Raw genomic sequence first — 144,179 nt, forward strand, 5'->3', positions numbered from 1 at the left:
TGACAGAAATTGAGTCTTACGTATGACTGTTGATATGCCAAGTCCTAGTCCAATAAATGAATATGAAAATGACATTATTGCGGCAATAGCGGAAACCCAAGTCATGTTATGGAGATCCGGTATGAACGACATTATAATCTGAACAAGTCCAAACAGCACCATATATAAATTACCACCGTAACTACAAGGAGCGTTGTGTCCTTCGTTGTGATAACAATTTGATCTCAGAATGGCCCTGCATTATTAATAAGTAGAATAAACATGTATTATTGTTTGTTGGCAGAAAAATATCAAATATGGTAACTGTCGAAATTACGGTAAAATGAATGTTTATGTCACTAGGGAGAGCACTCCATTTAAAGATATGGTTTTCCCATACAAAACAGTATTCTTTTAATGCATTATTTTCTTTACTAATGTAAGTTATCATACATACATCATACATGCAAAACATACAAAACACAGTACTTGATGACTGGCATTAGTAGTATTGTTAATTTATGATTAAATATGAGATTCTTTCCTTTTATTTATTCATTTTTGAAGCTATTGGAAATTTTCATGAATTGTTGAGAAAGTTTTAAGAGCTACTTGTTCCAACAGATAATGCACAAGTCTGCACTCTAATTTAATCAACCGAAAAATTACCTCAAACTGGTTGATGTGGTTATTACATAGGCAACACTAGTGACATACAAGCTCAAGAACTGAAGGAAACCAGCAACGTATGTCCTTTTCGTACCTGAACCAGCATTAAACTCAAGTTGAAGTTATAATTGTAATGTCATAGTTCATGAAAAGTGTATCTATGTTGTCTAGAGCGATTGCATGTGTACATAGTAAAGTGTTGAATATGTTCTTACCAAGATTGACTCTAACCGCATCGATGTATGAGTAGTTTCTTTTCCCAGTTACAGAGTCAGGACTTCGGTAACAATCAGACAAAATGTTGGAAGAAATATAGGTAGCTATTGCACAAGAAAGCAAGGCAAGTGGCCCTCCAATCCATCCTAATTGAGCAATACTCCATGCCAACGACAAAACACCGGAGCCAATAACAGCTGTGATGATGTGAGCCACAGCACTTTTCAGATTTCCTGCACAATTTATAGCAAGAATTAAACTTCGGTATTCAAATTCAAGCTACGTTGTTAATATCGGATAGCGTTACAGACCCTCTATAATGGTATAGTGTGCTATTGACAAGAAAGAATTCAAGTGTATGAAAATTTTACCAGTCCTTTTGGGACGTCCATCATCATCATAATCAGCAGAAGCAATTCTTGTTAATTGTAGAGAGTTTTGCACAACCATCTTTATCCAAGCATATAAAACTCAATGGAAGCTCGTGAAGTTTTCTGCATGTGATACAAAATCTAAGCTTAAAACAATAAAAACAAACTAGGTTGCAGAGTGGAGCCGTAAATAGAAACATTCACGTTAGACATCAAAATTAACAATAATATATAGTCAAAGTTGTGTAACAGTTTTGAGATATCTTATATAAAAATATGAAATTAGTTTCATGTGAAATATTATTTTTTGAGAGATTCTAATTAGTTTTGACTTTTTGGTGTACCCTTGAATTTAGGAAAATATAAGTCTTGTGACAAAGTAAATTTATATTCATGTGATAACTCAAAGTTTAAAGTTTAATCAAAGGGTGTGTTCCTTTTAATGTTTTCGACTCAATCCGTTGGATGTAAACAATTTTTATGTTTAACAAATTTAAGTTTATTTTGACTTTCAATGAACTTTTCAAATAGACAACAAAATTAGTCTTTTCGAATTAGACAATCGCAAGATTTAAATTTATAATCAGCATTAAAAAAAGAGAATCTACTCACCTGAAATTCTTCTTTGCTTCTTTGTGTCTCTTCTTAGCTATTTATAGTGAGTTTTTGTTCATTAAAAAAAATCTAGATTTAAACTCTAATAATCCCCCCTATTTCTCTTTGTTAGTTCAATTTCTCTCTCTTTCAACCGTACATTTAGGAACTATATCCCCACTTTACATTGAAAATCAATTAAGATTATGAATCTTTTTGATATAAATTAATAGTGGATAATATATATAAAAAAAGTATATAGTTGATAATAAATATAAATTTATAACACGTTACCATTTTTTTTTCCAATTTTGATTATAAATTTTATTTTACATTTTAAATTCATCAAAATATATTGATAATTCAATAATTTTAAAAAATGAATTTTTTTTATAATATAATAGAAATCAATTTTAGCTTTGTACAAGGTCATTTCATCATCATGAGATTTTGAAGTAAAATATAAAATAACATTCTTTTAACATAATAATAATTGAATAAAAGAAATATATTATATTTATTTAAATTGCATCAGTATCTTTATAACATTTTTTTAAGCAAGGAATATATTAAAGGAGTACTTGGAATACTCAACCCAGAATACAAAAGAGAATTTCTTCACCCACCTCAAAAAATTGGGAAAAAAATATTATTAATTTTAATCTTGATTTTTTAGAAATGACGTCCTGTTTACGGTGATTTCCGGTAAACAACCGCTAGTCTTCCAAACTATAATAAATATGATTTGGTTACTTGCAGGATCGACTAGATTGATCCTAGGACACATGGTCAAGAAGATTGTTATCAATGTTCATTTGAATCATATTCATAATTTGTCCTCTTCAATGAGTATTATTCGATTCAAGAATCTTGGTAATTGCTTCGTTATATGTAATTATAACTTCAACAAGAAAGATAAATAACATAACATATGAAACTTAAAGATTGTTAAAACATAAAGAATCTTAAATTGCAGAAATGTTAAAGGCTTTAAAAGTAAATGATCATGAAAGTAAACTCGAAAGTAAAATAAAGATACAGGAATGTAAATGACAAGAAATAAATAGAATGCAGTAATTCAGAAATGTATTCGAAAATGAAATACAATACACATGTATTAAAATGGTGGTGTCATACGTACATTTTCTCAGCGAACTCTTTCTCGTAACACTTGATACTTGAGTAAATATGTGAGTGATTTGTACAAAATGAACACACGGAATCCTAACATTAAAACTCCTATTTATACTAGTTTCGACCTTAACGGTCCTACACTAATCTGCTGCCACGTTTCTCATCAGAACTTCCAGCGAAGCCATCTGTATTTGAACGGTTACGAAACCGTCTTCGAATTTCAAATCTTCCCGCCTGAGTCCATCTTCGACGCGTGGCAGTGTAAAAACACTATGAAAACACACTAAGTAGTAACACTTAAATATATACTTTATAAATTTTGTCTAAGTCCCGAAGACATATGCTTTCATTAGTCTTTCAGTGTTCACTATCTTCAACGAACTTAGAAGTCTGTATCTTCGAGGCATGACCATCAGTAGCCATTCTTTCACTTTTTAAGGGATGGCCATCAGTAACCATCTTTCCTTCGATTCTCAACTCCTTCGAAGGACAATATAAAACGAAATCTTCAGCTAACAAATTGCCCCCAATAAATGCCTGTTTCGAGAATCAACAGAAATAGGCGTTTCTTGTCATTATAAGATTTCGTTTTTATGATCTTTGAAAGTTCCAAGACTGTTGACTAACGTCATAATCACTGATAACACTGTTTCCGAAACGTCTTGTCATTTTCAAAGATGTCTTCTCATAACTTACATTCCCACGTTTTAACCTTACTTCCTGATCATTACTCCTACATACTAGGAGTGAAGCTAACTCATTCGACCGCCGTTGGATTAAATCACCAGCCGCCACGTGTCTCTCGGGTTTTACCCAAAAGATTTAAAAGGGTTTCCGTTAAACCTTTAAATATTTGACCTTGTGCCTTTATACCGCCTTCCATTCATCTTCTACACCGAGAAAACTAAGAATATCTTCACTCTTTCTAAAATCTTGCTCTCTTTAGCAAAAACTCTTCCATGGCTTCATCTTCAAATGTTCTTCAACCCGCTTTGAAGCTCCAATCAACAACACGCTCTGGGGAACGAGAGTTCGTTCCAAACCCTAACACTGAAGAAATACGCGCAATCTATGCTTCCCAGGTAATCATACCTTTTGATCTTTCTGGAAAAACTCTTGCTTTTATGGGTCCATTACCGAGTGAAAGTATCCAATCTGTGGATAAATTCTTCCCTGCTTATTACAAGACTAGACCATTAGTTAGCAAAGTTAAGATAGATGAAGACGGTCGTTCTCCTTTAGGCAAATCTGCTAATGTAGAGAAAACTTCAACTGCAACCCCTTTAGCTTTAGCCAAAATTAGGTTAAACTATATGACCAATTCTGTAAAAGTTTTTAGATCAATCCCTTTAGCCAAAGATCCTGACTTGTATTATGCTTGGCTAGAAAAGGTAGAGAAACAAAAAGGGTCCTTTTGGAAATCGTTAGGGATATACGATTTGATCCAACTGTCAAAAACAGGTTTAGAATACAACCAACCCATGTTAGTAGCAGCGGTTCATTTCTGGGATGCTTCTCACAATACCTTCCATCTTCCCTGTGGAATGGTTACCCCCACGCTTTTTGATGTGGCTGCTATTACGGGACTTCGACCAACTGGCGAAACCTTTGATCCTAATGACATGGATAATGACACTATAGGTTTCAACGATTCGCAAGTTACTTACACGGCATTCATCCAGAAACACCATATTACCACCGAGGCTACAGTATCTGACGAAGAGCATATTGCTTTTCTAGCATTATGGCTCTCACGGTGCGCCTTCTGCTCAAGATCTATCCAGGTTGCAAAGAGGTACCTTTGCATGGCTAATCAGTTGCATGCTGGTAGAAAACTCAACCTCAGCCAACTACTTCTAGGGTCTCTTTACGAAAACCTTAGTGAAGCTGCGAATCTTACCAAGAATTTCAAATCTGGCAGCTTACTTTATGCTGGTCCTTTTTGGTTATTGCAACTGTGGCTCAATGCCACATTCGAAACTTATCTTCCCTTTCGAGGAGATGTCAATGAGGAAGATAGCACAATCAAAAATCGAACTATAGAAGGGACCAGGTTAGCTTACCTAACTCCAAAAGAGGAAATGGGAAAGCTTCATGAACATTTCTTGGCGTATTCAATGATGTTTGCTCGGCGTGATCAGTTCGATCCTTCCATGGCCCCATTTGTACACAGAATAATAGGTCCTGAGTGGTTTACTCGAAAATTTCCACCAACATCTCAGGATCAGCAAACTGAATCCATGGAAATTTGGGAAGCCTTCCTGACTCCAAGGTTGATTTCCCAACGTCTTCGACCGTCAAAAGGTCAATGTACCCTCATGTGCTACCAACCAAATTTGGTCTCGAGGCAGTTTGGGCTAACTCAAATAACACCCAAGTGCTTATATGAGAAAAGGAACCATATGTGTTTCCACACTTTGTATCTGACTGAAGAAGAATGTGAACGAAAAATCAACAAATATACTGGCGTCGCCAACCTTTCTCCTATTCCTTTCGAACCTTCTTTTTACTCTACACCAGATTTCCATCAATGGTGGACAGAGTATTATAGCTCTCAAATTTTTGATGCTGATAGCCTTGCTCAAGAACTAACCGCAGCTTTCACTGATGTGCAGGAGAACTTCAAAAAAGGTACTTCAACTCATATTAAAGAAATCCAAGCTTTTCAAAAATTCTTTGAAACTATCTATAGGCCTGATGATCTTAGTCGGACCGTTCGTGAGGCTGCAGTCACTTTGCGCGAAAAGTTTTCCACCAAACTAAATAAATTGAAATTGCCCTCGTATGTTCGACCAGAACTACGTTATGAAGTGGCTTTCAAACTTCATCCTCCAAAATTCCCTCCACTACCAAGTGCTGATTTTGGTGTGGCTCTAAGTCCTCCTTTCCCAGACTGGTTCGTGTGTGGGAATGCTCTCAAAATTCTTCAAGAGAGTGCCAAAAAACGCGCTGAACGAGTGGTTCCGACTAAGCATACCTTGGATACTTTCAAAGGACATCTTCATATAGATCTTAAACACGTTCGTGTCCTGACTCCAATACCTGAAGGTTTGGATTAAGGCAATCTTTTTCGACTGACTTTCTTTTCTTTTACTGATATACTGATTTCAGTCTCAACTACAGCTGTTGCACGAAGGAGGAAGATTAAAGAAGCTTCTGCCCCAAAAGAGTCTGAGACATCTAAAAGCGACAAACCAAACGAAAGTGATTCGATCGTCACGGACAAGAAGCCCATGGTAAATACATATCTCATACTCTAAATCTTGTACAATTCTGTGATTGGTACTCATCTTTCTCATCTTTCACCTGCCAGAGCTCGAAACCCCCAATGGGTTCGAAGCGCAAAGCTTCTTCGACCAATGCCTCAGATGATGAAGACAAATCCCCTCCTCAAACTAGACAAGGACATAAAAAGAAACACAAAGCTGTTACCTCTCAAGAAAAGGGAAAAAGGCAAGTCCTTCAAAAGCTGCTTCTCCTGGCAATAAGGCGTCTTCTGAAGAGTCTCCTTTGAAGACTGCCAGCAATGCTCTTGTTTTGGAAAGTCATAACTCAAGCCCAGACAATAATCCACCCAAGGTATCTTGCGTTTGTCTTACATATTATCTTGTAATTTTAACTAACTAATTGCACTGGCATTTTACCTTGTTATTGCAGGATGATGCTGGCACTGCTACTTCTGGTTTCAAAGACCCTGGCCTCACCATTGATGTTGATAAACTTTATGGTAATTGTTAAATTTCAACTTTCGACAATTAAAACTTTCGAAGGCTTAACCTCACAATTAACTTAGCTTCGTTCGAAACAGATACTTCTCGAGCTAGAACCCATGTTCTCTCACCAGTCTTCGAAGACGTTAGGCCAATTGCCACTATATTGCCTAATGAGCCAATCGAAGAAAGCCAATCTACTGACGAATCCCCACCTACTCATCAAGGCAAAGATTTGGAAGAGGATCATCCATTCTCCGTCAGCGACAATGTGAACCAGCAATCTCATGGCAACGAAGACTCTGCATCGGAAAAAGATGCCATGGAGGAGATTTCTCAACCAAAAAAACCAATTTCTCAGGGAACTTCGACTCCCGATGTAAAAACTATTCCTGAGACAACTTCGACGCCTGCTCCTACGAAGCCTACTCCCTCGGAGCTTGAACAACTTAAACAAACTGATCCTCTTGGGTTCCTAAGGGCTATCATGAATGTGAATACTTCTTCACTTTCGGAGCCTGATGTTTCTCCAGCTGTAACTGCAGATTCTAGTGACAAGGAAGATACTCCTAATCTTCTTCGACAGATAAAAGAGAGATTCTTTGAGGTCAATCTTGTAGATGTTCTCAACCGGGATCCTGTTAAAAGCTACAACTTAAATCAACTTTTAAAGAGAGTAGATTTGCTTCAAGTTTCCCCAGAAGTCTCAGAGATGATTGTTCTGCTAGGCTCTCTCCTTGAACAACTCCAAGCTGACATTCTTCGAAAGCAAAACGTCGATAAAGCATTATCTGAGATAGTGGCCTCTCATGACTCATCATGGAATTCTGCTGTGGAAGCCACAAAACAAGGTGAAGCCCTCAAGCTTAAACATTCGGCGAATCAAAAAGCCATTGATGAATATGAGAAGAAAATTAGCTCCTGGAAACAAGAAATCAAAATGCTCGAGGGCAAGATAAAGGAAGCTGAAAGTAGCCAAGCAGCCCTCCAAGAATCTAACCAACAAGATTTGCTCGAAGTGGTGCAGTCAGGAATCAAACATTTCGAGACTGCACAGAAGTTAGTGCCAGAGATCGAAAAGTTGAAGAAACAAAGGGCACTAATTGAACTTCGAATGTCCTCATGGGAAACTCAATATCTGAAGATCAAAAGGGATCTCCCTGAGGACTTTAGCTAGATGTCTTCAATCTTGTTTCATTTGTTGGATTTTTATTTTGTAATCGAGACATATAATATTTGTACGCCTGACTCCCATTTCTATCTATAATATTTGCTTGCACTAATTTTAACAAATCTTTCAATTTTCTGCCAAATATATCTTTAGATTTCCTACAGTGCTTTTATTAAATACAACATGTAGAACCTGAACATCCTTCGCAGCACTCTTGCCTCTAGACTTGACGTTTCCACTTCTTCTAGCCATAATCATTATTAATAGTGACATCACTTTCTCCAAACCGTCGGTTTTCAGACGTGCGTGCATCAGTTTAATGATTACTTTTCAACTTCCAAGGGCGGGAAACGGCGGAGGCCATAACTTCTTACTTTGAAAAACGAACCGCAGTCTAATCACTCATTAAAAATGTAAAACCAACCTTCAGTATTCTCCTTCTATATAAAGGGTTCCATATCACTTTTATTTCTTCATTCAAGTATTTCTTCCCCAAACCAAAACACAGAAAAAAGAGAAAACACAACTCTTTCCTCTCAAACACCATTTTTCCCTGAAATGGCTGGAATTCTTTCCTTTAACGATCTCAAAGCTCTCATCAAGGGTGAGTTCAGACTTGATGAGGATGAACTCCTTCGTCATTTCATTAACATTGAAAATCTCTTTGCTAATCAGGAACTGAACTTCTACTTTGAGGAAGTCCTGGAGGGTGCCATCTACCCTAATATGGTGGCAGAGTTTTGGATGAATGCGTCTTTACGCATGGACCCTGAAGGTAGAGCCACCATTGATTCATCCGTTCGACATGCTCACCTTAGCATTACCCCCACCACTATTGCCAATCTCATAAGATGCAATAACACCGGAGCAACTTTTGATGATAATGTTCTCAGCATGACTACTCATATCATGTTGAGAACACTCATGGATAGTGATCGCTACAGTGCACAAACCATCAGGATTTGGCACCAAATGCTCGTAGGCAACTTTCAACCTCGGGTGATTGATGAGAATAACATCATGGTTGAAGATCTGGAGTTTATTCTCTGCGGTATTCGGGGAAGAAAGATTAACATCCCTTTGATGATCTTCAAAGGTCTTGTCAAAGCTGTTGCTATCGGCATGGACCGTCGAGAAAGTGTAACTTGTCTTCCATACGGGAGACTCCTTAGTTACATTTTTCTCAAGAAAGGCGTAGTGAGAAGAATGCGTGATTCTGGGGCTAGGGACATGTTCGAAGCTGAACCTGTTCCTGTGCTGTCTCTGGACAGTCTAGACGCCAGAATTGACTAGCGAGTCTAGGTTTAATCTTTTTATATGTCTATGCCTTCCTCTCTTTTTTGTAATCTCAGATCCTATTTCTGGATCTTTTTGTAATGAAATGTATTTCCATGCTTGCAATGAAAAGAATATTTTGGTGTTTTGATTTTTTCTTTCCATAATTCTTTCCGATTCTAAAGCCATTTTGATCAATGTGAAGTATATTTTGACACATGCCTGACCATTTTGGCTTTTCGTAGTACTTTGAGTGTCTACGTTTTTGCAATCTTTACTTCATGCATGCTAGGTTTATATCTCTTCAAGTATTTCCCGTTCACTCTTAAGATCCTGCGATCTTCTGCCAACTCTTCAATTTCGTAGGCATTGTTCGAAAATACTTTTAAGATTCGAAAGGGTCCTTCCCAATGTGGGGACCATTTACCAAGTGCCTGATTCTTTCGATCTATAGGTAGAATAACTTTCCAAACTAGATCATTATTAACAAAAGTTTTACCTTTCACCTTTTTGTTATATGCTCTGGACACTCTTTCCTTTTGCCTCTTTATCATTTCCAATGCTCGAAGCCTGTCTTCGTCCAAATCTACTAACTCGTTCATCATTAATTCCCAGTATACGTTGGGAGGAATGTCTGCTTGCCTTTGTATTCTTACTGATTGCAAACATATCTCAATTGGGAGTACTGCGTCATGTCAAAACGTTAACTGAAAAGGAGTTGTATTTGTGGCTTCTTTTGGAGACGTTCGACAAGCCCAAAGTGCCTGATCTAAAGTCTTATGCCAATTCTTGGGTTTCTTTCCTACATGTTTCTTAATAAGGCCAATTATTACTTTATTTGCTGCTTCGACCTGGCCATTTGCTTGAGCATAATAAGGTGTAGAAGTAAATAACTTGAAACCTATTTCTCTGGCAAAGTCTTGCATTTTTCGTCCAGTAAAGACTGATCCCTGATCCGTTGTTATGCTTTCTGGGATTCCAAACCTATATATAATATGTTTTTGAATGAACTCAATCACAGCCTCTTGATCCACATTTGCCAGCGGTATTGCTTCGACCCATTTTGTGAAATAGTCTATTCCCACCAAAATGTATCTTTGACCTTTAGAGGACTTGGGGTGAATTTCTCCAATCAAATCTAGTGCCCATCCCCTAAAAGGCCATGGTTTTACTATCGTACTTAGTTCGTTTGCTGGGGCGTGTTGGATACCTGCGTGTTCTTGGCATTCTTGGCACCCTTTTGCAAATTCTATGCAATCTTTTAACATCGAAGGCCAATACATCCCATATCGAAACAAAAGCCATTTCATTTTGTGCCCTGCTTGGTGTGCACCACATGCCCCACTATGTACGTTCGAGAGAGCCAAGTATGCTTCTGCTTCTCCCAAGCATTTTAACAATACCCCTTCAGGAGTTTTCTTGAACAATTCATTTCCCATCAGATAATATGACAGGGCTCTATACTTGATTTTTCTGTCTGTATCCGTCGAAGGATTTTTCAGATAGTTAATAATTGGACTCCTCCAATCTGTGTCTGTTAATGAATCTATATTCAGTACCTCGAATTGTTCTTTGTTGGCATAACCCAATCGTGAGTTCTCCAGATCACTTGGCGAAAGTTTAGTAAACATTGCTCTTCCTCTTACTTCAATCAATTCTTCCAACTTTTCTTTTGAAACTTTATATCCTGAGGCTAATTGTGCCAAGTCGTTTGCTTCCTGGTTATTCACTCTTGATACGTGTTTTAATTCCACATATTCAAATTTCTTGAGTAGCCTATTTGCAATAACAAAATACATGATCAAATTTTCTTTGATACACTTGTACTCTTTTGTCAATTGCTTGATGACCAATTCGGAGTCTCCTTTAATTTCGACTCTGGTTGCCCCCAATTCTAACAAAGCCTCAAGTCCAGCAATCAATGCTTCATATTCAGCTTCATTATTGGAGCATAATGGACCTTCAATTTTATACTTGAGCTTTGTTGGAATTCCATCAGGAGAAATTATCAATATTCCAACACCAGTACCCTCTCTATGTGTTGAACCATCGAAATATAACTTCCAAGGTTTCAAATCCACATAATGTTGATGATTCTCAACCACCGCATGGTCAACAATGAAATCTGACACAATTTGACCTTTCATTGCCTTGAGAGGCTGAAATATTAATGAATATTCAGTAAGGGCTAAAGCCCACTTGCCAATTCGACTGTGTAGTATTGGCTTAGATAACATGTGTTTAATAACATCACAATGAGATGAAACGTAGACGTCAACTGGCTTTATATAATACTTAAGTTTGATACAAGAGAAATACAAACAAAGGCAGAGTTTTTCTATATCAGTATATCTAGTCTCTGCATCATTGAGTACTCTACTTAAGTAATAAATGGCTCTTTCGATGCCGTTCTCATCTTCTTGGGCTAACATGCTGCCTATTGTTTTATCTGATGCTGAGATATACAGGCGCATGTGCTTCTTCCCATTCGGGGGAATGAGAATTGGTGGACACGTCAAGTATTGCTTTATTTGATCGAAAGCTTCTTGATGTTCTGCACTCCATTCGAACTTTCCTTGCTTAAGCCGTAATAGGGGCGAGAAAGCTTGGGTGCGTCCACTTAAGTTAGAGATAAATCTTCTCAAGAAATTTATCTTACCCAATAAAGACTGCAATTCTTTCTTCGTGGACGGAGACTTGGTTTCCATAATGGCTTTTGTCTTGTTTTGGTTGATTTCTATCCCTTTTTTGTGGACTACGAAACCCAAGAAATCACCTGCCTGCACAAAGAAAGCACATTTAAGGGGATTCATCTTCAAGCCATATTTCCTCATTCTTTCGAATGATTGGCTTAGATGATCGAGATGACTCATACCCGAGGTAGATTTTACCACGATGTCATCTATATACACTTGCATGAACGTTTCTATAAAGTCATGAAATATAGAATTCATTGCTCTTTGATAAGTTGCCCCAGCGTTTTTCAGACCAAAAGGCATCACAATCCATTCGTAAGTGTCTATTGCTCCTGGGCAACGAAATGCTGTCTTGGATACATCATCTTCTGCTATAAAAATTTGATTGTATCCTGAATATCCATCTAACATGCTCAAATACTCAAAACCTGCGGCTGAGTCTACTAGCATTTCTGCTACAGGCATAGGATACTCATCTTTAGGAGTAGCTGCATTAAGGTCACGAAATTCTATGCATACTCTTAATGAGCCATTCTTTTTAATTACATGTACTATATTAGCAATCCACTCGACATACCTTGTAGTTCGGATAAATTTGCAACGCAAGAGTCTTTCGACTTCTGTCTTAATCTTCGAGTGAATCTCTGGCGCGAATCTTCAGGGAGTTTGCTTTATTGGCTTCTTCCCTTCTTTTATTGGTAATTTCAATTCGACTAAGTCTCTTCCGAGACCAGGCATCTCATCATAATCCCAAGCAAAACAATCTCTGTTGTCTTTCAACATTTTGATGATCGTTGCTTTCAATTCAGGCTCTAATTTCGCGCTGATGTATGTTATTCTCTTTTGGTCATTGTCTCCAAGATTTACTTCTTCAAGAGGATCTTGGGCCAACATCTTTATGTTCGACGCCATTGGGTCTTTCTCGAATCCCAAAGGTTCTTCGTCGTATATTGCATCTAACCTCTGACTTGGTTCTTCTCTTATGATCTCTTCAACTGGAGCCGTATCTTCAGGGAATTCGAAACTCGTACGTATCTCCAATTCTGTTGTTCCTTCCTTGATTGGAACTGTATCTATCTTTGTACTTGATAGTTCGGCTTCGAGAGCCGCCTTTCTTTTGTTCTCGGCCACATAGGCCGAAATCTTTTCGAAGAACACAGACTCAGACATTATTACCGTCTGAATCCCAGCCTGTTGGCCGTACTGTCTGATGATTCTCCAATGTTGCTGGATCTGGTGGACCATCCATGATCTGTCTATCCCATTGGAATCCATTTGGATGCAAAGTCAAATAGTACAATGCATTTCTATTTGGAGCATACATCTCTTCAGCAGCATGACAAGGACCTATGTTTGCCAGGTTCCTATCGAAGTTGGTTCTATTTACCTGGTTGACTTCAGCCATGTAGTAACTCTGATCACCTTCGATATTCTCCACTATACCATCTTCTCTCCAAATCGTCACCCTCTGATGCATTGTTGAGGGTACAGCTGCTACACCATGAATCCATTCTCTACCAAGCAAAAGGTTGTAGTTTGCTTTTGCTGGTATAACCATAAACATGGTTGGCCTCGTAACTGAGCCTACTGTCAAATTGACTTGAACAACTCCCATTGTCTGTCCTATTTTGCCTTCATAATTAGATAAGACCATGTTATGTGGCCTTATATCTGTATCGAACATACCAATTCTTTTCAGCATATATTGAGGCATTAGGTTCACTGCTGCTCCTACATCAACTAAGACTTTATTAATAGCAACATTCTCAATCTTCGCCCTGATGTAAAGTGGCTTCAAGTGGTTTCGCATACCCTCATCTGGTCTTTCGAAGAAAGCATTCTGTTCTTCTACTGCACCATTATTCAGCACATAGTAACACACAGGTCTGTGTTTTGTCATTTCTTCGATATCAGCCTCTTCGCAGTCTTCTACTTCAACTTCCTGGTTAAACTCGTGAGGGAGTACAGATACTACATTACAATTAAGATTTATGGATGACACTCCATCGGAATCAAAATCATTTGTCATTCTATCCTCTTCTTTCCAGGAATTTGAACGCATCTTCTCTTCTTCATCTATGAGTTTCTCAGCTTCGAACAACCTGCGTTCCACCGGAGGTTTGTTTAACTTTGCCCCCTGGTATGAGACTTGGTTGCTACTAGATTCTCCAACTTCTCTTGGCCTGTATTCCTTCTGAGACTTTTTTATCCTCTGATGCCTTCTCCACTGGGATCGAGACATAGGATTTTTTCCTTTATAATTCTCCAAACGATTCGCCTCTCGATTTGGTCTTTGAAATTGTTTCCTATATGCCATTGCAGTTCTTCCTCCTTGGTCCCAGCTTCGCCATTTGTTGGTTCTTGCATCAGCTTGTATCCACCTATCCCTGGGTGCATTCGCAGGGACTTTGAAAGTCACTCTTCGAGCTTTAGGGTGTGGACTATCAGGCCTCTTTGTCGGAGTCCATATGTCGAAACCATAAAGGTTAGGACGCAACCCCTGAGTTTCCCTACTCATATGGCAGTATATGCGTTCGAATGATCGTGCGAGTCTTTCATCATAGACTGCCCCACATCTGGGACACAGAGCAACTTCAGTGTTTCCTTTGTGGCATCTGACCAAGAATCCTACCAAGCTCTCATCCATCTTTGGATAAAGTTGTAGCAGAGGATTTGGCTCTCTTCCTGGATGCTCCCATCTTTCGCGCCGAGCCCTCTCGAAGTTGGCTTCGACTCTTCGATTCAGCATGATCGAGCACCTTGGACACATCCATTGCTTACCACCGCTTCTCTCGTGACATTTCCAAAGATATTCTTTGAGGCTTTCAGTTTTTTGTGGAGCTTCGATGCCCCCATTTTGCCTTGTTAACCAAGTCTCCAATTCGCCAAACTCAGACACTGGGCGTCTGGCACTGACCATGTTAACTGCTAATGGAGGAACTTCAGAGATTTGTATTTTCTGGAGTTTCATCCTGAGGTCTTCAGTGGCCTCGCTGCTTTCTTCCTTCGAGGCTTCAGTTATCTCTGCCTTGGAAGATTCTTCAACATCAGTATTGAAGATTATGTCACCATTTAGGCTTTCAGTAGCCTGCTTTCCATTGAACTTTGATTTAGTTTCCATAACTTCGACTTCAGACGCCTCCACCATGTTGATATCTTCTACCTCACAGAGGCTAGCGTCAGCAATGTTCAGAGGAATTGAATCTACCCTCATTTGATTCTTGGTTTTGTCAGCAAACTTCAACCTTCCATCATTGAAAGCATTTTGAATTAGATCCCTGAAAAGAAAACATTGAGAAGTTTTATGGCCTAAAAAACCATGATATTTACAGAAACCTCTTTTCTTCCGTTGTTCCAACGGAGGAATTTTGGAATTTGGGGGTAGTATCATTTGGCCATCTTTTACCAGTAAATCAAATATTTCATCACATTTGGTAATGTCAAATGTATAAGTTTTCTTAGGGAACCTATCATTCTTATCATTTTCTACTGGGTTTTTTCCATTTGCTGGATTTAACAATTTGCAAGCATAAGGTGGCGCTTCTTTTAATTCAGCCAAGTCTATTTCGACTTCTTCAGGGCTATATGAGTCATTGAAAGACTCCTCATCAACATTCTCGGCTTCGACGTACGCCACTCTTTCTTTCTTATAGTTTTTATTTGCCCTAGCTTTTTCTGCCTTCAGGCGTTCGACCTGTCGAACCCTATCTGCTAATTGGGCCATGTCCCTGAGGTATTGGGTATCTAGTTTCTTTCTTATTGAATAATCCAAACCACCCGCAGCCATTTCGACGAGTTCATGTTCCGGAACCGTTGTAAAACATCTTGATTTCAACAGGCGGAACCTATTCAAGTAGTCATCAATTGTCTCTGCGAATTTTCTTTTAACACTGGCCAATTCTTTCAAACTTATCTTAGTTTGACCCATGTAGAATTGCTCGTGGAACAACCTTTCTAAATATGCCCATGCGTCTATCGAATTTGGTGGCAAAGTAGTGAACCAAATAAACGCATTTTTTGTCAGCGAACTAGGGAAATATTTAATCCTTAGATCTTCGTTTCCTGCTAAGTCTACTGCTTCTGTTAAATATCTAGCAATATGTTCCACAGTTAACTCATTAGTTTCGCCAGAAAATTTTGTGAATTTAGGAACCTTAGTTCCCCTAGGCAATTCTGTTTGCATGATATAATCTGATATAGGGGATGTATAATTTGGACGTCTGAGTCCAGTACTAAGGCCATTATTGGCCATAACCCTTTCTATCATGGCAGTTAAATTATTTTCTGTGGCCAGATTTTCTCTTCTAACTCTTTGGACAATCTCATCTGGATGATCGTCCCTACCCAAAATCCTCAATCTGGGTCGTTCTTCCTCCATTTCTTGTCGAAAGGGGACGGTCCTTTGATTTGAATCCTCCAAGTTAATTACCGGAGTCTTTTCGAACGACTCCGTCCTTCGTGAGGGGCTTATATCCCTAGGAACCGTCCTAGGTGGGGGAACCATATCTTGCACACGTTCCAAAATAGGCCTCTCTTCTTGGTTCACAGGCTGTTTGTCTTTCCTTCTAGGTGGTGGTACTCCCATGAATTCTGCCATTCGATTCATTTGCGATGATATCTTTTGGAAAATTTCTACGTTTTCTCTATTTGTCGTAGTAACATTTGCCATTAGTGGGTTCAAGACTGAAGTTAGTTCTCTGGCCAAAACCCCTACCATATCATGGTTGCTTGCATCCATTTCTTGTCGAAATGCTGCTTGGTTATTTGTGGTAAAGTGAGGCATCTGGGCAGAGAAACCAGTGTTATGTGCACTTCGACCCACTGAACTAACATTTGGTGAAAATGCCGCATTGTTAGTTGGGGGATATATATGTCCTGCCCCTCGTACGCCTGTTCCATGTGGGTATGGCATTCCGTATGGATTATTTGGTCTCCATTCGAAAGCGGAGTTTGTGCCTTGACCAAATAAATTGTTTGCAGCATTTGTCGAGGCAAACAATACATCCTCTGCACTTGTGGATGAGGGTGCGGTTGTCGACACTGAAACTGGAACAGTTCCTGAGGGTGCTGTATTATTTTCAGGCATAGTCTGGGAATTATCTGCAGGTCTCGATCCATTTGGACCCGTTGCATCCCGTGCTTCTTGAGTAGAAGTCGAATTTGCCGCTCCTGATCCTGAACCTTGTGGGGGATCTTGATTACCCCCTGCACTGGCCGTAACGACCATTTTCTTGTTGTACCTTCGTTTGGGAATCGGTTGTGCACTGTCTTTTAATTTACCGTTCCTAAGGTTCATACAAGGTCTTGATATTGTCTAGACAAAAACAAAACAATTGATTAAAACAATCCGCGTGACACGGTCCCACCAGGTGTGCCAATTTGTTTACGGTGATTTCCGGTAAACAACCGCTAGTCTTCCAAACTATAATAAATATGATTTGGTTACTTGCAGGATCGACTAGATTGATCCTAGGACACATAGTCAAGAAGATTGTTATCAATGTTCATTTGAATCATATTCATAATTTGTCCTCTTCAATGAGCATTATTCGATTCAAGAATCTTGGTAATTGCTTCGTTATATGTAATTATAACTTCAACAAGAAAGATAAATAACATAACATATGAAACTTAAAGATTGTTAAAACATAAAGAATCTTAAATTGCAGATATGTTAAAGGCTTTAAAAGTAAATGATCATGAAAGTAAACTCGAAAGTAAAATAAAGATACAGGAATGTAAATGACAAGAAATAAATAGAATGCAGTAATTCAGAAATGTATTCGAAAATGAAATACAATACACATGTATTAAAATGGTGGTGTCATACGTACATTTTCTCAGCGAACTCTTTCTCGTAACACTTGATACTTGAGTAAATATGTGAGTGATTTGTACAAAATGAACACACGGAATCCTAATATTAAAACTCCTATTTATACTAGTTTCGACCTTAACGGTCCTACACTAATCTGCTGCCACGTTTCTCATCAGAACTTCCAGCGAAGCCATCTGTATTTGAACGGTTACGAAACCGTCTTCGAATTTCAAATCTTCCCGCCTGAGTCCATCTTCGACGCGTGGCAGTGTAAAAACACTATGAAAACACGCTAAGTAGTAACGCTTAAATATATACTTTATAAATTTTGTCTAAGTCCCGAAGACATATGCTTTCATTAGTCTTTCAGTGTTCACTATCTTCAACGAACTTAGAAGTCTGTATCTTCGAGGCATGACCATCAGTAGCCATTCTTTCACTTTTTAAGGGATGGCCATCAGTAACCATCTTTCCTTCGATTCTCAACTCCTTCGAAGGACAATATAAAACGAAATCTTCAGCTAACACGTCCCCAGATGATAATGATAAACTATAGCTTACATTGATTGGCTCATTTGTCTCGCGGTGGACGTACCTCCGGTTCTTCTTCCTCCGGACATCCACCTCCTCCGTCATATGTTCCAGCCCCGGTTACCACTTCCAAAAACTAAGATGATAAATCCAATACAAAAACATTATTCGATACAATCCGAAATCAGAACAAAACAAGACACGTCAAACAAGACAAAAGCATGTTATTCTGCCCGACGAGCGTTACAAAATACACATCAAACAAAATAAAAACACGTTATTCTTCCCGACGAGCGAACTCCTCCGAATGAAGATAATTATACCAATCCTCATCCCACTCAGTATCAGAACCATCAGCGTTGATCACGCCTGAAGGCTGCGAAGCAGAACCAGTCAAAAGCTTATTCTTCTCCTTCTTCTCCTTCACCTCCTTCACCTCCTTCACCTCTTTCACCTCTTTCACCTCTTTCACCTCCTTCTTTGAAGAACCCTTTCTTCCCTTAGCGTCAGTCCTGCGTGCTGGTTGGTTGCCTGACATGTTCCTGTAAACAATTGAAATTGATTAATATGAGAGACAAAATAAAAAACAAAAAAATTTGAACTTCTGATACATTTCGGAAGTTCATTTCCGAAAACTGGGATGGAGGTGTTTTCGGAAATGAACTTCCGAAACACCCCTGCGATGGGATTTTCTGCAACTTCCATGGCAGACCCCTAAACCAAACTTCAAAACAAATCAAAATGCTTCTAAACAACCTAAATACTATTAACAACCTAACCATATATCATTTATACAATTAAAACCCTAAATAACATGCATTTGAATAATAGATCTAAAAATTTCAAAACTTACAAAGTGTTAGGATTGAGCGCTTTTGAATGTTGTTTAGCAGTGTGATTGGAGCCTTGATGGAGCTTTGGAATTCTGTTTGCACAAATTTTCGCCTTTGCCACTTTTTGTTTTGATTTAGGGTAAATGATTGGGGGAGGGGGAGTGTTTTGATAAATCTGCAGAAATCGCAGTATTTCGGAAGTGCACTTCCGAAATGCTGTTTTCGGAAATGAACTTCCGAATTAAGGAAATTTTTTTTAAAAAAAAAGCGCTTCGGAAGTTCATTTCCGAAGCAGGGGTATTTTGGGATTTTCGCTGGGGGTGACCCCCATAGGGAGGTGGCTAAAGAAATTTTCATACAAAATCTAAAGAGGATTCGGTAGAAAGAAATTACAAACCAAATTCACTTTACGCTAAATGGAACAAAGATTCCTTACAAAAGTCGGAAAAATCGTTCTAGGGACTAATAAGATCATCAAGAAAATACCACTTCCAAGTTTGGAGTTTAATACTCCACAATATATCTGAAACAATACACTTGTTGTTCTAAAAAAGCATCACGTTCTGCACTTCCAAATACACCAACAAACCTGAATACAACACATGAAAAAACAGGGGATGAGAATATATCTTACAAGAATAAATGATATTGTTTACCTTGGATTTTTGTAAACAATTGCTAGTCTTCCAAAATTGATACTTTTGTGACTTACAAGATTGACTACATTGATCATAGGGCATAGTTTTTGTTTTAGATTTTCCTATTAGTAAGTTCTTTGATGTTGAGGATTAATTTAAAAGTAATACAAAAAAGGCTTATAAAACGAAATGCGTGCAAAAAAAAGGTAACGTTGACTAGAATTTAAATTGAATGAAAATGACTTGAATGTAAATGAGTTTACATTGGAATAAAAGATGGTGTTTCATATTTTGAGTGATTTTGAGTTTTGTACAATATTGAACACACCGAAATCTAAAGCTAAGAACCCTATCTATACTACTTCGACAATAATGGTAACATGCAACCTCTTCTCTAGAGGATGATACACTCTAGTTTGTATGAATTTCGCCTTTCATAGGTCCACATGCATCTTTCCAAAGAATGGATAAGATCAAGATACAATTATTAACCTTATTTTGAATTTATCTTTGTCGAACTCACCTTCGAGTTATTCCAAAAAACCTTCTAAATCCTAACGTAGCACATTTTTACCAGTATAACAACCTCTTCGCCAAGTCTCAGTCGAACTCACCTAAATTCTCGTCAAAGTCAGTGTGTTTATCTTAAATATTTTCTTAAGTTTTATCAGTGATCTAAGGCAGAAAACTTGACTATGCATAATTTTTGTGCATACCGCTCAAAGAACACGATGAAACTATATTTTCCAATCAAAACCCGAAATCGAAGTCTGAGGATAAATTGAAGCTAACAAAATTCATGAAAGAATTCCGTCGGAATGGACACAATCGGACAAAAATCGAAGAAGTGATGCAATTTTGAATCTTGTTAGACAATGCCAGAAAATGCATTTCAACGGTAAAATCATGATGCTTTTGCAATATTCTAGCATTTCAGGTGCATATTTGTCCTTAGGTTCCAACATGTGAAACGTCGGGGACATCGAGACAGAACTCCAATTAAAATTTCAGCTCAATCGCATAAACGGTGTGAGAGTTATGAATTTTTTTAGCTTTGTCCACTGTAAAACCTCAGGTAAACTTGCGAATTCTGGGACCTTCCTCAAAGAAACTATTGTCGACCCCGGCACATGAACTATAGTAGACCTCGAGACGGAACTTCTGGCACATGGCTCACTTCAAAATAGTATTCAGATCAGAAGTTATGAATTTTCAAATATTTGAAAGACAATGGAAAGACAAAACTGAAATTTTAGAAACCATTAATTACTGCCACTTTCCTTGATAAGTAGGTCTCCGGGCCGAACACGAAAGATGTAGAGAACACCGAAAGAGTCTTGGCACCATGATAACCAAGCTTGTATAACCTTCCAATCGCAAGTTACGAATCTTGCACTTGCACCATAAAAATAGACCTTCAATCCAGACTGTCTTGACACAATGAGAACTCTACTATATTTTCTAATTTATGAACAACAAAATAAATGTCTTCCATAACTAATAGCATAAATTAAGAGGGAAAATTTTGGGGTGCAAAAACTTTCCCTATTCAAACTTCTTGAAATTGACGAGTGAGAAACGAACGTTTCAAATAGTCGAGGTGGAAGATGATTGAATATCAAAATGAACTCGAAAATTTGCGCTCTGATAAATAAATGTCCCAAACTGCGGATGAGAAGGAACACATCCCTGTTGGAAAGGGGAACCCCTATAGGCAAGGGCCAACTTCAATTGATATGAGCATCAGGAGAAGGTAAACAACTTCGACTGACCTGGGTATCAGACTTGGCAGACTTCTCGGATCTGGCGTCGTGATAAATGTCTTTATCGATCTGGACATCGGGAGAAGATATCTCTGACTTATGTGAACATCAGCAGGTAGCAAATATCTCTGATATGGGAATCAGGAAAACAGACATCTCTTCTGATGAAAATAGATCATCAGGCAGATATTTCCAATTGATCTGGGTATCTGAGGCTCGCTCCTTAGGAAGATATGAAAATCCGGATTCGGTTCCCTCAACTGATATGTGTATCATGGACGGGAATGATATCTCTTTTGATCCGTGTGCGTTAAGAGTGTCATTAAATTGATTTGACATATGCCAGAAAATAAGCAGACCAATCTTCTTTTGATGAAACAAGTCATCATGAGGTATCTCCGACCGATCTGGGCATTAGGCGGTTGGCTCCTTCGTAAGATCTAAATATTCGAAGGCAGTTCCCTCAACTGATTATCTGGGCATCAGGAACGGGAACAAATATCTCTTTTGAACTGTGTGTGGCGGGAATAAGAATTTTCTTCGACTGATCTTAGGACATCAGGAATAGGTAGACAATCTTCTTCTAATCTAATATCAGGACGGACGGCTGTAATGGTTAGGAATAGCCTTCTGGGAGGCATTTGGAGATCTTTATAACTTTCTTGTAGAAAGAAACAAAGATGATTTATGCTATGATGCATGTATGAATGCCTTATGGACTACTGTTCCCGAGAATGGATACATTACACGTTTAGAGAAGCAATACGATTATGCATTATTCAGACGCTGCTAGGGAGATAGCGCATAATCAAGGAATTACTGAAGAAGTCCTAGAGAGAGTCTGGAACTCTGCGAGGAGGACAAGGTGAGTGACCATAAGTCACAGCTGTAAGACAAAAAAGTTAGATAAAAAATCTGCTGGAGATGATCAAGTTTGAGTGCGGATCCTGCTTGAGGATAAAATCTGCTTGGGGATCAAACGTCATACTGAATATTTGGGGAATACCTTGTAAACCTACTAGTGGGGAAACAACTCTTGAACTATTGAGAGTACGGAGACATGTGCAACTTTTAAGAAGACAAATGGTGGGGATTAAGAAAAGTGCTTGTATAGAGCAAACTCCGGTGGCGAAATCCTTGACAGAAGTAGATTCTACAAAGGATGCGCGAGGATCTCTACTGAGGAAAGACTCGGTGGGAAAGATGAATACTTATGTATAAGAATCCACTAAGGAGATGGGAAATCCGCTTGGGAGATAAGGAGTCCGGAACAAGAAGATCTCATCAAGACAACTTCGCTAGGGAATGAGATAACTTTTTACCTAGGGACAAGGCCAATCTGTTGGGGAGAAAAAAATGTTATGTTGGGGAAAATGAGGAAACCGGGAGAGGAACCACAATAAGTAGCCTGATACTACACATACATGATTTATTTGGGGAACATCCCATCAACGGGGATTGAAGGACAGTTAGGAAACCTTCAGGCATGAGAGATAGAACTTTGCTTCTTGGAATATCCACGGTGGGGATGAATTCCACTAGAGAGAAAGCACCTTCCACTGGGGATACTGCTCGCTGCAAACAAACCCAGGCTGGGGATATTACCATCACTTGGCAAGACATGCCTCTATACCGGTGTGATGTACTTGAGCGGATACATGTACCTGCAAAGTAAAACAAAACAAAGCACCAGGATGTAGCATGATGTCTTAGTCTATCATCCTAGCCACACAGAACTCTGAAGTAAATTCAAAGGTTTTCTTTTTCTAATCATGTGTTGTAAAAGCCACGCAATTTTAAAATGCAAAGTTTACCAAAACATCGGATGTTTTAAGCAAACAAAATAGTAAAAGAAAATATAAACACATTTGAATGAAAATAAACTTTACTGATTGAAAAATTCCTGTAAATAGGAGAGTACATCCAGAAGAAATTCCTAGTAAGAGGTAATTGCAAAAGTGAATACCAGAGAATGGCAATATGAAAACGGATATCCATTGGGTTTCGTCTCTGCTATAACCCGTATAACTTTGATGCTCTCATCTCCATGCTTTGGAAGACCGTACTTATTAGGACTGATTTCTTCCCTTCCAGGTGACTAACTATAGAAGCATAATGAGGTTGTGGATCCGACACAAGATGTATTCACTCGCTTTTTTCCCTAACTTTTTCCTGGATTGCTCTTTAGGGTTTTCAGTCCACCAGGACCCTTTTTTTTCTAAACCTTCCTTTTGGGTTTTCAACTTAGTAGGTGTACTCATTTCTTTTTCATTCTTTAGCCTGATTGGTTTTTTCATGTTTTTTCAGGTGTACACATATGAGTTAACATCGAGTGGGATACGCCCCATAGGCCATCATAAGCACATCGCAACGATATCAATGTTCTATGCGGTTTACCCCCTAATAGCCTAGGCCTACTCCGATTCAAGCATACAATGAAGTACACAGGATTCGTCTAAACTGGTGACCATGCCAGGTTTGCCCTGTCAGTACTCTCACTAGTAAATGTAACACCCCCAAATCTACCCGATAAATTGTACAGAAAAATCAGAGTATAAATTCCAAACACGTTCATTTGAGGTATCACATATTCGTCATTCAAAAACAATTACGGCTTATTTGCCTTCATATAGATACATAGCACGTAAACTTAAAGCGGGCAATTAAATCATTATTCAAAAATCACTTTGTTTCAAATTAAATGTTTAACTTGCAGTGGAATCATCAAACTTCCTAAATATTCAAATCAAGTCATAGCATCTTCGCACGGTAACTTTAAGTTACAACTTAAACCTGAACCATATAAAAATTCAGCAAAAGAAATAATAATTAAAACAATCGTTTTATCCCCCCGAGTGCTACGTATAAGAGCGACAACCGACTCAACTCACGGCGGTTAAATCTTCACTGACTAGCATCACCTGCACTTTATCAATATAAAGGCAACGGCGAAAAGAAGCAAAGGGTGAGATATCAAACAATATAAATAAAGTCATGATAAAAAGTATATTACGATTCAAGTCATGATATATATCTCGAGTTTCAATTCCAATCAACCAATTCAAAATCAAAATCACATAATCACGCACAACGTTGTAATAGAAGAAATGAATGAGACACGACTAATGCATCATGCATGTGGTACCAAGGGCTTCAGCACCCATCGCCAACTGCTAGATAATAGAGGCATAAAAAATAGGCATAAGCCTTCGTCACTGTTTTGCCAATCCAGACCGTCGCTACAACATGCGATTCATGAGACACTATGAAATGCAACAAACCATAATCAATCACAAAACAACATCGCATAAGGCATTCGCCTACATCGCCAAAAATATATCAATCATTATTGATTATTACTCGTCACTTTAATTTCTTGCAACATCATAAAGTTCGCAATATTTCAAAATATACAACAAATTAAAACATCACCAAAACGTCGCTAATTTATGATTACCGAATCAATTCTGGACTCACCTAAAGTATACTACTCGGTTAATTAATTTCTGGGTCTGTTATTAATTTTCACTCGGTCGATTTATACCCGAAGTTGGTTCTGCTACTGCTACAAAAAAATCACTACTGTTACTATTAATATTATTATTATTATTATTATGTATATTAATACATACTATCGTTATCAAGAAGATAGCATTCGAATAATTTTTACTATTATTATCATTATCGAGAAATTATATATTAGTAACTGAAAATATGGTTTGTATGGTGACCCCCGTCTCCAATATGTTAATTAAAAAAATGCTACTGTGACTAACCAATTAATTTTAAGTTGCTATATATATATTATCATTGAGACCCTTATCCCCAAATGTATTTAATATTATTTAAATGGAAACCCCATCTCCAATGTATCCAATGTTATTTAAATGGAGACCCCCATCTCCAATGTACCTAATTTTATTCAAACGGAGACCCCATCTCCAATGTACCTAATTTTATTTAAATGGAACTAGTATTAGGAGCAAGGGTCCACCGTCCCAACTCAGGTGCTAACCATCCCAAACTTTTTCACAAAACATAAATGGAGCACTTATAATATCTCTTTACTCATAGATGTTGTAAATTTGTATTGACTATTAATTAGTAGTACCTAGAATAATTCTAAATAACTAAAGTATACTAACAACATTGAGAAAGTGAAAATATGGGGATAACCATAGAGACCCCCGTCTCCATCATGTGGCCATCCGTCCCCACAAGGGACTCCCTTCCCTTGAGAATGAGACGTCCTCCTCCCCCTCCAGGGCCGCCCATCTCCCATCATTAAGTGGGTCTCCCACTTTTGTTTTATTACAAGGGATATCATTCCCTCCACTTGGGTCCCCGTCCCCAAGTGTTCCTCTCTCAGTTTAACTTCCAGTTTCAGTTTTCAACACAGTTTCGCAGTTTCACTTCCAACAAATTTCATCGCTATCAACACAGAATTTATAACACCATCACAGACATAATTCCATAACATCATCGATCAATCCCAATCAAACAATTTCAGCATAAAAAATTTAACACAGTAAATCATGAAAATTTTCAAACATAACAGAGAATTCAATCGAAAACATAGAGACATCTAAAATTTCCCAAACTCACATACAATCCATCATGTCCCTATTTATAGAGCAAAAATCCCATCCTTACCTTATATTCGGAGTCTGCTCTACAATTCCGGTAAAAAAAAGTAAATAGTTGATAAAATAGTTTTTAGTTGACAGGGATAGTAGATAATAAATATAAATTTATAATGCGTTACCATTTTTTCCAATATTTTGATTATAAATTTTATTTTACATTTTAAATTCATCAAATAATCCAGTGAGGAATCCGAAAGACTAGAATCAAACTAGTCGAATAGAAAGTATAGTGCGTGGCAGGACTAGTGACAGAATCAGAATCGCTACGAATAGCCGTGATAGTTAAGTCGACCAACTCACCAGCGGCTAAATCAAGATTACCTTGAGGAAGAGAAATGTCGTTGTAAAGTGTAGTATACTCAGCCGTACCGCCAACATCAGCTTGTGGGTCAAAAGAGCCAACCTACAACGAAAAGGAAAACATTTAGGGAATAATTCAATTCGTTCAATAGTCACAGGTTTGTGATGATTAGTCTGTACCTGAAGCGCTAGGTCGAAATTCCACTACTTCTCGTCTCCTTTTGAAGCTGCTACAACTTTAGGAGAATCTGGCAGTTTGACCGAAGCTGATTGAGGGGGAGTAACCGAAGCTGTATTTGAAACTAAATTTCAATATCAAATGAGGCCAAAATAGAAGGGTTTGTCGACAAGAATCTTACTCCTTCGTTTTGTGGTTCAAGGCGTAGGATCATCTTCTAATTCCCCGCCAGATTCGACAAGAGGCGCAGCGCCACATGGTTCGGAAGTCTTGAGATTTTGTTTTTATTTTTTAGCCTCCCCACCTTCAGGAGAAGACTCTTGCTTCCTTTTATGTTTGGAGCTAGGGGACCGGTGAAAGGGTTTAGCATCCTGAGATGGCTGAAAAAGCATACGCTACATAAGGCCTAAATTCTGACTCGACATAAAGACACTCAAGTCAGAGAAAACTACATTCGCCCCTTCAGAAATGTGTGACTTGTCCTTCTTGGACGATTTGGATTGGTGAGAGGGAGCAGTCGAAACCACATAATGCTTTCGACTCTGGCATAGACGTAGGCACACAGGATCAAGTATAGAAATTAAGAACACAGTAGTCAAATAAGAAATGAGCCAGAGATATAACCTTTTGAAAAGAAAGCGAGATAGGTTTATCATCAGAAGTAGGAGTATCAGGTTTGGGCTGCAGAATAAATGTCAGACTAAACAGCAGCAAAACAGAAAGATAAGAATCTACAAGTTTGAAGATGTACCTTTGCTTTGGAAGTGTCGGCTTTATTGAGTTTGATGGCAGGAGTCTCTTTGGCAACTGCAAGAGGAATAGCTAAAAGAAATGGCTAAGTTAGTAACATAAAAAGTCGAAAGAAATAAAAGGAGCTTTCTAGAAAGCTGTTACCATTGGGGATGGCAGTGAGTGTTCTCACATATTGAGGAGCAATATGCAAAACACCCAGATAGTTATCCAGCTTGTACTTTGTTGATTCCACTCTAGCGACCTTTTTCCTACAAGCATTCTGGATATCCGACAGGAAAATAATACCAATCCGGAATCGGCGGTCGAAATGCCAAAGCCAAAGGGCTAGTAGGCAAGGGAGGAAATTTGAGTTTTGAAAAATGAAGTGTGAAGAGATATTTATCTTTCGCGTAACCAGGTATTTTTAAAGAGGGAATCTTACTGGTTACCTTCTCCCTTAACACCTCAGCTGCTTGAGAAATAGTTCGACGAAGATCAGTAGGCAAATATACCACCCCAAAGTACTTCTAGATAGCTTGAGTATACTTGATGTTAGTGGCCTTACATTGAGTAGGTTTTCCCTGCAAGCGATCAATAGCAGCAGTGAGTTCGGAAATCTTTTTATCTGGATCACCGACGAAGGTGACGAAGTAAGTTCGCCACCAAGTCTCGAACTCATGAGTACAGTGAAACGCAGGCTTAAAATTGGTAAAGATGAGAGAAGGCTGACTATTCCATATGTTGTCATAATCCTCTTGAACATGCTCCCAATCTTCATCATTAAGGACATCTACCAATAGTTCATGAGAGGTGAACAGGGATTTGGGAACTAGTTGGCAAAGTGAAAACTGTCGAGCTACCAAGTTAGGCTGATAGGCTGTCAGACTGGGGCTCGTGCTCGCAATAAAGTAGGAAAGAAAGCAACATGTTCCTCATCCCTGATGACAGAAGTGTTGTGGTTGATTTTATTAAGTGATTGCAAGTTTGTCATAACTTCATAGACATTTAATGATTGAATGTGCATATTTTTGGGAGTCTCAAAGAGGGCATTGACAAATAAGGCTAGAGTTGAAGGTTCCATATACATCGATTGTATACATCGGGATACAAATTACTTTTGTTCTCATTATTTTAACTTTTTCTGTATGTCGCCAACCACAAATCTTTGTAATAATCCTCGTTCGGACAATAATGACACTCTACCTACAATGTCCATTCTACAAAGTGGCGGTCGACCGAGTGGGAATTCAGGAAAGTGTTTTCTATCGGATAAGGAATGGAAGTCTTCACATGTGCATGTCTTGATAAAATGTGATGAGATTAAACCATATCTTGAGTAAGTATGCATTATATTATATTCAATCAAACTCTTGATGCATTTCATAATAGATATTTACTTATGAATCGTGTGATTGGTTTCAGCATATTCTTAGAGAACCACTATAAATATAAAAGACTCATCCGGACGCATACATTCAGAGTTTCCCATATGGCTGGAGAAATATGTAAATGAGGAGACAAATGAAGTTATTAACCAAGATATAATCGCCTTGTCTCATAGTCCTGCATCAATGGCCATTTCATGGAACATGTATTTTATTAATGGGTACAAGTTTCATACTGAAGAATGGAGCAAGGGTAGAAAAACTGTTAATTATGATGTGCACATGAAAGGTCTTGCAGAAGGAGGAAACAATTATTTTTATGGAATAATCAAACATATCTTTGAGCTAGACTACTTTGGTCTGAAGGAGAAGATTCCAGTTTTTTATTGTGAATGGTTTGACCTAACAAAGAATACAAGCACAAAGGTTCATCCACTACATAAAATTGTGGATATTAAGATGGATAAACGCTATCGTCCTTTGACCCTTTCATCCTTCTAACAAGTTTCATTGACTTTTCTTAGTTAACTTTAGAGTCAACCAAGTCCACTCTAAAAATTTTCATTCACTTTGCTTGGTTGACTTTAGAGTCGGCCAAGCCGACTCTAAATAGTTTCACGGACTTTTCTTGGTTGATTATAGATTCGGCCTTGGCCGATGCTACTTGGAAATAGTGACTTTTGTTTTTGACTTTAGAGTCGGTTAGTGCAACGCTAAGCAAAAATGTTGACTCTTTCTAATTTTGAAAACATAGCGTCGACCTTATTTAGCGTCTCCTTAGCCTCGAATAAGACGACGCTACTTAGCCTCACCTTCAACGTAGCCGATGCTACCCAGTAGCTTCGATGTTTTTATCCTAGGCCCGACACCGACGCTAATCCAGTATTAGTGTTGGCTTTTACGCATTTAGCATCGACTTTCCTCTTACGCTAATAACTATTTTTCTAGTGGTGTGGTGAGGAGATTTGTCACTATAACTTCAAGAATATGCCTTGCTGTTTTGAAGCCGGTGTTAATTACAACCACCTTCTCGGTGTTGTTGTGATATGCTACTTTAAAATGGACTAGGGAATCCATGACATCCAGTTTTTCCAAAAATAATTGGCTAAGAATGTCGATGAAATCACTCTTACACGAAACTATTAGGAAATTGAAGGTTACCTTCCTTTTGTTTTCTTCCTCTCCCAATGACATTGATATATTTATCATTCTATAAATGTGAGTCATGGAATCGTTGAAGGCCAAGAGACCTCGTCTACCACATGGGATCATATCTAGGTGGCGGAGTCCTATTTACTAGAGTCTGTCGCTATGGAAGACATTACATGAGCTTCCATTGTCTACGAGGAATCTTGCTATTGTGTGATCCCCTACAATGATTGTTATAACCAATAGTAACTCTGCATTTGGGATTCTATATACCATCTTATGATCTCGAATCCAATAATCAAATTCTCTTCATCTCATGATTTAGTCAAAAAAATCATATTTGGCGGTTTTAATGATTGATACAAAATCATGAGATAAAGAAAATTTGATGATGTAAGTTCTTCCACGACTCCATACTTTGTTACTTTGTTACAGTTCCACGACTTCATGTATGTGAACTTCATAGCTTAACAAACAATATGAACTTCATACTTTGTTACAGTTCCACGACTCCGAGGTTGTGACTCTGATATGAAGTCTGAAGAAACCAATTTAAAGACCAAGTGCTAAAGACTCTGAAGACTTGAAGCTCTGAAGATTCATTTATCTAAGGACAAAGGGTACCGAAGACCAAGTGCTGAAGACTCTGAAGACGTAGCTCTAAAGACTCTGAAGACTTGAAGTTATGAAGACCTAACAACTTATTTTATTTTCTTTCAACTCATGTTGTCAGCCTCTGAAGTTCAAGAAGAATAGAAGATAACATTATGAGGTACAAGCTACAGACGAATGAAAGGACGAGTAACACCCCTTTTTAACCCTAAATAATCAAATATAATAACAGAGTAAGATAGCATGCATACAATAAAGGGTGTCACATATCATTTTCACAATAATGAAAACCAACCAACATAATACATAAACATACCTCCGATCCTGATTATAACACATATTAAACTTCATGTTTCCTCAAATATGCATACCACAACGAAATATTTTTTTTTCAAAAAAATTTCAATGATCATATCCCATACTACGATTATCTACCAACATAAGGACAATATCATATCCTTAGTAAGTTATATGAATCCAAATATCGGCACTAAGGCCATTTAGCATAATATATCCAAATACAATGTCAAATAAGAGAATAATACAATATCTCAAAGCAACAAACATGAGTTCAAATACCCCCCATGTTACATGACAAGAGCATCGAATCTCTATCTAAACTAAGTGAAATAACCGAACAAGCTCCTAGGCTAATCCTCGCACAAGCACAACTATTCTTCGGAACCTGTGCGATATCGCATTGAACATCATTACAACATAAGGGTGAGAATTCACATCATTACGAATATAAATAATATAACAATGAATATAGTACACAAGCATCCAACAATTCATCACACTTCATAATCGTAAGGAGTTCTATAATTATCACAAATAACACAATTGTCATGGATATTCAACCAAGGTAGCAAGTTCCAATTATCACATAAGCACACATCAAATTCAAACACATCACATAGCAACCAATGTGACTCAAATGTAATTTAATGCGAATCATGCATGTGGTACCATTGTGAACATCAAGCTCACCTCACTTTCGATTCATTTCAAGAATCAAAGCAACGCTCCCGATCTAGACTAGGATCCAAACCAACAATATGAACTTATAATTCACCGCTTCCTTTTCCACACTATGATCAAAGCCACAACCGGAGTATAATCTCCCCATTAATGCATGTGCAACAAGACTCACAATATGTGCAATTAAGATTATGCTTAATTAGTTCCGAAGTCCTTTAACTTAATTTCAGGTTTCACTTTAGTCCCTTATCTAATAAACGTTACATATTAGTCCTTTAAAAATGTTTCTGTTAGTTAAATTTATCATTACAGTTAAATATTTTGAAAAAATGTTAACTTCTCCTACGTGGCATGACAACAAGACATTTGTTAATTAGTTGAGTCAGCATGTGTATTTAGAAAACTTATATTTTATTTAAACTGAAGAGGTTTTGTTTTCGGAGGTTAAAAACCCCCACAAATTGTTAATAATGTTAAAAAACTCCAAATTGATAACTTGTATTGTGAAATGTTATTTTGATAAGAGAGTAAACTACCAAATTTTTCTCATAATTCAGACACACAAACAAAATATGAAAAACATAAACAATATATATTCAAATCCCACTATCTCCAGTAAAGCTTTTCAATAATAATCATGTAGACAATCAAAGCACCATTGTTATGGATTACTGCAAAATGAAGAACAAAATTAAAATCTACTCTCCTTTACTTTGCCTATTTATTTAAGAACCAAAGTTTAAACAAAAGAGTAGTACTCGACTTTCAATGACTAAGGGAAACCAAATTTTACTCAATCCAACATCTTGTTTCTTCTACCACAATGTTTATTTCTGCATAAAAACAGTACCAGTCGCATAAGTTCAAATCTCACTATAATAATAATGATAATAATAATAATAATAATAATAATAATAATAATAATAATAAGAGCGAAGAAATTAATACCATGAAGAAATAGTTTGGTGACTGAACAAGTTGCTTAAGTTTGTGATTTCTCTTCTCAAACTCAGTAGAAGGATTTATCAAATCAATATCGTTTTGAAGAACCTTTACAAACCACAAACAAATTTAACAAAGATGCAACTAGAAATAAAATCTCAGAATCTCATTCCTATTTCAAAACCTAAATACAAACCTGAATCCAATCTACAAATTGCTTCAGTTTTAGATGATAGCAAAATCGAAAAATCTTGTAAATCTGGAGATTCATTTGATCTATGAGAAGAGAGAAGAAAGAAGAAAGAGAGAGAAGAAGATGATAGAGGAATAAGAGAGAAAGAATGGTGACGGTTAGGGTTTTGGTGAAGAGAGGAGAAGAAAGAAAGAGAGTTGAAGCTTAATAAATTAAATAATAAAATATTAATAAAACAATTCCATATCAGCCATATATGAATGAGCTGGAGTTCCACGTAAGTCAAAATTAATGAATTTTGACAAAACTTAACGAAAAGGACGAATGTGACTAACAAAATGTAATTTGAGGGACTTAAAAGGAACGTTTATTAAATAAGGGACGAACGTGAAACTTGAAATTAAGTTAAAGGACCAAAGAATGTATTAAGCCTTAAGATTATCACACAGCCTTAATTATCCAAGCATATCATAATAATTCACACACATCGAATTATCCACGAAAACATTGCATAACATACATACATTCTCAATAAAGAATTTCACCTAATATTTATTGATCACAGATAACACATAGCATACAAACAATTCCATGTTATCTTCCATAATTCACCAAAGTCAAACATAGAAACACAAGAATCCACCTAGTAAAGTTCCACACAAAATTCCTTCTAAACCTATCCAAACATGCATAGTAAATTCTAGAAAACTATCATAAATTGTAATAAGATATAAGCTTTCCCTATTCTGAAATAATTTTGTGTAAATATTAATTTTCAATTCAGGAACCCGCGATAAGCGCGCCCTGTACCACCCTAAGCGCGATACCTTCTGTAATGTGGCTTGTGTGATTTTCAAGAGCGCGCTAAGCGACCTTACTGCGCTAAGCGCCCTCTGCGATTTTTGGAAAAAATCCATTTTGACAGCGCTTTCAAAAATTCATCTTATACCATATAAATACCTCCAATTAGCCATTAATCATACATTGATAGGTTCCTAATCATGGTTATATCATGGGTTATCAACATAACAACATAAACATGATTATTCACTCAATTTCTATTGGATTCTACATAAACCCTAACATACAAAGTTATGAGAAATTGAAATGAAGCAACCTAGCATGTAATATACCCATTCCATAGCATATACACCCATAATAACATAGATTTTCTCCCTTACCTCTTGAAGATTCTTCTTCTTCTTCTTCTTCTTCTTCTTCTTCTTCTTTTTGTTCTTCTAGGTTTTCCTTCTCTTTTTCTATTCTTCCATTCTCTTGCTCTCTCTCTTCTCTTTCACCAAATGTTAGTTATGAGACTAACCTAGTCTCTACTCTTACTATCTTATTTGATCAAATGGGCTTAGTCACTCTCACCCCTTATTAATACTACTTCTAATAATTAGGGCCAATAGCTATTCATTCATTATTCAACTAATAATTCAAATAGCCCAATTAACACAATAACACACAATAGTTAATTATCACACCAAATTAATAATTAAGTAAATAACTATTACTAAAATAATTATTTAATATAAAAAATTGTATGTTACAGGACGAACGTTGCGTACTATCTTGTCTCCCACTACATTCAAGCCGCCAAACTTCTAGAAATTCCACAACTGCCCTCTAACAGATATATTATTAAATTGGCTATATAAAGGGCTTGAAGACTTAAAGAAGAAGCTTCTAATTCACGATCATATACATTCTTAAAAGACTGTTCATAGCTTCATTCTTTGTAAAGTCTAGAATATGAAAAATATCATTTACATTCAGCTTGTGTAGAAGCATTTATTTGTAAACAAACTCTTATTCAAATTGTTGTTAGATTAGCTTGATATTTTTCAAATGAACTAGTATAAACATACCTTGTTCGTTCCTTCATGTAATCTATTGTTATTATCAAGAGTGAAGTATTTGTTGTTCTTAAAGAGGGGAGTTATTTTTCATAAAAAGCTTTGTTTTTTAAAAACCCTATTCAAACCCCCCTTTACAGAGTTTTTCACACCTTCATTGGTATCATAACTCAGGTTCTGAGTGGTGATAAAGAGTTTGAATCTTTTTCAAGCACTTAACAGTATTCAGTACTGATCTAGACTGTTTGAAAAACAATGGCTACCCCCATAGGTACTCCTACCAACAATGTCATTGTTGATAATAGGGATAGAGATCAATATAGGGCTAAACCTCCTATGTTTGATGGAGAAAAGTTTGACTATTGTAAGGATAGAATTGAAACGTATTTCATGGCATTTAACTTTGATCTTTGGGATCTGGTAGTTGATGGCTGCAGAATCCAGTAGATTCAAGTGGTGTCAAGATTGCAACAAATTCAATGACAAATGACCAAAAGAAAGCTTACAAGAATAATTTCAAAGCTAGGTCTATTCTATTATATTCTATTTCTCATGTTGAGTATGAGAAGATCACTGATAAAGAGACTACTAAGTCCATATTTGATTCTCTTAAAATGACTCATGAAGGTAACACTCAAGTTAAGGAGACAAAGGCTCTGACCCTAATCCAAAAATATGAAGACTTCAAGATGGAAGAAGAATGAATATGTGGAAACAATGTTTTCAAGATTTCAGATGCTTGTTATGAGACTTAATGTTTTGGACAAAGGAGATTCTACATTAGATCATGTTAAAAATATTATCAAAAGTCTACCTAAGAAATGGAGACCAATGGTAACTACTTTGAAACTGTTAAAGGATATGAATAATACCAGTCTTAAGGAACTTATTAGTTCTTTAAGAAGTCATGAGATTGAGCTTCAAGAAGATGAACCTCAGAGGAGAGGCAAATTTCTGGCTCTAAAGTCCATGTCTGAAAAGACAAAAGCTTTTCAAGAAGAAGAAGATTCAGAAGAGTCTGGAGAAGACTTAGGTGAAGATGAACTATCTATTATATCCGTAAGATTAAACCAGCTATGTAAATATAGAAAGAGAAAGTTTAGAGAACCAAGAAGATCAAAGGATAGGACTAAATCATCATTTGGTTAAAAGAAAGCTTCCGAAAAAGAGATCACATGCTACAAGTGCAATGAACCAGGAAACTACAAAGATGAAAGTCCAAATCTTAGGAAAGACAAGAAACCTAAGAAAGTGTTCAAAGCCAAGAAGGGTCTCATGGCAACATGGGATGATTCTGATTCAAAAGAGGAAGATTCTGATGAAGAACAAGCTAATGGGGTACTCATGGCTGAAGCCAACACAAGTGGATTGATTTCATAGAGTGAGTTGACATCTGATAATGACTCAGACTCTGATGATCAAGAAGAATGGTTGCTCACGATACACGACGAAAGAAAGGGGTATGTTCCAAGAGTTAGAACTTAAGCCTGGAGACATTGTTGGTTTCAGAGGTAATCAGAAAGGCAAGATTATTGGCTCTAAAAACATATGTAAGTGGAAAGGTATGTCAGAAGCTATATCGTGGAATGATAGGCTCCCTCTTATATTTGACTGCTTCTAGACCTAATATTTTATTCAGCGTTCATTTGTGTTCTAGATTCCAATTTGATCCTAGAGAATCTCATTTAACTGTTGTTAAGAGGATTCTTAGGTATCTGAAAGTAAAAACTAACCTTGGCTTGATGTATGAGAAAACATCAAAGTATACTTTCTAGTTTCTGTGATGCAGATTACGCTGGAGATAGAATAGAAAGGAAGAGCACTTATGGAAACTGTTAATTTCTAAGAAACAATCTGATCTCATGGTCAAGTAAGAGGCAATCAATAATTGCTCTTTCATCAGCAGGAGCAGAATACATCTCAGCTTCTTTGTGCATTACTCAGATGCTATGGATGAAGAGTCAAATGGTACCTCATAAGGTGAGGGGTATCTGGGTAATTTTGTTTAGGAAAATACATCAGATGGTCCTCATAAGGTAGGGGTATATGGTTTGTTGAATAGAATTAGAGTGTTTTTAAGATTTGATTTGTTGTTATTTTTTAATGGATAACACATCAGATGACCCCTCACAAGGTGGGGGTATTTGAATGCTTTATTCCTTAAGAATTTTGAGTATGATTAAAGTGTTTTAGAAAACTGAAAAAAAGAAAAGAGGGAATGGAAATGAATGGAATGACTATCCTATTGTTATCATGTTATGGTTTGAATACTAATATTTTTTGGTGTTTTTAATATTAAAATAGAAAATAAAAATCTAATTTTAAAATATATTTTTTGGATTTTTTATCAATTGAATCTAATTACATGAAGAGGAATATTTTTTTAAATTGATTTTATTTTAAGGATTTATGTCCAGTTTATAAGTGAGATATGTACAAGAGGTAGAATTATTTAATTACAAGTGAAACTAAAATAATTTTCATTATTAGGAATAACAACTAACCACATCTTTTGTATTTTGATAATAAAAGAAATACTTTTGTATTTTTTTTAATCTTTTACGACTAAATTAAAACTAACTAAATTAATCTAATGAAATAAAGCTTAATTAAATTAATTGACTAACACTAATTAAATAAACTCTATTTCTTTTGTGTATATTTTTTTTATGAATTTTTTTACTATAATGACATAACCTAAATAAGAAACACACAACTAATTATAATCTAACTAATCTACATACGTAACCACACATAATTTGACTCGAATTATACATAAAAAAAGTTAATTACAATTAGAAGTAAATTAAAGAAAAGTTTTAATTGAAATTAAACAAAAATTTATTTGCTTCTAATAAAAAGACTCTAATCTAATTCTGAGTGAATAGCACGAACAACCAAAAATCATATACAATCAAAGAAACAACACAAATAAAAAACAAAAAAGCAATAGGATAAGTTCAAAATTTTATATTTCAGGTCTAAGAATAATGCATAAAATAAAAATTCAACAAGTTACATTTCAGGGCCAAATTCAGCAACCTGAAGTGGCGTGACCCAATTAAGCTGCTTTCTCCTCCCTCGTTAATCCTTCTGACTCCTCTTTTTTCCTTCGGTGCAAATTTCCTTCTCTTGATTGATGAAGTTTTTGAGGTTTTGTTGTTATTCCTCGATGTGAAAAATAACAACTTTAGGAGTGAATTTTTAAATTTTGGATCATTAGGAATTAAAAAACTAGGCCTTCATATATATGAAAAATAGGGTTTGGCATTGAATGAGATCAATCTATTTAAGGCAAGTTTTTTAGAGATTAAGATTTGGTCAGAGGCTTAGTGAGTAAGACTCTGAATTTGGACGGTTTGGTGATTAGGTGCAAGATTGGATATGGGAGAAACTGTTTTGAGAGAATATATTTTTCTACTTTAGATTTTTGGCTATTTTTTGCATAAAATTATGCTTTTAATAAAAAAAATATTTTAAAATATGCTAAATAAAAGAAAACAAAAATATTATTTAAATAATTAAAAAAATATTTTTTAACCTTTTTTGAATGAAAACACGCAAAAATAGAGTAAAATACAAAATGTAGGCAATTGTGCTATCTCAATTATTCAAAATAAATTAGCAATTAAAAACATATAAAGGGTGGGCAATTCTGAGGTTTAACAATGTGACTTTAAACCCTTGCCTCAACTCGAGTGTAGTAACCAAATGAATAACCCATATCAAAAAATCTTTTGATCCCAAGCTTTAGGAGCTTAATGAGACGAATGATTATGACTATTAAGACTTGGTGAAAAAAGTGAAATCAGGAGGGCAAAGTTAGGGGTGCAACACATGCATTGCTGATGGTTTCTTCTCTAAGGGGTCTGTTCACAGGCGTATAATGGATGGTATAATTAGGGTGGCAGATGGGGAATTTTTGTACCATCGACATCGTGTCAAGACAGGTGGGGCACTTGACGGTAGAGGCAGAGTAGCCACCAGACAACGTGGTGGACGTAGAGGCAGGGCCAGAGGTAGAGGAGGATGTTATCCAGCACACACAGTAGTGATGTCTGTGTTTTTATTAATGTCTGTATTTTGATTACATTTATATACTTTATTATGATTATTTATTTGACACTCTTAGGGTGATTTATACGATGTACTCTTTTGGTGTAGTATATTCCATTTCCTTTAAATTGCACTACTTTGATGTACTATAATTTGATATTCCATTTTGTTGAAAATATTGGAGTTTAGGAGTAAGATTTAGTTGATTTAAAAATATAAGAGAAAGTTCTGTAGGCATATCTGCGGAATATTATGTTTTTAACACGTTTCGTAGATACATCTAGGGAAGATTCACTGAACTGAATTAATTTGAAACTCCTCAACGTTCATTATTCATTATGTTTTGATGCTTCCGTAGATGTATCTACGAAAAAAACCAAATTTTGTTAAAAAAAAATACTTCCAAATATATATCTACGAAAGCAGATAACATAATTAAAATTTCGTCTGGGTAAAAATATCAAGGAGTGTAATGAGATATTCTTTCTATTTATAGATAAAGGTATAGTACATCTATCAATTTTCTTGATTTTTGTATTTGAAAGATAGAGTTAACTAGCTAAGTAGTATCATTACTATTGGTAGGGATGGACATCGGTTCTGGCCGGATCGAGTTCGGGTCCAAAACCTCAATCCGGCCCAACCCTCGGGTGACAGATGATGGCCCAATTCCGACCATTTTCTTTTTTGGTTTTTTCCGGTTCGGTTAATTTGATCGGTTTTTTTCGGTTAGGCATATTTTTGGCCCATAACAAATTTTAAGCCCATTGTAAAATCAGTCAAATTTTTATTAAATTTTTTTAATACATTCAGCCAATTAATTACTGGGCTATATACTATGGCCCAACTTAAATCATTGATTTTTTAAATTCATTTTAAAATTTAGAAATTGAATGAGTTTTGTTCAGGCTATTTTTATATTCTATTCCAATTTGATTGAACTATTATATTTAATAATTTCATTAAAAAACAAAGTTATCTACCTTTTATTATTCAAAAATTGGAGAACTAAAAATATTTATCAAGTCTAAATAACACAATATTTATTCTATCCATATTTGATGTTTGGGTTCTCTTAATGCTTCATCTAACTGTGACAATTTATATTCCATTTCTTGAATATAATCTCTCTTGATTATAATCTTTTCAACTTTCTTTTTTTTCTTCTTCAAATTCTATTTTGTTATTTAATAGACTTGAAAATATCTTCTCTCAAAACAACTTTATTATGATATAATAATCCAATCAGAGCAAGGTCCTACATAAAAAAAAAAAATATAGAAGAGATATTAGAAAAATTAATAAAATGGAAAACAATTTTATAAAACTACTTTAATCATAACTAAATTTTTTCTGCTAAAAAATTGGCATTAGTTGATTAAGAAATACAAGCATCCAAATCATTAACTTCAAAGGAATTATCAGTAACAACAAAGGACTAGCAGAGATTACAAGTTGAACATTAATTTCAAAATTTCTCAATCAAATTGCTAACATGCTTTAAATATTCAGGGTAATCACAACAGTAGTAAACAACTCAAACACTACTAAACACAGTGGTAAACAACACTATCTATTTTCCAACCACTAAAATTATCTTCTCTTTTAATTTTATCATAACTTTTTATCTTTATATTTAAAGAGATCACATGGGAAAATCAACAAACCTTTTTCACTCTACAACAAACCTCCAATGCTTTATTGCAAAAACTTCTCTTAAAACCTGACTTTTCAAGGGAAGTTTCACTTTAGCTTCCTGCAACAACCAACTAAAAGAACTCTCAAAATTTAAAGGATTCATGTAACTAAATTAAATATTGCTGTTTTTCTTTTAAGGAAATTCAAATTAAAATCAAGGAATTAACCTCTTCTTTAACTTCTTTTTCTCTTCAAAAAGTTTTAACTCTTCTGTGGATGGATTTGGGATTAGTGAATGAAACTTAAGTTGTCTAACTCTGTCACCCCTGTAAATCCAAGTAAAAAAAAAAAGAAAGAAAACAACTCAATCAAGAACACTATTAATATTGCAGGAAAGGATACCAAAAGCAAATCTCAGACTTTAAATAGCCGTGAAGATGTCATGCAGAATAGATCTAGACCTAGAAATATAAATACAACTTCAAGAATAATAACTAGTGGAGACCAACTCAACTACAAACTAGAAAAAATGATACCTACCGTAACACCCACAAGGAGGCAAGAACATCAATATGAAAAACAACAAGTATCAAGAAGATAGAAGCAACGATTTGCAACCTGACAAGAGTAAAAGTAAAACTATCAAAAGAATCAAAGATAAATCATGACTATCATAAGGGAAAAGGTAAGATGAGTTATATACCTGAAGAAGAACACTTCGATAATCAGATAGAAAACCATATAAACTCTCAAAACATCTGCTTGCAACCTTCTTTCAGTTCACAAATATAACTATCTGTTTCTGGAATTTGGGTGTTAGGGTTTGATCTTTTTCTGGATGAAGAGAGTAAAGGTGAACGTGGTTGATGAGTAAAGGTGAGAGATGAAGAAAGATTGATCTTTTTCTGGAAGAAGAGAGTAAATGTGAGCGTGGTTTTTTCATAGATCTGAGCGAAGGTTGAACTGATGAGAGAAAGAGAGAAAGAGTGGGGCGGCGGCTACACAAGGAAGAAAAATGAGGGAGAGAAAATAGTGTTGCCTCCACCTCAAACCCTAGTGTTAATAAGTAATAATTATAATAATAAAATATAAATTGGACTCGGTCGGGTCCGGTCACCGATGGGCCCAACATTATCATCCGAACCGAACCGGAATAATCCACTAAAAACCGTGCCAATCACCCGTTTGACCCATTCAACCGATATAAACCGACCGAAAGTGTTTAATTCGGTTCGGACCGGTCGGATGTTCTCGGTTCGGTAACTTGTGTCCACCCCTAACTATTGGTAAATATTTATGTTGGGGAACAACTTCTCTACCCGTTACAAAAAGATGAGTAGTGTACCTTCGGTCAATCACATTACACCATTTAACTTTTACATATTTAATTATTTATTAAATAGTATATTTATTTGTTATTTTCGAGATATTTTATACTAAAGATAACTTTATCCAACTTTTTAAGTTGAGTAAATAAAAATTCACCTTTATGCTAATGGAGTATTATATTTTTCCTCGAAATAATAAAAACACATCAGTCAAGCTATAAAATGATGCTGTAGCAGAATTAGGTGAAAAGTGTTGAAGTTTCATTTGAGGGTGTAAAGACCACATAGAAGAAAAAAAGATCGAGCAAGTTACAAAAATGGGAAGTAACAGAAGCGATGAGGGTTCAAAATGGTTGAAACATTATTGTAGTGATCATCAATTATTGTTGGCGGGAGAGGGTGATTTCTCCTTCACCCTTTGTCTAGCAAAAGCTTTTGCTTCTGCAACAAATATTGTGGCTTCTTCTTTTGACACTCATGGTTTTTTTCTAGCTCTTCTCTCTTTTAGACACAATGCCTTTTTTTTTTTTGTTGCTGTTAATAACTTGTAGTACTAGTGACAAAGTTTGTAGCTTTTGCAACATTTTAGTACAAAATGCTTTGACTTAACTTTTGTTATTGATAATTATGGCTGTTCATGATAGAAAAAAACCAAATAAAACTACAATAAAAATTTACTCGAATTGAATAGAATTGTTTCAATTTATTAAGAATCGAACTCAACCAAAATTATTAGTTTGGTATACCGTTTTGAAATTCTGAACTGTACCAAACTGTTAGAATTTTTTTCTTTTCAAACCGAACTGTTTACCGAAGAACCAAATCGTTAAGTTATTTTTCAAATTTTTTTAAAACTTGTTTTAAGCATTTTTCATTTTTAGTTCAGTTTTAGTTACGGTTTGGTTCTTGTGCATAATGGTTTGGTTCGCTATCCAAACATAACGGTCGGTTATTTTAACTTGATTTCGGTTCGATTCGATTCACACAACTAAAAAATTCGCTTTTAGTGACCGAAAAATTTTGGTCACTGTAGTGACCGAATTAGCCACCAAAATTTTATATTCATGAGTAAATTTTAAGAGGTCACTAAATCGGTCACTAAAATAAATCAGCCACCGATTTAGAGACCAATATTTTGTGACCGAAATTTTGATCACTATAGTGACCGAATTAGCCACCAAAATTTAATACTCATGAGCCAATTTTAAGTGGTCACTAAATCGGCCACAAAAAATAATTTTATATACAATTTAATTTTTATATATAAATTAGAGACCGAAATTTCGGTCACTAATATTTTTTTGTTTTTTTTTTTATTTTTAATCCTCTTTATTATTTTAATATTTCCTTTCTTTTTTAAAGATTTTAATTCTCTTTCAAATTTAAATTTTTATTAAATTTTTCATATTTTTATTGTTTTAACATATAATATATTTATAAAAAAAATATATGTATATATGTTTAAATATAAAATAGGGTTAATAGTAGTTTACCCCCCCTGTAATATGAGCGTGTTTTGATTTACCCCCCTACCGTTGCCAAAGGCAGGTTTTGGCAACGGTTTTTTTTGAAAAAACCGTTGCCAAAGGGTAGGGAGGGGGCAAAAACAAAATTCGCTAACATTACAGGGGGGTGAATTACTATTAACCCTATAAAATATAACAATAGTTGTTAAGTGGTGTAGTGACAAGTTGTTACTAAAATACACAGATGTCACAAGTTTGATTCTTAGATATCACAATTTTTAATTTTATTTTATGAAAAAAACACTAAAATCGGTCACTAAAAACGAATTTTCTAGTAGTGTCAGTTGTTGGATTTTTTTTTACATGGAGTTGATGGGGATGTGTTGATGTGCATAAGGTATATCCTTATGCACGGTGCATAAATACTCAAATATTGTTTATATTACTCAAAGTATTATATTTATTACTCAAAATAATATACAAATTACTCAAAATAGTATAAATATTACTCAGAACAATGAAAATATTACTCAAAATAGTTAAAATTCGATATTACTCAGAATGGTGTAAATATTACTCAGAATAGTGTATGATCGGTCACCATTTCTACCTAATTTCTGTCATGTATTCGGTCTAAATTTGTCGATTCGGTAACACTTTGATCAATGTTTTATTGTTTTTGTTTAAGTATCTCATGTTTGATTGCTTTTATGTTTACTTTGCATTATGTTTTAATTTAAGTTATTTAGATTCTTTTGATGCCGTTTGGTTAGTTGTGTACAAATTTCAGGTTTGAACAAGTCATCTTAAGTGTCAAAACAACTATGAAGGAAGGAGAAGCAAGAGAAAGATGAAAATTCAAGGTTCTGGGGTCTAACACGGCCGCCCGTGCTTCCAAGCACGGCCCGTGTCAGATGAAAAACTCTTTTCCATACAAAATCCAGGGGGACAACACGGCCGCCCGTGCTTCCACGCACGGCCCGTGTCAGGACTGCTGGGAGCAAAAATAAAAAATAGTAAAAGAGCAACACGGCCAGTGCTTCCAAGCACAGCCAGTGTTGCTGAGAGCGTGAAAACTTCCAATTTTAGGGCTTTTTCATTAAATCTCCACCTTGAGGGCACTTTAGACATTCCATTTGGCTGAGATTTGTACCTAGACTATTTAGTTGAGTTGGAGAGAATTATTTTGGGACTTTTGCATCATACGATAGAAAATCACAGAAGAGAGAAGATAGCTTCATCAAGAGTTTTGGAGACGGAGGGATTCAAGGGTTTCCGCCATTGAAGATCAAAGTCACCATTATTTTTTAGTAATGTCTACATTCTTTATTATGTCTTTCTTGAATATTATGAGAGGCTAAACCCTCCAATGCTAGGGGGTGGTCCTGATTTGGTTTATGTAATGACTCTGAATTCTTGATTTCATCAATACATTGGTTTATGTTATTCAGTTAAATTATGCAGTGTTCTTAATGTTTTCTTTATCGGTCAAATAAGGATTAATCTACGGCTAACAATACAGGACTGTAGTTGTTAGGGTTTGTGCATAATTTGATTATAGTAGATATCACCTAGGACTAGGGATACCCTATAATTGCCACATAATCTTGATATTATAAAAGCTTGGTTTCAATTTAGGTTCCTAAGGACTTAGGATTTAGGTTGGAAGACCAAAGGTTTTCTCACTAAGGGCTTAGGAGGAAACACCCTAAGGATGTGGTAACTGAATGTTATGAACTTGTTGAAGAGAACTTAATTCTGAAGTGTTACATCCCAAATCAACCACTCACCCTAGCATCTCATATATTTGATAACAAAAATCAATTTATTTTCTCATTATTTTTTTCTTTGTAAGGATTTAATCCACCTAAACCAAAACATTAGTGTTTGTTCAATTGAATCATATTTTAAGAATCTGTATTTCCTACGCAGTCCTTGAGACCGACATTCGGGGAATTTCCCCTATTATTACTATAGAGGCAAAAATAGTACACTTGCTATTTTTCCGATCAGTGTACTCATTACTCACAATTAATAATTACTCATAATTAATAGATGTGTACAAATAATGCATATATTATTCATGGATTATGATATTATTACTCGTTTCTAACTAAAATGTTACTCGAAACAATTTAAATATTACTCGTACGAGACTTATGCACCGTGCATAAGGATATACTTATGCACATTAACCTGACCCGAGTTGATGCAACCAAAATGAAATATCATTCACATTTAAATATGAGGAATTTTGATCGTGTTATATTCAACTTCCCTCATGCAGGCTTTCATGGGAAGATGGAACACAACTTGTCAATGATCAAGTGAGTGCTTTTTCTTTTTAGTCAAGTAGTCTAGTAGCTATAATTTGTGAGAACATGTAGAATGTCGCAGATTTGAATCCGCACCCATAATTATCAACTGAGCTGACTTAACAGGACTTGTCAATGCTGATTATATATTATAGTCCGGGCCGGTCCTACGAATTTGGATGCATTGGGCGAATCAAAAGAGTGATGCCCCTTTAATTTTTTTAACATTAAATGCACAAGGATAAAAGAAGTAATTGGATAAAAAACACATTTTCATTTAACATTATGCAAAAAGAATACAAGTATGGATCTTTGAATCAATATTTATACTACATCAAAACATAAACCACTATAAAGAGACTTCTTCTTCTTCTTCTCTATATTTTTTCAAATACTTAGATACAACTTTTTACTATATTTTACTTCTTTGATTTTTTCGACTATTGCACTTTTGACTTCATTACCTAACATGTTAATCAATTCATTTTGAATCTTTTAACTAAGATAATGATAATGAATTTCATAATTCTTAATACGTTCAAATAAATTTGTATGACAGAATCCCATTCTGCAATCATTTCAACGAGAGAAAGAAAGTTTCTATTTTTATCCACATTAGTCCTCTCTTTTTTTTTCACGAAATGCTAAATTTTGCTCAGCAGGATATCTAGTAACTAAAACTATCCTAAGTAAGATTATTAATAATATAAAATATTCTCTATATCATTATTTTAATTTTAGTTCCTCAATTAAACTTTTTAGTTGTTAAAATTATGGATATATTAATTAATTTTATTTTAGGGGAATTAATTGATTTTATTCTACTCTATATTTTATTCTTGGAAATTACATTCTTTTATTAATTTTGACTTTGTAGTGCTCTTATAGTTTTGTTATCCAGTATTTTTTCAAATTTTTTTCTAGTAAGTATTTTTATAATAGAAAAATTCTCTTTTAATATATATAGGAGTTAAAAAAAAAATTTGGTGCCCCTAAAATTATGGGGCCCTGGGCTCCCGCCCCACGAGCCCGTACTCAGGGCCACCCCTGATTGTAGTTAATTTGTATTGTGTCTGTTTTCTAAATTTATAGGATGCATAAAGATCTTGTGGATGGTTTCTTCAAGAATGATTCGGGCGAGTGGTCAAATTCATGTGAATCACAAAACTTCACATCCCTATACTAAGTGGAACATAGAGAAGCTTGCAGAGGAAAGCTTTCTGAAATTGATGGAGTGTAGTGATTTCAAGAAAGAAGATTATACAGGTTATAGCAACAAGAGAGGAGATGGTAATAGATGTGATAAAAGTTTTCCTCTTGGTAGATGCAGCACCTTCAAATTTACCCATCTTAGAAGAAAGATTGGTATTGCTCCTTCTGTATCACATTGTGCTTGAAATGAAGTCCAATACAAAGAACAACAAGTCTCTGGAGGCAGCAGCTCAAGGATTTGTTTTGATAGGATAAGGCTTATTACTTTGAGAGGTGCAACGCTGCAGTGTCTTGGAGAAGAAGTTTGAGTGGTGAAATCTATGTTGCTGAAATTGGAGTGCCTAAGAGAACTTTGAAATGTGGCTCTCTTTTTGAAAGTGCTTTGTTGCATACAGCTCATCATTTTCTTGTCAACATTTACCATATGTTGATCTGTTGTAGGATTTATAACAACAAACTTTGCATCAATGATATATAATTTCTAAACAGAACTTCCAATTCAAAATCTAAACATAAAATCTTCCCTTAAACAAAGCCAATGATCAAAACCAAAAACACACCTCTTTGATAGAGAATTCAGATAAGTTTGGTCATACATCAAGAGTAAACCTTCAAAATAAGGTATAAACTACTTGATAATATCCTCTTGAAAGAAATACAAAGAAAAATATTAAATAATTCTTCCTCCAAATGCAACAAGGCTAATAGGGTTTTCTTTATGAATAATATTTGTTCGGAATGTTAAGATCCGAAATCTTTTTGAGTAATTAAATCGAACCAAATTAGTCCTCCCGTCTTTTTTTCTAAACATATCATTCTTTTTTCCCATTCCAATAGGATGCCCAAGAGAAGTTAAATATTCTATAGTGAATATTTCACAAAGCATGTTGAGTCATTCAACTATGTCTCGATCTTTTTTTATTGTAAAACATTTTAGTTTTCATTAAATCAAAAAAATCATATCATAATTAAAGAAGTCAAACTCAAGAAATAAAATACACAAAATCAAACAAACTATGTATATCATAAAAATTCGAAAGTTAATTTCCATACTAGATATTAAGTTCCGGATTAGGGCATTAATAATTAATTCACAATGAATAGTAAAAAAAAGTTAGAGAAAACAAAGTGGAAAAATAATTAACTCAATAGAAAATCCAAAAATAAAGAGCTTAGTAGAGAGTACAGCTCCATTCATAGGTAAAAACAATTTAACAAAGAGCAAATTTATCGGAACACGCATGCTTCCTCGATGTGAGTTATACATCAAGTATCATTCCATGCTTCTTCGAAGTGACTTATACATGTTAATTCTTATATAACTCTTAAAACTATTTGAGTTTCTCACGTATGATTCCTTCAAATGATCCAATAAATCCCATCATCGGGACCAGAAAACAAGCAAAGCTAAATATCTGCAGAACAATCCATTTTCTAGTCCAAGCTCCAATTTTCTTCTGTACAAAGTACATCTAAACAGGGAAATATATAGTCAATGGCCAGAAATATATGCCTCCTAATACTCCCAGAACTTGGTTGAAGTAAGGAAATAAGATTGCAAGTCCAATAGTTGAAATCACATAGGTTGTTCTGAAACAGAACCTGAAAAGATTTATCTCAAAAGCCGGTAATAGAGGAAGTTTCACTCTGTGGAAATCATTCACAAAGACACTGTTTAGGTATTTTTTTTAACACCATCTATCAGCCGCACTATATATTGGTTGACTGAATATTTGTTGAAAATACCATACAAATTAAATCATTGAAAACTGTAAATGGTTTTTAAATATTAAAAAAACGATTTTGATCAGTAAAAGTAGTAGTACCTGATATCCTCCAACCAAATGAATGATAATACAAACATTGGCAATGTCAATAAGCCAGAAAGGCTCATAAAATCCAAACCCTTCCAATAGATTCCATGGTGCAGCATTTCCAAAAGTTGCATATCCAAAGCATCCACAACATAGGTAGAAGAATGTTGTAATGCCGATTGAAGTCACTGAGGCCTTTTTCATGGTTTAATTCTCTGATGGAGGAGACTCTAAAGTGTCATGTACTCAGAAAAATTCAATATTTTATTTAATATGTATATATAAAAAAATTGCCCTTTACTCATCAAATTTGAATATAAAATGTTACCTGTATCTCAAGAAGCAGCATTAGGTATGGATTGGAAAAGCTAATGTCACCTATTGCTTGGAAGATTATCCAGATTTTGTCTGCAATATTAGTCGTTTGTACTCCTGTCAAACTTCCCATAATTATTCCATTTTCTGCAAAATCAAAACAAGTCCTATGAAATATGAATCAAGAGGCTTGAAGATAAGGATAATCTTAAATTGACAGAAGTGAGTGCTTTTTCTTTTTAGTCAATAGTCTAGTAGCTATAATTTGTGAGCACGTAGAATGTCCGAAATTGAATTCGCGCCCATCACTACAAACTGAACTGACTTAACAGGACTTGTCAATGCTGATTATATATATTATAGTTAATTTGTGTTGTGTCTGTTTTTTAAATTTATAGGATGCATTAAGATCTTGTGTGGGGTTTCTTCAAGAATGCATGTAGCATGATTCAGGCGAATGGTGAAATTCATGTGAATCACAAAACTACACATCCCTATACTAAGTGGAACATAGAGAAGCTTGCAGAGGAAAGCATTCTGAAATTGATGGAGTGTACTGACTTCAAGAAGGAAGATTATCCAGATTATTACAACAAGAGAGGAGATGGTAATAGATGTGATAAAAGTTTTCCTCTTGGTAGATGCAGCACCTTCAAATTTATCCATCTTAGAAGAACAATTGGTATTGCTCCTTCTGTGTCACATTGTGCTTGAAATGACGTCCAATACAAAGAACATCAGGTCTTTGAATGCAGCAGCTCAAGTTATTGTTTTAATAGGAGAAGGCTTAATTTCTTTGAGAGGTGCAATGCTGAAGTGCCTTGGAGAAGAAGTTTGAATAACAAAATCAATGTTGCTGAAGGAATGCCTAAGAGAAGTTTGAAAAGTGAAATCTATGTTGTTGAATGGCTATCTTTTTGAAGATGTTTTGTTGCATATAACACAATAGATAACTCATGATTTTGTCATCAACATTTATACCATATGTTGATCTTTTGTAGGATTTACAAAAACAAACTTGCATCAATGATACATAATTTCAAAACAGAACTTCTAATACAAATTCTCGCCATAGTGGCTCATGAAATTATTAGAGTTTGACCTAACTCATCCTTACAAAACCGGTTGGTAAGGCGAGGAGTGTCTATATATATATATATATATATATATATATATATATATATATATATATATATATATATATATATATATATATATATATATATATATATATATTATTTCAATGCTCTATCTCCAACCAATGTGGAACTTTAGGATCTTCCTAATACACCCCTCACGGCCAACATTCTTTTGGCCTTGGTGCGTGGATATTAATGGTGGGCGGTCCATGGTCCTATCGATAGACTCTAATACCAGATGTTGGAAATCCACCAAAAATTATGATGAATTTCTATCAATCTTGATGAACAAGATTGTTACCACCACAGGATAACAATGAAAATAAGAAAGGAAATTTAAAGAAAAAGAGATTAGGGTTTCTGCAGAGTAACTCTCAGCCCACAAACTGTGGAAAACTGTTATTCACTTGCAACTGCAAATTCTGTGAATACAATTCAATTGCCTTGATTTCAAAATAATAAGGGTTACTCTCTATTTATAGATTTAGGTTAGCTTTCTCCCTAAGTCAAAGCCCAAAACTATAAAAGCCCAAAATACCTATTTTGGAACTAAATCAAAGCTAATCTATTTTAAATCTAAAATAAATCTATCTAGATAAAAAACAAATCTGTGTGTAACAAATTATTCTCACACAAACAAAACCAAATATTTTGACACAAAGAATTATAATTTAACGCACCACCTAATTCATTGTGTCTAAGCTATTTATGTTCATCATAGCTCTTAGTCTTCTAAACACTTCGACCAACACTCCCTTCGTCATAATATCTGCAATCTGATTCTCAATTCTGCAGTGTTCCAAGTTCATATTCCCATCTGCTACCTACTCTCGAAGATAATGGAACCTCATGTCGTTGTGCTTGCTTTGACCATGCGCTATTGGATTCTTCGCCAGGTTGATAGTTGACATGTTATCGATCTTCATGGTAATTGCTCCATGATCTTTACCTGTAATCTCTTCAACCAAGTTCAACATCCATGTTGCTTGACATGCACAAAGAGAAGAAACTATGTATTCTACTTCGCATGATGATAATGCCACTACTGGTTCCTTTCTCGAACTCCACACAACTGGTGCACCACCTAGCATAAACACATAGCCTGCTGAAGATTTTCGATCCTCAGCATCACTACACCAACTCGAATCAGTGTATTCCACTAATTTGCATTCTTTTCCTTTATCATCTGTAGGAAACAAAATGCAATAGTTGAGCGTTCCTTTTAGATACCTCAATATCCTCTTTGCCGCTGCTAGGTGTGATACCTTTGGCTTTTGTATGAATCTACTTACCATACCTACATTGTATGCTAAGTCAGGCCTTGTATGACAAAGGTATCTTAATGACCCAATAAGTCTTCGATATTGGGTTGGATCGACATCATCTTCATCTGGGTTCTTCGACAGTTGCAGTCTTGTTTCAGCAGGTGTCGAAGTCGAGTTGCATTCTTCCATCTCAAATATCTTGAGAATTTCACTTCCATATCTTCGTTGATGCATCATTAAGCCTCTACTACTCTTGTAGAATTCGATGCCATGGAAATATTAAATGTCGCCTAGATCATACATTTAGAATTCCTTGATGAGATCACCTTTGAAGTCTTCGATCTCTTTCTTGCAGCTACCTGTTATCAACAAATCATCGACATAGAGACATAGTATAAGCAATTCACTATTGCTTCTTCTTAATATACTCCATGTTCAGTTTTGCACTTCACAAATTCCTTTTGCCTTAGGAGACCGAGATCTTCTTATTCCAAGCTCTTGGAGCTTGCTTCAGTCCATACAGGGCTTTATGTAGCCTATACACCTTTCTCTCTTTGCCATGTTTCACAAAACCAATTGATTGTGCAACATAGACTTCTTCGTCTAAGGTCCATTTAGGAATGCACACTTTACGTCCATCTGAAATATGTGCCAACTGTTTATTTCTTCTAGACCAACAACCAACCTGACTGTTTTGATCCTGGCAATAGGTGCAAATACTTCATCAAAGTCAATTCCTTCTTTCTGAAGAAATCCTTTCACCACAAGCCTTTCCTTGTGTCAAGTCACTTCTCCTTTGGGATTACACTTCATCTTGTATACCCACTTTACATTGTAGAAACCTTCCCTAAAAATGAATATTTAGAGCCGCCACCTATTCTACCAGGGCGAATAGGAAACCCTACGCAGTTAAGAGATTCGGGTAAGATTATTATAATCAGGTCGAGGGAAGGTGTTAGGCACCCTCAACCCTTTCCTAAGGTTTTATGGCTAAATATTAAGATTTAATAGCTAAGGAAATGAATAGGGCGAAAAGTGAGATTTGATCTGAATTGAGGTTTTAGGGAAGGGGACTCGCCTTGTTGCCAAGTGCCTACGTATCTCCTTATGGAGAATCAGAGTCAACGTAGTTCGGGCAGGGTTGTACGCCTTAGATTTGATTATGAAATTGTTTTGAGGGGCTTTTTGAATGGCCTATCGTAGTTTTGAATTTGTGATTTGCAAGGCATTTTGAATTGCCTTATTCGCAGTATTGAAGAGATGAAAGAGTGTTTTAAGATTGGCGTACAACCCCGGTTTTAATATGTTATCGTTAGTTGCGATGATCAATAGGTTTGATCACCATAGTTAACGGATTGGGTAAAGTATTGCTAACCATTATGACCGATAGATTCGATCGTCACGAATAGCAAATAAAGTATATTTTAATTTTGTGTAATTAAATTTCATGTTTTATCATCACCTCTCATAACCAATAGATTTAGTTACTACACGATAATGAATTTCAATAGTCATGTTTTAATATTTTATCTCTCGCCAATGCGACTAATAGATTTAGTCGGACCGAGGAAAGAATTAGCGAAGAATTAGTTAAATTAGCATTAATAAATAAATTAATTCAATTAAATTTATTTCTCGCCAATGCGAATAATAGGTATAGTCGGATCGAGGAGAAAATTAATTAAGGATAACCAATGGGATTGGGGCAAACCCTAATACTTTGATAGCCTTTCTAGGTTTTTTTTGTGATTTTTAACAATTAAAATTAATTAAATCAATTAAGTCGAATAATCGAAATAATCGAGAAAAATCCTAAGCCTAATCCTAATTTAATTATATTATTAATGTAATTTTAAAATTAAATCATATATAAAAATATTAAGTTTTAATTATTAACTAATACAAATAATATATAAAAGAATAATAAAAGAATAATAAAACCTGGGTATAGTATTGATCATGTGTGCGGTGAGCTTTTGAAGGTCTATGGTGGTCTTTAAGTCTTGATGCGTTGGATCTGAGCAGCGTTGAGATCCAAGGGTTGTGATACGAGGGTACATTGTGAACTTCCATAGATGCTACGCGCTGGATTTGTGAGCTGGCTACAGCAAAACAAGTTAAGAAAATAAATGGAAAACACACATGACCTGGGGATCAAACCCAGGTCTTTTGGATTACCCACGATGTGCCTTAGCCACCTGCGCTAGGCTTGTTAATTGCTTATACACCGAAACAAACGTGATATATGGAGAAATAAATTTTATATATTTTTTTAAACCGAAAACGCGCGCTACAGTATCGTCCTCCTCACTGCATTTTCCAGAAAGATGAAACCTTTAGGCAACGGTTTTTAAATGTGGCCGTAAAGCTTTAATCCTAAAACCTACAAATCAATATCCAATAATACCAATTGACAGCCTAGATCGTCTAAACGATGCCTCACGAATCCAATGGATATGTTAATTGAACCTGTAATTGTCTTTAACCCATAAACCCTCTTTTGAGAGGTATGAACCCTAACAATGGTATAATCTTCAACCTGCAACTAATCATGAATTAAATAACACAGCAAGACTCTAAACCTCTTCACGATCCAGAATATATGTTCAAATACGATTTTAATTGTATAATTGTGTGAAATCGAACATAAAAAAATGACTAAACCGTGAGTTCTTGAACCATAATTCTGCACGCTTTGATCGTGGTTGGTGATCGAGATAGTTCCAGGAAGCACCAAGGGACTGATTAGAATGCTCAAAACGCCCTGAAACAATCTCCAACGATCTTGACCTCTTCTTTGTTTTTTTGGTTCTTTTTAAAATCGGTTAGGGCCTTCAAGCTGCCAATTTTTCCTCCTCCCATGAATAAGGGTTGTATCACATATATAACAGACTCAATTAGGGTACCAAAATTGGATACAATCTTGATCAATCCATAGAATGATTTTTGGTTTAAGAATTGAATCAAATCCTTGCATTTTGAAAGATTGAGATTTGATTCTAACTTCATATGAAATCTTTCCAATTTGTTCTCCACTCTATTTTGATGCATACACCTTCACGTTTCCCAGCCTTTTCTGTTTTATTGGAGTGAATTAACATTTTTGGGAACTTTGACCATGTATTAATTTTTCATTAGATCATGATTTTCCTTTTTAATTTGAATTTACATAAATTAATTCAAAAAATAATAAAATATAAAAATAAGTAGGAATTAGCTTATGGGCCTCTTGTCCAACTAATTAATCAACTAATTATATTACTAATAGTAATAATTGAAAATAATACTAATATAATATATTTTTATTTAACTAAAAGAAATCAAATAATAAAAAATAATAATGATAAATACTAATAGTTAGTCATGATAAAAAAAAATAATCGAAACAAATGTTAGTAAAACCCAGAATACCCCCAAAAATGATAAAACCCTTGTAATAATTGGGCCCAACGTTTGGGTCCTAAACCTCTGTTAATTACGCCCTTGTTTTAACTCAACCTGATTTATAAGAGAGCGGGTTTGACAATAGAAATGTCAAACCCCATGACTCTTAATTTTGAACCTTGATGGATTAACAGACGTAGATTTGATCGGGAAAATTTTGGGGTATGACACACATCAATTGCTTTTTTTCCTTGAGGCAATTTGACAAGTGACCAAGTGTTGTTGTCTTCAATGGGCTTCAATTCCTCATTCATAGCTTTCACCCACTTCGAATCCTTCAATGCCTCAGTTGCAATATTAACGGGTTCGACATCTGTGTAGAAAGTGTAGTGTACCAGATCACCTTCATCATTGACTACATCATCTAATGAAATCACACATTCTTGAAACCTTGCAGGAATGTGTCTAGTTCTATGAGGTCTGCTTGTATATGGTTGATCTCTAACCTCCTCTAGCCGAACTTCTCTTTCGACTTGAGTTTCTGTTTCTTCGAGTAAGATTCCCACTGAGTCTTTCTTTATATTTTCAGTCTACTCCCATTCTTTAAGTTCATCTATGATCACGTCTCTGCTGATCACTACTTTCTTATTCACTAGATTGAACAGCTTGTTTGGATCATCTGACTCGACTTGTTATCAAGTTTTCTTCTCAGCTGATCTGGCACATGTCTATATGCTATAGATCCAAATACCTTCAGATGACTCAAGCTAGGCTTCACACCAAATCAACATTCTTTAGGAGTAATTCCTTCTAGTTTCTTCGTCGGACATCTGTTCAAAATATATGTTGCGGTCGACACAGCTTCACCCCAAAACTCTTTAGGTAAATTCTTGCCTTTCAACATACTTCTCACCATATTCATGATGGTTCAATTCTTTCTTTATGCAGTTCCAATCTGATGTGGAGTGTAGGGTGGCACCACCTCATGCACAATCCCTTCTTTCTCACATAACATGTCGAAGTCTTTCGACACATATTCTCCATCACCATCAGTTCTCAAAACTTTGAGCTTTCGACCACTTTGTCTTTCAACCATCGATTTAAACTTGAAAAACACCTCGATCACTTCACTTTTCTTCTTGATCAAATAAGTCCATAATTTTCGACTGAAATTATCTATGAATGTAACAAAGTATTTGTTACCTCCATTCGAATCCACCTGGATAGGACCACTTACATCAGAGTATATGATTTCGAGAATAATGTTCGACTTGCTTCCTGCATCCTTGTTGAAGTTATTCTTGTGTTGCTTCGCCTGCATACATTCCTCACATACCTCATTTAGAATGTCGATTTCTGGCAGTCCCGAAACCATATTCTTTCTTTTCAAGTCTCTGATGTCTTTGAAGTTGAGATGACCTAGTCGATAGTGCCACATACATTCATCTCTGCTAGCTGCAGTCGAAAGGCACTTGTGCTCCATCACATCGAGTTCGATCTTGAAGGTTCTATTTTGTGACATAGGAGCCTTCAAGATTAACCTTCCACTTGTGTCGACTACTCTCATCATCTTGTCTTCGATCGAAACTTTTTAGTTCTTTTCAACCAACTGCCCAATTCTGAGCAAGTTGCTCTTCATGCCTAGTATGTACAACACTTTGGAAATTACTGACCTCTTGCCATCTTTCCTCATGATTAGAACGTCTCCAATACCTTCAGCTGCTAGAGTATTGTCATTTACGAATTTCACCATGTTCTTCATCGAGAGCTTTATGTTGACAAACCAATCTTTCCTTCCAGACATGTGTGATGAGCATCCTGAATCCAAGTACCATTGGTTCTTGAATTTATCTTCATATTTTATTGTGACCATCAATATAACTCTTCTTCTTCTTCTTCTTCTTCTTGTTTTGCAAGCGTTGCATCACTTTCTTGATCCTTATTCTTCTCCGGACACTTTGTAGAATAATGACCGTACTTCTGACAATTGAAACACTGAATGTGACTCTTGTCAGGCTTTCGACCACCACCTCTTCCTCTACCTGCAGCGCCACCTCTTTGGTTGCTTGGGTATGAGGATTTTTTCTGATTCGACCAGTTTCCTTCTTGCTGACTTCGACCAGTCGAATAGTAGTAGCCACCTCTACCTTTATTTTCATTCCAACTTCCTTTGCATTTGTTTGCCAATTGAGCCCGCAAAGCCACATCACTCTTCGACTTGTTTGCTACTCTTTCAGTCATTCGTTGTTCATGAGATTCAAGCGTCTTTTGAAGCTCTTCCTTTGTCAATTTCGACAAATCATTCGACTCTTCTATGGCTACCACCACACAGTCGAACTTAGGAACCAAAGACCTCAAGATTTTTGAAACAACAACTCTTGTTGTTAACGTTTCTCCACATATCTTGATTTGATTCACTAGTTTCGTAACCCTGGTGAAGAAATCAGTTATGCTTTCACTATCTTCCATCTGAAGCAATTCATACGTTCTTTTGTGAGTTTGTAACCTCACCACTTTCACCTTCTCAGCGTCTCCAAAAGATTTTTCAAGAATCTCTCAAGCTTCTTTTGCAGATTCTGAATCACTAACTTTTTCGAAGTTGTCTGAACTTAGACATTGATGAATTATAAAGAGTGCTTTATAACTCTTCTTCACCAATTCTTCGTGTTCTTCTATTTCTTCATCTGAAGCGTCTTCTTCAACCTCTTCTACTCCATTCTTTACAAGATCCCAATGACCTTGACACCTGAATAGAACTTTCATCTGTTTGCACCAATTCTTATAGTTATCTACTTTCAGAATTGGTAGACTTGCTGGATAATTTTCATTCCCATAATTCACCACCATCGTAATTTTCTTCTTCTTCCCTTGATCGATAAACCGGAGCTCTTGATACCAGACTAGAGTTTGACCTATCTCATCCTTACAAAACCGGTTTGTAAGGTAAGGAGTGTCCCTCTATATATATTATTTCAATGCTCTATCTCCAACCAATGTGGAACTTTAAGATCTTCCTAATAAAAATAAGGGTTATCAGACAAGAGAGATCATGATTTGATACACATTCAAATAGTTTCAAAGGTTTAATAGATAATTTTGAAAGAATGGAGAAGGCAATATCATGGTGGATATGTAATTGTTTCCTTGCCTTTGTTGTCTCATGAAGATACAACCAGTTGAAAATTAAGCTCAAACGTGAAGTAATAGTATAGTTGCTATTAGGGTATTTTCTTGACTGAGTATAGTTGATAGGGTTAAAAACTCGAGTTTAAAAAGTTGCACCTATTTTTATTATTTCATTTTGGAGTAAATCACCAATTGTTAATAATTGATTATTTGAGGGCTTTCAACAAAAAAAAAGAGTCACTTAAATCTCTCCTTAACGTTTTTAACTCTTTTCACGTCACATTCAATTCCTTAAAAAAGTTAATCATAATTTATTTATCTAAAAGAAGAAAAAAATGGAAATAAATATAAAAGGATTATAATCCTGTTTCACTTAAAGTAAATATCACAAAAAATATTTAAGTGCACAATAAGTTAAAGAATTTTTTTTAAAGTAATAATGGTTTTCAACAAAAATACTAAAATAATTGTATTTTTATACTATTTTTTAAAATATTTATGTTTCAAATAAAAATTATTTCACGCGCTGAGTTCAATCCAATTAGATTGGTGGCCCTATTTAACGTCTTAGAATGCAAGTCAGGCAAATTGTCACCTTCAATAGTACAATCCAACTAACACCTGATGTATGGCAAGCCGACTTTGGCTAATATGCATAAGGATTTTACTTATGCACCATGCATGAACCTACATAAGTCATTGGATCATGTTTTTAATCTAGTATTGAGTATTGAGTATTGAGTGGTGAGTATTGAGTATTGAGTAATAACAATTGATGTCTAGAATTTGATCCAAGGGTCCATAATAATCTATGCATGGTGCATAGATTTTTATCTATGCACGGTAACTGCACCCATGGCAAGCCAATTCAATCGGCGCCTACATTATGATATTCAAAAAGGGGCGCAAATTCATCTGACTCTTACAATTTGTATTTTTTTAATTTTTAATTTAATTAAAGTAATTAATTAATTAATTAAAAATTGACTAAATACTAATGTTATTTAATTTAAATCGGATTATATGCGACCAAATATTTTACACTAATGATAACAACCTGCTTAATCAAACAGTCCATTGGGGCCACAATCTCGAGGTATCCTTTTTTGCACTGGTCTTTGTTGATTCACATGCTAAGGTGTTTGATATAAGGTCTCTGGAGCATCACGATCACCATCATCCCTAAGAAGTTATTTGGCTATTTTCCCATTTCCTTTGGAAATAATAAAGCGCGGTGGCGACTTTCACTAAAATACAAGCTAAGTCAATCAATGACTTAGTCTTTATTTTTCACCGCTGCACACGGAAGGTTGCAGATGTCTGCAAACTCTTCAAAAGTCCATCAGATCTGGCATTTCTTCAATCCATAAGTAAGAACCACGTCTACATAGTTGAGGTTTGAGTAAATCATCCTCACCAACATAAGAAACCTCTCATTAGGTACTTCATAGTTGAAGTGTTTCAATTAAGCATACAAAAATGTGTGATTCAATGAGCTCCCTTAATTCATAGTACTAGTTAAAATTATTTTCTTGATCTTGGGAAGAGAAGAAATATAAGTAATATGAGGAGGACCCCTCGGATGTGCGGAATCTCTTTGGTGCCATTGATGATGATGAAGAGAATGAGAAGAATATTTTTTTGCTCTAACACTCAACTAAGCACACAAGAGAAGAAAGTATAATAAGATGGGAAGAGAGGAAGAAGAATACCTCTAACTAGCCACTGAGTAATCGTTTAGAAATCCCTCATCATTAATTATTCATTAAATGCAGTTGGTTGGCAGTTGAGATGTATACGTTATGTTCCAATGCAAACAAAATCTTGGAGTTTCTAACTCTTTCAGCAGTTTAAAAGACTCGAACAAAGAAAATTTGGTAGGTCGAGTGAAGACCTTAGCGTGCAAAATCTCGGAGTGCTTTCTTTATGGAAATGTGGTTGGCTCAAGATCAATTCAAGATCTTGTAGAATTGGTAGCTTTGTGAGTTGTGTTCATCAAAAGGAAAATCAAGAATGAGACATGTGTTGTTGCTTAAGGATTTGATGTTAAGTTTCCAGTATTGTTTATGATTATCTGTTGTACAAAAACACTATGTATTAATTTGTGAAATAGTGGAAGACCAACGAGGTTTCAATGGTTTGCCATTGAAAAATAAATTAGGTGCAAGAGAGGACGACATATTTATTTGCAATTTTTAGTTTAAATTCAATCTAAAATAACCTTTTTTATTTTTATTAAAATTTTGATGAAATATTATGATAACAATCGCAAATTCATCTTATGCGGAAAATATTATTTACAATCTTATTAATTAAAGTTGTTAAGTCTCTTCAGAAATTTTTAGAGCCAAAATTAAGGTTCTTTTGGTAATTGTACATTTACATTTAATTTTTATTTTATTAGTCAAAATTAAGGTTCTTTTAGTAATTGTATATTTTTATTTTATTTTATTATTTATTTATTAAAAATAATCTTTCTTCGACTAACTCTTAATTTTCTCCCACTAACTTTACATTATTTAATTATTATTTTAATAATTTGTATATTCATTTTAATTTTTTTTATTTATGATTTTTTTGTCCCAAACATATGTCATTGTTTTTTTCTTTCGTTGAGATATTTTTCTATTTTTTTTGTCCGAAACATATCTCATTGTATTTTTCTATCGCTTTGATTTTGTTTCTATCACATACATAGTTTGGCCTTTCACTACAAGAAAATGGTTCCCTAGTGACCATATTTTGTGACGTGGGTGGCATGTGGCAAATAAATCAATGTTCCGACGTGGGAAGCTCGTCACAATAATATTTTAATACTTAATATACAATATCACGTTACCATCAGGAGATTCAAAGAATATTTATTTAAAAAAAAGTTTGTGACATGTGACCAACGTCGCAACATCTAAAATAAAAATGAAAAACATTGAAATCTATAAAAGGACGTTGGTGGGAAAATTTAAAATTTAAATTTTATGTTGTGATGTGGGAACCACGTCGCAACATTTTAACTCTGACTTTGATTTAACGACTACTAATAATTCAATAAATAGAAGAGGGTAATTTGAGGGTGGTTTTAAAAACCCCTACAAATTAGAAATCTAAAAATACTCTTAATCTATTTGTAGGGGTTTTTAAAAAACCCTACAAATTAATTTATCCAAATAGACAAACTTTGAGTTTATAATAGCTTAAATTTTTCCCTTTTTATTTAAACTCCATAACCATTTGCCATTCTAATTTATTTTCTTCTTTATTTTATTTTATTTTGACGAAAAATATTTTTATAATTAAATTAGGCATTTTCTTTTATACTGGTAGTAATTACTACTAACATCTATAATCAAAATTTTTTTTATGAATATTTTGTATACAACTAAAAAAAATTAATTTTAACTGCAGTCTATTTTAAAAATCAAATTTTTATGACAAAAACAATTTTATAATGAAGTTAGTATATTATTGATTACTAAAATAAAAAATTAAATGAAAATTATTTTATTACAAAATTATTTATTAAAAAAATAATATTCAATTTGGTAATTTAGTAATTAACCCTTTTAGAAGATTATTTTTTATAAAACAGTCTATTAGATTGTTTAAGTAAAAAAAATTAAAAATAGTTTCTTTTACGTTGTATATCAAGAAAAAATTAATACTTTTTTTATTATAAATATTAATGTTAATTACTAATAATATTAAGAAAAACATTTGCGTTTAATTACTACTAATATTAATAAAAACGTTTTTAACAAAATTGGTTTTTATTATAAATTGAAATAGATAATTCTTAGTTTTTCTTATAAAATAGGCTGCGTTTGGAGTACACACTAATTTAATTACAAAATTATTTTTGTCAAAAACATAAAAAACAAAATAGATGATTAGAATTAATGACAATGAGTTAGGTAAGAGGAGGTCTTTCTGCACTAAATTAATGATTAGAAAAGAATTTTTAATTATAAAGATAATCATAAATGAAATTGAATAAGTCTTTATTAAGAGAGAATCTTTTAAAAGTTCCTGAAAATAAATAGTTGATAAATAGAATAGAAAAAAACGTGAAAATAAAAAGAAAAAGAAAAAGAAACAGAAACGTGAAATAATAGAAAGACTCTTGAGGATTGAACAAGCTTACAATGTTATCTCTCTCCGCCGTTCTTGCTCATTTCTTACGGCGATCTCTCTATTGTCGATCTCACTCAACGATCTTTAACGTCGACCTCTCTTAGTGTCATCTTCCTCCTTGGTCTGTTCTTTTTTCATCAGTTTAATTTGTCAATCTCTTTCGGTAAGCACCCGTACCTATCTCTTGGCTCCCTTGTTTGTTCTCTCGTTACAATTCATATCTTCTATTGTATTGTTTTCTTAATAGAATAATGTTGTAATTTTCCCATTAAAATTGTTGATTATTTTCCCAATAGAGTTGTTGATTATTTTTAGGGTTTAAGATTTTTAGGGTTTTAGTGTTTTGTTCAAATTTGAGTTATGTTATTTCTAATAGAATAATGGTGAAATCACTTCATAATTTGTCAATGAGAATTGTTGATTATTTCTAGGGTTTAAGATTTTTAGGATTTTAGTGTTTTGGTCAAATTCGAGTATGTTATTTTGGAAACATTATTGATATGAACTTTCTGTTCCTTGGGATTTCATCTTGTGCAAGCCATCTAATAAAGATCTTGACATAAAGCAGAACCTACAAGAACTCATTGATCAATCGGCTAATAATCAAGGATTAAGTCTTTCTGATAAAGGGGAAGTATTAGAGAACTCTAAGTCTCTGGGTGATCAAAAGGTACACTTCTATATAGTTTTTCATGTCTTGTCCAATGTGTATATTCAACCTCCAACACATACTGCAACACATAATCTAACTCACTCTACACATACTTCAGCACCTCAAAGAGTGGGTACAACTCATCTTCGACATCAAGCTCAACCTCATACCACACTTCAAACTCAAGCTCCAACTCAAATTCAAGCACCACCTCAATCTCAATCTCATTCTTTCCAGCCGGCACCTCCGTCTCAATCTCCGACACCTATCCCAAGCTATCATCCAACTCATTCTTCACCTCATATTCAACTTCCAACACATACTCCAACACATAATCTAACTCATTCTACACATGTTTCAACACATACTACACCAACGGATTCTTCACCAACTCTTGAAATTCCACAACAAACTCAAGAATCTAGGAAATATGTTGGACGCGAGTCCACACAATATTGGAGTGTTGAATCAATAGGTAAACATCACATTTTTCTTACATTTTACATAACCCTCTTTTAATCTTTGTTTCGGTTAAATGGATTATTTTATTGTTAAAGACTTAGGAGGAGCTATTAAAAAGATTAAAACCACAAAAGATCAAGTCAATAACTTATCTACCGAAGAACGAGTAATTGTGCACTTTGACGACGAAGGTGCTGCATATGGTGAGGCACAAGGCTTGCTTGCAGGATATTGTGGAATATTAGCAATTGATGGTAACTTGTTTCCAATCAGTTTTGATAGATGGTCGGGACCTCCACCATTAGGCATTCCAAAATGTTATTTTGAAGACTGCTTTAAAACAGATATAAAGGTATAAAACTTATGTATTTGTAACTTTACATTTATATTTATTTTGTTCATTTGAATGCATTAATTCTGACTTCGTATTTTGTAAAAGCCTCGATTTTGTTTTAGGACTACTGAAGCTATTGCAAAGCGATATTGTAGACTCAGCATTGGGAAAAAATGGGCTGCCCATAGTTAAAGATCATGGGCTGAGTTCTATAATCCAGCCTTAACCAGAGATGAAATTGTATCTAATGTACCATCTGGTGTAGATAAAACTCAATGGGTTTTATTTATCAACTATCGTCTAAAACCATCTACACAGGTAAATTATTGAACCTCCTAACATACGATAATACAAGCTTATTTTGCATTAACTAAGCTGTGCTCTTATTTTATTTTCTCATGGACCTGCCAAAAAGCCTAATTACCATAAGTAATTGTCATCTTTACATGGACCTGGAAAAAAGCCTAATTACCATAATAAAACTTGTGCATCTCTATTTCCCTTGTAGGACCTGCTAGTTCGTGTGTAGCAAACTAAAGTATTGATTCTGTTCTTGTATCTATATGGAAAATATGTCTTATTTTTAGTATTTATATTTTTGGTCCTGCATGTTTTATTTTATAGAAAATTATTTTATTAATACGTAAACTCGTGTATGCGTGCTCATAGGAGACTTGTCGCAGAAATAAAGAAATACGAAGCAAGCAAGTGGTTCCTCACACCGGTGGTTCTAAACCGCTCTCGCGAAAAAGACATGAGATGGTACTCATATTAATTAACCTCATATATTTTACTCTTTTAGTCTTATATTGTTGAGATTAAATGTGTCATTTAAAGCATCAGGTGAGAAGAAATAAAACAATTTGCATGTTCTTCCACACACACATCATCACCAACATCTGGATGTTACTGTCATTGCTTGAAGTCATACTTTATGACATTTTCATTCTCCTATACTTGTGAAATAGATAATTTTAGATATGTCTCACTCAAACTGCTTTGTTGAAGGGAGAAATTATAATTCTGAAATATTCTAAGCAACCCTTAATTTTAGGTATTGGAATACTTAATTTTTTTGCTGCAATTGGATTCCTAGAAAATGCCTTATTTCATTTGTTTGAAGAACTCATTTTTGTGTCTGTTTGATATTCTAATATTTTGTTTGTTTTTAAGATTTAACTTGAATGGTGGTTTTTCAATTTTCAAGTATCTTTGACTAAATTAATTTCAATTTTCTTAAAAGTATGTGATAGATTAAAAATTTGGGTCCTTGATATAATATGCGGATAGCTTAAATTGCATGCTTGCGATTGCACTATCTTTAATTTTGGATATTGGAGACATAAAAAAGGGGTAGGTTCAGTAGCTAATACCCAAATCCAAAATTTGTTGGTGATACATTAAGAAGAAAGGTCACATGAGTTTTTAAGTGTTTTAATCTCAACCACCCAATTTAATCCAATGGACAACAATAGTTTCTCTCACTCTCATATAACAAATCTCTTTCTAGTTAGATATGTCTCTTATATATATTTCTACGTGTGTGTATATATAATACTATTAATAATAATATTTTTTATGGTGCAGTTTTTGCAACTTGGTCAACAACCTAGTCGTGGACAATTATATATTGAAACCCATAAGAAAAAGGATGGCTCGGTTGTAAATCTTGCAGCAAAAGATATCGTGGTAAGTTTAACCTTATAATTATTGTTTCATGATTTCTATTTAGTCTTATAAGTTTGTTTTGATCTACTACATCAAATCTTAGTGACATATTTGAATGATATACTAGTGCTACTGTTGTTGTGTTGATAATTTTGTATGTTTGTAGGAACAAATTGAAGTCGGTTTGATTCAAAGCAATAACGATGAATCTATAATTTCTCCTAATGATGTTGTTGGTAAAGTGTTGGGGCCTGAGCATTCTGGAAGAGTGCGGTGCCTAGGTATGGGAGCAGCACCTAGTTATACATTTAGAAATACCAGATTTAGACGTTCATACTCAAATTCTTCATCTGGTATTGCTACACCACCTTCTAACTTTTGGAAAGAGAAGTACACACACTTGGAATCTCATCTTAACAATATCACACAAGCATTTAAAGCTTACATAATAATGAAAGAAGGAAGGATCCCTGATAAATTAGTTAGTGTATTTGGTTCATCAAATGTGAGTATTTTTTTTTATAAAATTTATTTTGAATACTAAATTATTATGTTTAGTTGAAATAACTAATTTTTTAAATTATATTTTTAGATTTTGTATTTTTTTATGCTACAGTTGTTGTATTTTGAAACAAGATTTATATTTTATCATGAATTTGCAAAGAAAAATATTTATTTTAAAACTTTCCAAATAATATTTTAGTTTTAATTTAAAATATTCTAACTTAGTTTTTTTTTCAATCAACAAATGTTGCAGGTGACTGATTTATCAAAGAATAGAAGTGAACCAGAATCAACAATTAATGAAGGGGAGTTTGATAATGCAGCGGAGTTTGATAATACAAAATCACCAATTAATGAAGGAGAGTTTAATAATGCATGGGAGTTTGATGATACAGGGAAGTTTGATTTGCCCAATGCAAAAGGATCATTTGATGCTAGCAACCTTTGATATATATTTTTTGTTTCTTTAGGATAAGAATAGTTTTAGTTTTGAATTACATTGACATAGTATGAGTTGATTTTATAGTGAAATATAATGTACAGTATATCATTGTTTCTTTAGGATAAGAATAATTTTAGTTTTGAATTACATAAAAATAGTATGAGTTGATTTTATAGTGAAATTTGACGTACAGTATATCACTAACTGAGTTGAGTTTTATGAATTTGCAACAAAATGAATTTTGAATTATACTAGACATTTAATCAACTATTAATATTTTAAAATAGAAAATTACAAAATAAAAAAATTATTTATATAATAAACATCATATTTATAAATTTATTTTTTAATAGTTGTAAAAAAATTATAAAGCAAATAGAGATGGTTTTAAATCCTTCAAATAAATATTAATATCAATAATTAATAGATGTATAACGGGGGTTATAAAATCCCGCAAATATTAACGGAGGTTTAAGACCCCCGCAAATTACCTCCCTAAAAAAATACCAGCGTTCCTTAAAAACCGCCTCAAATATACTACGGCACCCGTATCTGCAGGAGTTTTGAAAACTGCCGCAAATCATTTTGCGGGGGTTTGAAACCTCCGCAAATTATAAAAATAACCCCCGCTATTTCTAGTATTTTTTGTAGTAACTACTCCAGGTAATGGCAGATGGAAAAGTAAAAGTAAAAGATTGTTGGGGATATAGCGACGTGATACACATGTCGGTATCTTGCGAAATGATTTCCACATCGGTAAGTATACTATTTATTTTTTAAAAGTAAAAAGCAGATGATGCAGTTGGGCATTAAATAAAATGATAGCCGTTGGGGTCTATGTGGGACTTGAAGACCGTTGAAGCCCTTCACGTGGCTAATTTTTGACCGTTAACAGGTTGCGACGTGATTTTCACTTTGCTGGATTGCGTCATGAAAATCACGTCGCTATTTCCCTAATAAATAGCGCTAGCGCAGACTTCTGCGTAACCCCATCTCTTCCTCTTTCTTTCTTCCTCCTTCTTCCTTCCTCATTCTTTCTCCCCCTTCTCTTCCTCTCTTCTCCTTCTTCCACCATATTTTTTTACTTCTCCTTCCTTCACAATATTAATCAAACAGTATTTTTTCTTCTTCTTCCTTCCACAAAATTAATACAAGGTAGTATTTTATTGTTTTTTTTTTAAATTTTCGTATAAATAAAAAATTATTTCTAATATTTGATTTTTTTTTGTTGTTGTAGAGGTCTACTAAGCTTCAAGATTTCAAGTATTTTTTGTCCATTTAAGAGTTTATTTGAAAGCTTCATATAGATAAGTTTGTTTAGGATTTTAGTGTTGTATGTTTGTTGTTGTTTGCTTAAGATTTTAGTGTTGATTGTTTATTTAGGTTTTTAGTGTTTATTGTTTGATTATAATAGGAAAATATATTTTTTATTATAAAACAGATTATATTTTTATTTTCAAATCTATATAATTATTTATTAAAAATCATAATATTTTTTAGGGTTAATGAACTTTTTCGTCCCTTTAAATATTTCAAATTTTGTTTTTAGTCCCTCCAAAATTTTCCTTCATGAAATCGTCCCTTCAAAATTTTTCTTCTGAACTATTGGTCCCTAACGTCAAATTTCGTAGCTAATCGGTGGCTAAAGTCGTAGCTAATCTCTAACAAATTTGATGTTAGGGACCAATAGTTTAGACAAAAAATTTTGAAGGGACGATTTCTTAAAGGAAAATTTTAGAGGGACTAAAAACGAAATTTGCAATATTTAGAGGGACCAAAAAGTTCATTAACCCTATTTTTTAATTAGTAAAAAATTATATTTTTAAATATATAATATTTAGTAAAACATAATCTATAATTAAATTTATTAAAAAAATATAATATATTTTATTTTTTTTAAAACAAAATTTATTGTAGTAATAATATATATTGTAAAAACAGAATATATTGTAACAACAAAATATATTATAAAAACATAATATATTTTGTAAAAATAGAATTTATTGTAAAAATATAGAATACATAATATGTATTATATGTTAGATTTTTATTATATGTTGTTTTAATTAAAAAATTATAGTTATTCACCGTTCCAGCAGAGTGCAGGATCTAGCTTTCCACCTAGCTTTACACCTTCCACACAGGTGTCCCTAGGCTTCCAGCAGACTAGAGGATCTCGCACTCCACATTCCACACAGGTGCCATTATCCTTCCAGCAGACTGGAGGATCCCACACTCCACATCCCACACACGTGCCCTTATCCTTCCAGCACACTGGAGGATCTCGCACACCATATTCCACACAGGTGCCCCTAAGCTTCCAGCCGACTTGGGGATCTTGCACCCCACAACCAACACAGGTATCCCCATCCTTTCAGCAGACTAGGCGGTCACACACCTCACCTACCGCACATATACCTGCACGTGAGGATGATCATGTGGAGCCGGATGAGGATGATACTGCGCATGATGGAGACGATAATGAGTCTGATGGTGACGATACTCAGGGGGAGGATGATCCGAGTGAGATTCATATCATTGACGGTAAATATTATATTTGGCTCGCTGGAAATTGGCAAGTATCTTATATATTAAATTTTAATTAAGTTTACATTTATTTCCTTTTTTAATATAAATTTATATTTAATGCATGCTAATTAAAATTATTGTTGTTTAGTTTTGGGCCGAGTCGGACTGCTGCTAGGTGTGTGTACTATGTGATTCAGCAAATGTATAAAGAAACTTGGACGAGTTTTGAACAAGTTCCAAATAAAGATGTTTGGTTTAATTGTTTTAAGGTATAATTAATTTATTTTTTGAGTCATTGTTTATTTAAATTTTTTTCCTATAGTTTTCTAACTGTTTATTTTAATGAAATCCGGAAAAGTGTACTTGGGATCAAATGAGCGAGAGACAAGTTAAAAAAATTATTATAGCAGAACATCAAAAAGACTTTCCGACACGTTGCGACGTATTAGAAAGCGTTGGGAACGTGATGGTAGTCGTCCCGAGTAGGGGTGGCAAAACGGGCCGTGGCCCGCGGGGCCGGCCCGCCACCCACCAAAAAATGGCGGGTTGGGTTGGGATTTTAGGCCCGCCGCTCGCCAAAGCTCGCCCCGCAAAAACCCGCCGCCCGCCATACCCGCCCCGCCAAAGCCCGCCGCCCGCCAAAACCCACCCCTCCTCCAAAATTCACTCTTTTTTTAGTTAATTCTAGTAATTTTAATTCTTGATGGTTTATTTTATACATTTATTTATAAATATATGTAATATTTTTTTAAGTAAATTTGTTAAAAAGTTGCTTTTATAAAAATTGTTTTAAAAAATAAGTGAAAAATTTAATTAAAAGGTAAAAAAACCTATTAATCTATTAAAAAAATATAAATAAAAATAGGCGGATAAGCCCGTCGCCCGCCAACCCGCCATCTTGGCGGGGCGGACATGACTTTTATGCCCATTTTACTTGGCGGGCATGTCCGCCCCGCTCGTTTTTTGGCGGGCATAAGGCGGGGCGGGCGACGGGCGGGACGGGCGGCCCGTTTTGCCATCCCTAGTCCCGAGTGGATGGGCAAAGAAGTTCTTGAGAAACTTCTTGCGTATTGGAATTCAGACGAATTTAAGGCTAAATCAGAAAATGCAAAAAAAAAATGAGGGCATCTGAAAAAGGGGGTTACCTTAATGCAGTTGGAAGTATAAGCACTTATAAACATTCTCGACGCATGGTAATTATTACCACTTTTTAAAGTTATATTTTGATTAATTATTATTTTTAATTAAAGTTAATTTTATTATTTAGGCTAAGAGGTTAGGGAGACAACCACTCATGGTCGAGCTGGTTAAAGAAACTCGGACAAAAAAATCGGGTGATTTGGTTGATGAGCGTACACGAAAAGCTTTGGTAAGTTATTCAATTTTCATTATATTTTTTTTATATTTAATGGCAATTTTTTGATGTGATTTTCACATGGCAACTAAAAAGTTACCACGTGATTTTTATGTGGCAACTGAGATGTTGTGGCATAAAAATCACGTGGCAACTAATTTTCATTTTATTATTTAATATATTTTAATTTAAATTATATACTTAATATTTTTTTATTTTATGTGTAGGTGGATTACCAAACATTGCTTGTACAATTTTTGGTCAATAATCCCCAATATGCTCCTAGAGAGTCAGAGCCACTTCATCCAGATATGGATTTTTACATTTGGAATGAAGTCGTTGGCGGAAAAGGGCTCAATGGATGCTTTTTTGGTGGTGGAAATTTGGCGGGTAGTTTGAGAAGTGGAGATATAACTTTATTTGAAAGAGTTATAGATGGGGAAGGAACTTCACATCCAGCACAATTGTCACCACAAATGATGGAAATAATAAGACAATTTGCGCTAACTGAGGCAAGACGCGAGTCAGCACAACGTGAGGCGGCGCTAAAAGCCCAAATTGAGGAACAACAACGACAAATGGAGGCAATGGCGAAGAGGCAAGCAGAAATGGAAGAGCAAATGCGGTTCTTTATGCAATTCCAACAAAGAAGTGGTAGTCAACTGTTAGGTGGAAATGAGCGAGAGAATGATGATGATGATATGAACCTTGATGATTTTCCCGATCCAGAAGACCCTTAGGATTACTTTTATTTTTATTTTAATTTGAAATTTGAAACTGTATAGGATTAAATTTAATTTTATGTAATATTTTGTTTATTATTATATTATATATTTAATATGTTTTAGTATTTTTTTATTATTATATTTTAATTTTAATTGTGAATGAAATTTTATTTATTATTATTATAATTAAATAAATATTTTTTATTTATTTTTATTAATTCCGAATAAAAAATATTAACAATAAAACTTTTTTATAATAATAATAATCAGATATTTTAAAAAAAAATTCAGTTTTGTGACGTGTTATTCATGTCACTAATGTGTGACATGTATAACACGTCGCAACTTTGTGTCATGATTACCACGTCACAAATGTTCTCCGTTTTCTGTGCCTACATTGCGACGTGATTTCTATATCACTATACAGTGACATGAAAATCATGACACAAATGAGTTGCCACACACTCCCAAGCGACATACACGTTCACGTCGCAAATTTTGTGTTGTGACGTGATTTTCTTTTTTGTGGCATGGAAATCACGTCGCTACAGAGCTTTTTTTTGTAGTGTTTAATTTTTTTATTTTTTTCCTTAATCTTTAAATATCAAATTTTATATCTTTAATTTTGCCTTTATTCTTATAAGTAATTATATATCTCTATTCCGTGCATCGCACGCGCAAACGTCTAGTAATTTTATTGAAAAAATTAAGTATTCAGGATTAAATATTTTTGCCATGTTGATATTGAAATAATCAATCACTAATTTATCTTAGACGAAGTTTATATACGGATACGTTTTAATTGATAGTTTATTTGTATTATTACTATTGTCACTTCAAAATATTTGAAGGCAATATGATGAATTAATGGCTCAAAAGAGAACTTAATGGATACTAGAGGTAAAACAATATAAATCTATTGATAACAATGGGCAAATTAAAGTCTATATAGGTTAATCCTTGGATCACCAAACTACACATAGTAATCATTATCAAGAGGTAGTAATGTCAATTACTACTTGAATTTCTCTCGTATGATTCCTTCAAATGATTCAATAAATCCCATCATTGTGACAAGAAAGCAAGCCAAGCTAAATATCCTTAAATCTTATAAAAAATACTCCAAGAACTTGGTTGAAATAAGAAAATAAGATTGCAAGTCCAATGGTTAAAATCACATAGGTTGTTCTGAAACAAAACCTGAAAAGATTTATCTCAAAAGCCGACAATAAAGGAAGTTTCACTCTGTAGAAATCATTCACAAATACAATGTTGGAGTATTTCTTTGAACACCATCTATCAGCAACAATATATATTGGTTGACTGAATATTTGTTTAAAAGACCATACAAATTAAATCATTCAAAAGTGTATAAATGATTTTTTAATATGAAGTATGAACTAAATTTAATATAAAAATATTTTGATTGGTAAGAATAGTAGTAGCTGATATCCTCCAACCAAATGAATGATAATACAAACATTGGCAATATAAATAAGCCAGAAAGGCTCATAAAATCCAAACCCTAACAATAGATTACCTGGTGCAGCATTTCCAAAAGCTGCATATCCAAAGCATCCACAACATAGGTAGAAGAATGTTGTGATGCCGATTGAAGTCACAGAGGCCTTTTTCATGGTTTGATTCTCTGGTGGAGGAGACTCTATAGTGTCTTTTGATCAACAAAATATGATAATTTATTTAATATATATATATATATATATATATATATATATATATATATATATATATATATATATATATATATATCACCTTTTACTCATCAAATTTGAATATGAAATGTTAAAGGTACCTGTATTTGAAGGAGCATTGGGTATTGATAGGAAAAGCTAATGTTACCAATTGCCTAAAAGATTACCCAGATTTTGTCTGCTATATTAGCAGTTTGTACTCCTGTCAAACTTCCCATAATTCTTCTGTTTTCTGCAAAATCAAAACAAGTTCTATGAAATATGAATCAAGAGGCTTGAAGATCATAACAAATAAGCATGATCTTAAATTGACAGAAATTGAGCCTTACGTAGGACTGTTAGTCCAATGAATGAAAAAAAGTTTTTGTCAACTTTTTATTTAATAAAAGTTTTTATATAATTTTCTTTGGTTTTTTATAAATGTATTTTGATTTCTAATATATGCATAAAGTTATACTTTTTTTTGTCGTATTAGTTTCTGTTTGTATAAAATTAAATATCAATTTTAGGCAATATTTTATTATATTAAAAATATCATTAGCAAATTCTTATATGTAATTATATATTACTATTGAGATATTGCATACTATCTAGTGGCTCACATTGCTCCTTATCCAATGGATGAGATTTACTGGTTTATCCATTGGTTATTTGTTCAGGATAGCACAATATATATAACAATGTACCATCTCTTTGTAAACTGATTTTAACAGATTCAATATAATTTTCCATTGAGTTGGTTCTTTTACCAACTGTTTTCTGTTAAACTCCAACTGTTTTCTGTTATAGCAATTCTCTCAATATGGTATCATTGAGCCTGTAGATCCATGGCTCCACCTCGCAACACCGTCAACTCCGGTGGCTCTCTTGACCCCGTTTCAGATCCAACAAGCGCATACTATGTTCATCCCAGCGACGGCCCTTCTTCAATATCCATTACTCCAATTCTCAACGGCTCAAACTATCACAGTTGGGCACGATCAATGCGCAGAGCTCTCGGAGGGAAGATGAAATTCGACTTCGTTGATGGAACGATCCCTGTTCCCACTGATACATTCGATCCGAGTTTTCGCGCTTGGACACCTTGCAACATGCTCGTTCACTAATGGATCATGCGCTCAGTATCAGAATCCATTGGGCAATCCATCGTTTTCATGGAAAACCCCATCGATGTCTGGAACGATCTCAAAGAAAGATTCGCACAAGGAGATCTTGTTCGCATCTCAGAGCTCCAACAAGAAATATACAATCTGAAGCAAGAAAATCGCACGGTAACTGAGTTTTTTTCGCATCTTAAGATTCTTTGGGAGGAATTAGAAGTATATATGCCAATTCCTAACTGTAGTTGCCGTATTAGATGTTCTTGCGATGCTATGAGAATGGCTAGATTCAATCATGATCTTTTACATGTTATCCGTTTTCTAACTGGACTGAATGAAGAATTCAATGTGGTTAAGTCTCAAATCTTGCTTCTTGATCCTTTACCATCCTTAAACAAGATCTTTTCTATGGTAATTCAACATGAGCGCCAGCTTAACCCTATCCAAAGTTCATCTGATGACTCCAAGATCTCTGTCAATGCTGTTGATAATAGGAAGCACAATCCACGAAATTCGAGATATGGACAAAAGGTGTGCACCTTTTATGGCAAAACTGGTCACACAATTGATACTTGCTATCGAAAGCATGGAGTTCCTCCTCATCTGCAACGAAACTCGAATCCCACAGCCCATAATATCAACACAGATAGTTCAGATAATATCCAATCTGCAGATGAATCCCAGTCTGCACCTCAAGCTCCTCCTCAGCTCACTACTGAGCAATATAACACTCTGGTATCTCTTCTTCAGGCTTCAAATCTGAATACACCTACCTCTAATCAGGTTAGCTCAGTCCATTCAGCTGGTCATTCATCTGTTGTTAACACAGGTAACATTTCTATCCCCTCACCATCTGTCAATAACATTACTCTTGATACTTGGCTAGTTGATTCTGGGGCTAGTGATCACATATGTGGATCCCTCCATTGGTTTCACTCTATTCATGACATAAACCCTGTTCACATAAAACTACCTAATGGAAATTTTGCTATTGCCAAACAGATTGGTACCATTAGATTCACTCATCTATTTTGCATCAAGAATGTTCTCTTTGTCCCACAATTTTCCTTGAATCTCATCTCAGTTTCAAAATTGTGTCATGATATGCCTTGTATTGTAAATTTTACAAATTCTACTTGTCTTATTCAGGATCCTCACTCATTGAAGATGATTGGTTCGGCTGATTTCATTGAAGGACTTTACCACCTCAATCTGCAAGATAAGAGTTCACAGACTGCAACACAAATTTTAGTACATAATAGTATCACTATACCATACAATGCCATATGGCATTTTAGGTTAGGACACATTTCCAATTCTAGATTAGCCTTGTTACATTCTGAATTTCCTTTCATTGTTGTAGATCACAAAGGTGTATGTGATGTTTGTCACATGGCCAAACATAGGAACTTACCTTACCATACAAGTCTTAATAAAGCTGCTAAACTTTTTGATCTCATTCATTTTGACATTTGGGGTCCTATTGCCTCAAAATATGTCCATGGTTTTTCTTATTTTCTCACTGCTGTAGATGATTTCAGTAGATACACGTGGTTAATCCTCATGAAATCTAAGTCTGAAGCTCGACAAAATGTCATGAATTTTGTCCACTTAATCCACACACAACATAACACATCCATCAAAACCATTAGAACAGACAATGGACAGGAATTTTTGATGCCTCAGTTCTATGAATCTAAAGGTATAATCCACCAAAGAAGTTGTGTTGAATCCCCCCAACAAAATGGTAGGGTGGAGAGAAAACACCAACAAATCTTAAACATAGGTAGAGCTTTGCTTTTCCACTCTAATCTCCCTAAACAATTCTGGTGCTACGCAGTTTCACATGTTGTCTTCATTATGAACAGAGTGTCAAGCCCTCTCCTCAACAACCTATCCCCATACTTTCTAATGCATAAAAAATTACCTGATTTATATGAACTAAAAGTCTTTGGTTCCTTGGTATATGCCTCCACTTTACATGCTAACAGAACCAAATTAGAGCCTAGAGGCAGAAAATGCATATTTCTAGGGTATAAAATGGGCATGAAAGGTTCCATTTTATTTGATATAAACACCAGAGAAATATTTGTATCTAGAAACACCAAACATCATGACAACATCCTTCCATACAACCCTACTTCTAAGCCACCTACTTGGCTCTATCATTCTCCTTCTAATACTTCCCCCACCAACATTCCTGACACATCAATTCCCACACCTCTGCCTTTTGTACCTACAGAACCAGTTTCAATATCTCACTCAGACCCTTCCCCACCTTGCCCTAATGCCACTGACCTCATAACACCCACCCAAAGTAAACCATCTACTAGACAGAGACAACCACCCTCTAATCTAGCACATTATGTGTGTAATGTCTCAAATGATTCACATGAACCAAAGTCTTCAGGTACTTTCTATCCTATTTCTGATTTTCACTCATTCTCTCATTTGTCCCATGCACATCATGCATTTTCCATATCTATTACTCAGCATACTGAACCTAAAACTTACAAAGAAGCTAGTATGTCTGAATGTTGGTTAATGGCCATGAAATCTAAATTAGAGGCCCTCGAGAAGAATGGTACTTGGAAAATTGTTGATTTGCCTCCTCATGTGAAACCTATAGGCAGCAAGTGGGTTTTCAAAGTCAAACACAGGGCTGATGGAACTGTTGAGAGGTATAAGGCACGATTGGTAGCTAAGGGCTACAACCAAATTGAAGGACTTGATTTTTTTTGACACTTTTAGTCCTGTAGCAAAGCTCACAACAGTTAGAATGTTACTAGCTCTTGCTTCCATTCATAACTGGAACCTCCATCAACTGGATGTTAATAACGCATTTCTCCATGGAGATTTGCAAGAGGATGTGTATATGGCAATTCCTGATGGTGTGCAGTGTGATAAACCAAACAAGGCCTGCAAGTTACTCAAGAGCCTTTACGGCCTTAAACAATCCAGCAGAAAGTGGTACGAGAAATTAACTTCCCTTCTAATCAAGGAAGGCTATAGACAATCCACTGCTGACTATTCCTTGTTTACACTAAAATCTGCAACTGATTTTACTGCATTCTTGGTATATGTAGACGATATAATCATGGCAGGTACCTCTCTTGTTGAATTCCAAAGAATCAAGGACATCCTTGACCATCAATTCAAAATCAAGGATTTAGGAATTCTCAAGTATTTTTTGGGTTTGGAGGTTGCTCATTCCAAATGTGGCATCACAATTTCCCAAAGGAAGTATTGTCTCGACCTACTCAAAGACTCAGGTCTCTTGGGATCTAAGCCTGCTAACAGTCCACTTGATCCTTCTGTGAAGTTGCACCATGACAATGGCAAACCCTTTGAAGACATAGCAACTTACAGAAGACTTATTGGACGCTTGTTATATCTCAATACCACACGCCCTGACATCACGTTTGCAACTCAGCAATTAAGCCAATTCTTACATGCTCCCACTATGACTCATTTCAATGCTGCGTGCAGAGTTGTTCGATATTTAAAGCATAATCCTGGCAGAGGCCTTCTATTCCCAAGGAATTCTGAAGTTCAGTTACTTGGATACTCAGACTCTGACTGGGCCGGTTGCCTTGATTCCAGGAAATCCATATCCGGTTATTGCTTCTTCATTGGATCATCTTTAATATCTTGGCGTGCCAAGAAGCAACAAACCATCTCTAGATCCTCGTCTGAGGCTGAGTATAGAGTGCTTTCCACTGCCACTTGTGAGCTGATATGGCTATTACACTTACTTCAGGATCTGCATATCATGACCACGAGACAACCTGTTCTCTATTGCGACAGCCAAAGTGCTCTCCACATTGCTTCCAACCCTGTATTCCACGAGAGAACCAAACACCTCGACATTGACTGTCACCTAGTCAGAGAGAAGGTACAAGATGGAACCCTTCGATTGCTTCCAATTTCTACACAAGAACAGCTTGCTGACTTTCTCACTAAGGCTTTGGCAGCTCCTAAATTCAACATGTTCATCTCCAAGCTTGGCATGATAAACATCTATAATGCTCAGCTTGAGGGAGGCTATTGAGATATTGCATACTATCTAGTGGCTCACATTGCTCCTTATCCAATGGATGAGATTTACTGGTTTATCCATTGGTTATTAGTTCAGGATAGCACAATATATATAACAATGTACCATCTCTTTGTAAACTGATTTTGACAGATTCAATATAATTTTCCATTGAGTTGGTTCCTTTACCAACTGTTTTCTGTTAAACTCCAACTGTTTTCTGTTATAGCAATTCAATTCTCTCAATAATTACTATTCCGTGCATCGCACGCGCAAATGTCTAATTATTTTATTGAAAATATTAAGTATTCAGGATTAAATAACGTCTAGTTATTTTATTGAAAATATTAAGTACTCAGGATTAAATATTTTTGCCATGTTGATATTGAAATAATCAATCACTAATTTATCTTAGACGAAGTTTATATCATATAAAATACTGATACGTTTTAATTTGATAGTTTATTTGTATTATTACTATTGTAACTTCAAAATATTTGAAGGCATTATGATGAATTAATGGCTCAAAAGAGAAGTTAATGGATACTAGAAGAAAAGGTATCTTACCTTTAACCATACATTTTTCTTATTATTTATATTAAAGGTGGCAAAAGTATCAAATAGAAGAGGTAGTTAATCCTATTCCAAAATAAAAATGCAACTTAGAAAAGTATGCATATTACAAAAATTCAAAAGTTAATTTCAATACTAAATGAAACTAGAAGAACACAAAATTTGTTTTGGCCTGAATTGCATTTTAGGTGCATCTAGATATAAAGTTCTGATTTGTATGCACAATAATGTTTTTTTTCACCGTGATGAGTAAAAAAAATGTCTAGAAAATAAATGCAAAAATAAATAAAGTTTAGAAGAGACTACAGCTTCATCCATAGGAAAAACAATATAAATCTATTGATAACAATGAGCAAATTTAAAGTCTATATAGGAACTACACATAGTAATCATTATCAAGAGGTAGTAATGTCAATTACTTGAATTTCTCCCGTATGATTCCTTCGAATGATTCAATAAATCCCATCATTGTGACAAGAAAGCAAGCCAAGCTAAATATCCTCAGATTGGTTGAAATAAGAAAATAAGATTGCAAGTCCAATGGTTAAAATCACATAGGTTGTTCTGAAACAAAACCTGAAAAGATTTATCTCAAAAGCCGGCAATAGAGGAAGTTTCACTCTGTGGAAATCATTCACAAAGACACTGTTGGAGTATTTCTTTGAACACCATCTATCAGCAGCAGTATATATTGGTTGACTGAATATCTGTTTAAAAGACCATACAAATTAAATCATTCAAAAGTGTATAAATGATTTTTTTAATATGAAGTATGAACTAAATTTGATATAAAAAATATTTTGATTGGTAAGAATGGTAGTAGCTGATATCCTCCAACCAAATGAATGATAATACAAACATTGACAATATAAATAAGCCAGAAAGGCCGTAAAATCCAATCCCTGTCAATAAATAGATTTTTTGATGCAGCATTTCCAAAAGCTGCATATCCAAAGCATACACAACATAGGTAGAAGAATGATGTGATGCCGATTGAAGTCAGAGGCCTTTTTTATGGTTTGATTCTCTGGTGGAGGAGACTCTATAGTGTCTTTTGATCAACAAAATTTAATAATTTATTTAATATATATTTTTATTTTAAGTTTTGGAGATATTAACATGTAATTGATGGAAGAAATACACATGAAAATATAGTATTCTTCATTTATGTTCATTTCATTTTAATTATGTAATTATTATATATTTTTGTTTTTATTATTTGTTTTTTATTTTTACTTATATTTTCTTTTAATTTTGTATGCAGATATTAACATGGGGTGCTTTTTATTTTTATAGATATAAAATGTCATGGATGGAGAAATCATATTATTTGGAGGTCAATGAAGGTTTGAGATTTGTGATTTAATATATAATTTCTTCTTTTAGTAATATTCTGATAATTCTTTTTGGAAAATGGATCCCCTCATGTGTTTTCTATGCTGTCATCTATCCTGTGCAAAATCTGGCCATTGAATTTAAATCTAATGGCTAAATTTTCTTATGCCTTTTTCTCTCCCTTCTGATTAGATTAATTTAAGAGTGTAGATTGCAATAGAATGGGGAAGGAGACATCAAACAGGAGAGGATCAAGATCCGAAGTATAATGATAGATGAGGGTAATGGTTTTATTTGAGTTTTTAATAAGAGCATATATTTTTTACATCTATACTCTCTAATCTAATGAATGACATTTTGAGCAAGAACAACAATAAAAAAATTATTATTTTGAAGTAACACCACAATTAATAGCAAAGCAAAGAGGAGTTTGCAATAAAAAATTTAGAAATGATCACAGCAGTAAGAAAAACACTATCTTTAAAAAACATGAAAGTGCAATAGTAATATTCATATAAATACTCATCTTTTTAGAATAGCTTAATTCTCATTATAATTTCAGGCTAAAATATTCGTTAGAAATAATTTTTAAAGACTTCTACATGCTTACTAAGGGCACTACTACCTGCATGCTCAAACACACCAAAGAACACATTGGAAAACATATATAGAACAAATAAAAATAAAATCATATACAAAAGAATAAAAGAATTAAAAGAAATTCAAGAGAAATGTAGTTTGATTTTGGTTTTAAACTTTTAATGTGTTAATGAATTAGAAATTATGAAAAATGTGCGGAGTATGTGGGAATCAACAACGTGAATTATTAATGCAAATTTTTGGTTTTAAAATGTTATTGAATATAGCAGTTATAATAAACGTATGGATTTTGAATATGTGGGAATGGGCACATGTTTCTGATTTTATTTGTAAATTTAATAAATTTTTAGTAAATTATTTATTATTAGAGTTAATGGCATGAAGTTATTTGAAAGGATAACAATGAAGAAGAGGATGGTTTCAAATTTTCCATCTTAACCAATTTTTTCTTAGTAAAGATTGTTGTATAATTTATCATACACAAATTTTTATTTTATGTTATATAGCTGCTATGCTATTTATTTATTTTTTTCATTTTTCTTATGTGTTTTAATGATAATTTTGTTTTTATCTTTTAATCACTTTTTTGAATAACCTTTTATCAAGAAAATTATCTTATTATTTATATTGATAAATAATTATTTTTTAATAATATTTATTTAAATTATTAATCTTTTTATTACTTTTATGTTTCAAATACAATTTATTTATTATCAATTATTTAAATAAATCCGTGCATGGCACGGGTGTACCGACTAGTTTATTTATTATTTTAGTAATTTGTATATTCATTTTAATTTTACTTTATTTATGACTTTTTTGTCCAAAACATATGTCATTGTCTTTTTCTTTCGTTGAGATATTTTTCTATTATTTTTTGTCCGAAACATGTGTCATTGTATTTTTCTTTCGTTTTGATTTTGTTTCTATCACATACATAGTTTTGCCTTTAACTTTTTATTTTTTCCTTAATTTTTAAATATCAATTTTTCTTAATTTTGTTTCTATCAAATTCTGTAAGTATCAAATTAAATATAAATTTTAGACAACTTTTTAATTAATAAAAGTTTTTATATAATTTTCTTTGGTTTTTTATAGATGTATTTTGATTTCTAATGCATGCATAAAATGGATAAAATTATACTTTTTTTTTTGTCATATTAGTTTCTATTTTTATAAAATTAAATATCAATTTTTGACAATATTTATAATATTAAAAATATCATTAGCAAATTCTTATATGTAATTATATATTACTATTCAGTAAATTTGTTGATAACAATGGGTAAATTTGTAGTCTATATAGGTTAATATATCCTTGGATCACCGAACTACATACAATAATCATTATCAAGAGGTAGTAATGTCAATTACTTGAATTTCTCTCGTATGATTCCTTCAAATTATCCAATAAATCCCATCATTGCGACAAGAAAGCAAGCCAAGCTAAATATCCTCAGAACTTGATTGAAATACACTAAGAACTTGGTTGAAATAAGAAAATAAGATTGCAATTCCAATGGTTGAAATCACATAGGTTGTTCTGAAACAAAACCTAAAAAGATTTATCTCAAAAGCCGGTAATAGAGGAAGTTTCACTCTATGGATATCATTCACAAAGACATTGTTAGGGTATTTCCTTGAACACCATCAATCAACAGTCGTATATAGTGGTTAGCTGTGTTGAAAAGACTATACAAATTAAATCATTCAAAAGTGTATAAATGGTTTTTTAATTTGAAGTATGAACTAAATTTAATATAAAAAACTATTTTGATTGGTAAGAGTAGTAGTACCTTATATCCTCCAACCAAATGAATGATAATACAAACATTGACAATATCAATAAGCCATAAAGGCTCGTAAAATCCAAACCCTGTCAATAGATTTCATGGTGTAGCATTTCAAAAAGCATCCACTAAATAGGTAGAAGAATGTTGTGATGCTGATTGAAGTCACAGAGGCCTTTTTCTTGGTTTGATTCTCTGGTGGAGGAGTCTCTAGAGCGTCTTTTGATCAAAAAAACTTAAGACTTTATTTATTTATTTAATATATATATATATATATATATATATATATATATATATATATATATATATATATATATATATATATATATATATAGGGCCGTCTCAAACTATTCGGAGGCCCTATTCTAATATTTTAAAAAAATCCCTAATAAAAGAATTCATACAACAATATTAACAAATTTTAGGTTTTTAAAAAAAATTGTAATTTTATGTTTTTTATATTCAAAATTAAACTTTCTAATCTTAGGAGATAACTTATGAAACGATAATCAAGAATGAAATAAAAAAGAAAAATTAAAACCTAATATTTTGTATTATTTTTGGTCAAATATTCACAATATTGAAATTTGAACAAAATAGATACAAAATGTTAAAGTTGAACCGATAAATACAATTAAGAGTTAATTAACAATTAAAAAATAAAACTATAAATTAAAAATTAACTATAAAAGAGAAAAAATAATAATTAAAAAGTAAACTTATAAAATAGAAACAATGAAAAATATCATTATAATCTATAGTATACATTTGAATTTTTAAATTAAAATATTTATGCAAAATAATAGTTTAAATATTCAAATTTTAAAACATATTACTCTCTCCGTCCCAAATTATTTATCGCAATGATCCATTTCACACATATTAAGAAACAGTAGTAAATGAAAGAGAGGGAATGATGACTTTACCAAATTATCCTGATTAATTATTGGTGTATTTGAAATAACACTAATATTAAGTGAAAAAAATAATAAATTTTGGGATAAAATTTTTTTCTAATTGGAAGATTAAATATAAAATTGCATTGGTAATGTAATGTGAAAAGTATTTTGGGACAATTTTTTTTTTCAAATGTAACATTTATTTAAATTTGAATAAGGTATAACATATTAATGAATTAATTAATTAATAAGAAAAGAAATCATTAAAATATTAAATTGATATTCATAAAAAATTATTACAACTCACTATTACTATACAAATATATTAATAATAAGAATTAATTAAAAATGTATTCTATAAACTTTACTATATAAAAATCTTTAAAGAAAATATGATAGAAAAAGCGAAAGTGAAATGTTTATATGCTGCTTATTGGTTGAATCTGATAGCTACCTTTATTTTCTACCAGTATGAATACAAGTTATATGGAAAATCAAATTTCAATGAATTTGCTACGCACACAAGTTATCATTTGTTCTTTAATTTTTTTAATTGGACTAACTTATTTAGAGGCCCTTATATTAGTAGAGGCCATGTGCATTGGACCAGGCTGCACAGGTGGATAACCGGCCCTATATATGAAATGTTAAAGGTACCTGTATTTCCATAAGGAGCATTGGGTATAGATATGAAAAGCTAATTCCACCAATTGCCTGGAAGATTCCCCAAATTTTGTCTGCTATATTAGCAGTTTTTACTCCTGTCAAACTTAGCAGAAACTACAGCTCCATCCATAGGTAAAACAATATAAATCTAGTGATAACAATGAGCAAATTTATAGACTATATAGGTTATTCCTTGGATCACGAAACTACATACAGTAATCATTATCAAGAGGTAGTAATGTCAATTACTTGAATTTCTCTCGTATGATTACTTCAAATGATCCAATAAATCCCATCATTGTGACAAGAAAGCAAGCAAAGCTAAATATCCTCAGAACTTGATTGATATACTCCAAGAACTTGGTCGATATACTACAAGTCCTTACTGAGGTCCTCGATTCTCCCAATCACACTCCTTAGGATGCTAAACCCAAGAGCGGTACGCGTTTAAGGTTTACTCCCTCTGGACACAACAAGCTACATCTGACTTAAAAAGAATCCAATTCAAGTTCCTATGCCAGACGTGTACTCTTTCACACAGGGCACATACGAGGGATTCCAAATGATAACTCCCACCATATCGGAATACCATGGTTACAATAACAATCACTTACTGTGGTCAACCCGCCGATGCTGTAGATAACCACTAGTTCAATTCACCCAATTACCCAACACCAATCGTAGTTCTACGACTTCACTCGGGATTAAATGAATCACAATAGCATGGAACATGGATTACTGTACTCTGCACATCCATCCATCCATCCATCATCCGCCTAGCGTAGTTCTAGGACTCTCACATGTCAGAATAACAAGGAGGTGCAGTAGTTCCTTCTACCAAAAATAGGTAACAAGACTTTCGTAAATGGAGATCACCATTTCCACTCGTTCTACCAATCCCTTAAATAGGTAGCGACACACTCCTAAGTTACACTGGAACAAGTCGAATTTTAACACTTGTTAATCCAAGTACTACCTAGATCAGAGTAATTAGAAAGATCCAATATCTCTGTCCAAACTCTCAAAAGTCTTTCATCTTATCGGTTCTCTAGTCTTCTCTATCCATGTTTGCTACTGGCACCATGATATTGAGTAACTAATTCCTAACGGCTCCAGGCCTATCTCCATCACGAGATTCTCTAACTACATTCTTACTCAGGTGCTACATTAATTTCCTTCACTACTGCCAGGATCCAGAGAAAGTCCACTCACTCCAGTCGAAATCTTGGAACTCTCAGTTGTCCCAAACCCTACTACGACAGTTGTGTTGTCAACTATTCCATGCCAAACGCTCCTCTTACGCCTGACAATCCCAAATTTTTCTCTACTTAACCTACTTCGACCACTTCAGCTCAAGTTGCTTCAAACCTTACACATCCTCGTGGTGGCTCCACTGTGATCCTATCCATCACATATGCAGTCAATGAGGTGATCAGGCTCAACAAATGAATACTATGATAGTAGAAATCAGGCTTGTAACACACATAATGTGAGGGAGAAGAGAATTGCTAGTGATGTTCCATGGTAGGGACTAGAATCAACCTCCTTTAATACCAACTGTGACACCCCGTACATATATGTCTAAAATAATATGTAGTGATGCTAAAAATTGGCACAAGAAACATACATGAGCGGAAAAGACATGGAAAATAAAATTGTATACAAATAAAATCATGTTCAAAATGTATACAATACACTTGTCCATAATACTGCACAGTAGAAAGACATCGTCTGATTAGGTCATCCTGCCATCTAGCAATTCTTCTACTTTTAACCTGTTCCTGAAAAATATTAGGAGGATTGGGGTGAGATTACTAAATCTCAGTGAGTCTCCCTATCTTATGGGTTCACTCGGTTCAACAAGGTACATATGCAATCAAACAGATCTGCTGTGGATCCGTGGTTTTCCTCAAGGCCGGGTACAAACATACAACAAAGGATACAATCCACCTTGGTAGTCCCATGACAAACCAACGAGGTAGCAACAATCACATAGCCAAACACAACTAATATGAAAACCCGTACCCATGTCCAAAAGTAAGTTCTACCTTTCTACTTAGGCTACGCAATACTACACCCTCGATGAGTTACCTCTTGCGCCTACGCGTCAAAAGACTTGCACATGCACACCGCTAGATGAAACAGATCATTCCTATATGGAATTCCATCCGCGATGAGTTTTCCTATTGTGACCCTTCCTAAGTGGCTTCACAGCCCCATCGAACATCTATACATAGATGTGTAACCGCTAGTGCAAATATGCCATAGTGACTACACAAGCCCACCGGGTGAAAGCCTAGTGATTATCTACTTGACATCACTAGAGGTGAGTTTTCCTGACATGATATTGCCTACGTGACATCATATCCCCACCATACCAAGCACGTGGATGTTTACCTGCTAGAGGAAACGCCATAAAGACCCTCGGAGCGCATCACAATGGTAGCTCAGGTGTGTATGACTTACCAAGATGCCGATGTTTTCCTACTGAAGGTAACCCCTTCAGCCACCGCAATGGTAATATCTGTCATGTGCGCTTTACCACCTAGTAGCCTAGATCTACTTCAATTCAAGCATATATCAATCACATCACCAAGCCACACAGGCACACAACCTCTGAATGTTCAACCGGAACAACGGAAAGCATAACATGATCATAATACAACATTCAACATAATGCATCCATCAATAATATACATATTGAGAAATAAAACTTCCATGATCATATAAAATACCACATGTTCAAATTCAAGTTAAACAAGTCACACATGATTAAGGAGGCATTCGTTTCCCTTATACGGAACGTAACTGCTCTCAGGGGAATTAGTAACCTAAAATTTCACCCGACAAGGCTCACTAAGAGGGGTTCCAATATTATTAAATCCAACATTATGGTTTGGGGACCAATTTTATTAGGTAGTACATCTAGCTAACTTTCTAACGATATAAAGTACGTGTTAATCGGACTTATGGAGCAAAAGTTATGAATTTCCGAAGTTTTAAAAAAACTGCCCAAACAGTTATGTAACCGGTTACATGACCCAAAAACTGCATTTTCACCCTTTTTCACACATGTAACCGGTTACATCAACCATGTAACCGGTTACATCGCTGACAGACCCAAAAATTCTGCATTTTAAAAGTACTAACTCCAATCCAACTCTAATCCAAAAGCTCCCAACATCCCAATATCATCCAAAACATGTTCATACACTTATATAGCAGGATTTTCAACAGGAATAGCATAGATTAACAACATGCAATAACAATTATCACCAAAAATTCCCAAAAACCCATTTCATACAATTTCCCTAAATTCCCAAAATCTCTAACTATGAGACTCACCTTGATGATGATGGAGAAGTTGCACAATGGAGGTGATGATGATGATGCTATCTGGAGCAGGATCGAGATGATGATGATGAAAGTCAAAGCTTGGGGCAATATCTTGGTGCATACAAGAATGATGAAGGCTTAAAGCTTGTGAAACTTTCTTCTTCCTTCCTCTCTTCCATGTTCTCCTCTTTCTATCTACTCCAAAATCTGATTTTGTGTTCTAAACCCAAAAGAAATAACAACCAAACATGACCTAAGCCTTCACGTAAGAGATGAAAAGTCCATAATACACTTCCCACTCATTTTTCTTTTATTCTCAACATGTTAATAAAAGACATAGTATAATTATCCTCAAATAAGTACTATTAAATAAATTGGTAATAGTCTTTGGAAAATAATTATACTGGGTATTACAGAAAGGCTCGTAAAATCCAAACCATGTCAATAGATTTCCTGGTGCAACATTTCCAAAAGTTGCATTTACAAAGCATCCACAACATAGGTAGAAGATGTTGTGATGCCGATTGAAGTCACGAAGGCCTTTTTCATTGTTTGATTCTCTGGTGGAGGACACTCTAGAGTGTCCTTTGATCAACAAAATTTAATCATTTATTTAATATGTGTGTGTGTGTGTGCGTGTGTGTGTGTGTGTATATATATATACATATATATATATATATATATATATATATATTTATACATATATATATATATATATATATATATATATATATATATATATATATATATATATATATATATATATATATATATATATATATATATCACCTTTTACTCATCAAATTTGAATATGAAATTTTAAAGGTACCTGTATTTCCATAAGGAGCACTGGGTATGGATAGGAAAAGCTAATGCCACCAATTGCTTCGAAGATTACCCAAATTTTGTCTGCAATATTAATAGTTTGTACTCTTGTCAAACTTCAAATAATTCTTCCATTTGTTCCTAATCGAAACAAGTTCTATGATATATGAATCTAGAGGCTTGTAGATAACAAATAAACATAATCCTAAATTGGCAGAAATTGAGCCTTACGTATGACTGTTGATCTGCTAAGTCCTAGTCCAATGAATGAATATGAAAATGACATTATTGTGACAATAACCGAAACCCAAGTCATGTTATGGAGATCCGATATGAAATGTGAATAAGTCCAAACAACACCATCTTTAAATTACCACCATAACTACAAGAGCGATGTGTCTTTCCTTGTGATAACAAAATTGATCTCAGAATAGCCTTGTATTATTACTTAGTAGAATAAAAATGTGTTATTAGATAGTTAGCAAAAGAATAATAAATAATGTAACTGTTAAAATTATGGTAAAACAATAACATCTCCATTAACACATTTTGAAAAAATGGTTTTCCCATTTGTCGAGGGGCTCCAAAGATGTACCTTAAACTAGTTGTTATGGTAATTACATAAGTAACACTAGTGACATACAAGCTCAACAACAGAAGGAGACCAGCCACGTATGTTCTTTTCGTACCTGAACAAGCATTAAACTCAAGTTGAAGTTATAATTGTTATGGCATAATTCATGAAAAGTGTATCTATATGGTCTAGAGTGATTGCACAAGCACATAACAAAGAGTTGAATGTGTTCTTACAAAGATTGACTCTAACAGCATCAATGTATGCATAGTTTATTTTGCAGGTTACAGGGTAAAGACTTCGGTAACAATCAGACAAAATGTTGGAAGAAATATAGGTAGCTATTGCACAAGAAAGCAAGGCAATTGGCCCTCCAGTCCATCCTAATTGAGTAATACTCCATGCCAACGACAAAACACTGGAGCTAATAACAGTTGTGTTGATGTGACCCACAACACTATTACATGAAAGGTATTGCACAACAAATATTTGCAGAGCATATGAGAAAGAAGAAGAAGCCATTTAGCAGCAAAAATGAAATGTGATACAATTTGAATTCAATGTGTACAAAGGCTATTACAGAGTGCATAAATATATATATGGGCTGGATAAACCTAAGGCCCAATATAGGAAATAAAGGCCCATAATATAATCTAATAGCCCCCCATAAGCTTGGGGTAAATTGAATGAATACCAAGATTAGAAATGTTGTCCAAGAAAGGTGTTGTGTCAAGTGGCTTGGTGAAAACATCAACAAGTTGTTGTTGAGGGGTGACAGGGAGAAGATGAAATAACTGTTGTCGAAGCTTTTCTTTGACAAGGTGGCAGTCGAGATCAATGTGTTTGGTTCTTTCGTGGAATGATGAGTTGGTAGCAATGTGCCTGGCAGATGCACTGTCATAGTATAGGTTAGCAGGAGTTTGGAATGGAATATTCATGTCTGCAAGTAGGTTGGTGATCCATTGAATTTCACAAACCGTTTCAGCCATGGTTCTATATTCTGCTTCAGTTGAGCTGCGAGAGACTGCTGGCTGTTTCTTCGATTTCCAAGAAATGAGAGAATCTCCTAAGTAGATGAAAAAACCTGTGATGGAACATCGAGTGTCTGGACATGTGGCCCAGTCAGAATCCGAGAAGGCCTTGATTTATATCATTTGTTTGTTGGAGAAATGTAATCCTTGTCCTGGTGCAGATTTGAAGTATCGTATGACACGAGTTGTTGCGTTGTAATGAGTATCTGTGAGGGAATTCATATATGCTGGCTAAGTTGTTGAACAGTGTAAGCAATATCAAGACGAGTGTTGAGCAGATAAATGAGTTGTCCAATAAGGCGTCTGTACTTGGTGGGATCATCCAATGGAGTTCCTATGCTAAAAGATAATCTGGTGTCGCGTGCCATGGGTGTCTTTGCTGGCTTGCAGGCAAGTAATCCTGTTATGGAGAGCAGATCCAATGTATATTTTCTTTGATTTATGTTGATGCCAGAAGTGTTGCGAGCAATCTCAAGGCCCAAAAAGTATTTGAGTGGGCCAAGATCCTTCAGGTGGAAATTTTGATGCAGGAGCTTCTTTTTTTGGTTGATTAAATCAAGATTGTTTCCTGCAATCAATAAGTCATCAACATAAATTAGAATAAAGGTAAGTGAAGTTGTAGAATTATGAATGAAAAGAGAATGATCACATGAGCATTGTCTAAAGTTATTGGTGAGCAGGACTTTGGAAAGCTTTTCAAACCATTGCCTACTAGATTGTTTGAGGCCCTAGAGAGATTTGAGAAGCTTGCAAACCTGATTAGGTGAAGAAGCAGTCGTGCCTTTGGGTAAAGACATGTATACCTCTTCATCTAAATCACCATGCAGAAAATCATTGTGAACATCTAATTAAAATAGGAAAAGGTTTAATGAGGCAGCAAGGGCTAGAAGTATTCTTACAGTAGTAAATTTTGCAACTGGAGAAAAGGTGTGAAAGAAGTCTATACCTTCAACTTGTTTGAAACCCTGTGCAACTAATCTGGCTTTATGCCTTTCCAGTGTGCCATCAGAGTTGAATTTAGTTTTAAAAACCCATTTGCAACCTATAGTTTTCTTACTTGGGGGAAGGGTAGTGATGATCCAAGTTTTGTTAAGAGTTAAGGCTTTAATCTCATCATTTATGGCCTGAATCCAATGGGGATAAGTGCTGGCCTCTTTCTAAGTCAATGGATCAGATGCAGTGGTAATGGCAGAGATATATGCATGATGGGCAAATGCTACGTGTTTGTATGAAATGTATTTGAAAATGTCATATAATGGTGATGAATGTGCAGTATGACATATGAAGTCTTTTAAATATGCAGGAGAAGACCTAATACGAGTAGGCTGTCTTTCATTAGAAGAGTTATCAGGTTCAACTATGTTATTATTGTCAGTTTCAGCCATGTTGTTATTATCAGTGGCAGTTATGTTGTTATTATCATGTTCTGTATAATCAGTGGCATCATTATTTACAGAAATAACAGTGTTGGGAATGTTAGTATTAGGAATATGATTAGGTTGAGTTAGAGGGGTGGAGGGTGTAGTATCCATGTCAAAGATAAAAGGAATGGTGGATGTGTGTTATGGATGGAGTCGGAATCACTGTCGGAAGCCATGGAAGGTGGTGAGAAATGCAGGGATGAGAATGAATGTGGGTTTAAACTTCTGATACCACATTACCTGAAAGGTAATGCACAACAAATATTTACATAGCATATGAGAAAGAAGAAGAAGCCATTAAATTCAATGTGTACAAAGGCTATTATATGGGCTGGATAAACCTAAGGCCCAATATAGGAAATAAAGGCCCATAATACAATCTAATAAACACTTTTCAGATGTCCTGCATAATTTATAGCAAGAATTAAACTTCAGTATTCAAATTCAAGCTATGTTGTTAATCTCGGATAGCGTTATAGACCCTCTAAAATGGTATAGTATGCTATTGACAAGAGAGAATTCAAGGATAAAAATTTTTTCCAGTCCTTTTTGGACGCCCATAAATCAAAATAAAAAAAATAAATTTTAATAAATTATAATTTTTCTCACTTCTTTTTGATTGTTCCTAAGAATATGGATTTATGATTTTTTTTCATCCAAAACTTCTTCAAAATTTAACTGAGTACTGATACCCTCAACCAATCAAACACTATAATTCATTTTCATGTCACATTTTTATATTATTTTATTTTAAATTAAATTTAATTAAAATTTTAATATAATTTGGAGTAAAGGTAATTGTACCTAACTTACCTTCATAAGTATTAAAGAATTTTTTATAATTATAATTTAATTATACAGAATTGTGAGACTCCTATAAACGGTCATTCAGACTATGATATGGTCTGGTACATAGCCATCATATTTTTTTTTTTGTGTTAGCAAGATGGAATTAAAAAGAGAAGTAAGGGTTCTCAAAACCTGAATACACAAGAAAGTTGGTATAAAAAAACCCGACTACAAAAAACAACCAAAATTACAAGCCAATTAGAAAAGATAAAACAAATGAGCTTTGTTAAACTCGTAGAAGCTACAAATGGTAGGAGTAATTTCGCCTATGATCGACCATTTCCAAACCAAGTACTTGATATTACACACCGTATTATCCACATTCCAGCATTTATTCCGGAAACAAATCTCATTCCTAGATAACCAAAATATCCATAAAATAGCTAACCAAACCAAATCATATTTTCCCTCTTTAACGTTTTTCTGTTTACAAAAAAAGTACCACTCCATGAAAGACGGTAAATAATCTTCTTCCGAACCGCCTAACGGTTTCCCAATCCAAATCACATTCTCCCTCCAAACAACCTTCACTATCGGACACAAGAAGAAATAATGGTCCTGACTTTCCGGAACAATACCGTTAAAAACACACCTCAAATTCTCTATGGAAAAAGGAACACCCCTCACCACAAGTAAATTCTTTGTTGGGAGCCTATTTACAAAGAGCCTCCAACCAAACGTCTTAATCTTGAAAGGCACTTGAACTTTCCAAATCAACCTCAAAGGTATATCACATCTATTAAACGGACCCAAAGGAATACGGGAGCCAACTAAAAAAGCATAACACAAAGCAACGGAGAAAACTCCATCCGAGTTAATATTCCACCTTACAACATCTCTCCCTCATTCTTTAACCACACGGCCATTCAACAAACTACGGAAGGAAAAAAAATCCTCCGTCAAAACCGAACCATCCTCCTCCTCTTCCCCTATACCGCAATTCCCCCACTTTCACTCGCCATTCACCCATCCTCCCATACCCGCCATGGTCACATTTTTCAAAAAAGGCAACGAATATAAATCCGGGAACTCATCCTTTAAACATACATTATCTAACCACCTTGCCTCCCAAAACGGGGTATTAAAACCATTTCTAATCTTAAAACAACAATGGGTCACCAAAGTATCCTTAACCAAATATTTATTAAGAGAAATCAAATCTTTCCACCATAAAGAAAAAGATGAAGAAGAAGAATGTGAAGAAAAAATGGTAGAAGACATACCTCCACCAAACATCTTTATAGATAAATCTCCGTATCGGACTTTCAACACATTGAACCAAAGCGCGTCATGACCATTGAGAATTTTCCATCTCCACTAGTAAGGAAGAGCAAGATTAAAATCCCCAATATTTTTGATTCCAAGGTCTCCTTTATCAAACGGAAGACACACGTTGTTCCAACTTATCCAATGAATCTTCCAACCCCCCTCCCCCATAAGAAGTTACTTTGCATCCTAGTTACCTCCTTTACTATCTTTACCGACATCTTATAAAAAGACATGGTGAAAAACATCAAAAAATAATTTTTTTTCTAATGCTTCAAATGTAAAGCAAAATATTCATTATTGGCAAAAAATATGCCCATAAAAAAATGAAGCGTGAAAAATAAATAAAAAGTCATTGTGACAAAGTAAATTTACATTTATGTGATAACTCAAAGTTTAAAGTTTAATCAAAGGGTCTAAAAAAGTGTGTTACTTTTAATGTTTTAGACTCAAATCTGTTGGATGTAAACAATTTTTATGTTGAACAAATTTAATTAGAATTTATTCTGACTTCCAATGAATTTTTAAAATAGACATCAATTATGAACAAAACAATTATTATCACTAATTTTATTCAAACAACAACATCATCTAATTAGTGATTAATCATCAACAATTCATAACAACAACAAATCTTCAAAAACTAATGACACAATCAAAGTTCAAGATCAAAGAAATATTACCGAATTGAAGAAATTCTGATGAGGAGAGAGATCACGGCTGAAACGCAATCAGAAGGGAGGGGAAAGCTGCCGGAATCGCGCAACCGGTGGAAGCCTCGCGCGCGGACGGAGGTGCTCGATGTGTGGCCGAAAATGGAGGGAGAACGGCGGCGGAGTAGTAGCGATCGGAAGCTCTTGAGTTTTTGTTCTTGAAGATGGATGAAGTTCTTGAGAAATATATGATGTTATAGTGATTTTGTGGAGAAAGAGTATTTTGATTTTAGACATAAGGGAGAGAGAATTGTGAGAAGTTTGTAAAGAGAGAGAGAGAGAGAGAGAGAGAGAGAGAGAGAGAGAGAGAGAGAGAGAGAGAGAGAGAGAGAGAGAGAGAGAGAGAGAGAATAAGTGTGAATGTGGGAAAAAGAGGGGGAAAATCTATTTAAAGCTCTCCCAATTTTGAACAATGAGAAATTCATCTAGTCATTTGAGGCGGAAAACTTAACTATGCAAAATTTTCATGTGAACCACTCAAAGAATGTGACAAAACTCGATCTTCCGATCAAAATAAGAACCCGGGGTCTGAAGATAAATCGAAGCCGACAAAATTTGTGAAATAATGCCGCAGGAATGGGCTCAATCTGATAAAAATAGAGGGAGTTATACATTTTTGAATCTTGTCGCACAGTGCCCGAAAACACATTTCGACAGATAAGTCATGATGCTTTTGCAATATTCTGAAATTTCTGGTGCAGAATTGACCTTAGGTCCCAACATATGAAATGTCAGGATCATTGAGACGAAATTTCTATTAAAATTTCAGCCAGATCTAATTGACGGCGCAGGAGTTATGAATTTTTTATCGTCCAAAAGACAACGATGATTAACACATTTTTTCATAGTAAAACTTCAGGTAAATTGCGAGTTCGGGGACCTTCTTCATAGAAACAATTATCGACCCCAACATATGAATTGTAGTAGACCTTAAAACAAGATTTTTGGCATATGGCTCGCTTCAAAATGATACTCCGTTCAGAAGTTATGAATTTTCAAACATCCGAAAGACAGTGGAACGGTAAATTCAAATCTCAGGTAATTTGAACTTTCATACATCTTCCTCAAAGAATTGGCTTCCGGCCTGAACACGAAACATGTAAAGAACGTTAAAACACTATTAGAAACGCAAGAACCAAGCCTATTCGACCTTTCCGTCGGAAGTTATGAATTTTGCACTTGCACCTTAATAGCAGACTTTCGCACTAAAATAAGAGGACAAATTTTGGGGTGCAACACATAGCCCAATCGAAATTATTCGACATATATAATTAGCACACGTAAGATTCAAGGTACTACTTTCTGACCTCCATCTTTCACTATACTCATCTTGGACTTTGTAACTAACTTGAGCGTTATAAATTTTCATCAGGATTCTGTGGGTGTTTTTTAAATATTTTTTTTAGGTAAATGAAAATGTACGCTACAATTTAAAATATATATATATATATATATATATATATATATATATATATAATTTGTTAACGTAGACCCACTTATTTTTATGAAGGTCTATTTTAACATGTATTAACTAAGAAATGGTTAAATGCACCTTAAGATGCATGTTGTTAAAACACACATTCATAAAAATATGTGGGTGTATTTTAGCAAACCCACATAGATTTGCTCCTTGATTTTCTCCTTGATTTTCTAACAAAATGGACGAAATAATTTGTCATTTTAAAAAGAAAAAGAATAATTTGTTAAGGTACTACACTTCGGTGTTGTTTTACGTGAGGTAGAGCTGTCAAAATGGGCTAGCCCATATAGGCCGGCCCTCCCGCCCCGAAAAATCATAGGGCTTGGGCCTTCGAAATAGAGTCCATATTTTTAAGGGTTTTTTTAGCCCAGCCCTAAAAAGCCCGCTACCCATTAGGGCTAGCCCGTATGGGCCGTGGGTAGCCCATTAGGCCCACATTGCTATAAATTTTAAAAAATTATATTAATTCTTATATTATGTTACTTCAAAATAACACATTGATTTTTCTCACTTTACTAAATTATGTCTCTATTCTATTCAATCTTTCTCTTTTAAATATTATACATTAATATAATCAACACTCTTCCTTTGTATTATGTTAGTTTCTCTTAAGTTAAATATCTTGAGTATTATTTTATACAATTTAGACATGTATTGTATATAAAAACACATTACAATATTTATAAAAGATAATATAGTACTTAAAAATGTATTATATTTAGAATAATAGAATTTTTTATTTTATTTATAGTCAATATTATGGATTTTTTATTTTAATTTTTTTATTAAAAAAAACCCATTTAGGGCCGGGTAGTCCGAAGCCCGTCTAGGCCCGGGCTCGGGTAGTAATTTTAAGGCCCATATTGTAATAGGGTTTTTTTGGCCCAGCCCTAAAAAGCCCAGGCCCATGAGGGCTGGCCCTAAATGGGCCGGGTAGCCCATATTCACAGCTCTAACGTGAGGTGAAACTTTTATCATATAATATAATATTTTTAATTGTGTGATTTCAATATGCAACAAAAACTATTACAAATAATATAAATAATATAACTTGAACCATACAAATAGAAAAAAAGAAAACACTTTATTAAATAGTAATATAATATATTTACTTAATTTAATTTTAAACATTTTTAGGTGAGTTAGACTTCGAAGCCCTCTTAAAATCATGAGTCATGACATACCACAAAGTTGGAAGACCGCTTATAACATTACTTTTAGATTATGTGTCAAATAGTCATGGCAACGGGACGGGTCGGGGACGGTTATTACCTCCCCCAAATCCAAATCCGAATTCTCAATTAATCTCCGTTCTCCGCCTCAAACTCAAACGGAGATGAAAACTTAAAAACTAAATCCGACCTAAACAGGTTCGAGTTGGGTTCGGATATCCCGTCCCGCCACCATCAATTTAGTGAAATCAATTTTTTAATAGAAATGTTTATTTTTTCCATAATCAAATTACATTATAAATAATAATAATAAAACAATTCCGAGAAATAATTTTGAAACCATTCCGAAGATAGAGATTATTTTCAATATTAATAAAACATTATAAATATTATTTTGAAACAAATTATTTTATAATTAAATTATTTACTTATAAATAAAGATACATCTATCAATTTTCTTGATTTTTGTATTCGGGAAGATAGAGCTGAGTATCATTAACATGATTTTCAACTGCAGTTGCGCTTGCGCTTGCGGCCACTGCAGTTGTAGTTATTGCGGTTACTGCGAATGAATTGCGGTCGTTGCAGCATGAATATATTTTTTTAGTGCATAAAATATTACACTTTTTTATTTATTTTATATTTCATATATTTTTCATTTCGTCTCTAATTTTTCATATATATATATATATATATATATATATATATATATATATATATATATATATATATATATATATATATATATATATATATATATATATATATATATATATATATATATATATATAAAATAACTTTGAAAATCACTAATCTTTTCAAAACATATATTAAATATATGATATAAATAAAAAAGATGATAGATAAAATGAAATTTGCTAGCAATGTATAATCTGTTGCGGACTAATGCGGTCCAATGCGGATTGATGCGGTCTTTGTGGTGTTATGATGTGGTCGTTGAAGCGTTATGATCGGTTTTTAATGTGATTTACGATCACACCGCAATTGTGGCCTGATGACTGATGTGGATGTGGACAAAAGTTTTGTACATTTTAGTACAAAATGCTATGACCTAACTTTTGTTATTGATAATGCTCTTATGTTAATGTAGATGATGTTATAAAGAAGTACTACAAGCATGCAACGTTGAATTTAGATGAATTGAAGAAACTAGGAGCATGTATTTACATGGAGTTGATGCAACAAAAATGAAATGTCATTCACATTTAAATATTCAACTTCCCTCACGCAGGCTTTCATAGGAAGAGGGAAGATAACTTGTCATTGATCAAGTGAGTGTTTTTTCTTTTTATCAAGTAGTCTACTAGCTAAATTTTTTGAGTATGTGGGATGTTGCAGATTCAATGTTACTGAAGTGCCTAAGAGAAGTTTGAAAAGTGAGATCTATGTTATTGACTGAGTGATGAGTATGTTGATGACATTGCAAAAAAGGAAGTGCAATGTAGGATTTGTAACAACTAACTTTGCATCAATGATATATAATTTCAAAACAGAACTTCCAATTCAAATTAACAAACTATGCATATCACGAAAATTCGAAAGCTAATTTCTATACTAGATATTAAGTTCCGGATTTTAGGGGCATTAATGATTATTTCACAATGAATAGTAAAAAAAAGTTAGAGAAAACAAAGTGCAAAAATAATTAACTCAATAAGAAATCCAAAAATAAAGGGTTTCGTAGAGAGTACAGCTCCATCCAACAATAAAAACTATTGATAACAAAGAGCAAATTTATCTGAACACGCACGCTTCTTCGAAGTGAGTTATACAGTTAATCCTTATGTAATAACTCTGAAAACTACTTGAGTTTCTCACGTATGATTCCTTCGAATGATCCGATAAATCCCATCATTGTGACAAGAAAACAAGCAAAACTAAATATCCGCAGAACAATCCATTTTCTAGTCCAAGCTCCAATTTTGTTCTGTACAAGGTACATCTCAACAGGGAAATATATAGCCAATGGCCAAAAATTTATGCCTCCTAATACTCCCAGAACTTGGTTGAAGTATGGAAATAAGATTGCAAGCCCAATGGTTGAAATCACATAGGTTGTTCTGAAACAAAACCTAAAAAGATTTATCTCAAAAGCCGGTAATAGAGGAAGTTTCACTCTGTGGAAATCATTCACAAAGACACTGTTGGGGTATTTCTTTGAGCACCATCTATCAGCAGCACTATATATTGGTTGACTGAATATCTGTTGAAAAGAGCATACAAATTAAATCGCTGAAGAGTGTAAATGATTTTTTAATATTATAAAAAAATGATTTTGATTGGTAAGAGTAGTAGTACCTGATATCCTCCAACCAAATGAATGATAATACAAACGTTGGCGATGTCAATAAGCCAGAAAGGCTCGTAAAATCCAAACCCTGTCAATAGATTTCCTGGTGCGGCATTTCCAAATGCTGCATATCCAAAGCATCCACAACATAGGTAGAAAAATGTTGTAATGCCGATTGAAGTCAGAGAGGCCTTTTTCATGGTTTGATTCTCTGATGGAGGAGACTCTAGTGTGTCCTTCGATCAACAAAATTCAATAATTTATTTAATATGTATATAAATATATATATATAAAAAAAAATATCACCCTTTACTAATCAAATTTGAATATGAAATGTTAAAAGTACCTGTATTTCCAGAAGGAGCATTGGGTATGGATAGGAAAAGCTAATGTCACCAATTGCTTGGAAAATTACCCAGATTTTGTCTGCAACATTAGCAGTTTGTACTCCTGTCAAACTTCCCATAATTCTACCATTTTCTGCAAAATCAAAACAAGTTCTATGAAATATGTATCAAGAGGCTTGAAGATAACAAATAAACATAATCTTAAATTGATAGAAATTGAGTCTTACGTATGACTGTCGATATGCCAAGTCCTAGTCCAATAAAAGAATATGAAAATGACATTATTGCGGCAATAGCAGAAACCCAAGTCATGTTATGGAGATCCGGTATGAACGACATTATAATCTGAACAAGTCCAAACAGCACCATATATAAATTACCACCGTAACTACAAGGAGTGTTGTGTCCTTCCTTGTGATAACAATTTGATCTCAGAATGGCCCTGCAATATTAATTACATACATCATACAAGCAAAACATGCAAAACATACAAAACACAGTACTTGATGACTGGCATTAGTAGTATTGTTAATTTATGATTAAATATGAGATTCTTTCCTTTTATTTATTTGTTTTTGAAGCTATTGGAATTTTTCATGAACTGTTGAGAAAGTTTTAAGAGCTATTTGTTCCAACAGATAATGCACAAGTCTGCACTCTAATTTAATCAACCGAAATTTACCTCAAACTGGTTGCTGTGGTAATTACATATGCAACACTAGTTACATACAAGCTCAAGAACTGAAGGAAACCAGCAACGTATGTCCTTTTCGTACCTGAACCAGCATTAAACTCAAGTTGAAGTTATAATTGTTATGGCATAGTTCATGAAAAGTGTATCTATGTTGTCTAGAGCGATTGCATGTGTACATAGTAAAGTGTTGAATAAGTTCTTACCAAGATTGACTCTAACAGCATCGATGTATGAGTAGTTTCTTTTTCCAGTTACAGAGTCAGGACTTCGGTAACAATCAGACAAAATGTTGGAAGAAATATAGGTAGCTATTGCACAAGAAAGCAAGGCAATTGGCCCTCCAATCCATCCTAATTGAGCAATACTCCATGCCAACGACAAAACACCGGAGCCAATAACAGCTGTGATGATGTGAGCCACAGCACTTTTCAGATTTCCTACAGAATTTATCGGATAGCGTTGTTAATATCGGATAGCGTTACAGACCCTCTATAATGGTATAGTGTGCTATTGACAAGAAAGAATTCAAGTGTATGAAAATTTTACCAGTCCTTTTGGGACGTCCATCATCATCATAATCAGCAGAAGCAATTCTTGTTAATTGTAGAGAGTTTTGCACAACCATCTTTATCCAAGCATATAAAACTCAATGGAAGCTCGTGAAGTTTTCTGCATGTGATACAAAATCTAAGCTTAAAACAATAAAAACAAACTAGGTTGCAGAGTGGAGCCGTAAATAGAAACATTCACGTTAGACATCAAAATTAACAATAATATATAGTCAAAGTTGTGTAACAGTTTTGAGATATCTTATATAAAAATATGAAATTAGTTTCATGTGAAATATTATTTTTTGAGAGATTCTAATTAGTTTTGACTTTTTGGAAATAAAAATATAAGAAATTCTCTTACATACAACCAATCATAAAATTTTAATTAATTAAAAAATAAATATAAGATTTTCTCTTTCATTTATAATCACAACCACCCCCCCATAAATCTAAATAAAAAAATTAAAATTAAAATAAATTAAAAATTTTCAACTTAATATGGCCATAAAAACAATGAAAGGTGAAACAAAATAAATAAAAAGTGATTGTGACAAAGTAAATTTATATTCATGTGATAACTCAAGTTTAAAGTTTAATCAAAGGGTCTCAAAAAGTGTGTTCCTTTTAATTTTTTAGACTCAAATTTTTATGTTTAACAAATTTAAGTTTTTTTGACTTTCAATGAACTTTTCAAATAGACAACAAAATTAGTCTTTTCAAATTAGACAATCGCAAGAGAATCTACTCACCTGAAATTCTTCTTTGCTTCTTTGTGTCTCTTCTTAGCTATTTATAGTGAGTTTTTGTTCATTAAAAAAAATCTAAATTTAAATTCTAATAATCCCCCCTATTTCTCTTTGTTAGTTCAATTTCTCTCTCTTTCAACCGTAAATTTAGGAATTTGTTGTGATATTTATCTATATCCCCACTTTACATTTAAAATCAATTAAGATTATGAATCTTTTTGATATAAATTAATAGTGGATAATATATAAAAAAAAGTAAATAGTTGATAAAATAGTTTTTAGTTGACAGGGATAGAAGATAATAAATATAAATTTATAACACGTTACCATATTTCTTTCCAATTTTGATTATAAATTTTATTTTACATTTTATATTCATCAAATAATCAATATATTTAATTCATAAATACATTGGTTATTCATTAAAATTAAAGACTATTATATATATATATATATATATATATATATATATATATATATATATATATATATATATATATATATATATATATATATATACATTATTTAATGAACTTATGAATAACAAAATATATTGATAATTCAATCATTTTAAAAAATGAATTTTTTTTATAATATAATAGAAATCAATTTTACCCATGTACAAGGTCATTCCATCACATCATGAGATTTGAAGTAAAATATAAAATTACATTCTTTTAACATAATAATTGAATAAAATAAATATATTATATTTATTTAAATTGCATCAGTATCTTCGTAACATTTTTTTTAAGCAAGGAATATATTAAAGGAGTATTTGGAATACTCAACCCATAATACAAAATCTAAAGAGGATTCGGTAGAAAGAAATTACAAACCAAATTCACTTTACGCTAAATGGAACAAAGATTCCTTACAAAAGTCGGAAAAATCGTACTAGGGACTAATAATATCATCAAGAAAATACCACTTCCAAGTTTGGAGTTTAATACTCCACAATATATCCGAAACAATACACTTGTTGTTCTAAAAAAAGCATCACGTTCTGCACTTCCAAATACACCAACAAACCTGAAGACAACACATGAAAAAACAGGGGATGAGAATATATCTTACAAGAATAAATGATATTGTTTACCTTGGATTTTTGTAAACAATTGTTAGTCTTCCAAAATTGATACTTTTGTGACTTACAAGATTGACTTCATTGATCCTAGGGCATAGTTTTTGTTTTAGATTTTCCTATTAGTAAGTTCTTTGATGTTGATGATTAATTTAAAAGTAATGCAAAAAAGGCTTATAAAACGAAATGCGTGCAAAAAAAAGGTAACGTTGACTAGAATTTAAATTGAATTAAAATGACTTGAATGTAAATGAGTTTACATTGGAATAAAAGATGGTGTTTTATACTTTGAGTGATTTTGAGTTTTGTACAATATTGAACACTCCGAAATCTAATGCTAAGAATCCTATTTATACTACTTCGACAATAATGGTAACATGCAGCCTCTTCTCTAGAGGATGATACACTCTAGTTTGCATGAATTTCGCCTTTCATAGGTCTCCATGCATCTTTCCAAAGAATGGATAAGATCAAGATACAATTATTAACCTTATTTTGAATTTATCTTTGTCGAACTCACCTTCGAGTTATTCCAAAAAACCTTCTAAATCCTAACGTAGAACATTTTTACCAGTATAACAACCTCTTCGCCAAGTCTCAGTCGAACTCACCTAAATTCTCGTCAAAGTTAGTGTGTTTATCTTAAATATTTTCTTAAGTTTTATTAGTGATCTAAGGCAGAAAACTTGACTATGCAGAATTTTTGTGCATACCGCTCAAAGAACACGATGAAACTATAATTTCCAATCAAAAACCGAACTCGAAGTATGAGGATAAATTGAAGCCAACAAAATTTGTGAAAGAATCCCGCCGGAATGGACACAATCGGACAAAAATCGAAGAAGTGATGCAATTTTGAATCTTGTTAGACAGTGCCAGAAAATGCATTTCAATGGTAAAATCATGATGCTTTTGCAATATTCTAGCATTTCTGGTGCATATTTGTCCTTAGGTTCCAACATGTGAAACGTCAGGGACATCGAGACAGAACTCCAGTTAAAATTTCAGCTCAATCGCATAAACGGTGTGAGAGTTATGAATTTTTTTAGTGTCCGAAGACAGCTGTTCAATACCTTTGTCCACTGTAAAACCTCCGGTAAACTTGCAAATTCCGGGACCTTCCTCGAAGAAACAATTGTCGACCCCAACACATGAACTATAGTAGACCTCGAGACGGAAATTTTGGCACATGGCTCACTTCAAAACAGTATTCAAATCAGAAGTTATGAATTTTCAAATATTTGAAAGACAATGGAACGACAAAACTGAAATTTTAGAAACCATTAATTACTGCCACTTTCCTTGATAAGTAGGTTTACGGGCCGAACACGAAAGATGTAAAGAACACCGAAAGAGTCTTAGCACCGTGATAACCAAGCCTGTGTAACCTTCCAATCACAAGTTATGAATCTTGCACTTGCACCGTAAAAATAGACCTTCACACCAGACTGTCTTGACACAACGAGAACTCTATTATTTTTTCTAATTTATGGACAACAAAATAAATGTCTTCCATAACTTATAGCATAAATTAAGAGGGAAAATTTTGGGGTGCAACAACTTTCCCTATTCAAACTTCTTGAAACTGACGAGTGAGAAACGAACGTTTCAAATAGTCGAGGTGGAAGATGATTGAATATCAAAATGAACTCGAAAATTTGCGCTCTGATAAATAAATGTCCCAAACTGCGGATGAGAAGGAACACATCCCTGTTGGAAAGGGGAACCCCTATAGGCAAGGGCCAACTTCAATTGATATGAGCATCAAGAGAAGGTAAACAACTTCGACTGACCTGGGTATCAGACTTGGCAGACTTCTCGAATCTGGCATCGTGATAAATGTCTTTATTGATCTGGACATCAGGAGAAGATATCTCTGACTTATGTGAACATCAGCAGGTAGCAAATATCTCTGATATGGGAATCAGGAAAACAGACATCTCTTCTGATGAAAATAGATCATCAGGCAGATATTTCCATTTGATCTGGGTATCTGAGGCTTGCTCCTTAGGAAGATATGAAAATCCAGATTCGGTTCCCTCAATTGATATGTGTATCATGGACGGGAATGATATCTCTTTTGATCCGTGTGCGTCAAGAGTGTCATTTAATTGATTTGACATATGCCAGAAAATAAGTAGACCAATCTTCTTTTGATGAAACAAGTCATCATGAGGTATCTCCGACCGATCTGGGCATTAGGCGGTTGGCTCCTTCGTAAGATCTAAATATTCGAAGGCAGTTCCCTCAACTGATTATCAGGGCATCAGGAACGGGAACAAATATCTCTTTCGAACTGTGTGTGGCGGGAATAATAATTGTCTTCGACTGATCTGAGGACATCAGGAATAGGTAGATAATTTTCTTCTGATCTAATATCAGGACGGACGGCTGTAATGGTTAGGAATAGCCTTCTGGGAGGCATTTGGAGATCTTTATAACTTTCTTGTAGAAAAAAACAGAGCTGATTTATGCTATGATTTTTGAAATCTTTCTTTTGTGCATCACTCATATCTTGTCTGCTGATTTTGACTCCATTAGTTCCCGGATGTTTGTAACCATCCAACACCAAGTCCTATAGGTCACCATCTTGACATAGAAAGTAGCTCTCTAGCCTATCTTTCCAATATTCAAAATTTTCATCATCAAAGACTGGTGGTTTGTTGATTCCATTGAAGCTATTGTTACCATTGTTGTTTTGTTTAGTAGGAGGTGGTACTGGAGTTGCCATTTGCGTGTTTTTCTCATGAATCTTTTGTCTAACACTGTTAAGTGTTTGCACCTAGAACCAAGGCGCTCTGATGCCAATTAAAGGAGTGAAAAACACTTAGAAAGGGGGGATTGAATAAGGGTTATTTCTTTTTGGAAAATAAAAAATGAGCACAATTATTTTTATCCTGGTTCGTTTGAACTCAAACTACCTCCAGTCCACCCTGACAGGTGATTTTCCTCCACTGAGGATTTAATCCACTAATCAAAAAATGATTACAATGGTTCTCCACTTAAATCAACCTCTAAGTCTTCTTGAGTCTACAGATCACAACTTGATCACTCCAGGAATTTTGGTTTACAAAGATATAATCAAATACAGAGATTAATGATGCTTATAAAAAGCTGTAATCACTAAGTGGTTTTTCTCTTAGGTTTATAATCTAGAACTCACTAAAAATATACAAAAGTATGTGAGCTTGAAGATGAAGATTGCTTGCTTTGTTCAAGAGCTTTTTGCGTGAGAAAGATTCATAGTGTATTGTGAGTTTGTAACGTAAGCTCTAGCCTTTTTCTTGGGCTGACATGTTCCTTTTATAGGCGTGAGAATGTGACCGTTGAACAGTTCTGCATTTAATGCTTTGCTTGTGCAGTACATGCTGCATTTAATGTTACATGCTTTTGTCAACTACCTCGAGCCTCGCTTCATCTTCTTTTTCTGACTTTGCCTTTTGTAATCATACTTCTACGTTTCTTTTGTCAGACACACAGACTAGCCTTTCTAGCTTTTCATCATTTGCTTTTGTTCTAGAATCAGACTTTGTGATTTTCTTTGTTCATCAGAGTTTCCAGCGTTTGGTGCAAGTTAGAACCTCAGCGCTTCAGACTACGGAAGTTCCTTAGAGCGTGATACCTTCAGATCTTCAGAGCTTGCTTCTAATAGTCATGATCTGATAACTTCAAGACCATGTTCTGATGTCTTCAAGACCATGTTCTGATGTAGCCATCCAGAACATCTGGGTCAGAGCTTCTGAAAGATAGGATATTGCATACTCTTTTACACTTTTCCTGAAATGTAAAAAGTAACTTATTAGAGTACCACATTGTATTATACAAAACTCATTTCTAATGTTATCTTCAAAACTAGAAAATATGATCATAACATTTCATGTTCTAACATATTCTAACTTGATTCTTTTGACATTTAAATCGTAACAAACTGACATAACAAATTGTTGCCAAAATTGCTCTACAATATAACCTCCAAGATATTCTCCACAAATATCTCCATAAGATATGCTCCAAGTAATAACAATAAGTTGTTACACTTTTGCAACAGATTCTCCTATAAAATATTTCAACATTTAGTTTCCTAAATGTTCTCCTTGATCTCCTTAGATATAGCTCCATATAGGATTCAATGTTTTAGGAATATTCTATTTTTGTTATAACAGAATCCAAACTGTCAGCTCAAACACGATGTCACGACATCTTCTTCGACATGTTGTTCCAGATGTTGAAACATTTCAACACAACATGTTTCTTCATTAAATAGAACTTCCACATGCTTTCTCTTACAAGTTATAATTCTATTTATCCTATTGCTGCTAAATCATAAAGCCAATCCTCAAAAGCACTAACATGTTCTTTATGGGAAACACTACATTCACATGGCTTTCTAAGAAGCAACCGATAGTAACACTTTCGACATGTGAAGCTGAATATGTGGCAGCATCTTGGTGCATTTGTCATGTAATATGGCTTAGAAGATTGTTAAGCAAAATGGAGCTAAAGCAGGTAGGTGCAACAATAATTCAAGTGGATAACATGTCAGCAATTGAGTTAGCAAAGAATCCAGTGAATCATGAAAGAAGCAAACACATTGACATTCGCTTCCACTTCATTCTAGAACATGTAAAGGAAATAATTATTGAATTGAGGCATGTAGCAAGCAAGGATCAAGAAGCATGTATTTTCACAAAACCATTATCGAAATAAATTTTCGACAGAGGTAAGAAATTGATAGGCATGATGGATGGAAGAAACATTTAAGTTTACATGGGAGTTTGTTTGAATAAACCTTAAATGTTATGTTAAGTGAGTTTAATTTAGAAGTCAGTTGAAAGGCCAAGAGTTCTTGGAGTGGAATTGTAGTGGAAAGGCCAAGAGGTTAGTGGTCTATTAATAAGAACTTAGTTGCATTTTAATTCCTAGAATAGCAGAACCTTGGGTCTATATAAAGACTTCTTTGTATCTTATTTTAAATAAGAAAGTAAAAAGTGCAGTTTTAAAGTAAGATATCCACCAGTGGAATATAGTGAGAAAAGTGTCCAGTGCAGTTTTAAAGCATATTTTCCACCAGTGAAAATATAGTGTTAAAAGTGTCCAAAATTGTTACAACTGCAATGTAGAAGTAGCAGTCAGTTTTTTACATCCAATAGCTAAGCCGTTTCACGGTCCCAGAACACAAATATCCCACAACAGCCTTCTTTGACAAGTTCAATCTTTATCTTAAACCTACAACGCTGACACAAATCTTATAAGTAATAACATAATAATTTGATAAAAAAATACTGATTGCGATTGTGGAAAGCAAACCTCCAAATCTCAACTTCGGTGCAGTAGCCATCCCTACAAACAAAAGGTGGTTTGTCGCCCTTAGCAACCTGAAGACATTGGTGGCATGCTTTGTAGCACCATCCGTTAGACAAGGCAATAAGTTTGTCGGTAGTAGCAATAGTGACACATACAGTGGGCTATAAATCTATGGCAAATAAAGGCATTGTTAAAAAATATTAGGGAAATCAACAAGTTGTTCATCAAAAATATATGCTGTAAACCTGGTACAGTTGGATGATTTCATCAAGTTGTATATGGATAGATTTTGACATAAAATTTTCAGTTGCAGAGAGTTGAGATTTAGAAGATTGTTGTGACCATTCACATGTGTGGGTGGTAGTGGTGCTTAGTGATTTTCCATAATTGGAGTCCTTCGGGCAAGCTGTATGAATAAAATAGTTACCACAAAAATAAATATATCATGCAACAAATAGCAGTCACCATTGTTTGGGGTGTATATATTGTCTGTTGTGTATCGTTTGATAAAATCATTGATGTCGGGCATATTGTCATTGATATGCATATTGGTCACATTGTAGGTGTTCGTAACTGCAAGGGGAAATTCACCTACGATAAATTGAAATAGTCATAAATTTGGTCCTTGAAAAAATAAGCCTCATTTTAGTAGGATATGCGGATGTGATTTGGGTGACAACCTTCTTCCTTCACTTTTGCATACTTGAGGAGAAGAATGATCGGTTTTGTAGGATCATGTTGTTTCTGTTTGTAGTCGAAGAAATCCATAGTGTATGCCTCCCACTGGATACAATGCAAGATGTTGTCACTATGTGGCGTTTGAGAGATAGTCAGTAGTCAGAATAAGCATGAAAGTGTAACAAAATAACTTGTTAAATGACATATCACAAATTTCTTAATACTAAGTTGACCTGGAGTTTCTCCCCCTCCCCCGGTCTGCGGCTGCGAGTAATTGAATTCTTCAACCATACTAATAACATTTAAACAAAGAAAAATAAGTAAGGGATCAAAAAGAAATATTCAAAGAAAAAAGGAAACAGAGCACGAAACCACATTAAGAACAATACCACAAAGAATATTCATTTCCCATTTGCTTGAGATTATATCAACAAATGAAGTTAAGTTAATCAGCTTCTCGGAGATGTCGTGTTTCCCAATATCCCCAATGGTAGTTCCACTAGTGAATCTCAGGACATATTTGTGGTTGGTTGGCCTGAAAAACAAATTATCGGGAAGAACTTGAAAGTTTGACATTGTGCAAGTGACATTAACCAATAACGCTGAGTCAAAAGCCTGCCTAAAGATCGTTGGAACAACAACATGAATGTCATGGCCCTGAAATGTAAACATTAGTGAAATAACAATGGTTTTCAAAAAACAATAGCAAGGTATATACACAGAATTGACAGATTCACAAGTTTAAGCAAATAATACGCAAGTAAACAGACGCATAAATCACAATATTTAAACAAATCATTCAGAGACATTAATATTGAAACAAATCATTCAGAGACTTCAACACCAAAGTGTATAACAAAACAAATACATAAACACCACAAAGTAAAGGGATGTAGTTAACAACATTTGCAACTCGCAAAGTTTGAGAAAAAATTATATGCAGAACTAAAGCAAAACAAGGTTTTTAAACAAACCAAAACTGCAAGAGTTTATAGAAAAGAACTTGGAAAAACAAGTTTGCCAAGCATTCACACAAGCAAAACCGTGGGTGCAATAAGAGTTATTGTTTTGGGAGTCTCTCAAGTTCTTCATGTGTTCCGTTCTTTGTGTCACTCATGTATCTTCTGATACATTGAGGTAGACTTGTGTTCTCACTCTTGAAGCTTTTGAGAAAGAGAGTTGAGTATCGTTCTTGATCAAAGCTTTTAAGCAACATCAAGTATTGTTCTTAGTTAGGGTGCTTAACTAAGTATTTTTATGGGGAAGTGTAATCTTTCTATTCGGATTCCCTTGGTCACAAGGTGTGTGGCTGTTTTATCACTGCGATGATTGGACGTGGGATGTCGATTTCCTAGGTTTAGATGTCGACTTATAGGCAGAAGTAGCACTGGATAGGGATTAGGCGAGAAGTTGTAAACTGAGACTGTTTAGACTTTGAACTATTACTACTAGTAGTGGATTTCCTTAATGGCTTGGTAGCCCCCAGATTAGGTGTTGTGGCACTGAATTGAGTTAACAATTGATGTGTTATTTATCTTTCTGCATTAAGTTTTTCAGTTTAATAATTGTGATGTAAGTCGGCAGATGTTATAACATTACTTTTATATGATTTATTTAACTTTTATATTTTATATTTTATATGATATTTCATATAAAAAATTAATATATAATTATATCATTACTTTTTGACAAAATTTATGCTAATGTTAAAATGTGGTTACTTTATGTAATGTTGGTTATAATTCATTTTAAGGTTTATTTATGTGTTTGTACCATACATTGCTGAAGTCATAATGATTTTTTGTTACCTTGTTTCAAGGATTGAAATATTGATAGAAAATTGTGAACATTGACGTTTGATAATTGTAGCACTAATGAAACTATGATCGGTCATCTGTTAAATAAGATACCGCCTTATAAATTTGTTTTAAAATGTGAAATTATTTCATATGCTGTTGCACACATATCTTAAATTTGATAGTAAAAGATGGCATGCACGCAGTTTCTAGTTCAAATAATTTTTTTTTAGAAAAGTATAGAATTTTTTTATGATTCAATCTCCGTAAGAATCTATAAAATTGGGGATGGAGAAAAATATTCTCTATGGCGGGAATCGGAGACGGAGGAAAAATTGGGGAACGGGCGGCGAACAAAGAAGTATCCTCCAAACATTCTCTGCTCTGTTGACATCCTTAACTTCATTTCTAGGTAAAACAATAAAAACTATTGATAACAAAGAGCAAATTTATTGGAACACACTTCTTCGAAGTAAGTTATACATCAAGTATCATTCCATGGCTATAGTCTATAAAGGTTATTCCTTATGTAAATCTGAAAACAAACTACTAAACTACATACCTAAATTGAAGTAACAACTATTAAGAGGTAACTAATAATGTCAATGACCTCTTCCGCTGATTTTTGCCTGTATGATTCCTTGAAATGATCCAATAAATCCCATCATTGTGACAAGAAAACAAGCAAAGCTAAATATCCTCAGAACAATCCATTTTCTAGTCCAAGCTCCAATTTTCTTTTGTACAAAGTACATCTCAACTGGGAAATATACAGCCAATGGCCAAAAATTGATGCCTCCTAATAATCCAAGAACTTGGTTGAAGTAAGGGAATAAAACTGCAAGTCCAGTGGTTGAAATCACATAGGTTGTTCTGAAACAAAACCTGAAAAGATTTATCTCAAAAGCCGGTAATAGAGGAAGTTTCACTCTGTGGAAATCATTCACAAAGACACTGTTGGGGTATTTCTTTGAACACCATCTATCAGCAGCACTATATATTGGTTGACTGTATATCTGTTGAAAAGATCATACAAATGAAATCATTGAAAAGTGTAAATAGTTTTTTAATATGAAGTATGAATTGAATTTAATATAAAAAATTGATTTTAATTGGTAAGAGTAGTACCTGATATCCTCCAACCAAATGAATGATAATACAAATATTGGCAATGTCAATAAGCCAGAAAGGCTCGTAAAATCCAAACCCTGTCATTAGATTTCCTGGTGTAACATTTCCAAAAGCTGCATATCCGAAGCATCCACAACATAGGTAGAAGAACGTTGTAATGACGATTGAAGTCACAGAGGCCTTTTTCATGGTTTGATTCTCTGATGGAGGAGACTCTAAGGTGTCCTATTCTCAGCAAAATTCAATAATTTAGATTAATATGCATATATAAAAAAATCACCCTTTACTCATGGAATTTGAATATGAAATGTTGAAGGTACCTGTATCTCAATAAGGAGCATTGGGTATGGATAGGAAAAGCTAATGTCACCAATTGCTTGGAACATTACCCAGATTTTTTTAGCAACATTAGCAGTTTGTACTCCTGTCAAAGTTCCCATAATTCTTCCATTTTCTGCAAAATCAACCAAAGTCCTTGGAAATATGAATCAAGAGGCTTGAAGATAACAAATAAACATAATCTTAAATTAACAGAAATTGAGTGAAGAAGAGCCTTACGTATGACTGTTCCTATGCCAAGTCCTAATCCAATGAAGGAGTATGAAAATGACATTATTGCGGCAATAACTGAAACCCAAGTCATGTTATGGAGATCCGGTATGAATGACATTACAATCTGAACAAGTCCAAACAGCACCATATATAAATTACCACCATAACTACAAGGAGCATCGCGTCCTTCCTTGTGATAACAATTTGATCTCAGAATAGCCCTTTATTAATTATTAGAATAAACATGTGTCATTGGCTTGTTGGCAAAAATTAATAAATATGGTAATTGTCAAAATTGCGGTAAAACGAATGTTTATGCGACTAGGAGAGCAATCCATTTATAGAAAAATACATAATGTCAACTCCTTAATCTACAATAACATCTCCATTATTACTTTTTGAAAAAAATATGGTTTTCCCATTTTCCGAGGGTTTCAGAAGATGTACCTTAAACTGGTTGCTGTGGTAATTACATAAGCAACACTAGTGACATACAAGCTCAAGAACTGAAGGAAACCAGCCACGTATGTTCTTTTCGTACCTGAACCAGCATTAAACTCAAGTTGAAGTTATAATTGTTATGACATAATTCATGAAAAGTGTATCTATGTTGTCTAGAGTGATTGCACAAGTACATAGTGAAGAAGAGTTTAATGTGTTATTACCAAGATTGACTCTAACAGCATCGATGTAAGAGTAGTTTCTTTTCCCGGTTACAGAGTCAGGACTTCTATAACAATCAGACAAAATATTGGAAGAAATATAGGTAGCTATTGCACAAGAAAGCAAGGCAATTGGTCCTCCTATCCATCCTAATTGAGCAATACTCCATGCCAAAGACAAAACACCAGAGCCAATAACAGCTGTAATGATATGAGCCACAGCAGTTTTCACATTTCCTGCAGAATTTATGGCAGGAATAAAACTTCAGTATTCAAATTCAAGCATCTCGGATAGTGTTACAGACCCTCTAAAACGGTATATCTGCTATTGACAACATAGAATTCAAGTATAAGAAAATGAATTGGTTATGATGGAATAGAAAATTTTACCAGTTCTTTTGGGACGTCCGTCATCATCATAAGCAGCAGAAGCACTTCTTGTCATTTGTAGAGAGTTATGGACAACCATCTTTATCCAAGAATCTCGTGAAGTTTTCTGCATATAACATAAAGTGTAAGGTAAATACAATAAAGACAAACTATGTTGCATTTACATGAGTGGAGCGTAGCACTCACAATAGAAACATTCACATTAATTGAAGTTTACCAATGTAAACAACATTGACCCATATCACTAGAGAAGAATTAATGTGACACCTAAGAGATAATGAATTTATCACCTGAATTCATCCGTCACATATCAAGTATTGAGTACACCAGCACTTAATTCATTGTTAGTTAAGAGTAGTTTAGTCATTTTAGCATCTCATATAGACAGACAGACACCTTAAAAAAATGTGTGACATATAATCACATTTAATTTTTTTTTTCCAAATTATTATTATATTACTGCGTCAGTGTCGGTGCCGTGTTTTTTGTTTTTTAGTATTTCATACTAATAATATTATTCTTTTTTATTCTAACTAAATAGCTCTGTCCTTGTTGCCGCTTTATATAAATTTATCAAAATTTTATTAAATTTTAGGCTACAACTAATGCAAAAATATTTTTCAAAAACAAATTATAACATTTAAATTAGTATAAAAATTAACAAATGTATTTTGGACATCAAAATTAACAATAATACATAGCCAGAATTGTCTCAAAAATTTGAGACCCTATGTAAAAAATTAAGTCAATTTCATGTAAGTCGTGAAATACTTTTTATGAGATTCCATTTAATATATATATATATATATATATATATATATATATATATATATATATATATATATATATATATATATATATATATATATATATATATATATATATATATATATATATATATATATATTTTAACCGTCATACATTCTCTCAAACATACACATTATTTACTCTTCAAAAGTTTTATATTCAAAAGGTTCATATGTAAAGCAAAATAGTCCTCAATGGAAGCGAATATACCCATAAAAAAATGAAGGGTGAAACAAAATAGTCATTGTGACAAAGTAAATTTACATGCGTGTGATAACTTTTAATCAAAGAATAGGGTCTCAAAAGTGTGTTCTTTTTAATGTTTTTGACTCAAATTTGTAAAATGTAAACAATCTTTATGTTGATAAAATTTAATTAAAATTTTGTTCTAACTTTAAATAAACTTCAAATAGATGACAACATTAGTGTTTTTGAATTAGACGGTTGCAAGATTTAATATAAACATTTAAAAATTAAAAAGAATAAAGTCAAACAATGCAACTTAATTTTCATAAAACAAAAGAGAACTCTATTCACCTGAAATTCTTCTCTGCTTCTTTTCTTCGAGTCTCTTTTAGTTCTTTATTCTTCTTCTCTTGTTTCTGACCTTTTAAAGTGAATTTTTGTTCTTTCAAAAAACATCTAGATGTAAATTCTAATGCCCCCTCTTATTTCTCTTTTTCTCTTTTTTCAACGTTTCTCTCTCTTTCAACCGTAATATTAAGAAATTTGTTGTGACATTCAACTATATCTTCACTTTACATTGAAAATTAATTAAGATTATGAATCTTTTTAGTAAAAATTAATAGTGGATACTATATAAAATAAAATAAAAAGAAAATAATTGACAAGATAATTTTTAGCTGACAGGGATAGAAGATAATACATATATATTTATAACACGTTACCATATTTTCTTTTCTAATTTTGATTATAAATTTTATTTTACATTTTAAATTCATCAAACAATCAATATATTCAATTTATAAATACATTGGTTTTTCATTAAATTTAAAGACCATCATATATATATATATATATATATATATAGGGGACGACTCAAGTGAGAACACTTGGTTATTATGAGAAATGAGAACAATGAATCACGACCATTAAATTTGATTTTAATGGATTGGATTGGTTTCTCTTTCTAAGATCCTTAATATTTAATGGACTGGATCTTAGAAAGAGAAACCAATCCAGTCCATTAAAATCAAATTTAATGGTCGTGATTCATTGTTCTCATTTCTCATAATAACCAAGTGTTCTCACTTGAGTCGTCCCCATATATATATATATATATATATATATATATATATATATATATATATATATATATATATATATATATATATATATATATATATATATATATATATATATATATATATATATATAAATTATTTAAAGAACTTATAAATAATAATATATATTGAATATAATTCAATAATTTAAAAAAAATATATATAATATAATATAAATCAATTTTATCCTTGCACAGGGCCGACCATCCCATTTCGAGATTTTGAGATAAAATATAAAATTAATTTTTTTTAACATATTAATAATAATTCAATAAAATTAATATATATTTATTTAAATTGCTTGAGTTTTATAGATAAAAAATCATTTTTAAAAAATTTATTTTGGAAAATAATTATTTTAGAAAAATCATTTTATTGCCATAATTTAATAGTTCTTTTCAACATATTTTAGAAAAATTATTTAAAAAGATAAATACCAAAATTCCTAAAAAGAAAATATTAAATACCAATTTTCTTATTATCTAATAGATATTAAAACTATTATCTATAAAAGTAAATTTTAAAATAACCAGTACACTTTCTAAACGGATATTATTGTTGAATTGTTATAATAAATAATTTAAAATTTTTGATATTTTTTTCTATAAAAACAATTATAATTTATCAAATAAATAATTAAAATAGAATTAATAATATATATATATATATATATATATATATATATATATATATATATATATATATATATATATATATATATATATATATATATATATATTAAATCAAAAAAATCCAAATACATAAATTATGATAAATGTATATTATACTGAAGAAATTAATTAACTAATTGATTGAATGAGCAATAAATTTTAATCGTATCTTGTCTTCAAGTTTAAAGAGGCTGGATTGACAAAATTCGACCCTTTCAAATGTTATTCTTGTTTTGTACTGATGTTCAATGTTCAATTACATATTTGATTTTTTTTCATTATCACCCAGTGATAATCGTATTCTCGTAAGATTGTTGCAAAATCTATCTGCAATTTTTATTAAAGTAAATAGAAAAAATAAAATATAAGTTAAAAAAGGCACTGTGTTAGCATGGTTAACTGATAATAATAATAATAATAATAATAATAATAATAATAATAATAATAATAATAATAATAATAATAATAATAATAATAATAATAATAATAATAATAATAATAATAATAATAATAATAATAAAGCAGTGGAACTTAATAAATTTCGATAATGAAATATTAATAGAGGTAGGGCCGGTCCCGACTCTTTAGAGGCGCGGTTCAACAAAAAAAATAGGCCCCTCCCCAAAAAATAACGTTTTATTCGCCTTCAAAATGAAAAAAATCTCACAGACAATATCAATAATATAAAGTTTTGGTTGTTTTTAACAATAAAAAAAATTCAATGCAAAGCTAATTGTATAACAAAATTTTATATATTTAATTGTAACATATAAATAGTCTCTAAAATTTATACTGAAATAAATGAATAAAATTGGAATACAGTAAAGAAACTTTATACCGTCAATTAATTACAATCGTTAATTTGTTGGAAATGTTTAACTTTTATTTTAATTTCTTTTATAGTAATATAATTGAGTGGTTGTGGTATATTGATAGTGTAAAAATTTACACCGAAAGTGCATAAATAACCATCTAAAATAAAATTTAATTTCAATTCTCATTATATATTATAATTAATTATATACAAATTATTTTATAATTAAAATATAATTGTTAATTGTCACAAAAATTATATCAAGAACTTATTAAAACCTAACCCCTAACAACAAAACTCCTAAGAGTTTGGCTCAAACCGTTGGGCTACAACTAAGGATTTGTTAAGTTTTTTCGCTAATAAAGATATATTTTATTATTTTAGTATTTAAATATTAACTGCACCCCCCAAATTGAGGCCCTCACTTTTCTGAGGCCTTGACCTGTGGGTCTGTTTGCCCTGGCCCAGGGCCGGCCCTGAATAGGGGTAACTATAAGTTCAATTGAATATAAGTTGGGTTGATAGAGGCTTCAACTATGATATCATGGTAATCCGTCAAGAGTTCACATCAATTTGGAGTCCTGTATTCTAAAATTATTGGCATGGTAATATGCAAGTTGAACATAAATGGTGTACCAGTATAATTAAATTGGCCCTTGTACTGAGATTGAGATTAGGGGTGACAAAACAAGCGGTGGTCTGCCAGGCCGGCCCGCGCACCCGCCAAAAAATGATGGGTAGGATTAGGATTTTAGGCCCGCCACCCACCAAAGGCCGCCCCGCCGCCCGCAAAAGCCCGCATCACCTATTTGTTAAGCTCGTCTCGCCTTAAGTCCTCACTTTTTTAGTTAATTCCAGTAATTCAAATTCTTGATGGTTTTATTTTATTTATTTATTTGTAAATATAGGCAATTTTTTTGTAGGTAAAATTTATTTAAAAATGCTTTATAAAAATTATACTAAAATATAAGTGAAAAATTTAATTGAAAGATTAAAAAAGACTATTAATCTATTAAAAAAATAAAATAAAAATAAAAAAAATAGACGGGCAAGCCCGCCAACCCGCCACCTTGACGGGGCGGACATGATTTTATGCCCATTTAATTTGGCGGGCTTGCCCGCACCGTTCTCTTTTTGGCGGGCATTAGGCGGGCGGGGTTGGCGACCCATTTTGCCACCCGTAACTGAGATAAGGTTATCAAGGCTAAAAAAGGAAAGGGTCCGGAGGAAGCAATACAAAGAACTATGGGGATAGGCAAATATTGTAAGTCATCCGAAGGAATGTCTGGCGAATACCAGTATAATTCTTAGGTCGCCTGTGGTTTATCGTATAGTGACCAATGTGGGCTTTGGGCTATCCAACGTGATTTTCACCTATCCAATGAACATGGGTAATGACGTGGCCTTAAACGCCAACGATAAGAGGTAAAAAATTTATGTTTCTTGTTTGTTTTTCCTTTAATTCATGTGTGTTTTCATCATTCTAGTTTGTTTTTATGTGTTTTTGACTTCTATGTTAATTTTCAGGGAATAAGTAGTTAGTGGAACGAATCGGAATGACAAGGCCGAAGATTGCACAACACGAAGCACTTCCAATGCAAAATTTCTGAGGACAACACGGTCTGGACGTGTCCCATGACACGGGTCGTGTTTCCCCTTGAAACTCTCTTCATACAAGAAACCTGAGGCTTACACAGTCAACCCGTGTTGCTTGACACGACTCGTGTCTGTACCTCAGACAGTTACGAATTCTTGACTTCTTGGCTAAGTTTGTAACTTTTGGCTCATGTAACCTCCATTTTCTTCATGACTACTAATAAGTGGCCATTAAGCATGAAATTTGTACACTTAATTGGTGACTTAGGCCTTGGATTAGTATAAATAGAGGTGTTAGGATCCATCTTAGAATCATCTTTTACTTTCTCTACTCCAAACAATTGTTGCTTTTGTTCTTGTTAGTTATGAATTTTTATTATAATTTTCAGCACTTTATCATAATCTTGCCTTTTTCTTAGTTTATTGCTTGTTATTACTTTACTTATTATCATTTATTTACTTGCAATGTTCCTTAATTTGTTTATCCTTGTTGTCCATCTCACTATTAGCGAGTAAGTCTTTAGGGACATGGGGTTATGAGAGTTCATCTCATGACTAAGTCATTTTAGACATTGATCATGTATCAAAAGTTAATGACTCGACGTCTAAAAGCAAGTTACTAAAAAATTGAGTTCGAGGCGCCACTGACAAGGCGACTTGATCTCAATTGAGATACAATCAAGATGTGTCGTCATGTGACCAGGAGAAATACTCTTGATTGAATTAATTAGTTGGGCTTGAAACACGTTTAAATGCGCATGCCACGAAAGTGGGTGACACACAAATTTATCTAATTTTCTATAAAAAAATGACTTAGAACTTCTAGCAATTCAAACTTGAATAATTGTAGGGGTAAGTCTAGATGATCAATCATAATCCATAGTTCTGTCTTTTTTATTAACTGCTAAAATTTACTTTTCAATATGCATCAAACAAAACTTTTACGATCACCTTAGATAAACATAGTTGTAGTAAGATTTGGTAATCACACATCTCTCTATGGGATTGATACTTTTTTTTACTTGACACAAATGTACACTTGCGGTTCACACACGTCAAGTTTTTAGTGTCGTTGCGAGCTGGGGAGATTTTGTGATATCAAAATTTTATTTCAACGCCATTTAGACTAAGGTACTTTTATTTTCGGAATTCTTTGTTTTAATCTTGTATGCGAAGGACCCGTTCAATTGGGACTTTAGTTGAATCAGTTAACGAGATCGAGCGATTTCTTCATAAAAGAGCCAACTCCTCGCCTTGCAACAAATGGTTGAGGTAATATATACGAAGACACTCAAAGACTATGAGGTTCTCACCAATGAGGAACCACATAACATCATTGTTCACCCTTCAATTGCGGTTGATATTTTTGAACTCAAGACCTGCTTAGGTCCTTTTTGAAGTGGATGATTAGGATAACCATACAGTATGAAGCAAAAAGGTTTTATGTGACCAAATTTTCCACAGTAGTGACATCTCCATTTATTAAATTTCTTCCTAGTATGGTTTATCCTCTTGTTCCCATGATGTTGTGACATTGGTCTTGACATCCGAACTGGCATGTAGACTTCAGTTTTTGGCCTCTTGAGTCCTAAGATGGATTCTGATCTTCCCACAAATCCTATTCCAGACATTTCTCCTGATCTCTGTCCAACTTGCAGGATTTCTTCCAGGGAGTCAGTTCCAGAATTCAACATTCTGACAGATTTTGACATTTGATCAATCTTGGAGTTCAACATACTAATTTCACCATTGAGTGAATCTATGGTTCCAAGATATTCTTTCTTTTCAGTTTCCAATTCCTTTATGAGCTTCTTTTGCTTCTCCACTTGTTTTCATACTTCATTACTCTTGACATATAGCTCTTTGTAGGAGGTTGCAAGCTCATCAAAGGTCAGTTCGTCTTCACTGGAATCATCATCAGATTCACAAGCACTCGTTAGTGCTGTGATGTGTTGTGCAGTTTCTTCTTTATTCTTGTTCATAGTACCAGAATTTTGTTGTCCCTAGATCTCACCCAAATGTAAACATGCAGGGTGCCTACTCTGATGCCAATTGAAAATTCTAGTAACTCACGCTTGATGTCGTACTGGATGTTAAGACATCCACAATTACACAGCAAAATATTTAAAACAAAAACACATAAAAACAATAAAGAACACACATAATTCTTTACCCAATTCGGTTCAAACAACCTACTCTGGGGGCTACCAAGCCAGGGAGGGAATCCAATATAAGCAGAATTAATTCGGAGTTAAACTCCCCCGTTTACAACTCCTCACTTAAAACCTACCCAATGTAATTCCAATCTATTCCTAGACCTGAGTATCTCCACTCACTCCTCCTCAATTACAGCAGTGATTACAAATAAACATTACACAAATTCAGAGAGAAGACACACTTCAAAAACACAACTTGATCTGCATAAAAGCTTCAATCAAGAGACGCACACTCGTGCTTAAAAGCTTAGAGTGACAATTAACAAAAACACCTCAAAGATATAGTACTCCAAAGCAATCATCTACGTGATAATTGTTTGGATCACACGTAACAATAACAACACACACGGTGGAAACACAAAGAGTATAATGATCTTCACGCTTAAAAAATTTGCCTCTAAAAGTAGGATTTGCAGTAGTTTTATAGTCAGCAGGCAGCAGGACTTGGGCCATGGGCCTTCCACACATAAATTAGGGTTAAATAAGTTAACCTAATTTCCACATCAACTGGGTGTTCTCATAAGATGTAAACCGAGATAATTTAGCATAAATCATACAGCACACAATATATAGTTTCCTAAATAGTAGCCTGAGATAAATAAGGAAACATCACAACTTAAAAAGTAACAGCTACAGCTGTCAGACACATATGTCATGACATCGAGCATGACATCCAACAAAACTTGTACTAGCTCAAACGAACAATCCTGCATGCTTCCACACACATATCACAAGAATGTCTTACCACCAAATATAGCCAATATAAAAACATCTACAGAGTGTAAGACCCAACACCTTTTTCTGTACATACAGTTTTTAAATCCTTTTTTTAAACAGTAAACTCCTCATCTGTTTTCAAAACTTTCTTCTCGGTATTGAAGGGAATTATTCCCGGTGAAACTCTTCATATACCTATGTGACCTAGTGTCCATCTTCACTTCTTCTGTTTTCAAAACAAAAACTTCAAAACTTTTTCAATAAATAATTCAATTGTTTTCAATCAAACTTTCAATCCGTTTTCAAAACAATTTCAAATCAATTTCATATAGGCCTCTCCTTGAGTCTAAGTCCCAACCCCTTTTGTATATACATCTTTCAGAAGCCTCCTCTTCATCCAGGTTAGGCTTTACAGCTTTCAATTTACAGCTTTCATTTCAATTCACAGCTTTCTCTTGAGCTTGTATACAAGGACCAATCAGGTTTCTTATAAACATAGGAGCAGGTCTTTAGTCACATTTTAGCCTATCCTGGTGAGATTCTTCTATTCCTCAAACCAGACTCCAAACAAGCTAAGAATGTCTCAATCTCAGTATTGAGTTCACCTTTTGGAATGAGAGACATGGACAGTCTCTGTCACCCATATCTTTAATCTCCAGTAAGTCTTCTCCTTAATAGAGTCAAGATTCCATATCTGGAATTTCCTCAGCAAGGTCAGCCTTAATCTTGGGCTTTAAACAAGAAGTATAGATCAAAAATCCCCCGGAAAGGGTTATCCTCCATCATTCATTCCTTCATAAGTCAAAATCCCCTGGAAAGGGTTAGCCTCCATCAACCATTCATTCCTTCATAAGTCAAATTTCCCTAGAAAGGGTTAGCTTCCATCAATCAATCCTCAACAGAAAAATATCCCCAGTAAGGTCAACCTTCAACTCTGGGCTTTCAGTCATTAATCCCTGCTTAATAAAAGCAAATTCCCCAGTAGGGTCAACATTCTTCAATCTCTGCACAACAGAGTAATCCTCAGTAAAGTTAGCCACAACCTTGGGCTTTGTACAAGGCATATAAACATTCATTTCCTGTGTCAAAGATTCATAACCCTTGGGTCTTTTCCCCACTAAGTTAGCCAAAACCTTGGGCTTCGTACAAGGCATAAAATAATGTCTCCCTAGCTAGAGTCAGCCATAATTCTAGGCTTTCCCAGGGTCAATCAAAACTTTTTTAAGCCTCAAGCTTGGGCCTTGTACAAGCCAGTCAAAATCTAAATCTTTCTTACAGAGGTGAGACATGATTCATCTCTATGAATAGATTTTTTAATTGTTATACCACATTCAAACATAACAAACATCATTTTCATTAAAACATTTCCCATTTAGATTGATACAAGACTGTCTGCTCTGTCGACTTCACGTCCAGACTGATGTCTTCCTCTAATGATTGAAATCTTTTACTTTATATAAGATGATACTGACATACTTGCACACACACAAGTAAGGTCCCTCTCTTATCATAAAGTAAACTTTTCATTATGATTGTTCTTTCATATAAGATGATACTGGCATACTTTCACACACACACACAAGTAAGGTCCCTCTCTTATCATGAAAGAACCCTCATTTTCATTCACTTTCAAAATGTTTGTGGTAAAACAATTAAAGTATCTCTCTATTAAGATGACGACTCGTCTCTTTTCTGCAAACAGAGATTTAATTCAAACTTCAACCTTGAGTTCAAATAAGGCACTAAAAATCAATTCATTTCCTTAATTAGTTCCTCGAACTACAAAAAGCTCTGACTTCCATTAGGTATATGTAGGCATGAGGTTCACAAGGAATCTCAGTGAGCTAATCAAAAACCAAAAACAGTCAGTTCATCTGTCTTTCAATTCAATTCAATTCTTTCTCCTAACACAAAGGAGAAACTTTCCCAATCAAGTAGCAACACAAACACATAGACACAGAGAAGGTTCCGTAGAGTACTACGGATATGTAGGGTGCTTAAAACCTTCGCTATGTATAACCGACCTCCCGGACTCCAAAACATATGATTAGGTTAAATCCCCATACCTAGAAAACTCTTAGGGTTTATTTGAGATCTTTTTCCCCTTCCTCCTCGTAGGATAATTAAAATATTCGTGTGCTATCATAGGAAGAACTGAAATAAAATTCCTCCCACAAGGGCGCCTCTCTCCTTCCAAATTTCGCGTGAAGGGTCCGGCGTGACGTCCTCCCAAGTGAAACGGGGAGGTAAAAAAACGACACGACAGGAGTAAGAAATTCATCTCTGCTTGTGTCTATTCCTAAAGAAACTAGTGACTTAAGGAGCATAAAATGCAAGAGTGATGAAAAAGAGATTCACTCTCCTACAAGCATAGGTCCTAATAATGATTATAATATTGCTATTTGAAATTCTGGCCTTCAGATTCCAAATGTCCTATGACTTGTTGGGACATCTGATCTGCATAAATGGGTCCACAAGTAGGCTACATCCTTTCAGACCTCCGCAAACACATCACAATGGCAGCTCAAGTTGTATAATATACCGAGAACGCTGATGTGTAGTATCCACAAGGGAGCTACGTCCTTTCAGACCTCCACAAGCACATCGCAACAGTATAGACCCCTTGATCAAACAGTCAGGTCGCACGTGATTTACTACCTAGTAGCTCAGGTATACTTTGATTCAAGCATACGTTACAACATACCAAGCATCAAGCCACACAGGTACAAATATCTGAATGTTCAACCGGGTACAAAATGATCGTCGCATAGAAAATCAATATAATGCGTCCATTAATAATTCACATAGTTGTAATTAATATATTCATCATCATATAAAATATAGTAAGCTCGTATACAGTTATAGCAAGTCTCGAATGGTTAAGGAAGCATTTGGTTCCCTCAACAGAACTAAACTGCTCTCGGGGAATATACACATTAAACTCCATTTACAACAATTCATTTAATCGAGCGTCAGATATGTCAAGAAATGACATCTTGGTATCGGGGATAGTTTTCCTAGAAAGTAAATCTAACTAGCTTTCCAACATTACAAACTTCGCATCAATCAGACATTCGATGCAAAAGTTGTGAATTTCCGAAGTTTCCAATTTTTCTGCCTAGACTCAGTGGGAACTGATTTCCCCAGGAAAAAATTTCTATTTCCGCCCTTTTCCACTTGGGAATCAGGTCCCCAGGAAAAATCGTTTTTATGCTTCAAAACCCGTTCTAAATCATTTCTAAACAACTCCAACATCCCATAGCATCCCTGTGAGTTTTTGGATCGAACTCTAGTATGGCCGAAGGGTAGCTTCTTGGTTCGACAGGGTTAAGCATGAAGTCGAAGGTTGTTCACATGCTTGTGTCGAAGATGCTAGGGTTATTAGCATGTTAAATTAGGTTTTAGTGTTTAAACCCTAATTTGTTAAGTTAGCTTGTTTATTAAGTTGACTTGTGTAATGGGCCTTGTGGAAAAAGCCCATTAGTTAGTATGTTAGGTTTTATTATAAATAGCATACTAGTCTCTCATCATTGCTAAGCTGCAAATCCTAATTTAGGGTGAGAGAGGTTATTTGTTATTCTTGTAAACTTGTAATCTTGTTTTAAGAGAAAGTAAAAGAATAACGGTTATAACCAATTATTGTGTTCTTCTTCTCCCCTATAATTCCCTATTATACTTTGTTATTGGTATCGTTTTTCACAACAAATTGGTGCGGTGAGCGTGGAGAAGTCCAAGTGCTGAAGGTTTCGACTGAAGACAATGCTGCTGATATGATCACCAAGACATTGCCGAGTTGCAAGTTTTTCCACTGTATGCAGCTGATAAAGCTGCATGAAGAAAGCTAGTTTGTTCCCTTGATGTTGTAGAGTTAGATCCAAGGTGGAGATTTGTGAGTTTTTGGATCGAACTCTAGTATGGCCGAAGGGTAGCTTCTTGGTTCGACAGGGTTAAGCATGAAGTCGAAGGTTGTTCACATGCTTGTGTCGAAGATGCTAGGGTTATTAGCATGTTAAATTAGGTTTTAGTGTTTAAACCCTAATTTGTTAAGTTAGCTTGTTTATTAAGTTGACTTGTGTAATGGGCCTTGTGGAAAAAGCCCATTAGTTAGTATGTTAGGTTTTATTATAAATAGCATACTAGTCTCTCATCATTGCTAAGCTGCAAATCCTAATTTAGGGTGAGAGAGGTTATTTGTTATTCTTGTAAACTTGTAATCTTGTTTTAAGAGAAAGTAAAAGAATAACGGTTATAACCAATTATTGTGTTCTTCTTCTCCCCTATAATTCCCTATTATACTTTGTTATTGGTATCGTTTTTCACAACAATCCCAAATCAAATTCCAACATGTAGTAATGATCTAAGGCATATATTATCATCATGGAAAAACATTTCTATCATTCAATCAAGCATGCATAATATTGCTCACCACTAAACCCTTGATCATACAATTTCCCAATCTCATGCAAACCCCTAAATTTCCCCAAGTCTCTATCATGAGACTCACCTGGATTACTAATGATGATGATGATGGAGCCGAACAACAAGGTAAGGATGATCGTAAGCAAGATTTGGGAATGATTCTAGTGCATGCAAGGTTGATGATGAAGTTTGGAGCTTGTGGGGTTTTCTTCCTCCTCTTCCTTCCATTTCCATGTTTTCTTCTTCTCTTCCTCTAACAACATCTGTTTTTGTTTCCAAACCAATTGATATGCCAAAAATTAAAGTTTAGTAACTCACTTAAGAGGTGAATTGTCTAGAATACCCTTCCACTCATTGTTCTTTTTAGTTCTCCATATACTACTAAATAAGGAACTTAGTACAATTCATCCCCCAATATTCATTACTAATTAAATTGGTAACACTTATTAGGGAAAGATTATACCGGGTATTACAAAAAATCTGGTATGCATTTTTATCAAAAATTAAAAAAAAAAAACCAGGTTAAACCATGTTAGTTTCTAGATTTTTAAAAAATTAGGTAGTTCATATCGAGTTAGTCTATGTAAAAACAAAGTTAACACTACTGAATTTTTGTCATAAATCAGGTATGTTTTGTAATTTTTTGGATTTTTAAAAAATCTAGTAGTTCATTTTCAATAGGAAAATAAAAAAAAGAAGTTAACAATACCGAATTATTTGATACATTATCATAATTTTACAAATTTTTAAAAAACCGGTATAAATCATTATTTGTAGTTCAAAACCAATGATTTTATACCGGATATTTAAAAAATTCTGTATAAAAAATATGATTTTACACCTATTTTGAAAAATAGGTGTAAAATCTATTGCTTTATTAAATAAACAAATTGAGGCCCAAAAGTTTGGGACCAATACAGGTTGCGCCTGGAATGGCCGACCTTGGCGAAGACCAAGTCATTTCAGCCTGTTATGATGATTAACACTTTGGAGAAGTTTCTAGAAATTAAAACTACTCCATATTAATTTTTCTGGCAATAAATACTTAGTCGGTAGGTTCAATTTGTTTTTTTTTTTTTTTAAATAAGCAATTGATTATAAGAACTCGCACTAGGGGTGCAACCCTTACAAACAGAACGGACTAAGCCGAAGAAAAACAATCCAAAGGGACTTTGTACCAATTATAAAAACAACTAGACACAAGCGGATTAATAGAACATAACCAAGTCCAAGAGTAAAACATCACATTGAAGCACACCTTTTCGAAACTGTATTCGGCATTCTCGAAAATCATCAAGTTTCTCATATTCCAAAGGCTCCAAACTGTAGCGAACCACACCATATTGATCTTCTCCCGGTTGTTAACTATACCCACCTTCGCTTGGAAACCACCTAAATCCAAAAACTCTTCGAACATAAACGGAATTTCCTCTCCTAACCATAAGAAGACCCTTTTCCAAATAGTCCTAGAAACCGGACATAAGAAAAACACATGATCCAGTGTTTCCTCGGAGGACTTACAAAACTCACAGCGAAGATTATGAGTCGAGTCCAGGATGCCTCTTCTGCACAACGCGTCTTTGAACGGGAGTCTATTAATACACAATCTCCATAAGAAGATTTGTATTTTACACGGAACAGAAGCCTTCCACACTACCTTCAGCTCCGACAGCACCCCTGGAGTCCATGCCGGTTCTTTGTTAGCCGCCAACATGAGAGACACGCTAGCCACAGAAAACACGCCCTCCTCTGAGTGCACCCACCTGAACCGGTCCTTATTATGAATATCCATGGTTACGGCATTAATACACAGCAGAAAAAGCTGCCATTCTTCATGCTGAGTGCTGCCAGCGACTGCACTATTAGCTAAAAACCGATAATCCACAATTTTGTCCAAGGACCAAACACACCTACCCTCCTCCCAGCCAGCCACCTCAGAAACAGAATGCAATGGATTCCTGGCAGCAGCGAAGATCAGAGGGAACCTGCAAGCCAGCGCCTCTTCACCCTCATTCCAAATACCAAACCAAAAAGAAACAAAATTTCCAGCTTTCACAATACTTTGAACACAGCCCATCATACCCTCTCCATTTATCGATTCCAAATAGTCATTATTAATAATGTCCCTCCACCAAAGGGAGTCCTTTGAGTCTTTAGCCCACCCCCCATTGGCCAACACTTTAATTTTCGGAACACCGTATCTCATAGCTAAAAAGTCACTCCAAAGAGCTTTGTCTTCCGTAAGAATCCTCCACCGCCACTTAAAGAGAAGAGCATTGTTAACTTCCTCCACATCTCTCACCCCTAATCCACCTTTCTCTTTCGGTTTGCAAACCGTGTGCCAATCTACCCAATGCACACACTTATTCTTCGAACTTCCACACCACAGAAAATTACTAAAGATACTTCTTATTTCCTTTATAACCGCTCCCGGAGCCTTGTAAAAAGAAAGAGTAAACGAAGGTATAGCATTAAGAACCGAGTTAAGAAGGGTTACTCTACCGCCAATAGAGATGTTCCTCCCTCTCCAAGAAGACAACCTACTTCTTAGACTGTTAAGCACTCTCACCCAAGATCTTTTCCTTCTAGGATTCACCCCTACCATGATGCCAAGAAACAAAAACGGGATAACGTCTTTTTTGCAAGCAAGAAAAGACGTAGCTGTATTCATGAAGCCGCCACAAACATTCAAACCATAGACATTACTTTTAGCGAAATTGATGTTCAGCCCCGATACGAGCTCGAAGGCTCTTAACAAAACCTTCAAACTCCAAAGGTTGTCAAAGGAAGGATCCCCAACAATTATGGTGTCATCCGCAAATTGGAGGATGTCAATACGCCCATCGGCTCCATACTTAATGGGTTTGAATTCACCTATTTCCACCGACCTAGCTACCAACTTAGATAAACCCTCCATAGCTAAGACAAAGATGAACGGAGAAAGAGGATCTCCTTGGCGCAAACCTCTATGGACTTCAAAATCCTTGGTGGGACTTCCGTTGACCAAGACGGACATGAAACTAGAGAACACACAAGAGTCCATCCATCTCATCCAAGTCTCGCCGAACCCCATCTTTCTCATAACAAATTTCACATAATTCCAAGAGATGGAATCATAGGCCTTCTCAAAATCCACCTTTAACATGAAGCAATTCCTTTTTGTTTTTTTCGTCCAATCTACCAATTCATTAATGAGGAGAACCCCATCCATCATGTTCCTCCCCGGCACGAAGGCCGTTTGGTTCAAAGACACCAAGTTACCAATGACCCCTTTAAGCCTATTAGCCAACAACTTCGCTAAAATTTTGTATAGGCTCCCCACCAAGCATATAGGCCGAAACTCGGTTAAACCTTGAGGATTGTTATTCTTAGGAATAAGAACAATGAACGAAGAAGTGATGGATTTAACAATCGTCCCTCTACCGTGGAAGTCTGTACAAAACAACATAATGTCATCTTTAAGGAGATCCCAAAAACCTTTGAAAAATTCCAAAGTAAATCCGTCCGGACCCGGACTCCTATCACCGCCACAAGACCAAATGGCCTCCTTCACCTCCCCTTCCGAGAAAGGCTTCTCCAACCACTCTCTCTCTGTTCGCCCAATCTCCTTCCAATCATGAAAATTTGGAACCGGTCTATCTACCACCTCTTCCTTGAAGAAATTTTTGAAGTGATCATGAATGAAATCTTTGACCTCCATCACCTCCTCTAGCCTACCTCTCTCCGAGTCAATAGAACACAACGCAACTCCCCCTTTCCTCCTCCTTAGAGATTTGTGAAAGTAACTCGTATTGCGGTCTCCCTCCTTGAGCCAAGTTTGTCTGGATTTTAGACGAAGCAAGCCTTCTTTCCTATTGAGGTTTTCCCAAAAGGACTCAGCCGCCTCTGCTCTCCTCTTAACCACCTCCTCCGGAATGTTACCTGCAAAATTAACAAATTCGTTATCTAAAAAAGCCATGTCGTCCATGGCGTTGTTGATATTGAGATTCACCCAACCGAACACCGTTTTGTTCCACCACACAAGGCGCTTCTTAAGAATTTTCAGCTTCTCCACAAGGCAGAAGTCACCCCTTCCTTTCACTCTCATCAATCTCCATTCTTCACACACAAATTGATGGAACTCTTTGTGTTTAAACCACGCATTGTTAAATTTAAAAGCTTTGGGACCCCAATTCTTAGCATTATCATTAATCCAAATTGGTGCATGGTCAGAGATGTCTCTGCCACCAATAAACTGACCCGCGACTTTCCAATCTGAGATGAAGCAATCAGACAAGAGAAATCTATCAAGGCGGCTCATGGATTTCCCGTTACTTTTAAACCACGTAAATTTTCCACCAATAGTGTTCAAATCCACCAACCCCATAGTTTCAATAAACATTCTGAAGCAAGCCATTTCTTTCCTATGGCCTTTGCTGGAGGCGCCTATTCTTTCCTCCGCTACTGTGACGGAATTAAAGTCCCCGCCTACGCACCACGAACCCGGGAGATTACTCCTCTTAGAGTCAATGATCTTCTTCCACGTTTTCCTTCTAACCGACTCATCACAAGACGCGTAAACGTTAATAAAGTAAATCCTCCTACCCTCCTTCAGAGCACACAAACCCAAGAATCCCTCACCCCGAAAGCTGAACAAGAGCTCGAAAAAACCTTTCCTCCACATGATAATAATACCACCAGACGCTCCAGCCGCATCAGAAGAGGACCATTCCACCTCTTCACCGCCCCACAACTCCTTTATCTCAGCCAACTCAACTTTACTAAGTTTGGACTCCTGCAAAAAACAAACATCCGCTCCTCCCTTTTGAACCAGTAAGCCAACTCTCTTCCTCTTAATTCTACTTCCTCCACCCCTGATATTATAGGAGAAAATAATCATGGAACACCCTCGCAACACTCCTTCACCTTAGTGATAACCCTTCGGTCCCTTTCCTCTAATTGCTGGAGTTTCAGAATAGGATCAAATTCAATGGACACATTGGAAATTCCTAGCCTGGTTATAGAATTCCACATCCCTTCAGACAAATTGCCCATCACCCCTTTACTAATTCTCAAATTGCAATTCCTAATGTCAGAATTGGAAATGGATTCGCAAGAAAGGGGAATACCTGAGGACAGATAATTATCTTTTGCAAAGAGAGGTTTGGAACCAAGATCAGGCGCGTTAAACTTCTGAAGCGCGTCAAATCTATTCTCCATGGGATAAGAGAAATCATCTACCTTGGCCCCCAAATCCAGGACATCCCTGATCTTCTTCCTTGTTAACTTAGAGTTCTTCATAAGCACACACTGTTCATCAAACGAGATCCGAGTTTCTGCTCCACCTTCAGGTTTACTAAGTTGATTTTTCGAGCTACCTTGCGCCTTAGAGGAAATGGGCTCCATGTTGTCTTGGCCTTCAGAAGAAAGTTTATTAACAAGGCAAGACGGCCCAATAACTGGCCCAACTTGAAAATCCTTATTATTATATTGAAGAGCCTGCAAATTGTCTAAAACCCCACCTGCTGGTCCCACCTTCGACGCCTCCTCATTAACCAAAGGACAACAACTCTGATAGTCAAGAGAACAAGCTACGTGGCTGCAAGAAGTAGCCTTAAACTCCGAAATGCTATCTGTTTGACTAGCCTTAAGGATAGGCACCTCTGACTTATCCGAATGTGTGCTAATGTAATTAGAGTTGTCACTTTCACCGCTGCCAAAAACCGCCTTTTTACAATCCACTTTCATGTTTTCTCTGTTACCTACATAGCTGTCTCCATCCCTTTTCCCGATTGAAGATATCCCTACTTCTGCTTCGTTGTAAGAGACCTCCTTTTTACCCTCGAATCCTGCTTCATCTCCGCCGTCCCCACATTCCGACGAAGAAGAACCGTCCATCTCTCCGTCCGACGAGCTACCAGCAACGCTATGATCTTTACTAGTCTGTCTTACCGCAACGTCTTCTATGATCATCAATGACAACCATTTTCCATCCATATTCATATTAACCTTGTTCCTAATCGGATCAATGGACTTAGTGAAAATCATGAAAGAAAAGACATCAAGCCTTTCAAACCTGCCTTCAAGAAACTCAAAACCTGGTATGATACCAATGTCAGAAAGGAGAGCTTCGAAAAATCTCCTATTACGTCCATGGCAAGGAACACCATACACAGAAACCCACGCCGCCCTAAAACATTCCACATCCTCCGGTTTCCACGGTCTGACCTCCTTGAACCACAAATTCTTCCAATCTCCTCCGTCCTCCAGAAGCGCTTTTAAATCACCTTCAATGGTTTCCTCCAACAGGCAGAGATTCGGGCCAAGAGGGGTAGCTAAGACTGAGAAAATGCCCTCCTCTACCAGGCTTTGTCTTACCCCGTAAGCGAGACCTGGGGCTGCAGACACCCCCACCATAACCTTCTCCAAACCTCTCCTATCCTCCTCTGTGGACTTGAAGAACAACGCTTTACTAGCCTCTTCGACACCTATACCCGAGAGAATAGGTTTACCGGTCACCGCCTCCGCAAAGGATCTAGGGTTGTTGCCAATCCTCCCTACAAACGCACGCGAAGGCCCAGAAGAGTCCACGCCATCCCCACCGTCCAGCTTTCTATGCAAAGATCGGACTCCCCCGACGGACCGAGTCGGAGACAACATCTTCCTCTTAAACTTGGACAAGTTTGCACTAATCTTCTTCCCGTCTAGGAGAGTGTTGTTCAACTTGATCTCCACCATTCTCTCATCATCAAGATTCATGAACCTAACAAAGCCGTACCTAAGGCCTCTCCAGTCTTTCTTAGCAGGAATAACAATCTCTTCTACAAGGCCTAAATCTTTGAATTCGAAAAAGAAGGAAGATATGATTCATCATGCAATTTTGGTGAATGCGAAGTTGTGAAACACATGTACATTGTTTTAGGAAAAATAACAGTACTGGGTACCGGTACATGTACATTATACGTATGGTATGTACCAAGTCCGTACCTTTTTAATTTTTTTCTCATGTATGATACGCACATTCGTACACGATTGGTAGACATACCCACAAGAAACATAATTTTTTCTTCGATCAATACAGTTTTAGGTTATTTTAATTACTGAAATTTAAATTTTTAATTTATTTATAAAATGAGTAAAACATCAATTTCATTTAGTCTTACATTTTTGTCTGTCTGCGCTACTGTTATGCAACTTTCACAATTCAGCTTTTGATTTCATTAATTATTGGCACGTTTTAAATGTGATTTTTTATGTTATGGATTTTGACTTTTTTTTTTTGGAAAAACTATTTTTTAATTTTTATATTTTATTATCATTTGAACAATATAATTCCTTCATATTACTTTTCTAACAATATTACCATTCTATGTTTAATTTTGTAATTATATTTAAAAAAACTATAATGACGTACATGTATCTTAGTTCCTCTAAATATATCGTATTTCGTACCCGCACTCGTACTGGGTACTAGATACGCACCCGAATCGGTGCCACACAAATTCGAAGATTACACCATCGGTTAATTATCCTTTATATGTGGCAATGCATAAAGAGTAGAAAGTAGGTTTCTCATTCAAGATTTTGCTTGCAGGTATGGTTTTATTATTTAAGGAAAATAAAGTTGTACCAAAGGCCCCAAAATTTAGGGTGATGAAAGAACTTTATAAGGATAAAGAGATTAAGAGGTGGCCAGTTACATGGAAGTTACACAAATCGAGGTGTCATTGGCCAATTACAAGATGTGTATCCATGTGCTTGCAGGTAGAAGTGTCTACAACCGTTATATGATCTTGTTGATTTTGATTATGACAACTCAGTATATCAAAAGAAATTCTTTAAAGTCTCTATTTATCAATGGTCAAGATGTTCAGTGTGAGATCAAATATCAAGTCAGTTCAATGATGACAACACCTAAAGTCAAAAAGCATTTGACGAAGTCTGTGATGATAATTATCCCGCAATATCTAATGATGGTATTCTATCAAGATGTTATCTCACGCCTCGTATGTTATAAAAATCGTGTTCCATTTGAATTTCTAATTTTTTGATAAATCTATCAAAAGGACTTGAAGCTCCAAAGTTGTGAACGAAAGGAAATATGAAAGCTCGTATGGTCTGGCGCTTAGCGCGTGATGACCTCTTGGCAAGTGTACTGATAATGTCAAAGTAATAATAAACATATCGTCTCCATGAGGATTGTAATTTAATAATATAATTACGTGCAAAATTAAGTAATTAAACTGCGAGTTTTCGTTAGAAAAGCGGTTCTAAAAATGAGAATTTAAAAGATGAAATTCAAGATTGCAATAGGCTATTAGGACTTTATTATCGAATCCCCTTATTTTTATCTGATGATGAATAGTTTATCTGTTGAGTTTTAATCATATTATTATCTTACTACAAACTAACATAGGCAATACACCAAATTCATTGGTCTGCAGCTCACTAATTTATACGGTAATTCTCTAATTCCTTAGGTCAATTCAAGGTTAAATTAGGTTTCCTAAGTGTGTTAATTCATTAGCAAGAACTTATAATTCCTATTCCTAGTTAATTACAAAGTTGAATAAATTGACTAGTTTAAATAATTAGACTAACAGTAAAAAAATCCCTAATTATCTAGATCAATTCATATATACACCCGTAAGGGAAAAAAGCATTAAACACAGGAACAATTTAAATAAGATAATAACATTAAAATTACTGAACAAATCTTAAACATACATATGATCTGATAGAGTAAAAACAAGGTTCATCTTAAAAAGCCATAATCAAGAGAAACTTAACATATTCATTGCTAAGATAACAAATACCATGAGTGGAGAAGTATTTATCATCACAATCTATTGAATAATTGTTCTCCAATGACTCTAATGTGCTCCAAAATCTCTCCTTGAATGATCATAGCAGTCACTTTCTTCTCAAAATTTGTAACCCTTGAAAAAGTAGCCAAAATTGCATTTAAATAACAAAAAGTATGTCATCTGAAAAATGGACATCCTGCCGCGACAGGTAAGTATTGCGTTGCAATGCAAGCCATATGGCACCGTGATAGGTTGAATATGGTAAAATCATCCCTTTTCTTTAGATATTTCACCAAGTCTTTGTATCTTCCTTGTATTTACTTTTTGCTCTATTATTCATATTTTAACATAGTTTTTGATCCGTCTTTTTCGAAATTTATCCAAATCTCTTCATAAAATCACGTAAACATGACTGTCATTTGTGAGTGTTTGAGTGGTCAGTTTGATGTAAAGAAATAAGAGTACTTTTCGAGATAATAAGGCAGCTTACACATACACACATATATGTGATCGGTCACCATTTCTACTTAATTTCGTCATACATTCGGCATAAGATCGCCATACTTGGTAACACTTTGTGGTTGTTTTTAAGTGTTTTTCTTTAATTCATCTAATTCTAGTTATTCTATGAGCAATGTATTTTTATGTCGTTTTCATTGTCAATTAGGTGCTTTTGATCTCGTTTGGTAATGGTTTCAGGTTAGCTTCAGATTGATGGAAGATCGCGTGGCCAAAAGATGTGAAGAAAGAAGCAAAAAGCAAGGAAAAAAGCATATGGGCAGAGGCGGACACGGTCTGACCGTGCCACCTGACACGGCCGTGTCAGGCCTCAAGAAGAATTTATCTCCCAGACCAGAAGCGGACACGGTCTGCCCGTGTCAAGGGACACGGCCGTGTCAGCGGTGCGGGCAGGATTTCTAAATTTGTGGTTTTTCCAATTTTTAAAGTCCGGGGGCAGTTTGGGCATTGTGGCTGAAATCTGAAAACCTAGAGGGATTAAAAGAGGCTTGAGAGACAAGGGGAAGGAACTTTTGATCGTACGATAGAATTCGAGAGCGGAGAAAGATAGCTTCATCAAGGTTGTGGAAGACGAAGAGATTCAACGGTGGAAACCATTGAAGATCAGAGTTCTCCTAATCTTTTGTAAATGTCTAAACTTTCTGATTTTGGTTTCTTGAATATTATGAGAGGCTAAACCCCCCAATGCCAGGGGGTGTCCCTGATTTGAATTGTAATGACTTTTGAATTCCGTGTTTCTTTAATCAAGTATTAGTTTTATGCAATTTGATTGTTTAATATTTTTATGCCTTCTTTGTCGGAAAAACAAAGATTGATCTACGGTTAACAATTTGTAGGACTACGGTTGTTAAGGTTTTTAAACAATTTGATCTAGTAGTTATCACCTAGGACTAGGGATACCGAAAGGTTATTTGAACATTCTTGATTATTTACATCTTTGGTTTGCAAACCTTTGTTTCTAAGGACTTAGGCAATAGGATTGCAAACCAAAAGGTTTTCCACTAAGGACTTAGGGAAACACCCTTAAGAACAAATAGTTGCATTCTATGAACTTGTTGAAGAGATCTTTTTACAGAGTCATTATAAGGAAGATCAAACACCTACCCTGGCATTACCTCAAATTACATCTAAAAAGTCAAACTTTAATTTCAGCTTATTTTTATTATTTCTTTTATTTTTACTTATTGCATTATAACAAAACACCTATTTGCTCTTTTGTTTAATTGACTTAAATAACTTGTGTTTCCTACGCAATCCTCGTGATCGATACTTGGGGTAAAACCCATTATAACTACACCGGTGAAAATAGTACACTTGCTATTTTTCCGATCAAGTTTTTGGCGCCGTTGCCGGGGATTGCCAAAATATAAGTTTTATTTTAGTCAATTAAAATTTTATTGCTCTGGAATTAAAATTCATTTTGCTGAAATTTTTATTTGCTTATTTTAATTTTTTTTTTTAACTTATCTACTAATCGATTTCTAATCTTGTATGCGAGGTAAGGCCTCAGCTGAACTTCTTTTTAACGCAGAACCAGAAAGACTATTGAGAGCACGACTCCGAGAAGTCAAGCGAAAAAGACTGGCATCGAAAGAAGACTCCCCTGTAGTTTCAGAATCAGAAGACGAAGAAGTAATATCTATTCAGTCCGAGCAGTCAGATTCTGAGCCTGAAACTATGGCAGCTGATCCACCTCCTCCAGAGAGACTTTTGGGTGATTATGGAAGGGCCAATGCACCGCTTGGAAGAATGACCATTGTAAACCAACCGGTCAATGTTGCACACTTCCAACTTCATCCTTCAACTATCCGACAGTTGGAGAGCAAGCCGTTTGCGGGACGAATCAATGAAGATGCAAATAAGCATCTACAAAGATTCCTCACCACGACAACGTCATTAAAGATTGAAGGTCATTCTGAAGAAGCTAAGAGACTTGTAATGTTTCCTTTTACCTTATCTGAAGATGCGGAAGAGTGGTTTTACTCACTTCCAGCTGGAAGCATCACAACATGGCAACAGATGGAAACCGCTTTCTTGAACGAATACTTCCCCGCATCAGTTTTCATCCGAAAAAGATATGATATTGTAAACTTCAAGCAGAAAGAAGGGGAATCGTTGGGGGATGCATACAAAAGGTTCAAGAGATGTTTGGTTGCATGTCCTACTCATAATATGGACCCAACCGAGCAAATGCAGACTTTCGTAAATGGTCTCCGAATTAAGACAAAACGGCTTATTGATACGGCTGCCGGTGGCTCAACTAATTTTTCAACAGCCACGGGTATCAAGAGGATCATAGAAGCTATTGCTGCTAATGAGCACATCGAGTTATATGACCGTGCAATGAGCCAACCGGAAGGTAAAATTGATTTGAAGCTTGCTGATCAGGTAGTTAAAATGGAAGACCAAATTGCAGCTGAAGTAGAAAGAAGACTGAAGAAGATGAATCTTAGTGAACAAAAGGTAGCACAAATTGAACCAGCTGCCTCAGTTATATGTGAAATATGTAGTGGACCACATTTTGCTATGCATTGTGTGGCAACGCAGGAACAGGTGGAACAGATTCATATGTTGAGGCAAAATAATCCATACGCCAATACTTATAATCCGGGTTGGAAAAATCATCCTAATTTCGCATGGAAGGACCAACAAGGAAACTTTCAAAAGCAAGGATCAACCCAATTTCAAACTCCAGCGCAATCACAACAACACAGACCTCCACAACAACAACTTCCATATCAACAACAATTCCAACATCATCCTCAACAATTTCAACAACAGGTACCAAAGAAAGAAGATTGGGAGATCGCTCTTGAAAAAGTGGCAACCCAAAACTCTCAGTTTCAAGAAGAGACAAGAGCCAACCTCAGGAACACCACGGCTTCAATCAAAAATCTTGAAGTTCAAATGGGTCAAATAGCACAACATCTCACTCTACAGGCACAAGGAAACTTTCCGAACGAAACTGTGAAAGATCAAAAAAATCTAGAGAAGATCAATGCTGTTACAACAAGGAGTAAAATGGTGTTAGAATCGGAAAAGGAAAAAGAAGAGATAGATGACCCTATGGTGATAGAGGTAGATTTGGAAATAAGAGAGAACTCAAGAGAGCCAGAAGTGGTGATACCACCGGTTAAACCAGCTGAAGAAAAAATTAAAAAAGGTGCTGAACCGGAAATTAAACTACCCTTCCCTTCAAGAGTAACAAAGAAGAATTCAAAAGAGAAAGACTTTAAGAAGTTCACTAAATTGTTCAAAAGGTTAGAGGTGAATCTACCTTTTTTTGAAGCACTTGAGCACACGCCTTTGTATAAGAAATTTATGAAGGAGGTGTTGGCGAAAAAGAGATCACTAGGAGGAGAACCAAAAATTGTAATCGAGAAGTGTGGTATAGTCTCTTCAGCAAGAAAGATCCCAATTAAGAGGAAAGACCCTGGGCCGGTGGCGATACCATGCACTATCAAGAATATAGCATTTAAAAAGGTACTCCTCGATTCTGGTTCTAGTGTAAGTTTAATGCCTTTATCCATTTTCAAAAAGCTTGAATTAGAAAAGATTAATGAAAGTAAGACACAGTTAAGGTTCGCCGATCACACCGTTAAGAAATCCTATGGGGTAGCTGAAGATGTACTAGTGGAAGTTGATAAGTTTGTTTTCCCTGTTGACTTCCACATCATGGACATTCCAGAAGATGAAGAAACTCCTATCCTTCTTGGGAGACCCTTTTTGTCGACAGGCCGCTGTAATTTTGACATTGAAAAAGGGACGCTAACGCTGAAATCATTTGAGGAAGAAGTAACCTTGAAGATGTTAGGAGTCAGGAAACATAGGTCAGATGTGAATGAGAAAACTTCAACTGGTATGACGGAAGGTGAACAAGAAGACAAAAATCTTAAAAATCTCCAAGAAAAAGTTTCAAGCATAGCCTCTCTGTTGGAACCAAATTATGTAGCCGCCAAAAGTCCTAAGAAAGCTAAGGAAATCGAGAAAAATGTGGGAAGCAAATTGAAGAGAAAAGTTATCCAGGCTTTTCATCTTCATGAGTTCGCGGTTACGGAAGTGGCAAGCAACAAGGTTTGGAAAAGGAAATACCCTCCATAAAAGAGGGTAATGGACCGTCGAGCCATGCGACGTTAAACGAAGCGCTTCGTGGGAGGCAACCCACGATTTTAATAATAAATCTTTCTGGTTGTTTGTCTTATTTTCAGGAAATAAAAGAGAGTATCTCCAGTGGAATCTGGGAAGTGATCATTGGAATGCAATACCTCTGTAAGCAACCTCTCTGAGGCTGGTTCTAAAACATTGAGGACAATGTTTAGTTCAAGTGTGGGAGGGGTTCTTTGCATTTGCTTTTAGTTGTTTTCCATTTTTGTTTTTGTTTGTGTGTTGTGTTGACATTGTGTTATAGATTGAGTGATGGATGCCAAATGAATGATGATTGGTAGTTAGTGGATGAAAGGTGCAACCTGAACTTAATCTTTCGAGGTACTTTGGAAGTGGACATAGCCGAAAGTGTCGGATGCAACTTGAAGAACTGGACTGAGAAGGTAAGTGGTGAAATCGAGCCGGAAAGGAAAGTCACATGACATAAAGGGTGTGTTGAAGCTGCAAACTTAGCCTACATGGTGAGGAACATAAAATGCCAAACATATGTAAAGATCATCATGAGAGTGAAATCAGGTATGACTTTATCTCTCTAATTTTGCGTTTGTCCTACCGACACAGTACAATTATGAAATCACACACTGAGGCACTTGTTTGTTCTCCCCATAGCCTTTCTGTCCTTCATTTATTTTTGTTTTATCCCTCGTTAAACCCGTTGAGCCATCCCCCCTTGTTTGTTAAACCCACACATGTCATCCTTAACCATAATTCTAACATTTTTGTTTGGCACTTGTGTAATTATTGTTTCTTTTTAACTTGTGTGAAATTGTAAGTTTGGGGTGGTGCTTAAGAAAATAAAGGGCAAGTGATATATGAAAAAATAAAAGAAAAGTGTGTAAAGCACAAGAAAAAAAAAAGGAAAAAAATAGTTTGAAACACTTGCCTAAAAAGATTTGAAAGACTCGAACGATGTTGATTACCCGGTAATTAGGTAAAAAGGAGAGTCTAAGAAGAAACCCCCTCACACAAAATCAAACACAAAGACAAGAAAAATAACATAAGTGCTAGTTCATAAACCATTTGCATATCAATCTCTTGTTTATCCTTCCTTTCACCTCAGCCCCGTTACAACCTAAAAAGTCCTCAAAAGTGTGTGAATTCTCTTTGTGTAGTGAAAGTAGGATGCATGCAAAGTCAAGGGTTGATATTGCATATCGTTATGTTGAGCGAAAAACACTCTAACCCTGAGAGACAATGTGAGAAGTGTGAAAAGTTTGCAGGTGAAATACACTCTGTTGTGAAGTGTGATGGACAACAAGGTTCGATAAGCCCGAACGCCTAATCAAGAAAGAGAAGTAAGTTGCGAAAGACATCGACTATGTTGTGGAAAAGAAAAGTTTAAGGTGACCTCTGTTTGATCTCTTGCATCACTTGAGGACAAGCAATGAGATAAGTTTGGGGTTGTGATCGGTCACCATTTCTACTTAATTTCGTCATACATTCGGCATAAGATCGCCATACTTGGTAACACTTTGTGGTTGTTTTTAAGTGTTTTTCTTTAATTCATCTAATTCTAGTTATTCTATGAGCAATGTATTTTTATGTCGTTTTCATTGTCAATTAGGTGCTTTTGATCTCGTTTGGTAATGGTTTCAGGTTAGCTTCAGATTGATGGAAGATCGCGTGGCCAAAAGATGTGAAGAAAGAAGCAAAAAGCAAGGAAAAAAGCATATGGGCAGAGGCGGACACGGTCTGACCGTGCCACCTGAAACGGCCGTGTCAGGCCTCAAGAAGAATTTATCTCCCAGACCAGAAGCGACACGGTCTGCCCGTGTCAAGGGACACGGCCGTGTCAGCGGTGCGGGCAGGATTTCTAAATTTGTGGTTTTTCCAATTTTTAAAGTCCGGGGGCAGTTTGGGCATTGTGGCTGAAATCTGAAAACCTAGAGGGATTAAAAGAGGCTTGAGAGACAAGGGGAAGGAACTTTTGATCGTACGATAGAATTCGAGAGCGGAGAAAGATAGCTTCATCAAGGTTGTGGAAGACGAAGAGATTCAACGGTGGAAACCATTGAAGATCAGAGTTCTCCTAATCTTTTGTAAATGTCTAAACTTTCTGATTTTGGTTTCTTGAATATTATGAGAGGCTAAACCCCCCAATGCCAGGGGGGTGTCCCTGATTTGAATTGTAATGACTTTTGAATTCCGTGTTTCTTTAATCAAGTATTAGTTTTATGCAATTTGATTGTTTAATGTTTTTATGCCTTCTTTGTCGGAAAAACAAAGATTGATCTACGGTTAACAATTTGTAGGACTATGGTTGTTAAGGTTTTTAAACAATTTGATCTAGTAGTTATCACCTAGGACTAGGGATACCGAAAGGTTATTTGAACATTCTTGATTATTTACATCTTTGGTTTGCAAACCTTTGTTTCTAAGGACTTAGGCAATAGGATTGCAAACCAAAAGGTTTTCCACTAAGGACTTAGGGAAACACCCTTAAGAACAAATAGTTGCATTCTATGAACTTGTTGAAGAGATCTTTTTACAGAGTCATTATAAGGAAGATCAAACACCTACCCTGGCATTACCTCAAATTACATCTAAAAAGTCAAACTTTAATTTCAGCTTATTTTTATTATTTCTTTTATTTTTACTTATTGCATTATAACAAAACACCTATTTGCTCTTTTGTTTAATTGACTTAAATAACTTGTGTTTCCTACGCAATCCTCGTGATCGATACTTGGGGTAAAACCCATTATAACTACACCGGTGAAAATAGTACACTTGCTATTTTTCCGATCAATATGCTTAAAAACTTCTTTTGTTTTCATAAATCACCTGAAAATGTTTATACATATCCTTAATTAATTTCCAACTCATTTAATAAATTTAGGAGAAATTTCACATTGGTTAATCAATTACCAAATTGGCGTTAATCAATTAACACATTTGTAACAACCCCAATCAATTAGAGAAGCCTTTAATCGATTAATGATAGTGTAATTTAAAAACATTTCATATTAGGGTTGTCTAATCGATTAACAACTATGGTTAACTGATTAAGACATTAAAAATTCTCAAGGACCATTTTCTTTTTTATCTAATGATTTAGCTATAAATAGAGAACTCCTCATTCCATTTTACACGATTTTCAAAATTGAAACTTCTTTAGTGCACTTTATACTCTCTTCTTCTTTATTTTCTCTATTTCACTAAGGTTGCCTTAGTTCCGAGAGGTTGAAAAGCACATATGATATTTTTGTACTTTGATGTTCATAAATTGTATTTTACTCAAGATAATATTTCCTCTTGAGTGATATCTATGTAAAAAGTTGTTGTTTAGTTCTTGAGTTTAATCGATTAGAAGCTATTGTCTAGTTCAGTAGAGGAATCATCCTACGCATGATCTAGAGTTGGCAACAATGGTGTTTGCGTTTAAAATTTAGAGGCATTATCTATTTGGATATATATTTGAGGTGTTCAGTGATCACAAGAGTTTGACGTACTTATTCAATCAGAAATAGTTGAACATGAGGTAGATGAGGTGACTTGAATTTTTGAAGGACTATGATTTTGCTTTGAATTACCATCCTGTTAAACCCAATGTCGTAACTGATGCTTGGAGCAGGAAGTCATTGCATATGTCGATGTTTATGGTTCGATAACAGGAACAAATCAACCAATTCAGGAATCTAAGCCTGTTGTGTGAAAGGACCCCTAGTAGTGTAAAGTTAGGTATGTTGAAGCTGACTAGTGGTATTTTAGAAGAAATCATAAAAGGTAAAAAGCTCGACTTGGAATTGATTAACTGATTGTGTTGATCAATCAAGGTAAGGTTGGTAATTTCAAAATCGATGAGAATGGTGTTATGAGGTTAAAAGACAAAGTTTATGTACCAGATGTTCCGAAACTTAAGAAGATTATTCTTGAGGAAGAACACAAGAGTTGTCGAGTATTCATCCCGGTGCTACTAAAATGTATCAAGATTTGAAGAAAATGTTCTTATGGCCTGGCAAGAAGAACGAAGTAGATGAGTTTGTTTTTGCTTATTTAATTTGCCAGAAGTCAAAGATTGAACTTCAGAACCTGTTGGGTCCAGTGCAACTGTTAAGCATTCTAGAGTGGAAATGAGATAGTATTTCCATGTATTTTGTGACATATTTATCAAAGACAACGAAGGCATGTGATTCTATTTGGGTGATTGTTGATAGGCTGACTAAATTGGCTCTTTTTCGTTTCGATTAAGATCAGTTATCATTTAGAGAAGTTAGTTGAGTTGTATATTGATAAGACTGTCAGTTCACAAGGTATTCCTTCCAGTATCGTGTCAGATAGATATTTTAGGTTCACATCGAGATTCTGGAAGAGTATGCAGAAAGTGTTAGGTACTAAGTTGAAATTAAGTTCTGCTTATCACCCGCAGACAGACGGTCAGATAGAGAGGACTACTAGTCTTTGGAGGATTTGTTGAGGGCTTATATTCTAGAAAGAGTTATTTGGGATAGCTACTTGCAATTAGTTGATTTCACCTACAACAACAGTTTCCATTCTAACATTGGAATGACAACATTTGCGGCATTGTATGGTAGGAGGTGTAGAACTCTTTTATTTTTGTATGAATCTGGTGAGAGTGTTGTGCTCTGACCTGAGATCGTTTAGCAGACCTCTAAGAAGATCAAGATGATCCACGAGAAGATGAAAGCTTTGCAAAGTCGCCAGAAGAGTTACCACGATAAGAGGAGGAAAACATTATAGTTCCAAGAGGGAGATCATATGTTTTTGCAAGTTACTCCAGTAATAGGTGTTGGTCGAGCTTTGAAGTCTCAAAAGCCCATGCTGCATTTTATTGGTCCTTACCAGATTTTGAAGAAAGTAGGAGAAGTGGCATACAAAGTTGCCTTACCACAGTTTCTTTCAAACCTTCATGATGTCTTTCATGTGTCTCGGTTGAGGAAGTACATTTCGAATCTATTTCGTGTGATTCAAGCAGATGATGGGCAAGTTAGAGAAAACTTTGTTGTTGAGGCATCTCCCTTGAGAGTAGATTGGTGAAACACTTAAAGAGGCAAGAAGGTAGTGTTGGTAAAGGTGGTGAGGGGAGGATCTACTGATGGAAGCATGACGTGGGAACTAGAGTCAGATGAGGGAGTCATATCCGACTCTATTTTCTTTAGTTAAGTTTTAGGAAAAAAATTCTCTAAGTGGTGGAGAGTTGTAACACCTCAATTTCGATTAAATTATATTAATTAATTTATTCATGACTTTTGTATGATTTATTTAATTGTTGTGTTATTGCAATTAAATAAATATGAGACGTGTGAATGTGTGTCCTTGAGGTGGGGTGTAAAGAGAGAATTAGAGGTTGATAGAATTAATTTAGAATTAGCTTCATAATTAAATTAAGAGTATTTTGATTAACTAATTAATAAAATAAGAAAATAATAGAATTCGGGCTTAGAATGAGAATTAGAAGAAATATAGGGAGTAAGGAGAAAAAGGAGTGCATGTGGGGGGAGGAAATTATAATTTTAAATATTAGAGTAATTACCGTAATTATAACATGGTTTTTGATCATTCTTCTTCTGAATTTATTTAAATTTTTTCATTAAAATCAAGTAGTGACGATTGTCATCAGCGCGTGTCAGAGTGATCAATTTAATATAAAGAAATAATTAAGAGTAATTTTCGAGATACTAAAGCAACTCACACATAGACACAAGATGCTTAAAAACTTCTTTTGTTTTCATGAATCACCTGAAAAATGTTTTCACACGTCCTTAATTTATTACCAACTCTGTTAATAAATTAGGAGAAATTGTACAATGGTTAGTCAATTACCAAATTAGCGCTACTCGATTAACACATTTGTAACATCCCCAATCTTTTATTTTCTCTTGAGTTATATCCATGTAAGAATTTGTTGTTTAGTTTTTGAGCTTAACCGATTAAATACTCTTGTCTGGTTCTTGAGATTAGTATGGTAAAATCTTTGTTTGTTTATTGTGTTTAACCCATGAAGAATTCTATTTGATTTCTTAGCTTAGTCTGGTAAAAGCTTTAGTTGGTTTGCGACATTAGACATGTAAAATATCTTGTTTGGTTTAGTGATCAGCCCATATAAAATCTCTTGTTTTGTTTGGAGATTAACCCTTGCAAAATTTCTCTTTTGATGTACGAAGATGTGTGGAAAAACTCACGTATCATTTTAGTAAAACTCTCAGAGGATATTAGTAGGCCAATTGACTAGGTCAAACCTATATAAATTTTTTTATCTTTGAATTCTTTATTTCTTTTAATTGTATTTCCTTCTCTCCGGCTCTCTAATTTTCTTTTTATTTAAATTATTCAATTGCTTTTGTTTTACA

The 144,179-nt window shown here is 34.6% G+C and overlaps 5 protein-coding genes and 1 pseudogene across 7 annotated transcripts in view; 1 reads left to right on the plus strand and 5 right to left on the minus strand.

The window, feature by feature from the left end:
• Window positions 1-1,314, minus strand: part of LOC131656468 (probable amino acid permease 7) — a 2,349-nt gene extending 1,035 nt beyond the window's left edge. The window contains exons 1-4 of the mRNA XM_058926179.1: window positions 1,236-1,314; window positions 864-1,097; window positions 649-742; window positions 21-235 (exon numbers count right to left, since the gene is read on the minus strand). Of these exons, the coding sequence (XP_058782162.1) occupies window positions 21-235; window positions 649-742; window positions 864-1,097; window positions 1,236-1,314 (622 nt within the window). The remainder of the gene's footprint in view (window positions 1-20; window positions 236-648; window positions 743-863; window positions 1,098-1,235) is intronic.
• A 38,148-nt stretch (window positions 1,315-39,462) lies between these two features.
• On the minus strand, window positions 39,463-41,140 carry LOC131656469 (uncharacterized). 3 transcript variants are annotated; one of them, XR_009300119.1, is made up of 5 exons: window positions 40,773-41,138; window positions 40,610-40,687; window positions 40,297-40,395; window positions 40,099-40,187; window positions 39,463-39,689 (listed from the first exon to the last, which is right to left on the minus strand). XR_009300119.1 is itself a non-coding variant. In XM_058926180.1 (5 exons), exons 1-4 carry the CDS (start codon window positions 40,808-40,810, stop codon window positions 40,104-40,106), a joined length of 312 nt encoding a protein of 103 aa, XP_058782163.1. In that variant the 5' UTR covers window positions 40,811-41,140; the 3' UTR covers window positions 39,463-39,689; window positions 40,099-40,103. The 3 variants fall into 3 exon arrangements, 2 of the variants coding, with proteins under 2 accessions (XP_058782163.1, XP_058782164.1); XM_058926180.1 differs by having other exon boundaries at window positions 40,099-40,200; window positions 40,773-41,140; XM_058926181.1 differs by lacking the exon at window positions 39,463-39,689 and having other exon boundaries at window positions 39,966-40,187.
• A 574-nt stretch (window positions 41,141-41,714) lies between these two features.
• LOC131658706 (heavy metal-associated isoprenylated plant protein 41-like) lies at window positions 41,715-46,575 on the plus strand. The gene is made up of 2 exons (XM_058927973.1): window positions 41,715-41,877; window positions 46,271-46,575. The coding sequence occupies exons 1-2, from the start codon at window positions 41,715-41,717 to the stop codon at window positions 46,573-46,575; spliced, it is 468 nt and encodes a 155-aa protein (XP_058783956.1).
• Window positions 46,576-47,721: 1,146 nt separating this feature from the next.
• On the minus strand, window positions 47,722-88,199 carry LOC131658707 (probable amino acid permease 7; annotated as a pseudogene).
• A 9,232-nt stretch (window positions 88,200-97,431) lies between these two features.
• On the minus strand, window positions 97,432-99,586 carry LOC131656470 (probable amino acid permease 7). Its single transcript, XM_058926182.1, has 7 exons — window positions 99,508-99,586; window positions 99,165-99,398; window positions 98,950-99,043; window positions 98,495-98,709; window positions 98,267-98,400; window positions 97,929-98,156; window positions 97,432-97,833 (listed from the first exon to the last, which is right to left on the minus strand). Exons 1-7 carry the CDS (start codon window positions 99,584-99,586, stop codon window positions 97,432-97,434), a joined length of 1,386 nt encoding a protein of 461 aa, XP_058782165.1.
• A 10,037-nt stretch (window positions 99,587-109,623) lies between these two features.
• LOC131658708 (probable amino acid permease 7) lies at window positions 109,624-119,029 on the minus strand. The gene is made up of 8 exons (XM_058927975.1): window positions 118,886-119,029; window positions 111,856-111,961; window positions 111,469-111,702; window positions 111,251-111,344; window positions 110,810-111,024; window positions 110,572-110,705; window positions 110,249-110,476; window positions 109,624-110,136 (listed from the first exon to the last, which is right to left on the minus strand). Exons 1-8 carry the CDS (start codon window positions 119,027-119,029, stop codon window positions 109,723-109,725), a joined length of 1,569 nt encoding a protein of 522 aa, XP_058783958.1. The 3' UTR covers window positions 109,624-109,722.
• Window positions 119,030-144,179: the final 25,150 nt, after the last annotated feature.

Source organism: Vicia villosa, linkage group LG3 (assembly GCF_029867415.1).
Source record: "Vicia villosa cultivar HV-30 ecotype Madison, WI linkage group LG3, Vvil1.0, whole genome shotgun sequence".
NCBI lineage: Eukaryota > Viridiplantae > Streptophyta > Magnoliopsida > Fabales > Fabaceae > Vicia > Vicia villosa.

Coding starts and splice junctions, on each gene's coding strand:
- LOC131656469 (XM_058926180.1), bottom strand. CDS start 40,810: ATGGTTTTCTATCTGATTATCGAAGTGTTCTTCTTCAG. Junction 40,396..40,609: donor GCCTCCTTGTGGGTGTTACG/GTAGGTATCATT, acceptor TTGGATTTACAG/GGGTGACAGAGTTAGACAAC. Junction 40,201..40,296: donor AAAAAGAAGTTAAAGAAGAG/GTTAATTCCTTG, acceptor GAGTTCTTTTAG/TTGGTTGTTGCAGGAAGCTA.
- LOC131658706 (XM_058927973.1), top strand. CDS start 41,715: ATGGGAAGTAACAGAAGCGATGAGGGTTCAAAATGGTTGAAACATTAT. Junction 41,878..46,270: donor TTCTTCTTTTGACACTCATG/GTTTTTTTCTAG, acceptor CTAAATTTATAG/GATGCATAAAGATCTTGTGG.
- LOC131656470 (XM_058926182.1), bottom strand. CDS start 99,586: ATGGTTGTGCAAAACTCTCTACAATTAACAAGAATTGCTTCTGCTGAT. Junction 98,710..98,949: donor ACCACAGCAACCAGTTTGAG/GTAAATTTCGGT, acceptor TTAATATTGCAG/GGCCATTCTGAGATCAAATT. Junction 97,834..97,928: donor ATTTGGTTGGAGGATATCAG/GTACTACTACTC, acceptor TCTTTTCAACAG/ATATTCAGTCAACCAATATA.
- LOC131658708 (XM_058927975.1), bottom strand. CDS start 119,029: ATGAACAAGAATAAAGAAGAAACTGCACAACACATCACAGCACTAACG. Junction 111,703..111,855: donor CGGACGTCCCAAAAGAACTG/GTAAAATTTTCT, acceptor TAAATTCTGCAG/GAAATGTGAAAACTGCTGTG. Junction 111,345..111,468: donor TGCTGTTAGAGTCAATCTTG/GTAATAACACAT, acceptor ATGCTGGTTCAG/GTACGAAAAGAACATACGTG.